General features: G+C 48.5%; 2 protein-coding genes across 4 annotated transcripts; both read left to right on the top strand.

The window, feature by feature from the left end:
• The first annotated feature begins 32,381 nt into the window (after window positions 1–32,381).
• On the top strand, window positions 32,382–59,047 carry TUFT1 (tuftelin 1). Its single transcript, XM_065420270.1, is given in 14 exon segments — window positions 32,382–32,646; window positions 32,649–32,743; window positions 44,548–44,622; window positions 45,165–45,269; window positions 46,047–46,133; window positions 49,023–49,112; window positions 49,497–49,568; window positions 50,380–50,493; window positions 53,364–53,492; window positions 54,122–54,216; window positions 54,951–55,056; window positions 55,869–55,952; window positions 57,244–57,344; window positions 57,887–59,047. Coding segments are annotated over 14 exon segments (1,482 nt in total). The 3' UTR covers window positions 57,951–59,047.
• Window positions 59,048–69,735: 10,688 nt separating this feature from the next.
• Window positions 69,736–120,148, top strand: SNX27 (sorting nexin 27). Of its 3 annotated transcripts, none has more exons than XM_065420074.1 (13): window positions 69,736–70,010; window positions 95,313–95,544; window positions 101,461–101,653; window positions 102,733–102,797; window positions 104,543–104,647; window positions 105,922–106,000; window positions 108,376–108,539; window positions 109,153–109,242; window positions 112,859–113,008; window positions 113,446–113,574; window positions 113,903–113,962; window positions 115,946–116,008; window positions 120,004–120,148. In XM_065420074.1, exons 1-13 carry the CDS (start codon window positions 69,736–69,738, stop codon window positions 120,049–120,051), a joined length of 1,653 nt encoding a protein of 550 aa, XP_065276146.1. In that variant the 3' UTR covers window positions 120,052–120,148. The 3 variants fall into 3 exon arrangements, with proteins under 3 accessions (XP_065276146.1, XP_065276147.1, XP_065276148.1); XM_065420076.1 differs by lacking the exon at window positions 69,736–70,010 and adding an exon at window positions 89,729–89,816; XM_065420075.1 differs by lacking the exon at window positions 115,946–116,008.
• The last annotated feature ends 22,926 nt before the right edge of the window (window positions 120,149–143,074 follow it).

Genomic DNA, 143,074 nt, shown 5'->3' with positions numbered 1-143,074 from the left:
TGCTTATCTGCATCTCAGATTGAGAAATCGCAGCGCGCTTCCAACCTGAGAGGTGAAATTTGTTATTTGCCCAGTGCTATTTGTCCAGCACCAGTTGGGAGGCTGGCTGCTTGTGTACCACTGAGCTGTCCTGTGCCGGGACGAGGTACTTATTAGCACACATTATCATTGAGGGTTGCCAAGTGCTAATTAATGGAGTTGATCTGAATGGCAGGTGTTCACTGTGATGTAGTGGTGAGCTCAAGTCCAAGCTGTACAGGCCAGTTTATCCCTGGTATAACTGTGCTCACTTTAAGGGACTTGCAGCAGGGACGTGTCCCTTAAAGAGCTGAATTGGGCCCATAACTGGGGAAACAAACGTATCTGAACTGCAAAGAGGGAATGAACAAATTCCCTGCAGTTACATTCCATCAGTAACCAAACATCCACCCTGAAAATAACAGTTCTCTGCTCCTCTCCTTTCACTGGAGGAGGGTCTCTGTTTGCATTGGGATAGCACCTAGGAACCCTGGCATGGACCAGCACCCAGTTGCGCTAGGTACTGTACTACTACAGGAAAAGACCCTCCCAGTCCAGTCTCACTGCGTTCTGCACAATCTTAACGATTCGCATTTCACAGCCGGGAATGCTGATGCAAGGCTGGTCTTCAGTGCAATGGTTGGTTCCGGCCGCTCCACTCCAGCGAGAGCAACCATCTTGCGAAACAACTCTGCTAAGTCGTTGGGATCCGGTTTCAGCGGGAATTACCACTGCATTCCTAGTTTGAGCACCTGCGCTTCAACCCCCTACCCCCCACGAGCCAGCTAGCTTAAGTTGAAAGTACCGCTTGAGATTTTGGGGAGGGGGGGGGCTCGGAGTTGGACTAGGGGCCGTATTCAAGCTGTATATTGAGCAAATGCAGAAGGTGAAGCAAAGCGTGTCTCTTTAGTTTATTACAGTAGCATGTAGGAACCCCAATCAGGGCCCTGTGACGATGCACAGACCAAGACTTTCAATACGCCAAACGTGGGGTTAGTGCTGCCAAATTCAGGAACGTCCTTTCTGGATTATGCAAGTCTTGAACTCTGTGTTTTACAGAACTTCAGTTTTACCAGATCACTCAGATCTTGGACATATTAAAACTTAAATCAAACTTCTGTGGGGAGAGTCTGAGATCAAACAGCACATTACAGCTGTGAAGGACCTCTCTTAATACCCAACTACAGTGATGAGGGTCTGATAAGAACTCCCATAGGGCAGAATCTCTAACTCCCAGTCTTGTGCTTTCACCCTATGTCTGTCCTTCCTCTGGCTAGCAAAGGAAGCTGCCTTCAGCTAGAAAATGGACTTTGTATGAAGACTATTGGATCAGGGAAGAAAATGCCATGTGTTTAATTCTTACACCCTACCTCCATTAAGGAGAGAGTTAACCCTACAGCCCAATTAAAAAAGATGTGGAAAATGGGTAAGGAAGGCTGTGTTTGATCAGCCAGCATTATGGAGATATACCTATCTCATAGAACTGGAAGGGACCCTGAAAGGTCATCAAGTCCAGCCCCCTACCTCCACTAGCAGGACCAAGTACTGATTTTTGCCCCAAATCCCTAAGTGGCCCCCTCAAGGACTGAACTCACAACCCTGGGTTTAGCAAGCCAATGCTCAAACCACTGAGCTATCCCTCTCCCCCATTCCAAAGGGTGATGTGCTTTACCTGAGATAATTGCCCATGTTTCTCGGGAGCAAATACTCCCGTCCGTTTCACTGTGCAGAAATGTCCATTTCCCCCCCCCTTTGGAAAAATCCCCCACTCATGAGAAAAGAATTGTTGAATCCCATAGGCAGTGGGACAGCAATGGGGGGCAACACAAAGGTTGATGTCCTGAGGGAAATTGCAGCTGTTTCTCCATTGCCTCATTGCAGAACAAACCCCATTTACTTTTCCACAGGCGCGAGTGCTTTGTTTTTGTTTTTCCAGTGCCAGGGGCCTTTTCTCGCAGGCAGCAGTTAAGGTATAGCACAGCCCATTCTCTGAATGTTGGAACTCTGTTGTGTTGGGTGGAGATGATGCAGAGAATAAAGTGAATTGTCAATTTGTAAGTCCCCGGTGTGATGATTGGGCTCACGGATTTACCTTAATTGTAAGAACAATTGGAAAAAGTAAATGAAAGTTCATAAGATGTTACAATAACCTCTAACAACAGAGGTTGATGGTAAACAGGTAAAGTTGTATTGCACCTATTTATAACATTTATTATGAAAGTGAATTAGTGCAGGCAAAACAATAGTAATTCAAGGAGTAGGTTGAAATCGTGCTTGGTAAAAACTGAAGACGTGGGACTGGAAACGAATGAACCAAAGTTGGTGCATCGGCTAGTAGGCCTAACGGATGGACAAAATCATGAGAGGACGGGCAGTTCCACACACTGGGTGCTTAAAGGAAAGACAAAAGAAAGATGAAAGAACAAACGGAGGCTACTGCAGGGAGCTTTGCCATCAGGGCTGCCAACGCCCGGGCCCACAGGCTTTCAGCTGATTGGGAGGGGTGACGGGAAATGTTGTTAAAATGGAAGCCTTCCTTTGTTCCAAATGTGTTTTTTAACTTGTTTCCTTTTCTGTGTCTTTAATCACATTTTAAAAGAATTTGAAGGGTGTGTTCGCCATGGGATGAAGCAGCCCGAGGTTTCTGTTAACGAAGGTGAGGGTTTGGTAGACACAGGTCCGTGTTGGACAGGGTTATGTCAATGTCTTTAGCCCGTATGGTCTGTCCAAATGCCTACAGCACTGCGCAGTTTCTTCTAAAAGTGCCTGGTGTGGAATAGCAATGTAAATATTGGTTTAAAATGTTAACTGGCTAAACTCTTAAAATTATATCGTTTAACCAGTTAACCGAGGTCGGGACACCGCAGCCCGGCTAGGGCTGGGGTCCCACTAGCCAGCCCGGCGTGGCCGGCTGCTGGGGTTAACCATCAATGTCTAGTTAATGGTAAGCCTAATGCTTACCCGTTAACCGGTTAACCTTTTACATCCCTCATGTGGGACGCAGGATCAGGGTGGTCAGCAAACTCTGCAATGTTGAAGCGGTGGATGGAGATGGCTGAAAATGAGCAAAGTGCCAGTGCTTTGGGTTCAATGGGAAACCCTTTATTCATGTTGATGCCTATTTCCTCAACGGGGCCTTCTGAAAGCTACCACCCGTCCTGGCTCTCCTGGTTGGTTTAATGGAGCTTCGTGACAACTCGTGGGGGCAATGGAGGAGGGCTCAGGAACCCTGGATTCTATGTTCCTAGCTCTGCCACTGATATGCCTTGTGACCCTGGGCATATCCCTTCTCCTCCCACCGTGTGTCTGGCTTGTCTATTCAGATTGTAAGCTCTGCAGGGCCTGTCGCTCACTAGGTATATGTGCAGCAGCTAGCAGAGTGTGGGGCTTCCAGCTCCTACGGTAATTCACAATATGCATCAAGTCCATCTGAGCTGCATCCCACTCTCCTTCCCTTCCTCAGATCCCTGTTCGCAGTATTACTGGCCACGGGAGCAGTAGCAGGGCGTTAGCTGGGTGTTTACACATCGATTCCTAGTAAAGGGTCAGTATTGACTGGAACTAGGACAGAGGTAGAGGATTGTGCAACTGCTGATAGCAGCAGACCTACGTGGGGTGCTTTGGAAAGGCTCCCGCCTCACAGCAGATTTGCATAAGGCAGGTGCTTCCCCCTCCCTAGGCTGTTCATCTCTTGTCATGGGCTTTAATCAAACACACTCCACCTACAGCAGATCAGGTCCTGGCTGATAGCCATTCACCCCCTCACCTGCTCTGCATTCCCAGCCTGGGGGTGGATGAATCAGCTTCACAGGACACACGCTGCTCTGCATGAACAAGAGGGGTGTGGGGGGGACCTTGGATTTAAAGTGCTGACCTGCAGCTCCAGGCACCAGGGCTTAGTGCCTGTCTCTGCCACAAGCTCCCCATGTGTCCCTGACCAAATCACTTAACCTCTCTCCAGGCTGCTGCTCCCCAACTAGAAAATGAGGATGCAGCTCTTTCCTGTCTAATTGCATTGCAAGCTCTTCAGGGTAGGGACCAGCCCTCACTCTGTACGTGTGCTGCACCCAGTATGAGTGAGCCTTAAGGTGCTAATGTGCTGCACTAATGGACTAGGACAGAGGAAAGAAAACGAAGGTGGGAAGAGCAAAACTCAATAAGAATGGGGGATTTCAACTATCCCCATATTGATGGGGTACATGTCACCTCAGGACAGGATGCAGGAATAAAGTTTCTTGACACCTTTAAATGACTGCTTCTTGGAGCAGCTAGTCCTGGAACCCACAAGAGGAGAGGCGATCCTTGATTTAGGCCTAAGTGGAGCACAGGATCTGGTCCAAGAGGTGAATATAGCTGGACCGCTTGGTAATAGTGACTATAATATAATTTAATTTAACATCCCTGTGATAGATCTCTGAAAACATCCACTCAATGTGCAGTGGCAGTCAAAAAAAGCAAACAATGTTGGGCATCATTAAGAAAGGGATAGATAATAAGACAGAAAATATCATATTGCCTCTCTATAAATCCATGGTACGCCCACATCTTGAATACTGCGTGCAGATGTGGTCGCCCCATCTGAAAAAGATATATTGGAATTGAAGAGGTTCAGAAAAGGGCAACAAAAATGATTAGGGGTATGGAACGGCTTCCATATGAGGAGCGATTAATAAGACTGGGACTTTTCAGCTTGGAAAAGTAACAGCTAAGGGAGGATATGCTAGAGGGCTATACAATCATGACTGGTGTGGAGAAAGTAAATAAGGAAGTGTTATTTCCTCAGAATACAAGAACTAGGGGTCACCCAATGAAATGAATAGGCAGCAGGTTTAAAACAAACAAAAGGAAGTATTTTCTTCACACAATGCACAGTCAACCTGTGGAACTCTTTGCTAGAGGATGTTGTGAAGGCCAAGACTATAACAGGGTTCAAAAAAGAACTAGATAAGTTCATGGAGGATAGGTCCATCAATGGCTATTAGCCAGGATGGGCAGGGATGGTGTCCCCAGCCTCTTGTTTGCCAGAAGCTGGGAATGGGCAACTGGGGATGGATCACTTGATGATTACCTGTTCTGTTCATTCCCTCTGGGGGACCTGGCATTGGCCACTGTTGGAAGACAGGATACTGGGCTAGATGGACCTTTGGTCTGACCCAGTAGGGCCAGTCTTATGTTCTTCTGCGTTAACCACTGGAACAACTTAATGAGCGGGGGGTAGTGGATTCTCCATCACTTCAAGTCTTTAAATCAAGAATGACTCAACCCAAAGATTGCTGGGTGAGGTTCTCTGGCCTGAGTTATACAGGAGTTTAGACCTGATGGTCATCATGGGTCCCCTTGGCCTTCAAATCCACGAAATTTCAGGCACTTGAGTTTGAAAATAGAACAGGAGTACTTGTGGCACCTTAGAGACTAACATTTATTAGAGCATAAGCTTTCGTGGGCTACAACCCACTTCTTCGGATGCATATGAGTTTGAAAATGTGGTCCCTGACTCCCAGCCTTAGACAAAACTCTCTCTCTCATCTCTATCATTAGTATGTATTTGTATTACCATACCACATAGGGGCCCTAGTCATGGGCCAAGACCCCATTGAGTACATATAAACTTGTGGAACTGCTTCTGGTTTACAAATGCTTTCAAGTCACTGCTCTGCCTTGAGGATTGTTTCAGAGTGACTATTCCTTCACTCATGCATAACAATTAAGAGTCGGGAGTTGGCTGCAGCCAATCTTATCTGGGGTAAGATACCATCTGAGATTCAAATTGGAACAGAGTTGTCACTAGTTCCCCTGACACAACTGCATTGGTAATGCAAGGCACCATCATTCTTACCACACCTGAGTTGTTATCCATTGATCCTAGGATGCAATGGAGGAAGTAAATGTAATTAGTGGGTTAATTTCAGCTGCATTAGAATGATGGGGCCAGGGGAACGATCTGCTCAATCCAAAAAAAAAAAAAAAAAAAAAAGCCATTAGGCAAAATGGTTTTCCAGGAAGGCGTTAGTTACTGTAAAGATCTAAATGCTGCCATCATCTTTACATTTCAAAGTGTAATTATCTACACAATGCAAAAGCTCCTGGTTGAAATACTGTATAAAATGCAATAAGCTCACGCTGCTTTCTATTAGTCTTTTACAAGCAGGGGCAGAATTACAATTTCCAGTTGTTGATTTACTCCAGCGGCTTTACAAGGCTATTTGCTATGCTGAAAAGCCTGGCCGCAACAGGGAAGGTGTCTTTTTGCAACCTTGCTCAGATGCTTTGCAGCGACAGTGCGTGTGTGTGAGATTATTTATGACCTGGCCAATCCAGTAAAACTCTTTAATCGTAACCTCAGCAGCAACTGGGTGGTGGGAAACGTGCGTGTCTTCAAAGGAGACTGATTGGAGAAGCTGTCCCTCTTTCTTTATGTGCAAGGATTAACTGTACTAGGTACTAGAGGGTCCTGTGGCACCTCTGTTAGTCTTAAAGGTGCCACAGGACCCTCTGTTGCTTTTCACAGATTCAGACTAACACGGCTACCCCTCTGAGACTTGTACTAGGTACTGTGGTCTATGGAGCTGGCTGTATGTAAACCCTGGTGAAGCATCTAATAATAATCCCTAGTTTGTCTATAACATTTTCCCCCAGTAGAGCTTGAAGTACTTCAACAGGAGGTTGGTTTCATTATCCCCATTTTACAGATGGGGGAAACCAAGGCACAGGCAGATGGATTATCTAGAGTAATCATTTACACTGCAAACTCTTTGGGGGCAGGGGATTGTCTCTTACTAGGCATTTGTACAGCTCCTAGCACATTAGGGGTTGAATAATAACAGAATCATAGATATCCTTAGTATGATTACATATCTATCCTGAGACTGATCAGGGGGACTTCAAAGGGATTAGATATTCAGAGGTTGGGGGTGGGAAGGGAGTTTCTCAGCAGTTCCTGAAAATCAGGCTCTTTTAAGGGTCTCAGGCTGGGCCCCCAAAATCATGAGTCGTTCCTGAAACAACCTGGCCCTTGTTTTTAAACTGAACTTTGTCTTTAGGAATAAAATGTACTTTCGGGGTTTTACCTGAGGCACATATCTAGTCAAGATACTTACCTGGATCTTCCTGCCCCAATATCTGAGCACCTCCCAATCTTGAATGTGTTTATCCTCAGCCCCGCTGTGAGGCAGGGCAGGGCTATTGTCCCCATTGTATGGATGGGGAAACTGAGGCACAAAGGGTGTGAACTTGGGCAAGTCACAGGAAGCCTGGCAGAGCTGGGAATTGAATACAAGTTAAAGGTAAGTGCCCTCCCCCTTGGCCCAGCTTTTCTCTGGTCTTGAGAGGGTAGGGGTGGGCTCCCCATCAGCTGAGATTTCTAAAACTAGAATGGACACATCCTAGGAGCTGTCCCAGTTGAGTAACAACCCCTGCTCTGTTTTGTGAAGGCTGCAATACGTGCTGGGGGGCTTTGGTCCCTGAGGAGTGGACAAGGCCCTACCACGAGTGTCTCAGTTGGGCTCGCTGGGCAGAGCTCATGGTGTGAGGCAGGCGTGCTAGAGGCCAGAAGCTCAGTCTCCGAGGTAGGGAGGCTGCATGGCTTACCCGTAAAGAGGAGTGGGCCCCCTTGGGGGTCTGGCTTAGGGACGGCGTTTCTCCAAGCGACTGTTCAAAAGCTGGGGCCTAGCCCAGATCGGTGGAGCCATGACAACCACTATAACCCCGTGGGCTGGACATTGATTCCAGACCGAGAGTGGCTTTTTATCTTATCTCCCTTCCCAAAGGCCAGGAGCTAACCCAAGAAAAGGCCTTGTGATCAGGGCCGGCTCTAGGCACCAGCAAAGCAAGCAGTTGCTTGGGGCAGCAAATTTGCAGGGGCGGCAGGGATCCAGCCTGGGAGCTGAGAACTAACAGGGGGCCCTTGGTTAGCTCCCTGCCTATAGAGCCAGCCCTGGAGCAGGGAAAGAACTACATTTCCCAGCAATCCCTTGGCCGCAATTAACAGGAAAGGGAGGGGGAAGGAGTGTGGAACTGAAACCTCGTGCTGCAGCTTCCTGTGAATGGTAGGGACAGAGCCAGCTCTAGGTTTTTTGCCGCCCCTCCAGCCCTGGACTCTCCTCTGCCCACACCCCCGTGTTGCCCCAGCCCTGGACTCTCCCCCGCCCACACCCCCTGCTGCCCCAGCGCTGGCCCCCATCTGCACCGCCCTGCTGCCCCTGCCCTGGACTCTCCCCCCACCCACATCTCCTGCCGCCCCAGCCCTGGGCTCTTCTTTCCCCCCCCTCCACCTGCACCCCCTGCCGCCCCAGCCCTGGGCTCGCCCCCACCTGCACCTCCTGCCGCCCCAGCCCTGGGCTCTCCCCCCCCCCCCCCCGCACCTCCTGCCTCCCCAGCCCTGGGCTCTCCCCCAAAGAAAGAATTGGGTGGACTAAAGGGACAGTGCACCTCTCTATCTGAAGCCTAGCAAGGGAGATCCCACTAGAATGTAAAATGAAAAGTAAGGGAGGGGAGGCTCTACTAGGACCTGGGCAGCTTTAGATACAGTACCAGGCACGTAGGAGGATTTACACTTCTGAGCCATGGAAGCAGAAATTGACTTTTCCTTTCCAGATATAGCTAATATTCAGAAAGGGAATCTAGCACCTGCCTTCCAGATTTGAACACCCTCAAAATTCAGGAGTGCTCAAGCTCAGTTTGGGCGGCTGTTACTTCATTTCTCCCAAATCAAATATACTGATCCACTGTAACTTGCTGTAGAAAAAGTAGAATAAATTGAGCAAGAAATGCTTCCCAGTGGTTATTAGGACTGGAATTGCTATTTTCAACAGCCATTGTTTTTTGTTTGTTTGTTTTTAGTTTTAGTTGTTTAAAAGGAAGACAGTGATATTGCATTGGCAAATTCCCCACAGAAACAAAGAATGGAAGAAAAGAATAATAAAGGCACCTCAACTTTTCCTCATTTATGTAGGACAGTCTTATAATATGCATCCAGATAGCCTTCAATCACACAAGCTGAAAATTGTTCCACTTTACTGCAGTTCTGTAACCATATGGGAACCAATCCTGTCTGTGTTCTGTGCACACCTAAAATTCCTGCTGAATGATCTGCCGTGGGAGCGAGTTACCAGTGACCCAGGGCTGGGGCGGAAGGAGGGTGCAGTTGGGGGGTGGGAGAGAGAGCCCAGGGCTGGGAGGGGGCGGGGGGGGCAGCCAAAATTTTTTTTGCTTGGGGCAGCAAAAAACCTAGAGCCGGCCCTGCTTGTGATGCTGGAATAAGTGTCTCCACAGAGGCTGATACTGGTATGACTAATATAACTAACTGCTGAACTTGAATTAATATGCAAATTAGATACAATTAACTTAGGTTTGAACAGAGACTGGGAATGGTTGGGTCATTACACTAATTGAATCTATTTCCCCATGTTAAGTTATCCTCACACCTTCTATGGGTCATCTCGATTATCACGTCAAAAGTATTTTTTCTCCTTCTGATGATAGCTCATCTCAATTGATTGGCCTCTTACAGTTGGTATGGCTACTTCCACCTTTTCATGTTCTCTGTATGTATAAATATCTTCTTTCTGTGTGTTCCAGTCTATGCATCCAAAGAAGTGGGCTGTAGCCCACGAAAGCTTATGCTCAAATAAATTTGTTAGTCTCTAAGGTGCCACAAGTACTCCTGTTCTTTTTTACGGTATAACTAGGTTGGTTTAAATTCATGCTTTGGCTTATCCCAAAAAAACTTCCCCATAGGGGAATGCACTCTCCCCCTGCCAGCCCCTTTATCCCCGTTGAGCTGGGGGCTGTACCGCGCTAGGTAACGGTAGCGTTAAAGCAGGACTTAAGCCCTACGTCAGCTTAAATTCAGACCGTTCATTAAACTGGTGCAGCTCTCCCTGCAGACCGGCCATTACAGACTCAAGCTGAACCTGTAGATGCTGGGTTTAAACTAATCTAAGCGTGTCCACACCCAAGCTCCACCCTGACGTGTTTTTGGAAGGAGGGTGGTTGGGGAAGGGACGGGCTGTTGGCAGGTGGGTGCTATACCCAACTTTGGGCACCGAATTTAACCAAATAGGATCAAAATCACCCCTCTTGTGCAGTCGTTACAAGGTTGGGTGTCATCCAGCCTTGGGCTGCCAGGGTGTCCCGACCTCCCCTGCCCCACCCCTGCTATTGCTGGAGCAGCCTGGGGGGGAATGGGTCAGAGTGACTCATGCCCTGCTTGCAGGGAACACGCTGTTAGTTCAGCCCCCTGTCTTCTGGCAGCAAAATAAGGGAGGCCCCGGGTGATGTCAGTGGGAGCTTGACGCAATGTGGAGCTAAAATGTAGTCATCCCGCTGTGGTCATACCCATGCCAGGCTGCCCCCTTCCCCGGCGAGGCTGGAGAGGGCCACGAATCACGAGCTAAAGCAGAAGCACTGTGCCTGATTCTGGCCTCTCACAGTGGTGTGACTCCGGAGTGGCTCCACTGAAGTGAACAGGTTTACACAGCTGGGAGTGAGAAGAGGATCAGGCCTGGTGTTTTCGCACCATCTCCCGGCAGCAGGGACGAGGCGTCCACCCTCTCCGGGTTTACTCCGGCTTTGCCTCCTGGGAACCACTCCTGTGACTTGAACAGAGTTGATGGGATTTACCCCCTGCCATAACCAAGGTCAGAATCGGACCTTCCCTGATTTCACACAGCTGTCCCTGTGCCCAGTGCTAGGAGCTGTACATTCCTGGCAGGGCATGCACCATACTCTCTCTGCTGCACCCCCTGCCTGTGTGCATGTGTCACAGGGTGACCGGGCCTATGCTCTGGAACTGCTCTGTATGAAGCCAGTCAGGACTCTGGGGGAGCCTCCTCTCTCTGACACTGTCGCCAGGGCAGGACATTTACCCAGCCTCGGCCTTCCTGGGTCTGACCTCGGAGCATTCAGCATCCCTGTTCACACCGTGCGCTTCCCGCAGTGAGTCCGCGGGGCTCCTGGGGAAACCAGAGGGCCCTGCACCCCACCTCCGCAATCACCCATGACTCTCAGCCAGTGTGTAAAACGGAAGGTTTATTAGTCGACAGGAACACAGCGTAGAACAGAACTTGTTAGCACAGAAATCAGTAACTTTAACCAAGTCCATCTTGGGGGAACCCTGGGCCAGACACCCTGGACTCCCCCCTCCTCGAGTCCTGCACAGCAGATTGAACTGGACCCTGCTGCCTGGCCTCTGACACGCCCGTTGCTCCTCCGGTCTTAGTGCTGCTTCCTGGGGAAAGTGTCACCTGGTCGCACCCCCCTCCGGGTTCTCAGGTTACGATGGGCATTGGCCATCGCTTATATGCAGGCAGCCCCCGAGGGTCTCAGCAAGTCACACACCCATATTTCCACCACCTAGGCACTGGTGCAATACACAGGGAAACTGAGGCACACACAGTATTCATGCAAACTAGTAACTCGCAGAGGCTCACGTACAACATAATGAGGAGGAAAACCCCACTTTATCACAGCATGTCTCCCTTGTCCATGATACAGTGCCTGGGGGTGGAAGAGGAAGCGGGTAGCAGGGCAGAGCTGCGCTGCTGGGGATGGCACAGAGAAATTTGTCTTTCCTTCCAACCCATCATTTCTTCCTGCCACTGAAAGGCTTGTGTGCAAGAGGCCACGAACCACCTATGAGCCAGGAATGGATGGGGGGCAGGGGAATGATGGAGCTTTTTTGCCTTCTGGGGGCCTGATGCAGCAGGAGCTGCGGTGCTGAGCCCTGCTCAGGACCAGCCCGTTAGCCCTTGTGGTGCGAGAGGCGAGTGGGAGCAGCTGGCCGCTCTGTCTTTTATGGAAAGTTCCCTGCTCTGTTTGGATGCGGTTTCCCTGGCTACCCTATTGCTCTGGTTAATCAGCAAGGGAGGTTAATTACAGGGCACAGGGGCATTTTCACTCATCAGTCTCCCGCTCCCTATATGTGTAACGGGTATTTGGGGTGCAGGGAGAAGCTCCGGGGGGGCGCCAGAGGCCTGGCTCCCCCAGGCCGCAGCCTTTCCTCTCCTCCCTTCCCCAGCGGCCTCCCTGCTGGCAGAGAAGGCCTCAAGCCTCCAGCGCGGTGTGTGTCAGAGGGGTGTGAATTGGAGAGGTGTGAACATGCGCATGGCATGACACAGGAGCGTGCAAGACAGAGCCGCTTCTTGCACCAGTGCCCCAAATACAGAGGAGCGCGGGAGAGATTCCCTCAAACCACTGGGAGCCAGGAAGGAAAAACTTTGCTTGATCCTGTGAATAGAGAAAGTGGCATCATGCTGCCCCCCCACCTCCCCAGTCAGAAATAGCCCCTGGGATCACACCCACCTCTGACAGACAACCCAGGGCAGTAGGTGTCTGGCTTCTCCAGCTGCTAAAGCCTCACTGAATTGGTAGAGAGACCCCGGAGAACCCCCACCAGCCCAGGCTGGGGTGGGGGCTGTGGCTGGGCTTTGGATCCCAACACCCCTGCTCGTTATAGCATTTTAGAGCTGGGGAAACCGAGGCACAGAGTGGAACTGTGACACTCCCCAGGGTCATGCAGCAAGTCCAATGAGAAATCAGCCTGCTGTGAAGTCAGTTAATAAGGACATTGTTCTCCAATTGTTCCTTCTCCATCCCATCTGCCTCCTGTTTACAAAGGGGTCCTGGTGCTGGGTCTTTGCAGTCCCACTGGAGCTAAGCCTGGGGGTTGTTACTTGCCTAGTAATGGAGAGCCTGGAAGGGAGGCTGGGGAAAGGATTCTGCTTATCCACGGAGATGCCTTGATTGCAGCTGGGGTGGGAGCATTAATAACGCCCATCCTGGGAGACATCTTTGCCCCAGTGGAGTTGCCAGAATTACACCTCCCCTTCTGCAGGGCCCGTAGGCAGGGCAGGGCTGGTGGCTGACGGGAATGCTGCTCGCCAGGGAGATTGTTCCATTGGCGCTGGAATACGGGCAGTAGATGTGCTGGGCAGCGCTGACTAGCAGGCAAAGGGGGAACTACTGCTAGCAGCACTCTTCATCCATCCATTTCACAGCGCTTGAGGGGGGGGGCGGGCTGAATCTCCATGCTCCAGCCAGGGCCTGCTCCAGGCACCAGCGCAGGGAGGGAGCAGGTGCTTGGGGAGGCCAATGGAGAGGGGAGTGAAGGACCGGCCACCGAATTGCCGCCGAAGAATGAAGCGGCACAGTAGAGCTACCGCCCATATAACACATAGAAAGCTCCATACACGGCCCACAATGGTAAATAGGTTGAGAGCCACTGGGCTAAACCCCAACACAGACTCGCCCTCCTACCCCTAAACACAACCAACCTGCCAAAACAACCAAGAAACTCAATCAAATCTGAAGAATCCAAAACAAAATCTCTCCCTGCAAGCAGAGCCGGTTCCAGCAGAATGTTTTTCCATTGGAAAATGCTCATTTGACAAAATTGAAACATTTTGGACAAAATGTTTGATTTCAGCAACATTTTCCATCGATTTAATTGAAATTTTCTATGGGAAATGACTGAAATGTTTTCTTTCAATGAGGCAGAAATGTTTCGTTTCAACTTTACAGAGACATTTGGTTTCAACTTTATCATTTCTTCTCTAATATCTTTTATTTGTTATATTATAAAAATAGGAACATTTCAACTTTTGTATTAATAGGATGTCAAAATGGAAAAGGTCAGAAAGGGCCTGTTCTGTCCTCAAAATGAAACGTTTCAATAAGGTCAAAACAAAATTGGAATATTTAATTTTGCAAAGAAGTCAGAGATTTCTAATTTTCCTTGTGTCCCAGGTTGATGGGCTTTGGATAAGGGCCCAACCTCGCCTGTGATGGATCAGTTACCCCCAGCCAGCTGATCTGGCATGGCTGGCAATCAGGGGGCTTGGTTCAGCTATCAGACCCAGCTGGGGAAGAGTTGGGTGTTGGGAGAGCTCAGCTGATGAAGAAGGCAGGTTGTCTCTTGTGACTGGTCCAGAAGGAAAAGGGCAATGGGGGAGAATCAGGCTCCCATGGGAGGCCTGGGGAAAAGTCAACATCTTGGCCGATGTCCTGGATGTAGACTGGGAATATGGACCTGGGGAAGATCTCCAGGGAACAAGACCTGACGGTCAGTGGCTCAGGGAGGAGCAAGGCCTCCATGGAGAATGTCTGGAGGGTCACCACTCTGCGAGGGAGTGGGCTGCAGCCTGCAATTCCCTTTTGTTTGATGCTCTTTGGAGTTGAGGCTGGTCTACAAGGCAAGTTACTGCCCAACAAGCCGCACGCTGGGCCTGTCACTGCTCTGTAGCAGCGTCCACATGGGACAAGCGGCTGCGCTGTGGATTCCCACCCTGGTTTGCCCCGCGGTAATTTGCTGTGTAGACGTGCCCCAAGAGGACAACAGAGATGGAGCCATGCTGGTCTCTGCCACAAGGGGTGCAGGGAACAGGTGCTGACACATCCCTGATTCAGGATGAAACAAAACGTCAAACTGGTGGAATTCTCTCCCCCCCCCCCCGCCCCCCCGGGACAGGAATTCTGTGTTTTGATCAGCTTGACTCCCAAGCAGAGTTTTCACCCGGAAAAGGGAGAAGAGCCTGAGGCGCCAAGAAATCCTCCAAGGACTTTAGTTTTGAGTTTATGTGGAAGGTGCCTAGATGCTACAATGATGGGCAGCAGAATAAAACCCTGAGGTCGTATCAAGATTCCCTTGTTACAGCTGGGCACATGGGTTTGCCCAAGGTCATACAGCAGGTAAGTGCCAGAGCCAGGGGACTGGGTCTCAATCTTATGCTTAGAGCTCTGGGCAGCGTTGACTCAGGCTGATAGGAGAAATTTAAAATAGTTATAATAAAATAAAACAGGTTTGAGAGGAGGGGCTGGGTTCTAGTCTCAGTTCTGGGAGTGCAGTGAGGTCTAGTGGTTAGAACTGGGGATTGGGAGTCAGGACTCTTGGGTTCTCGTCCTAGCTGTGGAAGAGGTTAGAACAAGGGACTTGGGCTCAGGACTCTTGGGTTCTGTTCTTAGTGCTGGGAGAAAAGTGAGATTTAGAGGTAAAACCAGGGGGCTAGGTGTCTGGATTCCTGGGTTCTCTTCCTGACCCTGGGAAGTTGTTGGTTGGAGCAGGGAATGGGCGCCAGGACTCCTGGGTTCGAACCCCAGCTGTGATATTATGTGCTTGCGGGAGCAAGTCACTTTCCCTGTTCCGTGCCTCAGTTTACCAATTTGCAAAATGGGGACACTTCCCAAGGAGGCTTGTGGGGATTTAATGTTGGCCGGGCCGTTGGGGATCCCGTGACGGAGAAGGGCGTGGGTTCACTTATTGGACTCAGCCCGTGAGGAATCCTGAATCGCTCAAAACACAAATGTTCCCCACCCTGAGATGAGCCACATTTTGCCAGAGGAGCCTTATTCAAATACTTGCCCGGGCTAGGCCAGGGCCCTGCAGGGGGGAACCAGTTCCAGCCCCTGCGGGGCTTCCCCAGTCGAATCTCCGTGGCCTGCCACCCTGGGTTTCCTGCAACACTTTGGCACCAGAGTCTCTGCTGTGTGAAGCACAAGGCCCCTCCCATCGGGTCCCGATGGAGTAACGAGGGCAGAACCGGTTCCCTGGCTTGCAGGGAGTGGGGAAGCTGAGCTAGGCCTTTGTTTGGCACCTGAGCTAAGTGTTGTAATTGTTCCTCTGTCATCACCAAGTAAAACCAAGGGAGGTGCCATGTCTACAAGGTGCATCTGGGCCGCCTGCACCCCAAATGCACCGGCCGAGAATCCTTTCCCACGCAGCCACCCCATGCCTGGTGCTGGCAGCCCGGCTGTGGTCCATGTGCGAGCCGTGGGGCAGTGCCTGCCTGGCTCAGATGGTAGCTGGGGCCTGCCCGCTCCCTGGTGTCTGGCGATGGTCATGTCAGGATAATGAAATGCAGTTGCAGGGACAGGCAGGTGCGGATGAAGGATGCCTCAGGGTGTAAGCTGACAGCCTCATGCCTCCTGCTACAAATCTGGCCCCAGGGGCCCCACTGCCCTTAGGCACTACGGTACTAAACGTGTTTAATGATGATGATGATGTGTATTACAATAGCCCTTAGAGACGCCAGTGGAGATCAGGGACCCATTGTGCCAGGCGCTGCACAGACACAGTCCCTCCTCCAAGGAGCTTGCAACTGACATAAACAAAGGAAGGACCATGGCCCCCGTTTTACTGTTGGGGAAGAGAGGCCCAAAGAAACAAAGTGTCTCCCACAGGGAGTTTGTGGCAGAGCCAGGAATTGAAACCAGGTCTCCTGAGTGCCAGCCCAGTGCATTCTCTGTGCCTGCGCTCTGCCTGTAAAGGGAGCTAGGAATGGGGACATATCTCTGTTAAGAGTTAGGCTGAGACCTATCAAATTCATTGCACGTGGAAAACCACAGCCAGGAAGGATTGCTAGTAGCTGCCAATCTAGCCCAGTTGGTGGGTGCAGGGATCCTGGAGGTAGTTTACATGGCAGCTCAGTGCCTTGACTCCACAAGCTAAGGGGATGGTATGACCTCCCAGCGGAGAAGTCCTAGAGCAGCATTAACTGACTCTAATCATCCCTAGACCCCTAAGCACTTTACAAAGGAGGGCAGTATCATTCTGCTCATTTTACAGATAGGGGAAGCTGAGGTACAAAGTAAAGACTTGCCTAAGGTCACCAGCAGAGCCAGGACTAGAACCCACATCTCCCAAATCCCAATCTAGTGCTCTCACCACTCACCCACAGTGCTGGTTACAGCTGCCCCTTGGCTTTGGTGAGGTTTCTTCTGATTTACACTAGCGTAAGTGACAACAGAATAGGGGCCACTTGGTGCTGGGGCGTCCCATCCTCGTCTTGCCCTGGGATTTCTGTTGGGTCTTTTGCTCTTTACACAGCATGCGTAATATGAAGGCCTGACAGGGTGGAGTCCAAACACCCGTGTGTGTAACACACAAGGCCCAGCCACACTGCTGCTCTGGCAGGTTCTGGTGGCTTTGGAAGCATAGAACCCAGTGAGCGCCATTAAAGGGCTCACAAACAGTTTAAAGGGATACTACCCAATTCGGAGACACTACACTTTCCCTTTCCCTTCCACCTGTCCTGCCCTCATCAACAAACCCGCTAAGGAAGCCACCCACTCATGCCAATGGGGCTGGAGCCTCTGGTGTGACAGCCAGATGATGCTTCCTTTTTAGGACATGTCTCAGGTTCCTCTCACCTGGGAGGAGCGACGGTGCCCAGAAAGGTTCGGGAAATGAACCCGCCCTCTAACACCGCTGTCTCCTGGAGGCTGTCGTCACCACATTCCAGGCTGCTAGGAAACACTACAAACCCGGCCCTGCATCCTGCCAGCCTGCACCTGAGTTATTAACAGCAGCTGGGGCTGGAAGCCAGTGACTGGCCAGCAGAACTGGTTTGAGCCCAAATGTGTGTGCCGGGCTTAGCACAATGTCTTGTCCACCACTGAGCAAAAGCCAGGGCCAGTCAGCTGAGTTTTTCCCCTGGGTTAGCATTCAGTTCCCTCAGAGTCCTGCTAACTATTGGCCTGATGGCTTTATTACTAATAATACACAGAGCTTTACGGAGGTGAAGGTATCAGCATCTACACTGGATGGGTAGGGAAACTGAGGCACAGGGAGGGGCTCTGACAGTGGAGTGTAGGCTAGTAGGTTAGAGCAAGGGGCTAAAGACTTAGGACTCCTGGGTTCTAAAAATGGGAACAAAGATGCAGGTAATTATAGACCAGGCAGTTTAACTTCGATAGCTGGAAAGCTATTGGACCAAATGATTAAATTATCCATTTGTAAGCACCCACAGGGTAACAGGGTTCTAGCCAGCATGGATTTGTCAAGAACAAATTGTGCCCAGCCAACAGGGTTACTGGCCTAGTGGATGTGGGGAAGCAGTAGACGTGCTATATCTTGATTTTAGTCAGGCTTTTGACACAGTCCCACAGGATATTCTCATAAGCAAACGAGAGACATACTCTAGATGAAATTACGACAAGATGGGTGCACGACTGGTCAACAGACCGTGCTCAGAGAGTAGTTAGCAACGGCTCACTGTCAAATTGGGAGGGTGGAGCTAGTGAGGTCCCGCAAGGGTCAGTCCTGGGGCCGGTACTCTCAATATTGCCATTAATGACATGGATAATGGAGAGAAGACGATGCTCACAAATTTTGTGAATGACACCAGGCTTGGCGGGGTTGCAGGCACTGTAGAGGCCAGGCTTAGAATTCAAAACGACCTTGGCAAATTAGAGACCTGGTCTGAAATCCTTAGACCTTAGTCCATCCCGTGATTTGCTGCACATTGGGCTACCCACATTTGCCATCGTTGCCTGTCAACTGCCCTTCTCTCCAAATCTTCCCATTTCACGTTGAGGTGCTTGACGTCGTTCAGAACTGTTCGTTTCCATGTTGTTCGCAGTCTACCGCTCTTTCTTCTTGCGTTTTCTGGCTTCCATTCAAGGGCGGTATTTGACCAGCGTTCTTTTTCCAGTCTCAGCACATGTCCTAGCCACGGATATCTTCTTTTGTAGATTATTTGTGAGAGGACACCTTGTCCGGTAATTTTTCTGACTTCTTCATTCGTAGTTCGTACATTCCAGATAGCTATGGATGTACTCTTTTGGGCCGTCAGAATTTGGACCATCGAGGGGGTGACTTCCTGATAGATTTGATCATCCACTGTCATATGCACATCTGAATGCTTTCCATCCTACTCAGGCCTTGATTTTTGGTTTAGGTGAGTAGTTTCTGTAGCTAGAACTATTTTTTTTTTTTTTACGTGATCCTGGCAATTACCGGTTGGTAAGACTAAGTTCAGTACCAGGCAAATTGGTTGAAACTGTAATAGAGAACAGAATTATCAGACATATTGATAAGATATGTTGGGGAAGAGTTAACGTGGCTTTTGTAAAGGGAAATCATGCCTCACCAATCTATTAGAATTCTTTGAGGATGTCAATAAGCATGTGGACAAGGGGGATCCAGTGGATACAGTGTACTTGGCCTTGGACTTTCAGAAAACCTTTGACAAAGTACCTCACCAAAGGCTCCTAAGCAAAGTAAGCAATCAAACTCTGTCCTCTCATGGATCAGTAACTGGTTAAAAGGTAGGAGTAAATGGTCAGTTTTCACAGTAGAGAGAGGTAAATAGTGGGACCTGTGCTGTTCAACATACTCATAAATGATCTGGAAAAGGGAATGAAAAACGAGTTGGCAAAATGTGCAGTTGATACAAAATTACTCAAGATAGTTAAGCCCAAAGCTGATTGAGAAGAGCTACAAACGGAATCTCACAAAACTGGGGGGACTGGGCAACAAAATTACAGATGAAATTCAGGGTTGATCAGTGAGAAGTAATGCACATTGGAAAACATAATTCCAACTCTACATACAAAATGATGGGGTCTGAATTAGCTGATACCACAGAAGAAAGAGATCTTGGAGTCATGGGGATAGCTCTCTGAAAACATCCGCTCAATGTGCAGCGGCAGTCAAAAAAGCGAACAGAATGTTGGGAATCATTGAGAAAGGGATAGATAATAAGACAGAAAATATCATATTGCCTCTCTATAAATCCATGGTACGTCCACATCTTGAATACTGCGTGCAGTTCTGGTTGCCCCATCTCAAAAAAAGATATATTTGAATTGGAAAAGGTACAGAGAAGGGCAACAACAATCATTAAGGGTATGGAACGGCTTCTGTATGAGGAGAGATTTAAAAAGCCCAGGGTAGCTCAGGCTGGAAAAGAGATGACTAAGGGGAGATATGATAGAGGTCTATAAAATCATGAGTGGTGAGAGAAAGTGAATAGCGAAGTGTTATTTACCCCTTCACATAACACAAGAAAACAGGGGTCACCCAATGAAATTAATAGGCAGCAGGTTTAAAACTAACATAAGGGAGTACTTCTTCACACAATGCACAGTCAACCTGTGGAACTCATTGCCAGGGGATGTTGTGAAGCCCAAAAGTATAACTGGGTTCAAAAAAATGAGATAAGTTCCTGGAGGATAGATCCATCAGTGGTTATTGATCAAGATGGTCAGGAATGCAACCCCATGCTCTGGGTGTCCCTAAACCTCTGACTATACTCTGATTTAGATTAAATCTCTGGAAAAGCTTCCTTACTGTAAGCACAGTAGGACAATGGAACAGACGCCTCGGGAGGTGTGGCAGCTCCTTTGCTGGAGGTTTTCAAGAGGCTGGAGCCATCTGTCTTGGATGGTTTATTCCCAACAAATCCTGCATCTTGGCAGAGGGTTAGACTAGATGACCTTTGCGGTCCCGTCTAACCCTATGATTCTATGGCTGCCAGAAACTGGGAGTGGACAAGAGGGGATGGGTCATTTTGATAATTGGCTTGTTTTGTTCATTCCCTCTGAAGCATCTGGCACTGGCCACTGTTGAAAGACAACTAGGCTAGATGGCCTATTGGTCTGACCCAACATAGTCATTCTTATGTTATGTTCTTATGTTCCTAGATAATTCTGGATGTCACTTCAGATCAGTGCTCTGAGGATTAGTCAATGAATGTTTCTGAAGTGTTTTGAGATCCTCACACAGAAGGTGCATACAGAAAATTATTTATTCCATTGTAGCATCTAGAAGCCCCAGCCGGGATCAGGTCCCCATCGTGTCAGGTGCTGCACAGACACACAGTGAGAGACAGTCGCTGCCCCGAAGAGCTTACAGTCTGAACAGACCAGAAAGATTATTATCCCCTTTTTACAGGTGGGGGATGTGATGGGTTGGATCACTGAAAATTCCTTGGGAACGGCCAACTGATGTGCTGAGACTACCTCTGAGCCCACCTTCCCGGGCAGCTTGGGACTTCAGTGCCCTGCCTGGTTCGAGCCAGACACACTAGCCTGCTACAAACATAGTCCCAGGTCTGAACAACGTCCCCCAGAAGCTACAGGCTTAACTGAAAACAGCTTAAGACGTGTTCCTGCTCAGATGCCCAGCTCCCAATGGGGTCCAACCCCCAAATAAATCCATTTCCCCCTGTATAAAGCTTTATACGGGGTAATCTCATAAATCGTTCGCCCTCTATAACATTGATAGAGAGATATGCACAGCTGTTTGCCCCCCCCCAGGTATTAATACATACTCTGGGTTAATTAATAAGTAAAAAGTGCTTTTATTAATTACAAAAAGTAGGATTTAAGTGGTTCCAAGTAATAACAGACAGAACAAAGTGAATTACCAAGCAAAATAAAATAAAACACACGAGTCTAAACCTAATACTGTAAGAAAGTGATTACAGATGATATCTCACCCTCAGAGATGTTCCAGTAAGCCTCTTTTACAGACTAGCCTCCTTCTAGTCTGGGTCCAGCAATCACTCACACCCCTGTGGTTACTGTTCTTTGTTCCAGTTTCTTTCAGGTATCCTTGGGGGTGGAGAGGCTATCTCTTGACCCAGCTGAAGCTAAAATGGAGGGGTCTCCCAGGGGCTTAAATAAACTTTCTATTGTGGGTGGAGACCCCCTCCTCTCTCCTATGCAGAATCCAGCTCCAAGATGGAGTTTTGGAGTCAGAGGGGCAACTCACATGTCCATTCATGACTCAGTTCCTTACAAGTGGCAGCCATTGCTCACATGCTACCTTGAACGTCCCCAGGTAGACTTCTTATGTGGCTTGGGGTCTTCCAAGGTTCCCTTGTCTGTTAAGTGTTTCTTGATTGGGCACTTAACTTGCAAATTCCTTTCTTAGGAAGCTGACCAAACGTCTTACTGAGGCTACTTAAAATCAAACAAGTACACAGCCAATATTCATAACTTCGAATACAAAAATGTTACATGCATACAAATAGGAGGAATAGATTCAATAGATCATAACCTTTGCAGAGATATGTTACATGGCATATGTAGCATAAAACATATTCCAGTTATGTCATATTTACATTCATAAGCATATTTCCATAAAGCATTATGGGGTGCAACATCACAGGGGAATTGAGGCCCAGGGAGATTAAACAACTTGATTAAGGTCATATGGGGAGTCCGGAATTGAATCCATCTCTCCTGAGTTCCAGTCCAGTGCCTTAAACAGGACCTGTCACCTTTGCTGCCTTGTTTTGGTGTTACTATATGGCTCGCAGCCCAGGTTGCTTAATTCTGGCTTATAACAATGAGACAATCCTTTTGTCTTCCAATAAATAACCCCATAACAATTCTCTACAGCTGGAACCACATGAGGCCAGACCCCAGATGGTGTGAATTGGCCAGAGCTCCATCGGAATCAATGGGGCCAGATCCCCAGCTGGTGTGAATGAGCCCTGCTCCACTGGAGCAAATGAACCAGATCCTCTGCTGGTGTAAATCAGCATCGCTTCATTGACTTCAGTTGAGCGTTGTGGATTTACACCCGCTGAGGAACTGGCCGTGAACATGTGTTCTAATAAACACATGCTCTGTTGAGCCCACATGGCTGCTGTGAGGCATCTGCCCTCAATTATGAAAGGCCTAAGACAGCTACAATAGCAACCTGATATACTTACTGTAAACCACAACTGGGGTGATTCATAGCTTTGAAAATACAAATAAATACTTGAGTAGGGGCTATGTTGCCCAGTATAATTGCAGACCTTGCCTTCAGAGATGTGTATTCATCTCACAGAGAGGTGACCTCACACAGGACTAGCTAGGGCAAATTTCACCATTCAGAGATAAACAGAGAAATGCCTTCTCCATTATACCCCAAGTGCAGGGTGTTGGATGTAACCTACTTTAGTTAGGCCCAAGTTATGGGGAAGAACAACTCCTTTGGTGACACCCACTAGAGAAAGATTTGCCTAGCCGGGAACAATGAGATGAAAATAGCTCGCAAAGAGAAGAGGAAATTAATGTTATTCAAGTCCAGGGGTTAAAATTGCCAAGTGTAACTAGGGAGGTGAGTTCAGAAGATGGTGGGAGTCCGGACTCCTGGGTTCCATGCCCTACTCCATAAACGTAGCCAACTCTGGAGGACAGATTCTGCGCTCGCTTATGTTGGAGCAACTCAGCTGAAATGAAATGGAGTGACCAGGGCCAAGTCAGTGGGAGAGGAGAATCTGGACCTGTGATTTCAGTGGAGTTGATCTAGATGTCTAGGGACAGATTTTTAATGGGATTTAGGCACTTGGAAATGCAGACAGGCACCTAGTGGGATGTTGTGAAAGCCAAAAGTATAACTGGGTTCAAAAAAGAATTAGATGATAAGTTTATGGAGGGGATGGGATAGCCTAATTTTGGCAATTAATTGATCTTTGATTATTAGCAGGTAAATATGCCCAATGGTCTGTGGTGGGATGTTAGATGGGGTGGGATCTGAGTTACTACAGAGAATTCTTTCCTGGGTGCTGGCTGGTGAGTCTTGCCCACATGCTCAGGGTTTAGCCGATCGCCATATTTGGGGTCGGGAAGGAATTTTCCTCCAGGGCAGATTGGCAGAGGCCCTGGAGGTTTTTCGCTTTCCTCTGCAGTGTGGGGCACAGGTCACTTGCTGGAGGATTCTCTGCACCTTGAGGTTTTTAAACCACGATTTGAGGATTTCAATAACTCAGGCATAGGTTAGGGGTTTGTTACAGGAGTGGGTGGGTGAGATTCTGTGGTCTGCGTTGTGCAGGAGGTCAGACTAGATGATCACAATGGTCCCTTCTGACCTTAAAGTCTATGAGTCTATGAGATGAGTTCCTGGAGGATAGGTCCATCAATGGCTATTAGCCAAGGTGGTCAGGGATGCAACCCCACACTATGTGTGTCCCTAAACCTCTGATGCCTAGTGAGTGCCACGGGCTGAGCGTTGTGTGAAGTACTTCCTTAGGTTTGTTTTAAACCTGCTGCCTATGAATTTCATCAGGTGACCCCTGGCTCGTGTGTTATGTGAAGGGGGTAAATAACACTTCCCTGTTCACTTTCTCCACACCGCTCATGATTCTGTAGACCTCTATAAAGTTATAAATCAAAGATCCTTTGGATAAGGCTGCTCCATTCGAGTGCTACAGGGATCCCGGAGTGTCTCAGAAACACACTCATTTGGAACCCTTGAACGCTGGGCAGGCAGTCCCAAGGTCACTTCATCGCATGAGGTTCCTTCTCTGATGATAACACTGCTTCTGCAAACAGCTGCCACTTTCTAGCACTAAGCAACGTCCTGATGATGGAAGCCAAAGGATTTTAAAGCGACCTTGCAAACTCCGGGCTTCCAGCAGCTCTGACAGTGTTAGTTCATTGCTCTTTCCTGTCATCAAAGGATCTCAACGCACTTTACGATCATTCTTCAAACCAATCCCCACCCACCATCATAAGCCCCACGTTACAAATGGAAGCACAGAGCTGGGGGAAGTGACTTGCCCAAGTTCAGAGAGTGAGTCTGTTGCAGCACTGGGAATAGAACCCAAGCGTCCTGAGCCATTAGCTAGCTGCAGGAGACCCGGCTTCAAGGCCTGCTCTGCCACAGGTTTCCTCTGTGACCTTGGGCCAGTCACTTAACATGTCTGTGCCTCACATCCCCGCTGTAAAATGCAGCTAATGTCCCTGCCCTTACACACAGGGGGGTTGTGGGGACAAAATGCCATAATGATTATGAGGCTCTCAGGTACTATGGTGACCATATAAGTACCAAGATAGATATACTGTGTTCACCTGCCCCGGAGCTGGGAGTTATGACTCCCAGCCCCTGCTCTGACCAGCAGGCCTTCACTATCACCATGGAGATTTCAGATTGGTTCTCTAGGACTTTTGAAGGATTCATCCATCTTTATACAGCACAGGTGTTTATTGGGTAACAAGGGCTGTGGACTGAGCTGTCTATGGCTGGGTCATGGACATCAGGACTGAATCAGCTAAGCCAGACTGCCACAGATGTAGCAATTAGTTTAATGGGGCAGATCCTGTGTGATGCAAACCCATCGCCAGGGCCCGATTCGCTGCAGAGCAGGATGAGGATCAGCGAGCCTGGTTTTAACCACGGGGTGGGAGGTGGACTGAGAAAGGAGTTGGGTGCAGATTATTATTTTTGCAGGGGGAGGGGGCGTTTGGGTAGTCTCTGGGACACACCCACCTGGAGAGGCCCTGACATTTACGACTGTAGCCTGGTATGTTTGTTTTGTGTTAATATGAAATCAGAGGAACTTGGAAAGACCCCTGTGAGCTGGGGATTCCCTTTAAGAGTTGCTGGTTGGAACTTGTCTGTGTTAGCAAAGTCTGTGTCCCTGGAGCAAGGGAAGGATCAAAGCTTAATGTGGGGCCTGGGCTGAAGACCCAAGAACAATACCAAAAAAGAGAGACCACGGATGTGAGCCTGGGACAGGCCAGTTGCTAGCAAAACGGGCATCAGAGGGGATCATAGCTGCAGCTGAATGAGCAGCCCACGCCTCGTACCCTTTCAAGGTCAGGAGTTGTTTGCACTGGCTTGGCATTTCGACTGGTCTCAATCCAGAGGAGGGCGGAAGGAAAAAGTGGTTAGGGCGCTGACTTGTGACATGGGGGTGCCCTCTTCTGCCATAGACTACTTGGGTGACCTCAGCACAGGACACGGAGACGGGGAGGGGGTCACCTGGGCCATGGCCTGGCCTCTTCTTGGCTGGGCCAAACCTGAATGGCGCTGTGACCCCGTGTGCTAGCTCACAGCATCATTCACTCAAATTAGGAGGTGGTGGGTGTAGGGGGCTCCTGGGCCAGGGGGAGGGTCAGGCTGCTGGTGGTGTGGGTGCTGAGAGGGGAAGGGGAGGGAAAGCTATTTTCCCGCCCCCCCACACACACACACTTTAAATCATGCTCTACAGCCCCTGGACTTTGGGCAAGTCACTTAATCGCTGTGGGCCTCAGTCCCCCATGCGTACAATGGGTGTGACATGCCCCTGTCTCAGGCAGGTGTTGAAGGTTTTTGAGGGGCTCTGGGAACGGGGCCCCCAGAGAGATTGCATCAGTGGAATTCCTCTGGCTTTACGCCAATGCAGCTGAGATCAGAATCTGGCCCTGGGACCCTGACAGGAGGCACTGGCGAGTAGGAAAAGTGTTTAACGGGGGATGCCGGCAGGAGTGGGGGAGTTGTGCCTTAGGTTATGGCTCACCTCCCCCGTTGATTGCTTTTCCTGCCACAGCCCCCTTCTGTCTGGCGCACTCACCCACCGCCCAGTGGGTGCATGTGACACTGCTCTACCAGTCAGACCCTTTGTGTCAGGAGCTGTACGAGTTTACACTGGCTTGGAACATCCACCGGCAGTTGCACCCGGATGGGTGGGTGGCTCCCCGGATGCTATCTTGGGCCTGTGACGTAGGGCAGGAGGGGAGCGGCCCACTGGGCCTCTGTAGCCATTGTTTACCCAGCTAACGTGGGGCAAAGTTCACGTTTACAGCCTGGCCCAGCTCCCCGCTCTCACCCTCCTACCCTGCTCGGTCCCTGCGGAATGTCTCCACCTCGCTCCCTAGCAACGCTTGTGTTCACAGGGAGCTATGGATACGCTGAGTGGTGCCTGTCATCAGAGGAGCACTGAGCCAGCACCGTGTAGAGCCGGCCCTGAACTTCTGTTGGAAAAGGTGAGTCCGCTTCTGTGTGACCTCATGCAGTGGGGGGGGGGGAGGGGGGAGGGAGTCTCAAACATGCTGGGCCCCCACCTGTGAATTATTATCCCCATTTTACTTATAGGGAAACTGAGGCATGGGGGAGGGATTTACTCCTGGTCACGTAGAGCTATTTTCCCCAAAGATGTCCGCTGCCACACTGGGAGTTGGAGTTTCAAAAGACCACTGCACCTTTTGAAAATCCAGCTCCAGTTATGGGTGGTGAGCCTTTGAAAAACTGGCCCTTAATGAGGAAATGGAAGACCTGGGAGTAGAACCCTGTGAGTCCTGACTCCCACTCTCCTGCTGTAACCCCTACACCGCACCCCACTTCTGGGGATAGGCCCCAGGAGCCCTGAGTCTAGGGGATCGGATGTCCCGATTTTATAGGGACAGTCCCGATGTTGGGGTCTTTTTCTTATATAGGCTCCTATTACCCCCCCCCCCCCAACCCTTGTCCCGATTTTTCATATTTGCTGTCTGGTCACCCTACCTGATTCTCAGTCCCCTTGCTCTAATCAGTATGCCTCACAACCTCTATTTTAGCAAATGCCCTGCCCATAGTTTTGTCCCCAGTGCTTCTTTCTGCAATATGAAAACATGACAGGAGAATTCTCGGCTGGTTTTTGCGACCCTCCCTGGCTTGTTAGAATCAGAATTCCTCAGCTGCAGCTCCTAACGAACAATTCCCCACAAACACAGACACACCGAAATGTGTAGCTGCCAGTCGGAACATCTTGGGTCTGTCCAGCTAGGCTAGACACCTTCTGAGAACCAGGTCTCTCTTGGGGGGGGCCCGGGTGGTTCTGCCCAGATGCAGCAGATACCAAGTGAACATGAGAAATAAGGAGTCCCGTCCCGTGTTTCTGTGGAGTCAGTGCAAACCAGGGGGGGGGGGGGGGGGGGAAATGAAGAATCAGGTCAGTTCTTCTATTGTTCTATAGGGGTTCTTACACTGCGCTTATCACCCAAGTACGTGAGGCCCAGATTCTCAAAGGCATCGAACTCCCTAATTTCCACCACGCCTGTTCGTTATGCATGAAGCACCGTGACGCCACATCGGATGATGTGTCATTTGGTCTCTCATCCTCTCCCCAAGGGGAGACGCGTGGACAGTGGCCTGTCTTGTTTGGGTAGGGTTGTAGGGGGGTGGTTTTATTTTAAGACACACATGTTGCTCTGTACTTATGTTAGAGAAGACAGCTCAAAGAAGCGCTCCTTGGCCTTGGAGCGGAAGGTGGGGAGGTTTGGGATGGGCCTGAGTTTCTGAAGAAGTTCATTCCACAGCCTCGAGAGAGATCTGTCTCTCAGGTTTGCTGCCTCCATGGTTCAAGCAAGGCTCCCCTCTTGGGTCTACCCTGCCTCTAAGGAGCAACTTGCTTGGCGTGAACACAGGGCAAGACAGAAATTTGCTCCGGTTCAGCGCCTCTCTTCACCCAGGTGCAGGATCAGGTCCCCCTGAGCTCATCCTCCTGGAATGCAGCAATCAGCGCAGCGGAGGAGGGGGAAAAGAAGGGGAAACGGCACGCCCTTTTGGCAGAGGAGGAGGACGGACTGGCTCCCTGCGAGTTGGGATGCGAGGAGGTGGCTTTGCTGCAGATGCTTCTTGTAGAAGGGAAGAAATGGCCTTCTGGAGGCTGCAGTCCCAGTTGGCACTGACCCCTGAAGCTGAGGGGGGCCAAGAAGCACCCTGCCCAGACGCCGGGGGTGAAGAGGAAGAGGGGATTTTTTGCCAGGTAGGCTCTATCCTGTGATGGTGTCTCTAAGCGGGGGAGGGAGGGAATCCTATTAAACTTCTCCCAGCCACAGGCTGCGTGGAGAGGGGCACCGAGCTCATGCTGAGGCCTAAGGGTCGATGGTTCCTTGCAGGAAGAGATGGTGAGGGACCCATTGCTTGGTCTTGTGGGTAGCTGGCTGGCTCAGAGGACTGGGAGTCAGCCTCTGGACGGGTGGCTGGGAATCCTTCTCCTCTGATCCCCACCGGGAGGCTGGTGTGAATTGGGTTTGGTCACTGGGTCTCGCTCCAGATCCCACAGCTCAATAGCCAGGTTCAGCAGAGAGGCCGTAGGCAATAGATGCCCCCAGAGGAGGGCCCTGCCAGGGGTTAACGCTAAGCTCCATTGGCAGGACAGCAATGGGGAAGCTTGGCTTGCCCAGGCTGCTTCCCTCTGTGGAGATGGAGGGTATTAGTCTCTGGGGCTGGCAGGCCAACACCACCACAAGGCTCTTACGGTGAAGGGAGCAGCAGGCTGAGAGGAAGGATGGTGCAGTGGTTAAGGTGCTTGCCAGGGATGGGGCAGACCTATGTTCAAGTCCCTGCTGTGCTATAGGTCCCTTATGGGGCTGTGGACAAGTCACCAAGGGCCAGATTTTGAAAGGTGACTAAGATGCAGCTAGGTGCCTAGTAGGAATCCCAAAGGTACGTCACTTTTGTAAACTGCACTGAGTGCCTACGCATCTTTCAAAATCTGCCCCGCAGTGCCTACATCCCTTTTGTAAATGGGACTGTTAACTGGGGACGTCTGCACTACAAAAAAACCCAAAACCTGTAGCAGAGTCTCAGAGCCCGCGGCAACCGACTCAGGCACCCGGGGCTTGTGCTACGGGACTAAAGAGCTGGAGGCCGGGCTCTGAAACCTGGCGAGGGAGGAGGCTCCAACATGAGTCCATACATCTATGCTGCTGTTTTTAGCCCCGCGAGCCCGAGTCAGCTGACCCTGGCTCCACGACTCGCTGCCGCAGGGGGACAGGTTTGCAGTGTAGACGGACTCTAAGGCCCTTCGGAGTTCACGATAATGTCCCCTGAAGTCTTTCTGTGGCCTCAGATCCCCATCCGTACAAGGAGGAAAACAGCATGGCCCCCACAAGGGATTTGTGAGGATCAGTGCATGGAAGACTTTGACCTGCTTGGGTATGATGGTGACACGGGCCAGCTATCCTAGACAGATGGAAGAATTCACCTGCCCATGCTCAGAAAGACGCAGCATGGAGGGGTTAGCGTCTCTGCCCGCTGCACGTTGGGGCCACAGGCTTTGTTATCAAAAAGCAAACAGGGCCGTGGAGCATTCGCCCTGCTCCTCACGTTGCTTCCTGAGGCTTTCTCACGTGGACATGCTGTGGCCCTCTCTCCCCAGGTTCTGTTCTCACATGCAGCAGTGAGCTGGCACGAACATAAAACCCCAATCAGCTTCCTTCTTCTGCTCAGCTCTGAGAAAGAGACAGTCTGCTTCTCACAGCGGCTCCTGGAAACTTCCTTGCCGCACCCCAAACAATCCCTCAGCGCGCTAGATCTCTTTCCAAGTCCTTGCCTGCTGAATCACAAACAGAGGAGAGAGAGTTGGCTGGTTACTCACCCAGCACCTGCAAAGAAAAGCACCACAACAAACCAGGGTGAACGGGACAGATTCAGTGCAACAATTAACTCATTCTTCTTTGCAGCAAACCTGGCTTTAGGGAGAACTCTAGGCCCTTGGGAGCAACTGGAGAAATCAGGAGAGGGAATGTGGTTGAGTGGTTAGAATAACAGTGTATGTGTCAAGTATCAGGGGGTAGCCGTGTTAGTCTGTATCTACAAAAACAACAAGGAGTCTGGTGGCACCTTAAAGACTAACAGATTTATTTGGGCATAAGCTTTCGTGGATAAAAACCTCACTTCTTCAGATGCATAGAGTGAAAGTTACAGATGCAGGCATTATATACTGACACATGGAGAGAGTATATAATGCCTGCATCTGTAACTTTCACTCTATGCATCTGAAGAAGTGAGGTTTTTACCCGTGAAAGTGTATGTGTCAGCACTCCCTGGGTTCTATTACTGCATCTTAGGCCAGGTCTACACTACCGCGGTAGTTCGACGGCTGGCAATCGAAGTTCCGGGTTCGATTTATCGCGTCTGGTCTGGACGCGATAAATCGATCCCGGAAGCACTCGCCATCGACTGCGGTACTCCAGCTCGGCGAGAGGAGTACCGCGGAGTCGACGGGGAGCCTGCCTGCCGCGTGTGGACCGCATCTGAACCGCGGTAAGTTCGAACTAAGGTATGTCGACTTCAGCTACGTTATTCACGTAGCTGAAGTTGCGTACCTTAGTTCGAATTTGGGGGTTAGTGTAGACCAGGCCTCAGTGTAAGTCTGGCCTAGTGGCTAGAACAAAAGAGTGGGTCTCAGGACTCCTGGGTTCTACTACTCTTGGTTCTGGGTGGGAACATGGTATGGGTGTGAGAGCAAGGGCTTAGAAGGCTGGACACCTAGGTTCTTTTGCTGACGCTGGATGGGGAATGTGACCCTAAAAATTAAAACAGAGGTGTTATCGGTTCTGTTCTTGACCCTGCCATAACCTTGCTGGGTGACATGGGGTATTTAATTAGTCATGACCTGCATGCCTCAGTTTCCCTTCTGTAAAATGGCTATGACACCACCACAAGGGAGTGCTGTGAGGCTTAATTAACCAATATCTGTGGTTGAAAAGGTGCTAGAGAAGCATGATGTGAATACATGGCAGGAGATCAAAAATGACGATTAGCCTTCTCTGAAGACACTTAAGCAAAACTCCAGAATAATCTCTGTGGATAGACCAATTAGGCAGCAGCTCCAATGGAATGTACCACCCAGAAGTAAATATAGCTGACTTCTATATCTTCTTTAACCAGCTATGCCATTAAACTTCTCTTTGACATACTTCTTCTGCAGGACACAATCTTCACCCCCTTCCTTGTTCTGGGCTGCAGCTGCTAAAGTTACTTAAATATCCCTCCAAAGCAAATGACTAGAAAACAATTCAGTCATGTTATGTATGTTTTGCTCCAATGCAAACAAATGCAAGATTCTTCAAGTTCATGGACCACATACATGTAATGTTCTGGATACAAATGACTGCAAAATTAATTTAGAAACAATGCATGCAGCCTCGATTATACAAATAATAGCAATGAAATTAAGTTATGCATTGTATGTAAGTCCATATATTTAATTCAAAAATAATAAAAATCTGTGCATTAATTTGCATGTAATATACCTTCCACTACAAATGGCTGGAAACTACAATTAAAAATCCTGCATTGATTTTCATATAATTTCTTGACACAAATTGAAAACATCTGAAATTTTGAATATTTTTTTTTTGCATTTCAATTAAAGTCAGTGGAAAGCAATTGTAAACTATAAATGCAGCATCCCCCTTGTATCAAATAACTAATGTAAATATTAAAAACCATATCATGTGTACATGTAAATTAGTTATCCATAGGATGAATATCTTAGAAAACATAAATAACAGTCATGCATTTTTCCATGTAATATCCTCCAATGCAAATAATTACATAAGAATTTAGAAGAGTTCGGTAATTAGACAATTAAATGACATGGATTAATTTCCATCTATTATCTCGCATGCAATTTTGGGAAAGGGGGAAATGATGATTAAAAGCCCATACTTTAATTTGCCAATGCAAATAGATGGGCACAAACAATTGATAACCAGAACCATACATTGGTACAGAGTGCAAACATACTGCGGGCCCGCCCATACCTTGAGGTGGCTACAATGTACTTGATGTACGTGACTCCATAGTACTTGATTTGAACAAAAGAGCCTGCCCCGCTCCACAGTAATTTACAGACCCTACCCCCGGTGTATTAATGTATATGCAAGACCCCTCACCACGGGGCGGTTCTTTGCATATGCAAGATTCCCACCTCGCTGTATATTAGTTTACCTGGAAGACCCTGACCCGCCGTGCGTTTATTTACATGCAAGACCCCACCTTGCTTTGCATTAATGTACATGCAAGACTCCGCATTGCTTTGTATTAACATGCACGACTCCGCCCTGCGGTATATTAATTTATAGGCGAGACTCCGCCCTACTTCGCATTAATTGACATGCAAGACCCCGCCCTACTATCCTTAACATCCAAGGTCCCGCCCTACTTTGCATTAATTGTCATGCAAGACTCCCGATCGCGGCGCACTAATTTACATGCAAGACCCCGCCCTGCCTGCTTTCATCCTCCCTGCTCCCCGGGGCGCCGCGCGCACCCCCAGCGCGAGCCCCGGGCTCAGAGGAGGCGGCGCGTGGGGAGGCGAGGCGGGGAGCGCGGCCTGCAGGCGCTGAGGGGCGTGGCCGGGATATCTCGCGCGGGCGGGCCCACCCGCCGCACACTGGTCGGAGCCGGGCCGGTGCTATGAGCGCGGTGCGGAGCGCGTGCACACTGGCGGAGGTGCGGCCGGACGGCGAGAATCCGGTGAGCCCCCCCCCCCCCCCCGCGGGTCTGTGGGGCTGGAGCCCCTTGGGGGCCGGGGGGGTCCCCCAACGGGCCAGACGCCCCCCGCATGGGGGTGACCACGGGGCTCAGTGGCCCCCCGGGGGCTCCTCCACCTGGTCGCACCTCCTCATTGGTCCAGGGGGGACCCCCATAATCCCTGGGGGCTCCCTGCGCTGGTCTCACCCCCTGAGGCTCTGGGGGACCCCCTCAATTCCTGGGGGGCTCTGAGAGCTGGTCTCACCCCTTCCCGGCTCTAGGGGGTACCCCTCAGTTCCCCAGTTCGGGACTGGTCTCCTGTACCCCTAGTGGGGGGCACCCTCTCTCCTGTGTGTCTAAGTGGGGTGGGGGCTCAAGTTGGGTCTAGCTCCTTGCGACTCTAGGTGGTTGCCCCTTGATTCCTGACATGGCTGCGGGTTCCCCTGTGACTTCCGGGCTCCTGTCCCCAGGGCTGTCCACCTTCCTGCGATGGAAGTGGCTGTGGGCTTGGATGTAGGGTTTGTGGCTTCTGGCACGCAGGGGGTGAGGGATCTGTGGCGCACCTGGTTGCAGCTCTGAAGGGGAACCCTGGTTTGAGATGAAGACCCCTGCCCTGCTCCTTTGGGGGGAGTGGGGGGCAGCCCTTTGCAAGGGAGAAGCAGGAAGGCTCTGATCTGGGGTTAATGGAGGGTTATGGAGACTCCAGTAACCAGAAAGCCTTTCTGTAACTTTCCTTGGTTGTTGAAAGCTGCCATAGACAGCAGGTGGCTCCTGGACTGCAAACAGGGAAAGTTATCAGACCCTAATGCAGAATAGACAGGGCTTTGTTTCAATCTCTTACAAATGTAGTTCCATGATAAGGGTTTTTTTCCCCTTCCCCTTCTACTAATTTATTTTGGCTTGTAAAAATATTAGAAGCCTTGTTGAATGCTTATCAAAATGTTATCCTTAAAGTGTTTATGTCCTATAATCTTGTATTAACATACTGTAGGCTTATTTTCTTTCATAGTAGCACTTTTTTTCTCTGTGGCACAAGCGTGTGCTTCAAGTGTTAAATGCGGTCAGCAGAGTTTGTAGATCAGAATATTCTCCAGGCTAATCAGAAATTTTTAGGCATCCTCACTAGTGTTGTACTCTGTTTTATATTTTTTGTTTTAAGAAATTTTAGGCACTCTAGGTCTATGATGATGGGGCCAGATAAGGACCTAGAGAGAAATGTAAACACGAACACCACAAGAATCATTGCCTGCTACACCTTTATTTATCTATTTAAAATATTTACAAATACACAATTTATATAGCACAGCTTGATGTCATGCCCACAGATATGGCTCATGTAATGTTTACTACATTTGTGGGAAAAGTCATGCAGGCAGCAAATGGTTTTGATATAATACAGATGTCAAATAACTATATCCAGATTGTGCTAATGGAATTGTGTGCTTTGTGGTGCTTTGTGTCTGTAGTCAGGGTGATAATTACGTTGGGGATTTTAATAACAAGATTTGAGTAATCTAGGCATCGGCCATTGCCGGTAGTAAATGTGTTTTGGTTGTTAGAAAGACAAGGTGAGTGAGGTAATATCTTTTATTGGACCAGCTGCAGTTGGTGAGAGAGACATGCTTTCAAGGTTACACAAAGCTGAAGAGGGACTGGTTTTAGTTGTTAGTCACTTTACAATTAGACTCTGTTTTGTGTGGTTTGTTTTGTTTTGTTCAAAGTCCTTCTAAATTGCTTTCAGCAGATCTCATTGATAGGAATGCGAGATCTTGGTGTGGCTTACAGTTCTTGACAATATGTTTGTTCTTTGGGTTAGTGATGAAGCAGAAATATATTGAATCTGATAAATTGGGTTTTCCAGAACCCCAAGTTTTCTAGACACAGCTCCAGGCACACCAAATTGTCCATTTGGGTCCTGCAGTCAGTCCTGTGTCAGTCAATTGATCCAATTTTCTTTCTACTGTATAAATATTAGACTAGAAAAAGAAGCTAGAATCTTAATGTCTTGGGGAGAAATCCAGCCTGGAAAAACATGGCTCCCATAAATGTACTCTGGATTTCTCCTGTGCAGTTGTTCAACAGAACTTTAATTGTTTCATGTTCAGTTTCTCATTATCCTTGCCAGTATCAGTCCCCGGGCCTTTGTTCCTATTGAAGGTGACTCATCTTTGAGTCTTCTAATGAGAGAATCCTAACTCCCTGCAGCCCTTCCCTACCATATATGGAACAGTTGTGGTGTTATGCAGGTATTTCATACATGTTATGTGTGGTACTGTAGTAATAAGCAACCCATCACACCTTGCATCTTCAACAGTTGGCAAACATTACCTAATTACTCTTCATAATACCATTCTGGTCAGTCCAGTTTGTGACGGGTTGGATCACAGAAACCCCCTTGGGAGCTGCCACCTAATGTGCATAGACTACCCCTGCTTCTGTTTTCCCTGCCAGCTCAGGATTCCAGCACCCTGTCTTGCTGAGCCAGACACTCCAGTCTGCTCTAACAAAGACTCAGGGTCTGGATCGCTTGTCCCAAAGCTGCAAGTTTACCTGAAAACCAGCTCACAGGAGTGTGCTTGTCTTTAGCACTCAGATGCCCAACTTCCAATGGGGTCTAAACCCAGATAAATCCGTTTTACCCTGCATAAAGTTTATGCAGGGCAAACTCATAAATTGTTCGCCCTCTATAACACTGATAGAGAGATATGCACAGTTGTTTGCTCCCCCAGGTATTAATACATACTCTGAGTAAATTACTAAATAAAAAGTGATTTTATTAAATACAGACAGTAGGATTTAAGTGGTTCAAAGTAGTAACAGACAGAACAACGTAAGTCACAAGCAAAATAAAATAAAATGCGCAAATCTATGCCTAATCAAACTAAATACAGATAATCTCACCCTCAGAGATGCTTCAGTAAGTTTTTCTCAGACTGGACACCTTCCAGGCCTGGGCACAATTCTTTCCCCTGGTACAGCTTTTGTTCCAGCTTAGGTGTTATCTAGGGGATTCTCCATGATGGCTCCTCTCCCTCTGTTCTCTTCCACCCCTTTATATATCTTTTGCATAAGGCGGGAACCCTTTGTCTCTCTGGGTTTCCAACCCCTCCCCTCACTGGAAAAGCACCAGGTTAAAGATGGATTCCAGTTCAGGTGACATGATCACATGTCACTGCAAGACTTCATTACTCACTTGCCAGCACACACATATACAGGGAGACTCACAGGTAAACAGCCATCTGCAGACAATGGGAGTCATCAAGATTCCAAACCATCATTAATGGCCCACACTTTACATAATTACAATAGGCCCTCAGAGTTACATTTTATATTTCTAGTTTTAGATACAAGAGTGGTACATTTCTACAAATAGGATGATCACACTCAGTAGATTATGAGCTTTGTAATGATACCTTACAAGAGACCTTTTGCATGAAGCATATCCCAGTTACATTATACTCACTTATATTTTTATAAAACCATATAGACTGCACAACGTCACACCCTCCTCCTGAACTTACTGCCAGAGACTTGGACACTGACCATGGCGGAGGCAGTATACCTAAAATTCGTTTTTGGGCTCCCCTATGGGGCAGACACTCCTGTGTCCCCCAAAAGGGAAAGAGACCCTGATCCAGCTGTAGGCTCACAGCTACCAGCTATGAGAGACCTTTCGCTGGCCAGCAAAATCCCCCCCCTTTCACTCAGGTTGGGTTTGCTTCCAGCTAGAGTCCTTGGGGTTTGTTCCCACCGCGGCAGTCACCAGGACCCCAACTTCCAGCTCCAGGATACATGTCTCTGTGCACCTCTTCCGCTCCATTACAGCCAGGTCATGCTTCTGGGTCTTAATTGCTTTGTCTCTTAAGTCCAGGCTGGTGGGCAGCCTTTTCTTTTTCCAGGGCAGCCTTTTCCCAGGCAAATTGTACATCAATTTCCATTTGTCTTCCCTTGAGACCATTACTTGATGAGCTGGGATTCCACAGAGAACACCCTCCTGCCAGAACAGGCACCCCTCCCCTCCTGTCTTGCTAGGTTAGACACTCCAGTCAGCTTCAGCACAGACAGAGGTTGGGCCACACCCATCTGCAGTTCACTGAAACTGAGATGCTCTCAGCTCAGGGGCTTCTTAGTTAACAGAGACATTCCCAGCGCCCATTGTTCAGTCTTTCTGGGCAATTTGCAACTTGTGTAGTTTTAGCTTCTTTTGATCTTCATTCTTACTTATTTTGCTTCCTTTTCTGTCCCTACTTCTCTTTCCCGAAATAAGCAAACAGAAAATAACAAACCAGTAACTACTTTGTCTGTTCTCCAGCCACCACACTTAAAACTCACTTAAAATCACTACCAGTATCTCAAAGCAATCAGCTGTGCACAGATCCTGCTCGACTACGCCACTGTGACGGGTTGGATCACAGAAACCCCCTTGGGAGCTGCCACCCAATGTGCCAAGACTACCCCTGCTTCTGTTTTCCCTGCCAGCTCAGGATTCTAGCACCCTGTCTCGCTGAGCCAGACACTCCAGTCTGCTCTAACAAAGACTCAGGGTCTGGATCGCTTGTCCCAAAGCTGCAAGTTTACCTGAAAACCAGCTCACAGGAGTGTGCTTGTCTTTAGCACTCAGATGCCCAACTTCCAATGGGGTCTAAACCCAGATAAATCCGTTTTACCCTGCATAAAGTTTATGCAGGGCAAACTCATAAATTGTTCGCCCTCTATAACACTGATAGAGAGATATGCACAGTTGTTTGCTCCCCCAGGTATTAATACATACTCTGAGTAAATTACTAAATAAAAAGTGATTTTATTAAATACAGACAGTAGGATTTAAGTGGTTCAAAGTAGTAACAGACAGAACAACGTAAGTCACAAGCAAAATAAAATAAAATGCGCAAATCTATGCCTAATCAAACTAAATACAGATAATCTCACCCTCAGAGATGCTTCAGTAAGTTTTTCTCAGACTGGACACCTTCCAGGCCTGGGCACAATTCTTTCCCCTGGTACAGCTTTTGTTCCAGCTTAGGTGTTATCTAGGGGATTCTCCATGATGGCTCCTCTCCCTCTGTTCTCTTCCACCCCTTTATATATCTTTTGCATAAGGCGGGAACCCTTTGTCTCTCTGGGTTTCCAACCCCTCCCCTCACTGGAAAAGCACCAGGTTAAAGATGGATTCCAGTTCAGGTGACATGATCACATGTCACTGCAAGACTTCATTACTCACTTGCCAGCACACACATATACAGGGAGACTCACAGGTAAACAGCCATCTGCAGACAATGGGAGTCATCAAGATTCCAAACCATCATTAATGGCCCACACTTTACATAATTACAATAGGCCCTCAGAGTTACATTTTATATTTCTAGTTTTAGATACAAGAGTGGTACATTTCTACAAATAGGATGATCACACTCAGTAGATTATGAGCTTTGTAATGATACCTTACAAGAGACCTTTTGCATGAAGCATATCCCAGTTACATTATACTCACTTATATTTTTATAAAACCATATAGACTGCACAACGTCACACAGTTCCCATTTGCCAAACCGACACAGTTGAAGTGACTTGTCAAAGGTGACCAAGTGATTCAATGCTGGTGTCGGGTTCCTGGCTTTCAGTCTCAGGCATTCTTCCCTGGTCTCAAAAAAGATAATCCTCCTCTTATGTAGCTCTCCATTCGCTTCTTTAGTCAGGTCAACATAATCTTCTGTTTTTAACCGAGGTCTTTAGTACTCCACTAACCTTCTCTTTTCCCTAGATTAATTTTCTTGCTTCTGGATGCTTTTGAGGCTAGATAGCTGAAACATACTTTGCTGAGCAGTGCTCTTCCTTTAATTATTTAACTAATCTGCATCCATTGTGTTTCTGCTTATTTTTGTTCTTGATGGGTTTCACAGCAATGAATATGCCACGATCACAAATGAGGTCTAAAATTGGACTTTTCAAAATATGTGAATCCTAATTCAGCTACTGACCCTATTTCACTTCCCCTTCGACATCAGTTACCTTATATTGTGGCGGAAATGTGTACATTTAGATTATTTTAAATCTTATGCATTGAAGAATCTGAGAATGTCACACTGTTAAATCAGATACCACTCCATCACTGCTGCCTGCTCAGAATAAACTCTTGACATCAGAGAAGCCATTTTTTATTAAAAAAAACAAAACAAAACACATAAATCTCCTCTAACTGTAGATAGTTCTTCACAGAAACACAAGTAGAAAACGGTACAAAAATTGTCAGGTTTCCTTTTGGCTCTTCCTTAATTCATGACCCCTGTAGTAAATGCTTTAAACGTGTGCAATTCAGGGTGTGTTGGAAGCAAAGAAAATTGAGCAAGTTGCATAATCTTTATGCAGCAAATAGCTCAAGGTTAATATGATATTTACTAAGGTGTTGCCATGTGAGGTTTGTTCCAAACACGAGGTTTTTTTTTTTTTAATAGGTAGTACGTAGCACTTACTCATTAACTCACAGACGCACCTGTCATGTTACAAAGAACACCTTCTGCCTCTTGTAGAAAATAACTGGGGGCAGTAATATGTATTTCCTTAGCTTCTAAATTGTTAGTGGTTTTTTCTAAAGGGGGGGGGAACCAGCATAGTCATGGTTTTAAATATAGCTGGAAGGTAGACAAGTGGGATTCATCCCTGCTTTAACTTGATTGCAGTCAGTGGAGTTACATGGGCCAAATGCATCTCCGGAGGAGTCGAATTTGACTGTCTGTAGGGAAGAGCGATTAGTGCAGACTTCTGTGCGTGGTGGTCTCCTTTTCACTTAGGATTCTTACAAGGTAAATGAGTGCCTGAATTTACATGTACTACAGCAGCGAGGTTTGGCCATGCTATGAGAGTTCATTTTAGCATTCTCTTCCAACTCCTTTTTTTCACTGATTTAATTCTCCCAGAAAATTAACTTAATCAGGTAGGGTTTCTTTATGCTCATAACACCTTGATTTTAAGCACAAGGAAATCTACCAGAAACTTAATGCAAAATGAATGTTACCGATAAGAGTGAATTTGTGCAGTTTTGTAGATTAATCTTTATTTAGTACAAATAGCAATGAAAATTTAAAACATTGTGCTGTGTGGACTTGGAGAGGTCTCTGCTTTTCTATAAGATCAGAGAAAGAATACGTGACCAGATCACACCTCTATTCCAAAAGTTTTCAAGACATTTGTTTGAATTATGTTTAGGAAGCTCTTCTTAAAAATGTGACGCACTTTTATTTAGAGCTCTGAAGGATCCATGCTTGCCCAAGGTTTGGCTATGCTTGGAGCTGGTCTATCTAGCTTCTCTGTTAAACTTGCATAATATCAGTGATGTGTCTGCTCCAAACTTCTCAAATGATTGACTTGGGAAAGATTAGTTTGACAAGATTGAAAGCGTTCATGGAATCTTATAGCTGGGATGATTGACTAAAGTGCTAGATCCACAGCAGGAATGTTATTTATGAGACAAAAAGAACAGGAGTACTTGTGGCACCTTAGAGACTAACACATTTATTTCAGCATAAGCTTTCGTGGGCTACAGCCCACTTCTTCAGATGCATAGAGTGAAACACACAGACAGAAGATATTTATACATACAGAGAACATGAAAAGGTGGAAGTACACATACCAATTGTAAGAGGCCAATCAATTGAGATGAGCTATCAGTAGCAGCAGAAGAAAAAACTTTGAAGTGATAATCGAGATGACCCATAGAAGGTGTGAGGAGAACTTAACATGGGGGACCTTCTCTTAGTCTCTCTTCAGGCATCTCCATCTTAATTTTGTATCTTCCCTATGGCAACTAGAGGCACCTGTTTATGTTGGAAAAAGTAATAGGATGTTATTAAAGGGATGATGGAAATAACTAGGCTCCAGTGCAAGGAGTGGGTCTGGTTGATTAGATTGCTCTCATTCTGTATCCGTGCTGTTCATTTCTTGGATGTTCAGCTTCACGTTTATTAGCACCGACTCAGTCCCCTTTGTTGCTTATGACCTCAGTTGCTCTAGTAGCACCTGGTCGCTCTGCAGTTTGGTTCAATCTATCTCTAGTCCTAGTCCCTCTGATTTTTGTTTTTGTCTGCAGATTTAATCATTGTTGAATTTATGTGAGAGGTAGCCAACAAAGGCAGATGTGGAGCAGTTGCTTAGGGTGCTGTGAGGTGCTTGTGAGTTTAGCTGATTAGAAAATTTCTGGAAACCCAAAAATTCTGGACTGAGTTTCAGGTAGCCATGAGAATTACTAAGACTGGTGAATGCAGCTCTGTAGATAACTAATAGCCCATGGACTGCAAGTCGTAGGAATAGTCATTCCTGCTCCTTTTTTGCAGCAAATTTATATAGCATTGAAGCAGTTTTCGTGGTGTGCAGACAATAGCAGGCATACATTGTAGCACATATGCATAGTTTGTAGCATTAGCAAGTCCATTTTTTTAACACTTGCCCGCTGCAGAGCTAGGCTGTTAAAAGATTGTTTAAGGAATCCCAACTTCTAGGCATGCAGTATAGATGACATTTTACACTTAGTATGAGACACCTTAAAACCCATCCGGTGCCTTTCACTCTGTTGTTTCTATGGACAAGAATCTTGCACTTGTAAACAAGGCTCCAAATGAGACAGAGAAAGGAGTATGTTGTTTCAAGAAACTTTTTCTTACAGAACAGGAGTACTTGTGGCACCTTAGAGACTAACAAATTTATTCGAGCATAAGCTTTCGTGGGCTACAGCCCACTTCTTCGTGGGCTGTAGCCCACGAAAGCTTATGCTCGAATAAATTTGTTAGTCTCTAAGGTGCCACAAGTACTCCTGTTCTTTTTGCAGATACAGACTAACACGGCTGCTACTCTGAAACCATTTTTCTTACAGGGATCTGAATGGGATAACCTGTTTCTGCCATGCTGAACTGTATGAACCTATTAAATGAGACATACTGTTGCATATGAATTAAAGATGAACCTATTTTATTGATAAGTGTAATGGTTTATAAACTTTATATCAAAGAACTCCTTGCTCTGTCGGATATGTCAAGTGATTGCATATGAATTAAAAATACAGATCAACTGTAATAAGTAGAAATTGATGTATTAAGGGGGAGACTTTCAAAGTCATCTGAAGATTGAGGAGCACAAGTCCCAATGAAAGTCATAACCCCTGAATACTTAGACATATGTCTTATTGCAAGTGGGTTTAGCTGCACTTTTTGAAGCCTGCCTATTCTGTAGGTAGCTAATTGCAGAGTATTGTAGATTCAAATGCTAGTTCATGTGATATACTAAATCATTAAATTAGTCCGCATGAAGGCTATAGATTGTCCAGTATTCCGATATATTTCTCTGTTATAAGAAAATGATTCTGGATGAGGTTGTCTTATTGTGACCTGGACTGGATCGCTGTTAGTCCAATTGCTTTGCAGTGCAACTACCTAATTTGCTTCACACATACATTATGCATGAGGAAGCATCTGGAGAAATATTCCATAAAACTGATGATCTATTTCTACAAAATTGCTTTCACCATTGTAAAACTCTGACCGCCATTGACCTTAAATCATATTAAAACTGGAACTGTTTTGAAAGCACACCTCTGTATTATAGTTAACTGCCAGCATTTTTATGTCCTGTAGTTGAATTGGCTTCTCAAATAATTACTTAATCATGTTTATGTAAACATCTGCTGGAATATAAATTCCAAACAAATACATGTGTTGACATTACTAAATATTTGATGCAGCGGTAAAGAACCCATAGCTTAAGGTTTTATCAGAGAATTGGGTTTAACAGGAGAAAAGAATGGAAATATGTCAACACCAGGAAAAAACAAAACTTACAAAACAGCATAGTTAAAATTTGTGCGAGGAACACACTCAGATATTTTGGAAATAGAGATGGCTTTTGAAATTGGACCCTACTGAATGGCTTATTTCAGAACCCTTTGTAAAGAATATACATGGAAACTCTATACTGCACTTCAGGTGTAAATTACAGTATATCTGTAGTTACAGAGCTTTGTATAACTTCCGGTTTTGGAATTTGAGTAAAGATTTTATTTCACAACTGACTTGTACTGTGCCAATCTGAGAGCATCTCATTAACCATATCCTAGCTTTTGATATCCAACAACTTATGTGTCTATGTGGCAGCGGGTTTGTCAAATTCCAACAGCCCTATTTACATACATATCAGTATTGGGTTTCTGACCTGGAGCCATGAAATTATAGCAGGTTGGAAGGGACCTCGAGAGGTCATCTAGTCCAGTCCCCTGCGCAGGACCAAGAATACCAAGACCATCTGACATGTGTTTTCAGGAGAGGTGTTAAAAGTTCTGTTTTTAAGAAAAGAAAACCATACCCTAAAAGAGTGAATTCTACTTTTAACTTATTTCCCTGTGTGTATGTCTTTAAGGCGGCATGATAGCCTATGAAGGCTTGGGTGTTTGTGGAAGGAGAATAGTAAGTGGTAAGAGTTGCTAAGTTTTATACTGGGATAGGCAGAGAAACAGAAGTGTTGCTGTTGACTTGACTTGTTTGTTTCCTAGTGCATGAGGAAAAAATTGAAGGAGAGCTGAGCAACCTTAACTGTGCAAATTGATTTATTAAGTGCCCATCTGTTGTTCTGGATTTTTGAAACGATTGATCTCCCTGTCTAACCCCAATTGTCAGATCTAATAGATAACAACCCTCTCCCCATCAGCAATCAACAAGGGGCTGTTTGTGTACTGATCTCCCAGCCACCTCTCCCTAAACTCCAGAGAAAAAGGAGGCTTTGCAGCATACCCAGTTTGTTATGAGTAGACTCAACTGCTGGATCCCACATGCTTCTAAGCCCCCTGGGTCTGGGTAGTGTCATCTGGTCACTGTTCTGAGCTCTGGGTCTCTTGGGCGCACTCCCATGAGCAAATCATGCACCTAAACCCCTCTCCTGGGTTGTGGGGATCCTCACAAAGCAAGATGATGTTCTCAGTTTGGCACAGACATTCTCCCAGCCTCTCAGAGGCCTTCAGAGAGTGCCTCAGCTGCAACCAGCACCTTTTTAAACTGAGTGCTCTGACTAGACTGATCACAGCTATGGGATAGAAGAGAGGTCTCTCCAGTGGCCAGGTCCCAAACCTGCTTCATAGATTAAAGCCAATCCCTTTATGTACCACTTGGAAATAATAGCTCGCGGAGCCCTGGGGGTGTACGCTGTTGGCATGAAGTATAGCTTCAATGGACAAATGCATTCTGCACCATCTTCAGTTTCTGCGTGTTCTCAACTTCCATGCAGAGTGCAGTGAAGTTAGCTAGCCTCAAAGAATAAAGGAAGGGATAAATGTGTCACTATGTCTTTCCCGTTGGAGGGAAGGTGCTAATGCAGAACAGTTACTTTCATACTTTCAGTAGCAGCCTTGAATCTATGGCAACCCCTAAATGATCAGCCAGTATCACATATGGTCAGGGGCAGTCTTTCCAGCCTGGGGGCTAATATAATCATTACCAGGTCCTCTGACTGCTTTCTCACCCCACCAATGCTTCCTCAGGTCTATTTGGGGCTTGGGTGAGGTGCTTTCCAATCTCCTTTTCACTTCGTCCTCTCCTTTTTAATCCTAAATATTTTACTATATCAACTGTAGTCAAAATCAGAGAGCAAAATAGACAGGGCTTGCCCTTGTGTTTATGCAGACAATCATTTGATTTTTGGAAAAAATGTAAATGGGCATTTGAGATTTGTATTTAACTGTGTCAAATGTTTGATGTGGATGCAAAAAACATTTTAAAACCTAACCATGGAGCAACATAACCATTTTTAATTAAAATCTGGCATCTTTCTTACAGGACAGTGTGAAAGTGCTACGGCTGACGTTGCAGAATGACCTTCCAGGCAAGCGACGTGATCAGGTGAAACAAAAGGTGTGTGTTCCAGGCATGAACATACTGCTGTATGTAGGAATCACTGCTACTTTCGTGTGCCATGTTTTGAATTTTACCAGAGAACTCCACGCTAAGGGCTGCTAAAAAAACAGTGATTTTAAAATAAGTAAAAATTTCTTCTGTTCTGGCTTGTATGTAAAAGCTATTGTTCACAATAACTTTTTGGAGGGGAAAGAACTTTGTAAGGGATCATAGTCAAACTATGCTATGCTTGATATGCTAGAGAGAACTCCATTTCCTGAACTGCATAAGCATTTGCTCATTGCAAATCGCTTAAAGGAGCATCCTTTAATTACTGTAGCTCCTAAGGGCTTCTGTCATGTAGAAGGGCCCCATTGTGCAGGGGCTGTATAAACCCAGGACTAAAACTGTGCCTGTCCCACAGGGTCCAGACTGCATTTTACAGAGCATTTCTCTAATAAAGTGCTTGATGCTGATCTGACTAGAAAGCTGGCTGTGCTAGGTCCAGACAAGCTATACAAACAAATTATCTAAATGTCTTACTACATTGTCTCTTGCAGCCTGTTGGAAGGGCCTTTGCTATGGTGGCCAACAGATCAAGTAATGGCCATTCACTGGCTTCAGAATGCATCAAATCCAGTGACGGTCACGAGGAGATCATCAAGGTTAGTGTTAACCATGGTTCCCAGCTGATCTGAATAATTAATTTGCCTAGTTAATTTAGAGGTACCCAATATGCATTGAGACTAAATTAATCTTGTTTAATTTTAGACGTAAACTAAAAATTTAGATTTTGGCTGTGCAAACAAGAAATCTCAGCAAGCATGGTTCGTGGTATCCTGACTTGGGTAGGAGAGCCTGTGGCAATGCTTGCAGAGTGGGTTTTCTTTCAGGAGAAACCATTTTGAAATGTGGAAACCTTGCATTGTTTCAGTAAATTAACTTCAGCAGAGTTGCTGAGTAACTTTCCCAGGCTTAATGGAATGAACTTGATTAAACTGGAACTCTTAAAACTCAAAACAAAAATGGCATCTGAGGAATGTTTAGTCTCCACACCCTGGGAATCCTAAGGGAGAGCTTAGAGAAATAAACAAATGCGTTAAAATCATCCAAATGTAAAAACTGGGAAGTGAATAAAAGTTAGAGAGAGGAGGAAAAACTGATGACCATAACCATCCTTAACAACTTCTACTGAAAAGGTCACGCCAGAGGCCGAAGTTTTCAAAGCCAATTAAATGTAATGAGAATTGGGTGTCCAAATCCCAGCTACAATGTCCCGGTGAAGGAAGGAATAGAGGTAGAAAAAGATCCTGGAAGATCTTAAAGGGCTTTGCGAGCTCATTTACTCATTGTACCTGACTCTGTGACTGTGACTAACTATTCTGGTTTGTATCTTCTGTAATTGAACAGCTGTTTCATTGGGGTGTTTCTTTCTGACTCAGGTTTACTTAAAAGCAAGGGCTGAGGACAAGGTGAAGCATGAACAGAATGTCTGTCAGCTGAAAAGCGAAGTTCGTTACATTCAAGAGGTAGCTTTTGGTTTCAGAATTAACGTACAATATGTTGCTGACTTAACCCAACCAAAGTCTGAATTCTCACAGCTGCCTGTTGGAGGCTTATCTCAAAGCTTTGATGCCCTCAACTTCCAGTGGCAATGTTTGAAGAATCTGTCATGGCAGAGGTGTTCTCTTCGCATACAGGAATCTGCCCATCTTTCTCCCCGCCGCGCCCCCCCCCCATGCCCGAGTAGAAACCCATGTAGCTGTTTTTCCAAAGACTAAGGCCATGTCTACACTAGCACTTACGTCGGCAAAACTTTTGTCACCCAGGGGTGTGGAAAAAAACCACACTCCTGAGCGACATAAGTTTTGCCAGCATAAGAGCTTGTGTGCACAGGGCTCTGTTGGTGGGAGACGCTCTCCTGCCAACATAGCTACCGCCGCTCGTTGAGTTGGTTTTATTTTGTTGACAGAGAGAGCTCTCTCCTGTCAGCATAACGTGCCTACACAGGCGCTCTTACAAACTTACAGCGCGCAGCTGTACTGATACAGCTGTGCCACTGTAAGTGTAGACGTGGCCTGACACTGCCACAGTGCAGAGGCATTTTGCAGTGCTGCATTGGGTAAAGTGCAAGTCAGCTGTGTGAGAACTGCATGACTTTTGGCTAGGCTCTCCCCAGCCACACCCGGGCATGGCACCAGAGCTGCCTCTTAGAAGGCAGTTTTGTAGGCAAGGCTCCACCTGCCTAAGGAAATCTGACGTCTGACACTTCAAGGGTTAACGTTTCCCTGTCCAGTTGGCAGCAGTGATGGGACTGGGCCTTTGTGGGGTTGGGGGTGGGAGATAGCTGGTTGCGATTTAAACCATTTCCATATTTTGCAATAGTAGGGTCTAGGCTGGTCTGTCTCAGGCTTGGCTTTTAAATAAACTTAAATGTCTCCATAATTTTCTATTGTGGGGGCTTCTTGCACCTTCCTCTGTGGGAGATGGGATACTGGGTTAGATAGCCCAACATCTGAGTGAATAGGACAGTTCCTATGCCTCCATTCTATATTAGCCTTCTGAATCTTGGCCTCCAGCTTCCGAGACAAAATGCATTTCCCCTAAAGAAAATAAAAATAGTTCATTCTGTCTCTTCACTGCGGTAATTGCACCACAGACTTGGTCGGACTACTTGAAAACGAATTGAAAAGCACAAAGGCTTTAACAGTCTCTTCTGTTAGAGCAGTGGGCCCAAATTGTGGGGTGCGCCGCGCTAGGAGGGAATGAAGGGATGTCCATGAGGCATGGCAGAGCCCAGGCCAACCCCCATGGAGGTGCAGGGAGGAAGTGCCACCCCTAGGCCCGCTCCTCCCCCAGCTCCACCCTGGCCGCAGCTCCGGCTCCATCTGCGGCCATGCTCCCGCTCTCAGCTATGGCTCCCCTCTTGGCTCGTGTGTGGACATATTCCATTACTAGTAAGGTAATTTACTGTTAGAGCCATTGAAATTTATCTCTAAGCCACCAAGATGCTTTAATCTTTGTATGCATGTACTAAGTCTCTGGGATTTCAATTTCATTAACCACTCATCACTTATTACAATGAGTTCTCATTGGGTGTGTATTGGTCAGGGTGTCCCTCACTTCCAGTTGGATGTATGCTTGGTATAAGTGACAGATTTCAAGTAATAGTCATGTTAATGGTGTGACTTCAGCCTTATTCAACACGCATGTTGTAGTGCTTTAACTCTTATCTGTATGGGAAGGGGAATCAGCTATCCCAATAGAATGAGGAAGGAAGTCAGGGTACTTGCCTAAGATGTGGGAGCACCTGCATTTAATTCCCTGCTCTTTCATAGACTTCCTGTGTGACCTTAAAGTCATTTTGCCAATCTGTGCCTCAGTTCCCCCATCTGTTAAATGGGGCTGATAATGCTGCCCTACCCCATAGGGGAGTTGAAGATAAATACATTAAAAGACTAAAGCGCTTTGAGATCTGCTGAAGAAAACTGCTATAGGAGAAATAAGCATAGAACTGTGCTGCCCAAGGGGTTGTACTGGTATAACTATATCAATAAATAAATGCACCTTAACAGACATCATTATTATACCCATACAAAAACTGTGTAGAAGAGGCCTTTTACCAAATTACCTCAAAACAGTTGAAGCAGCTGTTGTGCTTTATAAGCACCTTGGATCAGTGACTGGTGTCATTGAGATAGAACATGCCACGTAGCATAGTCATACCTGCTATATGAGCTTGGCTTTTCTGTGTCTCCGATTTCTCCTCTAAAGTGAGTCAATACATACCTCACGGGGGGGGGGTTGAGAGCTTTAAAGCTAGAAAAGTGCTTGATGATCCTTGTATGAAAGGTGCTTATAGATGCAGAAAGTACATGCTGAAATATCAGCATTTCAGCCTTGGTGTCACTATTGCTGGAGGAGTGACCCTGTAAAAATTACCAGATTCATTTTCTCTAGTGACTAATTCTGTATCACAGGTGCAAGTCAAGACTGTACTTGTCAGTAAACTTCCATTTGGCTGAAGCCACATGGGATCAGATGCGTGGAATAACACGGATCTGTTAGTCACTTCTGTTTGTTGTAGTTTTCAATGTGCTCTTGCAGAGAAAATTAAACAATAATGAAAAATCAGCATACATATTGGGACATAGTCTGTCCTTTATGCTTTAGCAAGGATGGTAAGACACTTGTTGTCCGTGCTGCTTGCTGGTGAATATCTAGTAAAATTAGGGACTTTTGTGGCACGTTGGTACAAGACAAAGACCTCTGCTTACTTGTCTGGCCTCAAACACTGGCATGTAATGTCTTTACACCCTGTTTTTGGGACCTACTACATGTGCATTTGATGTATATTGAAAAGAATAATTGACACTGTTGTTCATACAGACGAAGCTAAATTGACTTGCATTTACCAGGCTAGAAGTTCTTTGAAGAAGCTGCGGGACGATATAAGTAGTAAACTTGAGAGCAGACAAGGAGCTAAGACTAATCTGCAATGTGCAAAGGTAACAGGAACATTTCTTCAGTCAACTTGCAGTGGCACTTCCTTTCCTGAGGAAAGAGATGCCATGTTTGGATAAAAATAACAGCAAAATGTGGCCTAGAAATAAAATCCCCTTGGGTGATTAAAAGCCTGTTCGGAGACCTTCTTTGGAGGAAGAACTGAGAAATATGCAGAAGCAAACGAGAAAGATTCAGCAAGCTAAATGCATTGGCTGTTCTAGTGCACTTTTTCTTTGTAAACCTATTAAAAAATATATATTCCTCCTTTTTTTTAAAGCTGTTACAGCAATACAAAGATATAAAGCTGATGGAAGTGTTCTGTCTGTAACATCTAAGCCTAGTTTTATGAGGGAGGATCACAGTTCTTGATTTTTTTTTTTAAATAGGTAATGTTCGAAAAACAGAATGGAATCTGCAAGCCATCAGGGTATTGCCATAGGGACTCCTTGGAAGATCAGGTATGGAACCAAAAAAGGGGAACTATATTTTGAGCAGTTAGATTTGGTTTCTTTTAAAATCTTCAACTTCAAACCTATAACTGCTCTAAGATCTACCTTGCATTCCAAAGCTCACAGGTACTGTTCTGGCTGTATCTGGGTTTGGTTAGACGTCAGGTCTGATTTTTCACATGCATTTAAACCAGCTGCTCTAGTAATGAGCTCACCTTCTTTTTAAATCTCTGCAAGCACAAGGCTCCTTTTCACAGGAACCTTTTGGATGCGGGGATAATTAAGGAGTCCATCTTATCTGAAGTTAGTGCAGTTTGCAGAAAATTGAGCAATATACAGCTATCTCATCCTGTCTCTACAGTAATGGCATTCCCCATACTGCAGAGTGGCACAATACAATGCTGCAGCCCTTTTGCCAATAGTTTAAAAGCCATAACTGAGGGGGGCAGGATTCAGTAATCAGTCAGTGTTTAAGCTGTCATGACTTGGTTCACTTGATGGTTTTGGGATACCTAAGGGTGACTCATGACAGCATCCTAGAGACACCATGGGAGGGGCTGAAAGGAGACCTAAGAAAGTCGCATGATTTTTTTTTTTTTTTTTAATTTTATGGGCCCCAAGACACCCGACTCAGTGTGGAATTTGAGAACTTGTTCTCTTACTTGCCTAAATCAAACTTTACCACAACTTCTGCAGCCTTTTTTTGTAGTGAATATTGTAACCTATTGGTCAAAAGTATTGGCTCTCCTACATGCAGAAAAAAAAGTGTCCTGATAGTGTTCAACTTGAGACAAATAAAGCTTTCATGCTGTGTTTGCAGGAGGATGATTATTCAGGAGAAGACATAGAAAAAATTCGTGAGACCGCAAAGAGATTTTTCACGAAACTGCAGGAGGCTGAGAAGCGGCATCAGTCAGACAAGACAGCTTTTGAGGTGAATACACAGCAATGTTTAACTGCTGAAAGAGCTTGACCTTTGTCTGAATGAGGGGCTAGCTTCAAGTGCATGCTACTAAGTAGCTCTCTGAAACTGACCAGCCCCCTCCTTCTGGAGCTGATACAAGCTGTGTTTTGAAAACAGGATGTGAGGGTGTGATATGTGATTAAAGGTTATAAATCATGAATCCTTCAACCAACCATCAATTCCCATTTTTTCCCCAGACAATCCGAGCTACACTGCCCTTTTCCTGTTAGCAACACCCAAACTTGTTTTGGGTTTGTACAGCACCTAGCACAATGAGGCCATGATCCATGACTGGAGCTCCTGGCTGAAAGCACAATACAAAGAATACATAATAGTTGAAACCAGTTTGGGGTTGTGCTGGCCTGCGTGGTTGGGACACACTTCTGAAGACCTGCTGTTCAGGCAGTTTTGAAACCCAGAGAGTAAATAGACTTGACTGGCTTTTAATGACTGAGTAAAACACAATTCTGGCTACTTCACCAGCCTCTTCCCCAGGCGAGGTCGAAAGCTCAAGTTGAGCACAGGGTTGCCATTAAAGTCTTAACTAAATATGCACAATCTGTAAACTGTAAATAAATACATTGCATTGCAATTTTCACAAACTGGTCTTGAGTTATACAATGACTGTTTCCAGGTAATGTTAATTAAACCTAAGGTAAAATCGTAATGACTTTAGTGGATGATGGCAAAGTGCTTGCTAAGATAAGTGGCATTTTGGCCATTTTCCTTAGTCTCCTCCAATTTCTATTTATCCTGTTAATTATGTATAGGACATCCTAGAGCTCATGACCAGCATATGAGCGTCTTGCATACGGCAGTGAATTACCTGGATAGCTCAGGTGGTGAAGCATCAGATTCTTAATGTGAGGGGCCAGGTTTCAAGTCCTTGTTCAAGTGGTAGGATGCTTGTGTTATTTGAGAGGTCAGACTAGATGATCACACTAATCCCTTCTGGCCTTAGACTGTGAATGAGGGAAGTATTATCTCCATTTTATAGATGGGAAAAGTGAAGTACAGAGATGAAGTGCCTTGAACAGAGTCACATAGGGAGTCTGAAGCAGAGCCAAGCATTGAACCCAGCCAGATCTGCTGAATTGTCCAGTGCCTTCTCCACAACACAATCCTTCCTCTTACAGAGAGATGTTTAGCTTGTTGCATCAAGATCACAAGATGTCTTGATGGTGAAGGGATGTGGCACAAACTGGGCAGCTGGGACCCAGCCATGTTTTCACATCAAGTAACTTATTATGTGGAAACATGTGGGCGGGTTTCTGAGGTGGCAGCTGAATTAATTCTCACTCAGCTGTGACTGTATTTACACGCTGCTTTAGGGATATAAGCAGGTTTTGCAGTGAAAGTAACTTAAAATGACGGCTCCTGTGTGCTAGGGGGTGCGGACGCAGTACGATCTCTTGGTTTGCTCCTTTGCCCAGCACTGGGGATTAATGGTCCCCTTTTGTTTAGGGGAAAAACTGTGGCTTTGCCATGTTGGCATATGCGTATATGGAGACTTCATTAAATGTAATGAGCTCTTGGGGCTGAGGGAAGTCCCTGTTTGGGGATGCTTCAGGTTTTAGTTTCATTGTGCCAATGGTTCCAGGCTCCATTTCTTTTCATGGAGCTTGAGTGAATTGTTGTCTAAGAGAAATCCCTTTTAGCCCTAAAATGGCTGGGAAAGGAAATCCTATTGCCCCGCATTTGTGCTCCTAGAGGGAGGCCCCGCAGAGGTCTGCTTGTTCCCTTCCTCTCCAAACCAGGGATGTGTGTTTGGGTGATTAAGAGCTAAAGGAACTAACTGGCGGGGAAGCACAGGTAGAGTACCTAGGTCGATCTAAATTTTAAGTGCAGACTAGGGCTCTGCTGCTGCCTGGAGAGAGTTTGGGGTGGTGGGAGCTGCAGAAATGTATTGGGTTTGTGGCACTCCTGACACATACCCCAGGGACTGGAAATCTGTGCATGATTCCTGAGATCTGCTATACTAGTTATCTGACAAATAATTTTCCTGTTTAAATGGACATTATGTATGTAGATGCTAATCAGTTGGTTTGGCAGCTGAGTCCACTTCAGCTATACCTTCTGGACAAGCCTGGGAGTTGGTGGGTGTGGAGAAGGGCGAGTCCTTCTCTACAGAACAACAGAAACATCTGATGATCAGCCCACAAGTCTGGGAGCCAGGAGCTCCTGACTTCTAGTGCCAGTTCTGTGGCTGACTCCTGGGCTAGGGGATGGCATGCAAGCTGAGGTCTGGTCTACACTGGGATCTTACATTGGCATAACTACGACTTTGAGGGTGTGGAAAATTGACACCCCTGAGTGATGTAGTTAAGCCAACCAATGTAGACAGCGCCAGGGTTGACAGAAGAACTCTACCGTTGCCCTAGCTGCCACCTCTCCGGGAGGTGGATTGTCTGTGCTGACCAAAGAACCGCTCTGGTCGGTGTAGGTGGTGTCTACACAGAAGCCCTACTGCAGCACAGCTGTGATGTTGTAATGGTTCAGGTGTAGACATACTCTGAGTGTTCATCTGAAACGAGATGGAAAACTTCCATAACTCGCATGCCTGAATGATGAGGAGTTTTCTGGCATTTGTGATGCATTTTTGTCTCCATTGCCATAGGATTTATGCATCAGTTAGTCTGAAGTGCTTTGAAGACAAAGCTTTGTAGAGGTTCCTTCTCTCCAGCACTTTGGGACGTTTGGCTTCCTTCAGCAAAATACACCTGCCAAGACTAAAAATTCCATCCTGTCTTTAAAATGCAGTCACTGAGAAGGGCCTTCTCATTGTCTTTATTGACTGTGTGAGGATCTGAAACATCTTTCTTTTGTGTCCTGTGTTGCAGATGACAACCTCCCAGTACCAGAAAGAAATAGAGCAAACCAGTGCAGCTCTGAAGAAGGCTGAGGAGGGCATGACAGAGAAGGAAGTGAAGCTGGAGGAAGTGCAGAGGCTCATGTCAGGGATGGAGAAGGTACTGCTTAGAGAACAACATGGGGCCTGCTTGATGGTCTAGTGGCTGGGCCGCTCTGTCAGGTGCTCGCTGAGAAGGGTGACGGGTTTAGTGACCTTGCAACATGTAAGGTGCTGGACGCTGATCAGCTCCAGAGCAACACTGCTGTGGCACAAGTGCCTCCTCTACAGCAGGAAGCGGGCCCGCTGTCTGCCAGGTACCCGTTTGTTGATGGCTTCTGGGTAACAAGTTCCAGGGGATGGGTGTCCATGTAATAATAACCACCTGCACAGCTGGCACCTGTATTGGCATCCTCAGCAGAGGGGCTAAGGTGTGAACAAGCCATGGAGATTGAGCTCCCCTGTTGGGGCTCTGTCTAGGGCAGGGGTGAAGCACAGTGGTAGAGCGCAGCGTGGGGGAGATTTGCACTGCTGCTGCCCCGTCCTATAGGGAAATGGAGAATTTTCTTCTCCTTTCACAAGCATTAAATTTCCATGAAATACCGGTTGCAGGATCAGCATCTCTGCTGACAACCAAGGCTAACTCCTAGGACTGCCCAGCGCTACAGATCCACATAGCCCGATGCTTTGCCTTTTCCCTGCAATAGAGGCCAGAACAGCTGTTGTAACTTGTCCTCTGATCTGTTGCAGGAACATCAGAGTTTGCTGCTGAAGATGAAAGAAGGTGAAGCAGAGCTGGAGAAACTGAGAAGCCTGCAAAATGACAAGCTCGCCGAACAGGATAGGTGAGGCTCAGCCTTTGGCAGGGATGCCAAGACTCCTTCTAGGCAGTCGCCAATTCGGGAGTGAGCCTAGGAGGCTGTCAGCTCGCTGGGGCATGACTTCGCATTCTTGTGAAGGGCGGGTGTAGCTGCTTGCCGAATATCAGGGTTTTCTCAAGATGACTAATCCACCTGTTCCTACTGCAACCTGCAGTGCCCCAAAAACCTTCCCTAGAATTTGAGTGCCGTCCTCATGTGGCCTTGTTAGAAAAAGCAAATCTCCCACATCCAAAACCTGACCACGTCACTCCATTCTCACATATCTCCACTAGCTTCCTGTTTGCTCCAGGATCCAAGTGGAAATGGCCTCTGTTTATTAGAACACCTTGCTCCGGGTAAACTGAGACCTTGTCTTTCTCTGCTCAGTTAGTGTTGCTGGCCTCTGTCTCTCCACTCAGTCTTTGCTACCGTTGGCGCATCTGCTGTCTGCAGCAGCTGTCTAGATCCATGAGTTGTCATCTGAGAAAACCCCATCTCCCTTACTGTCACTGCCTATTACTGCTCCTTTTCTGCCATGTGGCTGGGGTGCATGCATGCATACGGAAAACGCTACCCACAACTGACCGTCTGTGGCAGAATAAATACAGCTCTGGGGAGGTGGCAAGATGTCTATGGTGAAACGCTCAGTCTCGTATTCCTCTGCTAATCGGGGGAGGCTAAATGGCTCTTTCCGACTCACTCGTATGTCTCCTTCCTAGGTCGGCCAAACTGGAGAAGGAAGTGGCCACCTTGCGGGAGAAGATACACCATCTCGATGACATGCTGAAGAGTCAGCAGCGCAAAGTCCGGCAGATGATTGAGCAGGTGGGTGTGCCTTGCTGGGGCTAGGAAACCTATTGGTGCTGGCAGGCAGTGTCTTTTCCCCCCCCTGTGTTTGTACAGTGGTGAGCACAGTGGGGGTCTGGTCCATGATTAGGGGTCCTGGGGCTATAGGAATGCAAATAATACAAAAGATGCTGAGTTTGCAGAATCCGAGCTGAGCGGCATACATCTATTTTTAGACCCTCTTTAAGGGAAGGCCATGCTTCCTTTTGGTGTGAGGAGGAAACGGGACCAAGGCAGCACAAGGTTTGCTCAGTCTCTCCTGGCTGAGTTAGCATGAGCTGAACGCCACACGGAGCCTGATAGCTTGGCTCTGAACGTCTGCTGGAGGGAGTTGTTTGAAACTATCACAATGCACTTTCCACCCTGCTGCCCTCCAAAGTGATGACAGTCCCCGAGGGACCCAGGTGTGAAAGGTCTGATCTTCTGAAGGAATGGTCGCAGTGACAGCAATCGGACCACGGTGCCCAGCAAGACTAGTTACTTGGAAATAAAATGAGTTGCTGTCATTTATACCAGCAGGGAATTTGGCCCATTGTCTGCAGTGGGGCCCATCAATGAATCTCTGGCAGTGAAATAGTTAATTCTAGACTGTCCACAAGTTCGGCGACTCTCTTGCCCAGAACTTTGAGTTCCTTTTCCCACATCCAAAGTTACAGAAAACCTGTAGTGAATGTTCTTTTTTGGTGTTAGCCTCAAAAGGCTCCTCGTTTATTATGCTTTCCAGATACCTTGTCTAGTGTGGGCAGGTCTGAGATTTCTTTAGTCATCTTGATTAACTTTTTCCTTTACAGCTTCAGAATTCCAAAACAGTGATTCATGCGAAGGATGTGATTATTCAGGAGCTCAAAGAGAGAGTTGCCTACTTGGAAGCTGAGGTATGTTTGTTCTTTTCCTTAGATTGGCTGAGCTGCCTTTCTAGGAGTTGTTTTCTCAAAGTGCATGTTGGTGGGGGTGATAAAGCCTGCTTTAACTGATCAGAGCTTTCCTGTTTAACTGATAGGAGCTATCCCCTCAAACTTTAAATGCCAGCGAAATGTCACGTGTGATTATTTTGCAAGTCACTTTAAAGTTTGGAACAACTAACTGGAATGTATGGAATGAACTTTGCTTTTTCTTGAAAGCACTGAAGGCCACCCAGTTCGGGGGGATAGAGACGCTAGCAAAGCCCTAGCATGCAGTGCGCCCACTGCACAAGCAAGGACAGATCATGCTTGAGTTGAAGTCTGTAGGTTTGGATGGTTTCCGCTGAGCCACTTTCTTACGCTATATTGTCTCTCTTTTAGTGAATCTGGGTTACTGCAGCAGACACAACTCAAATCTAGTCCACAGTCCCCAAAGCGTGCTTCCGAAGCAATGGAGCTTCTCTTGTGGTGGCACGTATGTGCCAGATAGTAACATTACAAAATGCAAAGCTGCGCTTCCCTGATATTGGAATGCAAATGCATCTCCTTTTTTGGTTAAAATTGAGCATGTGCTGGCAGCTTTTAACCATTCTCTTCCCTTCATGGTGCCTTGGCATTTTGCTAATCAGCGGAGGGGGGTGGGGCAGTGAGTGCATGGCTCCCTTTTCCTGAACCCCAAGGCAGAAAACTGAAATGGTGCAACTGCAGCCAGCGGAGTCTTTAATCTAAAATCCAAGTTAAATTCGGATTGAATCCCATATGTTCTTGTAGAACTGCCAAGCTAACGAAACCGTGATGGGGGGGAGGGGCACAGGGGCATGAGCTCCATTTTGATCATAAAAGTATCAAAGCGCACTGTGGGCTGCAGTTTGCATGTAGGAGGGTGAAATAGATGAAAGCCCCAAGAAATTCATCTGCCCCCAACGCCTCCTTCAGCCCCTAATTAACATGCAGTTTGTTCAAAGATGGGTTGACTCAGGTCCTTAGTGCAGGGAGTAAAACTTGTCTATTGTTTATCTAGCATTGTGCCACGTAGCACAGGGGTTCCCAAATTGAGGTGCACATATCTCCAGTGGTACGTGAATTTGATGTTCCACCAGCGCTATTCACAACTATTCTTTTAGGAAGGTGGTAAACCGATAACACATGGGAATTGCTGACCTAGCACTCTGTTCGCTGGGTGGTGGCGTAATCAACTCCGTGCCACCGCTTTGGCCTTTCTCTCCAGACTGAACTGAAACTCTTGGTCTGGTCTGTGTTTCAGAATCTGGAGATGCACGATCGTATTGAGCACCTGATCGAGAAGCAAACCAACCCTGGCAGCTATAGCACCAGAGCTCGCTCAAAATCGGAGTCCGTGAGCAGGTAAGCAGGGAGCTGCAGTGACCTGTGGAGGAAGACCAAGGCCAGGTTTTACGGTGTCCAACTTCAAGCTGCTTCTTCTGTGTGAGCTAAGCACTGGCCTGGGAGGCAGGAGGTTTGGGTTCTAATCCTGTCACTGCCTCAGTGTTTGCCTTGAACCAAGTCATTTTTTTCACTCTGTGCCTCAAAAAATGTTTGTAAAATGGGGAGATAACTTTTTGTGGGAGTGCTTGTGAAGCTTGATTCACTATTAAGCACCAAGACGGCTGATGGAAGGCATTGGCAAGGAGCAAAGCAATTGTATCCCTCTGCCTTGGTTTCCCAGTCTGTAAAGGGGGTACAAGACTTGTCAACCTCAATGCATGGATATTTGGGAGATGCTCAGAGATTGATGTGGGAGGGGGGCGGCATGTAATAACCCAGATAGATCCAGGGGAGGGTGGGTTAAAGAACCCAGATTGATAGACATGCATCATAATTTGAGTCATAGCTCTAATGCATCTGGTTGATCCGTGCTTCAGTGTTTTCCTTTCTTTGCTTTGTAGTAAGAGGTTGGCGAAGCCCCTTGGACCCAAGCCCCTCCCTCTCATCAGAGTGCTGGAAACATGAGCTCTCCTGGGCACGGCTTCTGAACTGAAGAAACTCACCATTTGCTACTGTTGACTGAACTTTACTGCCACCCCCTGTGCTTGCTGGACAAATGGTGGGCAATGCCTCCAGAGAACTGTAGTGCTTTAAGGGCCAATCTGTCCCCTGGGGTGACTGGCAGAGCAGCAAGGCCTACTGAACTGACATTTCCGCACTGCTGTCCCCAGGGGCTTCCAGAGTCCAGCAGAAGCAAATTTGTTGAGCATGGTATCGGATGTGTCTGGGGAACATCCAACCCATGTGTGTATATAACAGACAGACCCACTTGCACTCAGCCCCAGAGTTAGGCTGACTTTCCCTGGTACAGTTTTTTACTATTTCTTCCTTTGCTTAAGCCTGAAATTGCTCTATGAGCAACTTACGATACTATACGCCTTCTTTATTCCACAGTGGAATCCTGCTTTTTTTAATTGCAACTAACCAAGGTGGACTTAAATTTTAATCTTTAAAAAAAAAAAAAAAAAAATCAGCACCCAAAATCATCTTCTTGAAATCACACAGATTTCCATGTTTCTCCCCCAATCCGCACCAAACCAGCGGACTACAACTGATGTCCTCTTAAGGTCTGGCTCCTCCCTCCTGTGGTCTCTGCGAGTGGCTGTTCTTTGGGATGCATCCAACACAAGGCTTTTCAATAGTCTGTTCCTCAGTAGCAGAGAGATGAATCTTAAGCAGATCTGTGTAGGTATAAAAAGAGGTTGTCCAGTTCCTATTTGTATTTATTTCAGTAAATTATTAGTGTCTTCAGATTAGCTTGGAGACGAGCACAAGTGCTAATGCCATAGTTTTTATGTAGCATATTTAGTGCGTGCGTGTTTTTTCTGATTTCAGTGGAAGATACCAACCGGTTTTTCTTCTGGGCTTGAAAGTTATTATATAACTTGTATGTGATTTGAAAAGAAGCAGTCTTCTCTTTTTTTCTACATCTCTGGCAGAGGAAAGATGTCACATGTATCTCTATAAACTAGCAAAGAGAGAGGCAGAACCAGTCCTGTAAAAGGTACCTATTGAATAACCTCTTTAGTGCAGAAAACCATATGCCTTACATAGCTGTCCAAATAATCTGTAGTGGATTGAATAAATTATGTAAATAGTGCATACGTGCTGGGATGTATGTGGAATTTGTTGTGTTTTTATACATTAATTATGGGAATTTGGAGTTAGGCTGGATGTAAACATTTGATGTGGGTCACTGATCAGCATCCAGTGGGAACAGTTTTCAGACACTACTAATACCAGCATCCTGGAAGTGAACGGCTCCCTGCCCCTGAGCTATTCCGTCCTGTGCTGCAGCCTGTGCTGGTGCATGTTTAAAGGTTTTAGACCAATAGCCATGGACTGCATGGTTAGCCTACACCCAATTCTTCCCCCCAACCAACTCTTCAGATTTCCAAGGGTTCTCCTCCCTGGGAGCACCGATACAGTGCAATGAAGGAAAGTACGTATAGGTATCGAAGGGCCCAGCACAGTATGGCACATCCCAGGCGGATATAGTGCTGAGCTGTAAAGGAAGAAGGGAAGCCTGTCAGGTTCTTACACCCTTATTGGCTTGAATGTTGACAGCTGGTGGGGATGGAGGCAGACAGGCTTGCTGTATTGGCCTAGAACAGCGAGTAGGAAAATGGAATCTCGGTCTTGCACAATTAGTACAAGTCACAGGCTGAAGCAGATGTTGATTCCAAATAATAATCCTGCTGTAGTAGGAAGAGAGCCTGAGATATAAGCCCTTGTATTAGAGGCCTGATATGAGGCAGGACCTGCTCACATAACTTGGCAAGAACAGGGCTAATATTGCAGAAATACACATTCCTAAGGAGTGCTAGTCACAGCACTCATGCAAACCCATCCCAGTATCAAGTAGCACCAGAACATCCCGCTATTAAGGATGGTACAAAAACATTTCTCAAGGATAACAGGAACACACTGACCCCTCCTAAAAGATAAGGTCAGGATGACAGTATGTGATAGAGATGTTTTAATTGAACCAATATGTACAAGGATGAGTTACTGCCCCCTAATGGGACTAGTTATCAATGTCCGAGGGGCAGTACTAACTTGTTTGTATTAGGGTATAAAGATGTATCTCAGAGGGAGTATCTTTGTCTGGCTTAGGGAGGAACAGAAAGTCCCACTGTTTGCTGAGCTGGTCCGTTGTTACGGGCATAACGTATTAGTGGTCCGATAGAGTCTGCGGGATACTAGTACCGTGCTTCGTCGACAATAAACCTGGCTGGGTGCCTTCATCCCTTAACAGATCTTGTGGTCATTGGGCGGTTCGCTCGAGGTCTGCCGTGCCAGCTGTCTGCACAGGGCTGGGGCAGCACACAGAGGGAAAACACGCACGCAGCCAAACATCTATCAACATCTAACCACACCTGTATCTGGATGGGGTGACGCTGGCTTTCTGCACAGATTCTGATGATCAGATTTCCTGATCAAATCTTCTGAAATAAAAGTGAGTTTTCTTCTTCAAAAGACAGATAACGAATACTGAATATCAGGAATGTCACTGAATATCAGGCTTGTTTTAGGGAGAGCCCTTATGAGCCAACCTATACTGGTCTCTAACAATGATACAATTCTTTGATTTCTAGATATTGGCTTAAAAATCCTCTAGAAAGGATCTGATTCTCTAGGGTAACTTTTAGAGCATCCTGTTGATTTCATCCCTGTTGGTCTATATGGTTTCTATGTAAGGGTTTGCTCCGTTGTAATAGTCCAAGTTCTTACTCATTTCAGCAGATCAGGGACACCTGCACCTTTCATTTTATTTTTGCTTGGGCAGTATGTACTGTTAACTGAAACTACCTTGAAGATGCACTCACCGGTGCAGCTATTAATACCCTTCTGCTGTTGCTTGTGGAATAAAACTGCTGCAGTGAGCCTAAGTACAAAACCACGGAAAGTTTGATACACCACCTACGGTACATAGAATGTGTCTAATCTTCTAGCTGCTGAGGGCAGTGGAGCATTTCATTTTGAGGGGTTGGGGAAACACAACTTCATGGACTCTTACTGTGATAAACTCCTGCGTGGTTTATCAGGATGATGGTGTTTTGAATTCTTAATCTCTGTATTAAGTGAGATCATGATTGTCTGACAGAGAATCCGGTAGCCTGTCGCTTTCCTTGGAACTGCTGTGATTTCTAGAGCTGTCTGGACATGCCTCAGGCTAGGGAGACTAAATGCCATAGGGGAGGGTTGTTCACTGAGGCTCAGCAGACCTATGGATTTAACTTGTAGCTCTTGACAGCTTCCCCATGGGAGCTTGGGCCAAGTCACGGGGCCTCTTGACACCTCTGTTTCCCAGCTGTAAAATTGTACTTCCTACCCCACGGGTATGGTGAGGAGAGAGGCATCCCTGTTTGTGAGGTGCTCAGAGGCAATGGCAGTGGGGTGCTACATATACTGTGCTTTGCCAAACTCAGGGGTTCTCAACCTTGTAACCCCCTGCTGTTTTTAGCACGCCAGCTTGAGCAGAGCTAACGCCTGTCTGTCTACCTATGCTGGGAGTCACGCACCCAACTGCTGTGTTAGATGTAGTCTCTAGGAGGAGCTAACCCTACTGCTGTGCTTCTGAAGTGTTTTCCGGGGCTCCTGTTCCCACCTCCCCACTCCCTGAGAGGCCAGGCAGCTCAGCAGATTCTCCTAAAGGGAGCTGTGGTTCTTTCTCTGATTATTTAACCTGAGGCAGCAGGAGTCACTAACATGCAACTGGCGATAGTGGCGGGGGGTGGTTCACATTGATGTGGCTCTCGCAAACGCTGACATCTTCACGGTGAAGGAGATTTTGGTGGCCATCTTCTAAGCCTTCTCTCTGTATCTCACCTGCCTGCTTGAAGGCTACCAGACCACACTAAAGATGCTGCATAAACGACATCTAGGGATCCGTTCATCCCACCACCCACATGCTGCTAGTACTGGGGTGGAGTGTGGCACCTTGACTTAGGGAAGGAGGTGAGGGGTGATACCATCTGCATCAGAAGGTGCTGGGAGAATTAAACCACAAAGACTGGGCTGTGGTTGAGATTTTGGGCCTAATTCCCCAGCGCCTTTGCACTGTCCAGAGCTCTCGAACCCTCAGTTTTAGGTCTTTAACCCCTCATTCACCTCCCTTTCGGGGGCTCTGAGAAGCTGCTACTAGGGCATAACTAACCTTAAACCATAGAGGGGTGAATACTGCACACACGTGCCTGAGCCTGCTATGGCCTCCTTGAGCCGCTAGGAGGGATGCTACTTGCTTTAGGTGTGCCCAGAGCTGGTCTCTGGGGAGGCTGAGAGGTTGTGCTCTTGGAGTAGGTTGCTGCTAGAGCTGGGCCTTGCGATGTGGGGGTCTATCACACAGCCTCCCTGTCTGTCCTGCCTCAACGTCACCATTTCCAGCTTTATCCAAGTGTCTCCATGCTGCTCCAGTCAGACCGCCTTCCTTTACCTTCTGCTCGGGTTTGCCATGTGCCTAAGGCCCTGGGCAGGACTGCTGGGTTTCAATCGCTGGTGCTGCCACAGCTTCAGATTGTGATCTTGGTGCAAATTGTGTTTCTCTGCCCCAGCTTTCCTCGTCTACAAGAGGGAGGAGGTGGACTCGCGATGGGGCCTTTTTGCTGCCAGCTCAATTCACTCGGGCCCCAGGTGCAAAGGCCCAGGGCTGAGGAGCGGGATGGCGCTTGCGGGAATTGGGGCCTCCTTTCCAAGAGTTTTGCTCTCAGCGAGGCTGATGGACTGTGCTATGCTGCCCACTCTGGCTCACCATCCTGTTGGCCCTGGTTTCGCAGATGGCCGGAGGCTGATCCCTGTCAGCCCACTGGGGCGACATGGAGTTATGGGGAGATAATTCCCAGGGACGTTAGCTCCATAGCAGCTGCTGTGACACAATGAGGCAGCTGGAGTGAGTGAGTCCGAGGCCAGAGGGTAAGTGAAGGATCTGCAGGAGATCTGCGTAGCAGGCTGTTTCCCCACCATCTCTCACCACCTGGAGCTCTCCATTCCCTTTCCATCGCCCTGCTTGCCTCCTGATGCCACGCTTTCCTTCCAGGAGCCTGTCTACACTAGGGTGAAAATGCAGGATGGCTCCTGGCAGCGCTGTGTGTGTGTGGGGGGGGGGGGGGGGACGGGCAGGCTTGGCAGATGGTTTTTGAGGGGCAGGGAGGGAGAGGGTTAAATCATGTCTCAGGACGGGATTGTAAATTGTGTTGTCCGCCTTTCCGAGTTTCTCTCTTGCTTCCTACTCCTGGCTCGCCAGACTCATGGGACCTAGCCACCCTCATCTCTGGCAACCTCCCCTTGCTCCCCTTTGAGTCCAGACTGTTCCTTGTCCTCCCCTACATTTACTTCCACCTCCTCCTTACCCTGCCGCTGGCTGCCTTATCGTTCCTTGACATCTCCATGCTGTCGGTGCAAGAGCCTTCTCCTAGGAGTTTGCAGCTAATGAGCAGACAGCTCCCTGTAGGATTACAGAGCCCTGAGCATTCTGGAGCTGGGCCCCAGCCTCCTACCATCTCATTGTGAATAATAATCCTCTGCATCTGTCATGTTGCACTTACCCAAAAGCCTTGTGGCTACTGTATTGACTGCAGCGCTACCTACTACTCCTCAAGCAAATTGCCCTGGGGAGCTCTGAGTAGACCTGGGCTCCCAGGCTTGTAGAGTAAGGGTATGTCTACAGCTGGAACATGATTCCCAGATGGAGGAGACATATTGGTGTTACCTCACTACCCTGCATGTGTGCCCACGATAATGAGGTAGGCCTGGGGTGGCTAGTGTATCCCTGCCACCAGGGCTATGTTGTATTTTTAAGTGTAGATGTAGCCTAAATCATTGGATTCTGTCCTCACAGCCAGCATGACAGGAATAGTCGAAGGACCAACCAGCAATCAAATAAAGCTGGCGGTTCTTGGTTTGTTCCTGAGTGAATGGAGGGACCAACCTGAAGAGTTCAGAAGTCGAGCCCAGCCCCCAACTAATGAGCTCTCAAATGAACACCATGAAAGGTGGAGCTCTTTAGTCACCTTCTGGTTACGGCACCTCGAGGGGCCACATCTTCTAGTTTTTCTCCATCGTCACCTGAGCTAGAATATATATATTTTTTAAGAACACTGAGAGACTCATGTAGTCACCTGGCTGCGGGAGCTGAGACTTTTAAGAAAACCCACCAAATATCACAGGTCTTGCAATCAAACTGCAGTGCTGATGCTGTTGCTTTGATGATTGATCAGGCATGACAGCTGGTGGCGTTCTCCCAGTTGCAGCGGAGACCAGAGATTGACTGGAACCCAGCTTCTCTCTGAAATCGCTGGAAATAAGAAGACTGGGGAGGGGACGGGGCATGCAACCTGGAGGTGTTGACAGAGGGATTCTCTGTCTTAGCTCTGTGCAGATGCCTAGGTCAAATCCTGACTAAAGTGGGGGCAGGACCGGGAGGAATTCTGCTGACAGACAAATGAGGGAAACTGAGGCAAGCAGTTTCAGACTCTTTAGAGCATTTGGCAAGTCCTATTCCACAGACAGAGGCTGAGGTCAGCCGGCAATTCCTCAGGATCTCTTCTTTCCCTTCACCCCCCCAGCTCATTCTCTGCAAGGACCCTGAAATCAGGGGCAGACCGACTGGACTGCTCCACAGGTCAGGGAGAGCAGGGAAAAAATGGGACCAAGTCATCTGGGTCTGGGAGTAGGTAATGCAATGAAATGACTCAGTGGGAGGAAGGGATTGTAGCAGGGATTCTCCAGCAACAGCCCCTGCATCGTCCCAGATGGGGAATAGGAAAAATTTGATGGGTCGGGCTGGAGATTGGCAAGGGAAACAGATACTGCGGAAGGGGTCACTTTCTGTGCTCCTCTCCCTGCCCTGTTCCCCCGCTTCTCCCCAATGTTACAAAAGGGTTCATAGAATGACCCAGAATTAAGAATAAATTGTCTGAATTTCTAGCCCCAATGCCATGGAGCCAGAGATTTGATTCCTGGTTCAGGGCTGACTCGGCTCTTTATTCTTCTGAGGTAAATGCATCGAGTTCTACACTGCTTGCTCTTTCAGCATGATACAGACACGACCTTAGAGACCCAAGGCCTTGTCTGCTCTGCAGGATGTGGGGGTGTGATAGGTTGGATCACAGAACCCCCCTTGGGAGCTGCCACCCAATGTGCCAAGACTACCTCTGCCCCTGCTTTCCCTGCCAGCTCAGGACTCCAGCACCCTGTCTTGCTGAGCCAGACACTCCTGTCTGTTCCACCACAGACCCAGGGTCTGAATTACTTGCCCAAAGCTGCAGGTTTGCCTGAAAGCAGCTAACAGAAGTGTTCCTGTCTTTAACACTCAGGTGCCCAACTCCCAATGGGGTCTAAACCCAAATAAATCCGTTTTAACCTCTATAAAGCTTATACAGGGTAAACTCATAAATTCTTTGCCCTCTATAACACTGATAGAGATATGCACAGTTGTTTGCTCTCCCAGGTATTAATACATACTCTGAGTTAATAAGTAAAACATGATTTTATTAAATACAGAAAGTAGGATTTAAGTGGTTCCAAGTAGTAACAGACAGAACAAAGTAAGTAACCAAGCAAAATAAAATAAAATGTGCAAATCTATGTCTAATCAAACCGAATACAGATAATCTCACCCTCAGTGATGCTTCAGTAAGTTTTTTTTTTTTCTCAGACTGGACACCTTCCAGGCCTGGGCACAATTCTTTCCCCTGGTACAGCTCTTGTTCCAGCTCAGGTGGTAGCTAGGGGATTCTTCATGATGGCTCCTCTCCCCCCTTTGTTCTGTTCCACCCCTTTATATATCTTTTGTATAAGACGGGAATCCTTTGTCCCTCTCTGGGTTCCCACCCCCTGCTTCTCAATGGAAAGACACCAGGTTAAAGATGGATTCCAGTTCAGGTGCCATGATCACATGTCACTGCAAGACTTCATTGCCAACTTGCCAGCACACACGTATACAGGAAGACTTACAGGTAAACACACCCATCTGCAGACAATTGTCCTGGTTAATGGGAATCATCAAGATTCCAACCCACCATTAATGGCCCACACTTTGCATAATTACAATAGGCCCTCAGAGTTATATTTCATATTTCTAGTTTCAGATACAAGAGTGGTACATTTATACATATAGGATGATCACAGTAGATTATAAGCTCTGTAAGGATACCTTACAAGAGACCTTTTGCATGAAGCATATCCTAGTTACATTATATTCACTCATTAGCATATCTTTATAAAACCCTATAGACTGCAACATCCCAGGGGGCTTTTTGTAAAAACGGGGGCTTGCTTTAGTATCCTGGCCAAAATAGTTAGCCCCATTTATAAAGCTGGGGAGTGTTAGAGACAGAAAGAATGAGCAGGAGCACCCAGAGGTGGATTGAGTAAATGGGCTTCTTTATGGCAGTACTTGTTCCCCTCGACCCAATTGTCGAGTAAGCCCCAAATGAGTCACATCACACTCTTTTTATCTAAGTTAATATGTAAATTTACTATAATACCCCCCAAAACCCTTATCTGATAATATGAGTGCCCATATAATGAATATTAAGAGCTATATACTGAATATAATTATGCTTAATGCTGTGAACAGGGGTGGGTATATTATACAGACATTTTTACCTTGAAGATACATTTCTTTGCAGTAACTGTTGCCACAAGTTCCCTTAATCAGCAGTTCACGGGGGGGAGGAAGGGGCCATGACCTCGAGTTTATTTATGTAGCTGGGAAAGGAAAGGAGGCGGGAGATAGCACTTCTTCACACAAGGGTATCTTTCAGACAACCATATTTCTCATGCAGCTGCAACGCTTATCTATCCTTAACAAGCAGAAGGGAAGGGAAAGGGGTGGCAATTTTATCTATCAAGCGAAGAGACAGTACCTGCCTGTGCCTTTACTCCCTATTACCATGATAACGGATCCCAGGTCTTTACTTAACCCTTACATACCCCAACAGGGAGACTGAGGCACGGGGAGATGAGGAGACGCACCCAAGATTGGACAGTTAGTGGCAGTGCCAGGAATACAATGAAGGAGTCTCAGCTCCAAGGCCCCTTACGTTTAACCGCTAGACCATTTCCCCTCCCTGGACTGTTAGCAGAACCCAGGAGTCCTGGCTCCCAGTTCCCTGCTGTAACTACTAGACCCCGCTCCCTTCCTGGAGTTGGGATGAGAATATGACAAACCAGGGAATTCTCTGTTAGCTCAAATGCAGTGGGGCTGGTCTTTTGGAGCAGGAAGATTTTGAGTTCCGTCTAATGCTGTGTAGCCCACGACCCCTACTAGATGCACCACACGGTGCAGCCTTGGAAGTTCTCCCCCGGCTGGTGCAGCTGGCATCATTTGCAAACATTACTGGGATTCAGCCCTATTAGTGCATATGTGTTGACAGTAAATACAGCAGTTGCCAACACCCACTTTTCTGTATCCTTGGGTTTCTCTCTCTGTCTTGTTATTGAACAATGAGAACTTGCTGCTTCTCCTGCTGGAACAGACTTTCTGAGCTAAACGCTTTGGGCTCAGCTGCAACCGGCTTTTGTTGGGGTGGGATCTATGGTGGGGTAAGAGTAGGGTTCCCTGCCCCGCTTGGTAGCAGGAGACTATATCAGAGTGAAAGGAATTGACTAACATTGCAACGTCACATACTCTCCCCAACCAATGATGTAACAGCACGGCACCTCCACCTTCTGGATGATGGGCGTGCCGGAATGGGGTACGCTCCAGTAAATGGAGCCCAAGCAGCAGCAGATATTTTGGAAGCTTTCTCAGACACCTCATGTGGAGGGGGCCTTTCCAAAGGGCTAGCCTAGGAGGATTATGGTGCCACACCAGCTAGGAGGATCTCTTGCCTCATACGTAGTTTGTAAGCTCTTTGGGGCAGGGATCATCTTTGTGTTCTGTGTTTGTACAGCGCCTAGCGCCATGGGGTCCTGGTCCATGACTGGGTCTCCTAGGTGCTACTGCAATACACATAATACATAATATTAATGGGCTGTGATGGAACTTGTGGGAGCTGGAACACGGTGTAACAGCCTTCTGACACAACACGGTGTAGAGCAGGGGTAGGCAACCTATGGCAGGCATGCCGAAGGCGGCATGCGAGCTGATTTTCAGTGGCACTCTCACTGCCTGGGTCCTGGCCACTGGTCCAGGGGACTCTGCATTTTAATTTAATTTTAAATGAAGCTTCTTAAACATTTTAAAAACCTTATTTACTTTACATACAACAATAGTTTAGTTATATATTATAGAGTTATAGAAAGAGACCTTCTAAAAAGGTTAAAATGTATTACTGGCACGCAAAATCTTAAATTAGAGTGAATAAATGAAGACTCGGCACACCACTTCTGAAAGGTTACCGACCCCTGGCATAGAGTGAAGGCTGGATGTGCACCCACCGGGATGGTCTGGCCGTGGGGGTGTGATGACATTTCAAAAAGCAACGGCAACCCAGTGTGATGGGGGAAATGTCACACCGCGATGTGTTGTCAGCCTCGCCATGTGATACCATGGCACTTTGTCACAGCAGCCATGACATCATAATGTATTGCCAGAAGCCGGGGTTCATGTGATGTGATGGTGTTTTTTTGACGTGATGGGATGTTATGACACGTGATGGGATTCCAACGCAATGGGCTGTGATGAGAGTAAACGTGATGACATCATGGTGCAATGACATCTCAGTGTGGCTTGGTGAGATGTCTCACCTCTCACAGTTGCTATGGCAATGAGTGACAGCTGCCATCTGTGGTGAGAGGTTGCGGTCAGAGATGACTCCCGCTCCGCCCCAGGGAGGGCTCAGGTCAGGGCTCACAGGCCCCAGGCAGTCACCAAAACTACAACCCCCAGCACCCACCTCTTCCCACACACACACTGCGGCTGGTGCTCTCCTAATGAACTACATCTCCCATGAAGCAGTGCCAGGGCTTCTGGAACTACAATTTCCATGAGCCTCTGCATCTGGGAGATGGCTGAACTACCTTTCCCATGGAGCTGTGGGGGTGACCGGGCCTATATCACCCATGAGGCTTGGGGGCATTGAGACGACCCCAGACAACATTTCCCAGGGTGCCATGCTCCCCAGGCATCCCCAGACTCCATTTCCCATAGTGCCATGTGCCCCCAGGCTCGCTAGACTACATTTTCCATGGGGCCATGTGCCCCTCAGTTCCTCAGAATAAATGTCCCATAAGGCTATGCACCCCTCAGGATCCCCGGCCTACATTTCCCACAAGGCCCACCAGGCTCCATTGACTACATTTCTCCTGGTGCTGTGAATCCCCTCGATATTCCTGGACTACATTTCCCATAGTGCCATGCATCACCAGGATTCTCCCCTGAGTATCTTTCCCATGGCGTCGTGTGCCCCTCAGACTCCCCAGACTACATTTCCCGTGGTGCTGTGCACCCCTCAGCGACCTTGAACTACATTTCCCATGGTGCTGTGCGCCCTTCAGACTCCCTAAACTACATTTCCCATGGTGCCATGCATCACCAGGATCCCCCTGAGTATATCTCCCATGGCGTCATGTGCCCCTCAGACTCCCCAGAATACATTTCCCGTGGTGCCATGCGCCCCCCAGGCTCCTTGAACTACATTTCCGATAGTGCTGTGTGCCCCTCAGAGACCCTAAACTACATTTCCCATGGTGCTGTGCGCCCCCACAGACAGTGAACTACATCTCCCTTAGCAATTCGGCGGCCTGGCTACGGTGGCCGGTGAGGGGATCGCGTGACGGCGACGGCCGCGAACTACTCGCCAAGATGGCGGACGAGGAGGGTGAAGGGCTGCAGCGCTCGGCGCCGGCTCCGCACCGCAACGGGGGGGGCGGGCCCGGGGCGGGGGGCCCCCGCGTCGTCCGCATCGTCAAGTCGGAGTCCGGCTACGGCTTCAACGTGCGGGGCCAAGTGAGCGAGGGCGGCCAGCTGCGGAGCATCAACGGGGAGCTGTACGCGCCGCTGCAGCATGTCAGCGCCGTGCTGGGCGGGGGGGCGGCCGACCGCGCCGGGGTGCGCAAGGGGGACCGCATCCTGGAGGTGTGAGTACGGGGGGGCCGGGCGGAGAGAGAGAGTGGGCGAGCGAGCCGGGGGGGGACCCGTCCCCCCGGGGGGGCGGGGCAGCGGGAGATGGGGGAGGGGCACCCCTCCGCACAGAGTGATGGGGGGAGGGATGGAGGGGGACCCCTCCCCACCGCAGAGGGACCGCGTATTGGGGATGCGAGTCCTTGGGGGCGGGACTGGGCCAGGGGTGCTGGGACAATTTGTATCGTGGCGGTGCCGAGAACCATTGAACTTGTGTCTGATGGAAGCTGCACCCTCCAGCCCGGGGGTGCAGCAGCGCCCCCAGCACCTATGGACTGGGTCCTTGAAGGGAGAAGGGGGAGGGGACCTCTCACCTGAAGGAGAACCAGCCTCAATGGAGCTGAGCTCAGAGCGATGTGTTGGGGCAGGGGGTGGGGAGATTACATACTGGAGCTGGGACTGTGGGTGACCTGGTGAAGGACGACCTCCCCCATCAAAATCCCTTACTCCTTGAGGGAATGGGGCCCTGGCAAGGGAGGGGTGCCATCTTGGGGGGGCATTTAAATGGGGATCCTTTTTGGGGGGGAGAGTTGTGGCCCTGAGATCTCTAGGCATATAGGCTGGAGTGCACAAGTCGGGAGCATGGGGGGACTGCCTGATGGCAGATGGGGAGAGGTGACCTTTCTGAGAAACTGCTCTATGGGAGACCAGCAGGGGAGGGGACCACCCGGGGGTGTACATGGAGTACCCTGGAGGTGTGTGCAGGGGTGGGGAGACTACAGGATACAGATATGGAGTAGGGCTCTGGGGAGGGGTGGCTGGGGGACAGCAGAAGGGCTCAGAGAGATTTCTGTGGAGTGCAAAGGGGTCTGCATCCTGGGGGGGGGGGGGGGGGCTTGAGCATATTGCTGTAGGGGAGAGGGTTAATGCCTTCCCTTGGGAATGGGAATATGCCTCAGTCAGGACAGAGACCCCTCTCTGGGAGAATCTCCCCTCTCCCCACAGAGAGACTGGTGACCCCTGCCGACATAGGGGGATCCTACCCCTCTGGGACTGGAGAGAACATAGGTCAAGGTGCATAAGGGGAATTGCACCCTTGGCAGAGAGAAGGACACCCCCTCCCCCCCGCCCTGGGACTGGAGAGATCATAGGTCAAGGTGCATAAGGGGAATTACACCCTTGGCAGAGAGAAGGATATCTGCCCCCCCCCCCCCCCCCAGCACATACTCCCTGTAGAGAAAGGAAAGTCCTCTCTGGAGAGAACCTAGGATATTCTCCCCACCTGTATGTTTCCAGAATAGGGTTTCAATCCCCCCCAGCCCCTACATGAAGGAGCGAGTGCAGAGGGAGCCACTTTCTGGAGGTGGGACTGATTTTACTTCTCATTTCACATCACTTGGATAATGGTACTGGACTGTTACTGGTTTCTGGTCACTTGCACTGGTCCTATGCAGTGAGGTATTTAAATCCTGCAGAGGAAATTTTAAATACAACCCCCAACAAAATCTCTGAATAGAAACATTTTTATCTTTATTATATTGAGTCTGATTTTTTGGGGGGGGGGGCACAACTTAAAATTTGGCCCTAAACTACTAGGCCGTGTCTCCAGTGTTAATTGAGCCTCCTTTATAGCTTGTCCTTGACCCATTGAGATTTTTGAACTGAATTTCCCCCAGCACATTGTAATTCTTCAGGTGGGTTCTGCGGTGCCTCTGGCTGCTTGTGATTTTTTCCCCTAATTGTGTTCAGCTGTAAGATAAATTAAAAATATGTAAAGATCAATATGTCTGCAGAGTCAGTTATCTTGAAATACTTATTAAATATGAGTATTTCATAGCAGTAAAAATGCCTTGGTTTCCAGTCTTTTGTGGATTTAAGTGTGTGAAGGAGGAGTTGTTTGTTTTGTCCCAGTGGATGGGAAATGTTCTTACAGGCCCTTGGTTATGTAGGTGTTCGTAACCTGTGCTGGGGGAGCCTTGTATCCACAATGGGCTTTCTGCTGTGTGACCCGAATATTTGTGCTTTGACTTTCCTTCGCAGAGAACATGTACACTCGGTGAATTCTGCAGCTAGAGGATGTATTTAGAAAACCAGTATTTATCGACTGAAGGAATATTTGTATGCGTTACAGGATGCTGAGTCTAAAATCCTCCACCTCCTCGTGCTCCCTGTGGAAAACACTAAAGAGAATTGAATGTTTAAAATTATTGAAATAGGTTTCGAGGCTATGGGCTGGCTTTGGGGTTTGATCCCTGGGAGCCAAGGATTTGCTCTTTGACCAGGTTACTTGTGGGCAGATCCTCACTTGGTATAAATTATCCAGTGGATCCAGGACAGTTTACACCAGTTCAGGATCTGACCCCTAGTTTCTTTCACGTGGCAACATGTGGTTTAGTGGTTAGAGCAGAGGCTTGTGAAGCAGTACTTCTAGTGAGCTCTGCTCCAGCTCTTGAAAGGCCATGTAGTCTAATGGCTAGAGCAGAGGACTGAGTCAGGACTCCTGGGTTCTATTCCCATCTATTGGAGGGACTATAGAATAGTAGGCAGAGCAGAGAACTGGGACTTGGGACTCCCGTGTCTGGCTCTGCCACTGACAGTGTGTGTGATCTTGGGACAAATCACTTTCATCTCTCCTAGTGTCTCTGTTGCAGCACTGGTGAAATAGGAGGGTCTCCAGTGCGAGAAAGCAAATATCAGATCTTACTTTTGTTAACTTAGGTGCATAAATCGGCACCCTAAAAGGTGACTTGTTCCTGATTGCAGTTTGTCAGCATGGAGCAGAGGATCCTATGTCTCTTCACACTCAGCTATGTTATCGCTGGATCCAACCCCTGGAAGTAATTCTAGTATTGCAGCAAGTTGGAGGGGAAAACAATAAAACTGACTCCAGAAATAGCATTGATTTCCCTTCCTCTCCACAGAAGCACAATGGTGGGGGTGGGGTTCCCTGGGACTCGGGAGGCACACATTTGTACTAAGTGTGCTGTTGTTTGCTGATTTGGGGGCACACCGAATCCAATGCTTTCTAGTATGTTGACTCCGAATAAGTCATTCATTCCATTATAGTGTAACCTGCTCTTAAAGTTAATTTCTGCAGAGGCTCATCTGACGCTGCAGAGATGACACTGGTAGAGATGGACTGTTTTCAGACTTGGGTGTCGACTCTAATTCATACTTAAGCACAGGGGCTCTGGAATGCCACTTAAAGTGCATGTGTGAGGAGCTATAGATTTGCACCCCCCATGCACCTGACTTCCCTGCCCATGGACCCCTATATCCACCCCTTCCAAATTTGAAGAAGTGGTGGTGTGAGCTGGTGTGCAGGGTTGCAGTGCCACACAGTTTGGCCCAGCCAAAAAGTGGTTAAGCCATGATCCGGGTGGCCCCCCTGCCCTCCTTCCCAGCCTCCATGGCCTGTGATTAGGCAAATAAATAAGGATCCTGAGATGGAATAGGAATTGTTGAGTGCTGACCATCCCTAAAAATCAGGTTTCAGAGTAGCAGCCGTGTTAGTCTGTATCCTCAAAAATAACAGGAGTACTTGTGGCACCTTAGAGACTAACAAATTTATTAGAGCATAAGCTTTCGTGGGCTACAACCGAAGAAGTGGGTTGTAGCCCACGAAAGCTTATGCTCTAATAAATTTGTTAGTCTCTAAGGTGCCACAAGTACTCCTGTTATTCCTAAAAATCAGGCCATTTGTTTAGGTGTCTAAATGCATCTGTGTTTGCAAATACTTATGTAGTGTTTTGCATCTTCAAAAGCACTGAAACTGTGTGCTTCCGAAATGGGCTTTGTTGGAACTCTCATAAGCTGAGGCAAATTCCCTGTGATGGACCTATAACAAAGCAAAGTAACGTTCTTTTAGAACATGAAGCTGGGAGGAGGTCTCTTCGGTCCTGTTCCTAGGGTGATCAGACAGCAAGTGTGAAAAATCGGGACAGAGGGTGGGGGGTAATAGGAGCCTATATAAGAAAAAGCCCCAAATATCAGGACTGTCCCTATAAAATCGGGACATCTGGTCACCCTACCTGTTCCCAGCTCTACCACTTTCTTGCTGTGTGGTCTCGATCAAGAGAGACAAGGTGGGTGAGGTAATATCTTTTATTGGACCCAACTTCTGTCCAGTAAAACAGAAGTTGGTCCAATAAAAAAATATTGCTTCACCCACCCCGGAGGTGTCTAATATCCTGGGACTGACATGGCTACAACAACACAGCATACATGGTCCTGATCACATCATTTCACTTTTTTGTGCCTTAGCTTATCTATCTGTAAAAGGGATATAAAACGTAAATACAATGGGTACCATTTAAAACAGGAGATCTAGCGCATGGGGTCGTTAATTTTCTGCAGTATTCCTCATTCAAAGAATAGGGAATTCTGTAGTAAAGAGAAATACTGGGGTGCAGTGTTCAGCCATTCTTAGGTGTAAGCTTTTTGGAGTAGGGACCATCGTTTTGTTCTGTCTTTGTAGAGCACCTAGTGCAATTGGCTCCATCACAATTAAAATATTTTGTATGGCATCTCTGTGGGATTGTGAGGCTTAACATTTGTAAACTACTTTGCAATCTCTGGGTAAGCATTATGCATGTCTGACGTTTCTCAACAGCGTCTAATTGTGTTTTCTATGCTTGTTATAAAGCTCTTAACTGCATGATACTCTGGTATGAATCTCCCCCTTGTAACTTCTAGCTCAAAATGCTTGGTTTTGAAAGCTGACATTGCAGCATAATGACTATGAAGTGCCTCTCTAATCTTCTTAGCATGTTGTCTGTTTGTGGGAGTTGAGGGCACTGAAGGCAGACAAAGAAAGCAAATTTAGTTCCTTGATTATCACCTTGAATGACAGTCATAACGAATCTTTTTTAAAAAATGTCTCTCACAGGTGTGCAAATCACTGGTTACAGCAAAGCTTGCTTGAGATGATCTAATAGATTCAGAAGGAGTCAAGTTTTAAGTATCAGTGAGCCACGTGTAGAAGAATTGCCTGGTGGTTAAGTCATTGGCCAAAGCTAAATTCAGTTCATAGCTCTGCCACAGACAGGAACGCTAGCAATTGGCTTACCAGATCCAACTGGTGGTCCATCTGTGCTGGTGCCTGTCTCCCAACAGTACTTGCTACTTCAAAGGAATATGCAAAATAGGTTGAAGTGGGCATTTATTGAATAATCCGCCTATAAGAAAAATTTCCCTTGGAGTTTGGTTTATGCCGTGACACACACATGTGAAGAATAATTTAATCTCCTTCTCAGTTCCCTGTCTCTAATATGGGGATAATACTTTCCTGCCTAATAGGGTATTGTATGGATGAATCTGTTAATGTTGGAGGTGTTCAGATACTATGGTAATTTGGGACTAGAGGAGCACTTAGAGAAAATATTTTGGGTGTTCTACTAATTGACTTTTCCAGTTATGCCTCTGGGATGTTAACAGCCAAATAAATTACTCATAATAGGTGAGAAATTATACATGTCTGCAGGTTATTTAAAGACCTGAGTAATAGATCGGGGACTGTACCAACACCTCTGGGCTTGGCTGGACCTATATATGTGGGTGCACACACGCTTCTGTTTTCTCAGTGCTGTCACATAAAAAGACTAGCTCCTTCTTGTTCGAATGAGATTAAACTCATCTCTTTGCTCTGAAGTCTAATTTTGTGCGTGGACTTGAGGCACAGAAAGCTGATTCTGCTTTGGAAAAGTACAGACGCTGTCTCTAGAAAAACAAGGAGGCAGCTGTGTGTGCTGCTTTTTCAGTTTTACTGCTTGCCGAGAGGGCAAATTGCCAGAAAATCACCTTACGAAATGGTCAGCAGGCTGAGCGAGGCAGAACTCTCTTTTCTGAGCCCTGCAGGTCTCAGCTTTAGTGCTCAATACTGTGGTCATGTTATATTATAGCTCACCAAGTACTTGAATTAACATTCCCTGATTATACCTCACTTTCTCCTTGAAATTTTGCAGCTCAGAGTCTTGGCAACTTTTTAAAAGTCTTCCTGTAATTTTAGCTGATCAGACGCTGGAGAACATACTAGTGCTTTACACTGTTACAGTTCTAGTGCTCAATTCCAGGCCTGTGAATGTATAAAATGAATAAGAGGGATGCGTGGTTTTCCGTTTTACCAGGAGATTGATTCAGCATTTTCCTCTGAGTGGTTGCTGTTAGTCCTGTATCGCTTGAAAGACTCCTCCACTTGTAAGTCTGTATGCATAACTACTTGCACAGTGCATTAAGTCTGATTGTTTTACCTTCTTTGTTTCCTGTAAGGATACAAAACCAAAATCCTTCTCAACACCAGCTGATTGACTTTCTTCCTCAACATAATTCACTGTTTGTATATTGCTGTGACAGTTTGTTTTTGTCTTTCTAGTAGTGTTTATAAATCCACTCTAATGAAGGGTTCTTGTGTTATGGGCTTTTCATCAAGGGTACAATTGAAAAGCTCATGCATGTATCCATCTAAGCTGACATAAAATTTCCATAGTATATTTAAACAAAATCCATATGTGTGACTAATAGCACCTGAGATTACTGAAGCTGAAATAATTTATAGCTACTTTTCACCACTTGTTCAGAATTTTGCGTTTCCTGCAGGTTGAAAAAATGAAAGTATAGGTCGGTCAGTTTCCCTTGTGTTTAGTCAGTTTCACGCTCTGGTTCTGGGATAGTAGGACAGTGGAGGAAATGTGTTTTTTTTTTTTTTTTTTGAAAACATAAAAGCTCTTAGAAAAACATATTTCATCCTAGGATTGAAATGTTTATTTACAAAGCCTGAACCATAGGCTGAAAGCTAATTGTGTCCTTTTTAAACTAGCAATATTCCAGTACTTTGCTACTTTACTGTAATGCCATACGTGGCGGGATGTGTGTCTCTACTTATTTGTATGGTGTCATAGGGTCTGGGCTATGCCCCAGCCTGTAAGTAGTCTCCTGGGAGTGACCCTTTACTGTGCTGGGCCCCAAGGACCCACACAGATCCACAGAGGCAGGCCCATGGACTCCAAGACTGGTTCTTTAGCCCCAGCGTTCCCTCTCTCTCTCTCTCTCTGTGGCTCCCTCGAGTGAATCCAGTCAAGCCAAACTCCTACGGGAGGCTTGTACTGGGCCTGCACCGTGCTCTCAGGGAGTATTTACAGCGACACAGGCAGCCTTTTTCGGAACAAGGGAACCATTGATAAGTCACCTGGCTACAGAATCTGAACGTCCTTGGGGTAGCACAGAGAAGCAGAAGTTATGCCATAGTCCACTCTGGTTAAACCAGTGCCCTGATGAGCCAGCCAAGCTGTGATGGACTCCACCTCTGGCTCTCGTCCCGTGTACCCTCTTTATCTCCCCAGCTCCAGGCTCCTGAGTCCCTCCAAAAGGGTCTCCCTTCCTCCAGTCACCTGACACCTTGTTCTCCAGCTCAGTCCCCGGTCCAGCCTGCGGGGGTTTCCTGCTGTTAGGTGTTCAGTCCTTGGGGCAGTGGCATGGAGGAATGTTCCGGGGGTGTGGCAGGGCCCCGGCCAGGCCCCATAGGGGAGCGGGGAGAGAGCTGTACCCAGACCTGCTCTGTCCCTAGCCCCGCCCCCGGCTCCCATGGCTACAGCCCTGGGATCCAGCTGTGGCTCTGGTCTCAGCTTCAGCCCTCGACCACGGCTCTGGCCCCATCTGCAGTCCTGGCTCCCAACCACAGCTCAGGGCGGGGCGTGGACGGGGTAAAGAGGGGGCGCACGGTAAAACGTTAGGGACCACTGTGTTAGGGCATCTCTTTGTCTTGCTGGCCCCTCTGTTGATTTGGATTGGTTTGATCCAGTTCTTTACTGACTCTATTCGTTCCCCCCAGACAGCGAGGTGACGCACACCCCTCCGGCCCTTTTCCGGGAGCAGGATTAACCCTTTTGCACCCACTGGGTAGCAATGCAATGTACGGAGGGAAACTTAAGCGTGCCTGGGATTCATAAAAATATTACAGAAAATACCCACTTTGTCACATGTGGCGAGAGCTATGTAAGTGTTACAAGATTTGTTAGGAGAGTTGTGATGGAACTGAAAGTAGCGATGAGATACAGCGCTATCAGAAAGATCAGCAGCAATCAGCAAGATGATTGAAGTCCTGTTCTCCAGTTTGTACTCTCTCTTTGGAGTTCTTCTCAGAACCCAGTTTGCACTTTCTGACCAAGTGAGGAGAATACTATATGAAAGGCATTGAGCCTTAGGCTATGTCTACATGACACTTTGTCAGCATAACTTATGTCTTGCTCACAACACACCTCTTAATGCATCCCAGTATCATGTTTGCCTTTTTTGTAACAGCATCACACTGTTGACTCATATTTAGCTTGTGGTCCACTATAACCCCTAGATCCCTTTCTGCCGTACTCCTTCCTAGACAGTCTCTTCCCATTCTGTATGTGTGAAACTGATTGTTCCTTCCTAAGTGGAGTACTTTGCATTTGTCTTTATTAAATTTCATCCTATTTACCTCAGACCATTTCTCCAAATTGTCCAGATCATTTTGAATTATGAACCTATCCTCCAAAGCAGTTGCAATCCCTCCCAGTTTGGTATCGTCTGCAAACTTAATAAGTGTACTTCCTATGCCAATATCTAAGTCGTTGATGAAGATATTGAACAGAGCCGGTCCCAAAACAGACCCTTGCGGAACCCCAATTGTTATACCTTTCCAGCAGGATTGGGAGCCATTAATAACTACTCTCTGAGTACGGTTATCCAGCCAGTTATGCACCCACCTTATAGTAGCCCCATCTAAATTGTATTTGCTTAGTTTATTGATAAGAATATCATGCAAGACCGTATCAAATGCCTTACTAAAGTCTAGGTATACCACATCCACTGCCTTATCCACAAGACTCATTATCCTATCAAAGAAAGCTATCAGATTGGTTTGACATGATTTGTTCTTTACAAATCCATGCTGGCTATTCCCTATCACCTTACCACCTTCCAAGTATTTGCAGATGATTTCCTTAATTACTTGCTCATTATCTTCTCTGGCACAGAAGTTAAACTAACTGGTCTGTAGTTTCCTGGGTTGTTTTTATTTCCCTTTTTATAGATGGGCACTATATTTGCCCAGTCTTCTGGAATCTCTCCTGTCTCCCAGGATTTTCCAAAGATAATAGCTAGAGGCTCAGATACCTCCTCTGTTAGCTCCTTGAGTATTCTAGGATGCATTTCATCAGGCCCTGGTGGCTTGCAGGCATCTAACTTTTCTAAGTGATGTTTAACTTGTTCTTTTTTTATTTTATCTTCTAAACCTACCCCCTTCCCATTAGCATTCACTGTTAGGCATTCCTTCAGACTTCTCGGTGAAGACCGAAACAAAGACACGAGAAGTCATAATAATACCACTTCCCCAAATGACATTGTTTATGCTGACCGAGGCAGATTTCTGTTGGCATAACTGTGTCTACACTGTGGATTTTGCTAGCATAGCTGTGCTGGATGGGGGTGTGGTTATTTCACAGCCTGACTGATAGAGCTATACTGACAAATTCTGTAGTGTAGACCTGGACTAAATGATATTCTTCCCTTATTGGTGCGATTCTTTGTTTGCTTATATAAGCTGAAAGAAAGTAATTGCTGTTCAGTTTCCAGAATTGATATCAAGCTTTATTTCTGAAGTGTCCAAAAATACTTGCCCCCTTTAGTAAGACAAAGTCTTCATTTGCCTAGTTAATTCTTACTCATTTTATAGCAATATTTGTTTTTAAAGCCTTTTGAAATGGTAGCACGAGTTTGTGTTCTTCAAAACCTTTCTCACTAGCATTAATTTAAAGTCTTTTTATTGCTTCCAAAACCGCAACAGAAGAATGGGAACTGTATCATAGGCTAGTGCCGAGCCTGTTAATACACACGGAGCTGTTAGAACGTCCTTAAAGTGGCATGAGAAGCTTGTGTGAAAACAATTACAAAATGATCCAGGCTCTTTTCTCAGTGTGAGGAAGATAGCAGTGGTAAAGTCAGTGGACTTTAATTTGCTTATGCTGTCTCTACTTAATGAGTATTTATCTTACTCGAAGAATGTTAAAACTAGGACTTGATTTTCAGCTGGAAAAGAGAAAGGTCAGCGTACAAATGCTTCCCTTCATTAGGAGCATACTAGAGATGGGAAAAAGTGATTAGGTTCTAACTGAGCGGCCAGGGCAGGGTTATGTTCTGTTGTTTGTTCTCCAGTGCTCTATCCAGCCTAGTTCTAACGATCTCAAGTTATGAGGCTTCCACTTAGGCCAGGTCTACACTAAAAAGTTAGGTTGACTGAGTTGCGTTGCTCAGGGGTGTAAAAAAATCTACGCCCCTGAGTGGTGTTGTTAAACCAACCTAGCCCTGGGTGTAGACAATGCTGGGGTGATGGAAGAATTCTTCTGTTGACCTAGCTACTACCTCTCGGGGAGGTGGATTAACTACAGTGGTTCGAGAATCCTTCCCATTGCTGTACTGAGTGTCTACACCAGTGGTTCTCAACCTATTTACCATGTTGGGCTGCATATGCAGCTCTGTCTGGGTTATGTGGGCCGCATCCACACAATATATATAATACCTGTATGGCCCTGAGGCTGTCACATGGGCCGCAGCTGTGTGCTGATTGGGCCGCAAGCGGCCCACAGGTTGAGAAACACTGCTCTACACTGACGCGCTACAGCGGAGCAGCTACAGCTGTTGTACTGTGGTGTTCCTAGTGAAGACATAGCCTAAGGCCATGTCTACATGTACAGCGCTACTACGGCTCTCCCATCGGCATAAAAAACCCCACCTCCGCGAATGGCAGAAGCTACGTTGGCATGAGAAGCTCTCCTGCAGATGTAGCTCCGTGCACACCAATGTTTATGTCAGTTTAACTCAAAGGGGTGGTTTATTCACACCTGAGCTACATAAATTATGCCAACATAGGCTGTTGTGTAGACTGCTCTACAGCCAAAATGCTTCTGAAATAAATATAGTCAAACTTTACTAATTCTGGGTCACTGAGAACGAAAATGATGCTTAAAATTGTTGATTGGCTCTAGTTTTCAAGATATGCTATTGGGTCAGGATATATACGACCCTTGACTTGGGAATGGCGGAGGATAAGTGAGTTATAAAGGGAAGGGATCTCAATTTAAACCAGAAATGACTAAAATACATCTTTGACTGGATCTATGAATAAATCTATGACTGGGTTTGGACAGGACTTGCTTTTTAGGCAAAACAATGAATGATGCAATCTGAAGCTGGTATTGCGTCATACATGATATGAATTGCATCATGTTATTCCTAGAAGTCATGGATGATGCAATCATAATGAAGCTTACATCACTCTGCCGAACAAATTGCCCTATATCAGCTCTAGAAATCATACAGTGTCGTGCTCTCTTATTTGTCAGTGTTTGATTTTGCAAAGGGGCACATTTCTGTTTAGCCAAAGTGAGCAGAGATGCCTCGTACTTGTGTGAACAGTGCAGATAACTTCTGCTATGTTTGTGGTGAAGTGACTTTTGCATCACAAAAGCGCAGTATAACCACTATGGTTAAGAAAGCCTATCACCTTTATTTTGGCTGCAAAATTGGAGATCAGGACAAGAGGTGGGCCCCACACATATGCTGCAACACTTGTGCAACAAATCTTCGCCAGTGGTTGAACAGGAAAAGGAAATCTATGCCTTTTGCAGTGCCAATAATTTGGAGAGAGCCAACAGATCATACCAGCAATTGTTACTTCTGCATGGTGCCTCCAGTTGGGGAAGGTGTGTCAAAGAAGAAAAAGTGGACTGTGCATTATCCAAACATTCCATCAGCTATAAGCCCAGTACCCCACGGAGAAGGACTGCTGGTTCCTGATGCACCAGAATCATTCTCACTTGAGTCAGACGAGGAAGAGGATGAAACTTCTGGTCCTGAACCATCAATGTCACAGGACCCACGTTTTCTCCCATCCTCCTCCTCTGAACCACACCTCATAACACAAGGTGAACTGAATGACCTTGTCAGGGATTTGGAACTACCCAAGAGTAAGGCAGAGCTGTTGGGCTCCAGACTATAGCAGTGGAATCTCCTGGCAGGTGATGTTAGGGTTTCCATGTTCCGTGACCGTCAAAAGGATCTTGTCCCATTCTTCTTCATGGAAGGTGATCTTGTAGCCTGCAACAACATCGATGGTGTGATGGCAGCCCTCAACATCGTTCACGATCCAGATGAGTGGAGACTGTTCATTGATTCATCGAAGACGAGTCTTAAAGCTGTTTTACTGCATAATGGCAATGTTTTGCCATCAATCCTAGTTGGTCATGCAGTCCATATGAAGGAAACCTATGACAACATGAAACAACTTTTGAGGTGCATAAACTATGACCAACATCAGTGGCAGCTTTGTGGCGATTTGAAGGTTGTTGCTCTCTTGCTTGGTCTGCAGACTGGATACACAAAGTACTGCTGTTTTCTCTGCGAATGGGATAGTCGTGCAAGAGATTCCCACTACATCAAGAAAGATTGGCCACTCCGACAGTCATTGGAGCCTGGGAGGAAAAGTGTTCAGCATCCACCACTTGTTGAATCAAGGAAGATTTTGTTACTACCCTTACACATCAAGCTGGGTCTGATGAAGAACTTTGTCAAGGCCATTGACAAAACACAAGCAGCTTTCAAGTACCTCCGTGGAAAATTTCCAAGGTTAAGTGAAGCTAAGATAAAGGAAGGTGTCTTTGTTGGTCCTCAGATTCGTGAACTTCTTCGAGATGATGCATTTGACCATGCACTGCATGGCAAGGAAAAGACGGCATGGAAAGCCTTCCAGTTAGTGGCAATAAATTTTCTCGGAAACAACAAGGCAGACAACTACAGGTTGTTGGTGGAAAACCTCCTCAAGGCATACAAAAGCCTTGGTTGCAACATGTCACTAAAGATACATTTTTTGCACTCTCATCTAGATTTTTTCCCACCGAACTGCGGAGCAGTGAGCGGCGAGCGATTTCACCAGGACATAGCGTTTCTCCATTGTTGCAATCAGGGCAAATGGAGCCCATCAATGCTTGCAGACTATTGCTGGACAGTGACAAGAGATGCTCCATTTAATGAATACAAGAGACAAGCCAAGAAGCGCCGAGTAGACACTGAATAGGACTAAACTATGTACATAATAGTTTTTTGCCTTTTGTTTCATAATAAATTTTATTTATATAACCCTTTTGCTGATTTTTAAAGTGTTACATAAACAGGACAGGTGAAATATTATCATGTAAAGCAACCATAAACACATGAAAAGACCTAGGTTTACAATTTATGATTAAAACTCTACTATCTACACAGTATACATAGACATAAAATGTAAAAACTTAAATATCTTAGAAACAGTAGCCAATCAGTTGTTTTAATTGTCATATTTGAATTCAGCACATCAAAATACATAATAAATAGCACATTTTATCTCTGAAGCAGACAACTCCTCAAAAATTGTAGACCAGTGCTATCTGAAACATTACTGTTTAGATTGTAAGCTCTTTGGGGTAGAGCCATGTATCTGTTACTGGGGTGGGGCTTTACACGGAGAAAAATAGTCAAGCCGATAAGAGAGACCAGCTCTCCATTTCCCCAGGAATTTCGGTGTTTAATTCCTGTAGTGAGGAAGGACCTGGTAACGTAACAATATCCAGGGATAAAAGTTAGGGCTGTCGATTAATCAGTTAATTCACACGATTAACTCAAAAAAAATTAATCGCAACTTTAATCGCACTGTTAAACAATAGAATACCAACTGAAATTTATTAAATATTTTGGATGTTTTTCTACATTTTCATATTTATTGTATTCTGTGTTGTAATTGAAACCAGTGTATTTTTTTATTACAAATATTTGAACTGTAAAAATAAACAAAAGAAACAGTATTTTTCAATTCACCTCATACAAGTGCAATCTCTTTGTCATGAAAGTGTAACTTACAAATGTAGATTTTTTTGGTTACATAACTGCACTCAAAGACAAAAAAAAAAGTAAAACTTCACAGCATACAAGTCCACTCAGTCCTACTTCTTGTTCAGCCAATCGCTAAGACAAACAAGTTTGTTTATATTGTCAGGAGATAATGCTGCCCTCTTCTTCTTATTTAGAATGTCACCAGAAAGTGAGAAGAGACATTTGCTTTGCATGGCACTTTTGAGGCTGGCATTGCAAGGTATTTACGTGCCAGATATGCTAAACATTTGTATGCCCCTTCATGTTTTGGCCATCATTCCAGAGGACACGTTCATGCTGATGACGCTCATTTAAAAAAAAATGCATTAATTAAATTTGTGACTGAACTCCTTGGGGGAGAATTGTATGTCCCCAGCTCTGTTTTACCCGGATTCTGTCATATATTTCATGTTATAGCAGTTTCTGATGATGACCCAGCACATGTTGTTCATTTTAAGAACACTTTTTCACTGCAGATTTCACAAAATGCAAAGAAAGTACCAGTGTGAGATTTCAACCCAAGGTTTAAGAATCTGAAGTGCCTTCCAAAATCTGATCGGGACAAGGTGTAGAGCATGCTTTCAGAAGTCTTAAAAGAGCAACACTCCGATGCGGAAACTACAGAACCCGAACCACCAAAAAAGAAAATCAACCTTGTGCTAGTGGCATCTGACTCAAATAATGAAAATGAACATGTGTCGGTCCGCATTGCTTTGGATTGTTATTGAGTAGAGCCCGTCATCAGCATGGACGCATGTCCCTTGGAATGGTGGTTGAAGCATGAAGGTACATTTGAATCTTTAGTGCATCTGGCACATAAATATCTTGCGATTCCGGCTATAACAGTGCCATGTGAACACCTGTTCTCACTTTCAGGTGACATTGTAAATAAGAAACGGGCAGCATTATCTCCTGCAAATGTAAACAAACTTGTTTGTCTGAGCGATTGGCTTAACAAGAAGTAGGACTGAGTGGACTTGCGGGCTCTAAAATTTTACATTGTTTTATTTTTGAATGCAGTTTTTTGTACATAATTCTACATTTGTAAGTTCAACTTTCATGGTAAAGAGATTGCACTACAGTACTTGTATTAGGTGAATTGAAAAGTACTATTTCTGTTTTTTTTACAGTGCAAATACTTGTAAACAAAAATAATATAAAGTGAGCACTGTACACTTTGTAATTGAAATCAATGTGTTTGAAAATATAGAAAACATCCAAAAATATTTAAATAAATGGTATTCTGTTATTGTTTAACAGTGCGATTAATGTCGCGATTAATTTTTTTTAATCGCTTGACAGCCCTAATAAAAATTCATCTGAGATGGCAATCTGCTTACGAGAGCCAGGTTGGCTCACCCTGCACAACCCTTTGTGAAGTGCCTAGTTCCTGATGGACCACTTGCCAGTATGTCATCACAGATCAAAATAACGTTTTTGAAAAGGATCTGTGCTTTTACTTCTCAGCGGTGCTTCTTTAGAGCTGTTTATTGTTTGAAATTCTTTGAAGGGCAGAGACCAGTTATGAAGTTGAATCTGTAGGATTCAATAGAGGTGAAGACTTGAATTTTCACTACATCCCCTTCCCCAGCCTACTTTTTTGAAAGTGACTTCCTTTCTCTCATCTGTTTGGGTTGTGTCAGCTCTTAGAGCAGGAGCAGGCAAACATTTTGGCCTGAGGGCTACATCGTGTTTCTGAAATTGTATGGAGGGCCAGTTAGAGGAGGCTGTGCCTCCCCCAAACAGCCAGGGGTGGCCCGGCCCCCATCCCCTATCCGAGCCCCCCCTGCTTCTTGCCCCCTGATGGCCCCCCCGAGACTGCTGCCCCATCCACCCCTCCTTGTCTCCTGACAGCCCCCATCCAATCGCCCCTCCTTCCTAACTGCCCCCCTGGGACTCCTGCCTCCATTCATCTCCCCTGTTTCCCGCCCTCTGACTGCCCTGACCCGTATCCACACCCCCACCCCCTGACCACCCAAGTCCCCTGCCCTCTATCCAACCCCCCCTGCTCCCTGCCCCCTTACCGCGCTGCCTGGAGCACCAGTTGTTGGTGGCGCTACAGCCGCGCTGCCCAGAGCACCAGGACAGGCAGCCGCGCCGCCCAGCTGGAGCCAGCCACGCCCCTGCGCACCACAGAGCACCGGGTCAGGCTGCCTCTCTGCAGCTGCGCTGCCCAGCAAGAGCTCGCAGCCCCGCCGCCCAGAGCATTGCGCCGGCGGCGCAGTGAGCTGAGACTGGGGGGGAGGGGGAACAGCAGGGGAGGGGCCGGCAGCGAGCCTCTTGGGCCAGGAGCTCAGGGGCCAGGCAGGAGGGCCCCGGGGGCCAGATGTGGCCACCCCTGTCTTAGAGGCAGGGCTGTCTGTGCTTATACAGTGCCCTGCACACCTGGGGCCCCAGTACTGGTGCCTCTAGGCACTACTACTAAAATCTGCTGCTGTAAGTCTGTATTGCGCTGTCTAGTAGGTGAATTGTGCCATACAATTGAAGTCCTTAACTCAAAGTGCTAGATCAGGGGTGTCCAACCTGAGCCTGAGAAGGAGCCAGAATTTACCAATGTACATTGCCAAAGAACCCAATAATACGTCAGCAGCCCCCATCAGCTCACCCCAATAAATTGGATCCCAGGTGGGGAATGTTTTTAATTTTCCGAAGGACTGTAAGGTTTGTTTAAGGAGCCCTTTGAAGGAGAAAACGGGCAGAGCACTGCAGAGGCACCCCTGACCACACGAAGGCCCCCAGTAAGCGGTCATAGATTCATAGACTTAAGGTCAGAAGGCACCATTATGATCGCTCACGGTACTACACTCTGCTTCTTCCTTCTCACTGCCAACGTGGTTGCTGATGTTTTCCTGCATATGTGCCCAGGTTCAGGCATAGTTCAATGCTTTTTGGAGTGCAGTATTCTTTGAGTGACCCTCCACACAGTCTCGTTGCTGGAAGATGCACCCAGAAGATTCAGCAAACTGGTGGGGACTCCTGGGTGCACTGTTGGAAATAGGGCTGAGAAACCTCTCTCCCCCCCCCCTTCCCCCAGCTAAGAATCCCGTTGGATTGCTTCCCCTCCCCTTGCAACTCCCAGCATTCCAGAGGTGAAGCTGTAAAAGGGGGCAGGGGACTTCAGCCATCTGTTCTTTCCAGCCATGGTAGCCTGTGGACCAGGAACCTCTGGTCAGTCTCTTTGGGTTGGTGCTTTGGAAGTTTTGTTCCTAGAGCCCCTAGGTCATTGTCTTATGTTAATGTAATTCCACCAGTCTGTATCACCAGCACGTCTCACGGTGCCAACATGTACAAGTAGAGGCTTATGTTGAAAGAGGGGTAAGCACTCTTCATTCCTAAGTACCTCGCTCTGCTGTTGTCTAGCACTCTTGGCCACCATGGATCACGTTGAGCTTGACTGACCCTGTCCGTTGGAGCGACAGGGGGAAATGTTTTCAGCACTGCTGGTGGGGAGCTGTTTTTGTTCCTCGCTGTCACTGATCATTTTCCTGATGAGACCTAAGAAAAGAGAGAAGGGTGGGAGGGGAAGATCCTGGGGCATTTGTCATGGCATTGAGAGTCCCCCTGGGTGTGGGGGTTTTAAAAAGGCTCTTCCTAGTTGGATTAAATTATCTTCTGCTTTAGCTGTTGGAACTCTTGAAGGTGGCACCAAGTCTGTAGTCATTAAACTATTCTTGGTCCTCCCATAATTGCTTCTGTCTAAAGATTTCAACAAACAACTTGGCGAACATTCATTGAGCCTCCCAGCCCCTCTGTGAAGTAGGTCTGTATGATCCAGGCCTTACAGATGAGGAAATTGGGCACAGAAGGGAAGTGCCTTACCCGTAATCACACAGACACAGTCGCAGAGCTGGGAATAGACCCCCGACTTCCGGACTCCCAGTCTCTTGCTCTTACCACTGTACACTCAATGATTTATCAGCTGAAAAAGCGTGGCCAGTTTTTGTCAGTTGCACTCTGGGTCTGACTGAAATCTGGCGAAGGGCTGTGGACTGCAGGTGTCTGGCTGAAGCCACCCAGCAGGTTGTGCTTTTGTCACTGAGTAAGTTCTTTGTCATGGCAGATCGTTTTGGTTCTCCAGCCCAGTAGTAGTGAATGCTGTGGGTCTTCCTGTTTAAGGGTTCCCACCTTGGGGCTCAGTACAACTTTGTATCTTGCAGCGAGACATCTCGGATTGGATAGGCGCTGAATTGGAGGATGAATAGTTCTCCTCTGGGACAGGGCGAGTCTGCTGGAAGGACAAGGGGAACTTAATATCATTTTTACAACATCCAGACAAGGGCGGAAGTAAAAACAAAACACACTCATGTCCAAAAAATCCTCTAGTGTCCAATTGTCTTAGGAACCAGTGTGTTTAAACTCCGTAAAACCAAACAGTTCTATCACTGAGTAAATATTACGTAGTTTGGCTAAGCTGATCTCCCCCTTCTGGAGGCTTCTCATTTGTCCATGCCATATGATCAGGGATCCTAGAAATCCGTTTGCCACAGAAAAATGCGGAATTTGCGTTTTTACAGAGAATCTTTAGTTTTTATATTTTGTGGGGAAAAAAAAAAAAAGAAAACACATAGAGTAGAACCCTGTTTATCCGCGCTCCATTATCCGCTTCGGTGTATTAACAGAACCACCAGCCCTGGGTAGCTGGGGCATTGGTTGTCAGTCCTAGCCCCACCGCTGTCAGCCCTGGCCAGCTGGTGGTTCGGTTAATACAGACAGCTGGATAATGGAGGCTCGGATAAACGGGGTTCTACTGTACCTCACTAAAACGTTGTGTTCAACTGATACCTGTATATATTGTGGCTAGGGAAACTAAAGTTCAGCGTTTCATTGTTCATTCGTTCACTGATTTGATTTGATTTTTTTATCGGAGAATTTTGGTTTTTATATCACAGAAAACTAGGATCCCTGCTTATGATGTACTGCTCCCGTTCTTTGGCTTGGAGGTGATTACTCCTGGCTGAGTTGCTATGGTGACTTTATTGCGCAGGTGCTAGTCCTCTGGCCTCTGTGGTATTGCACTGCTCCCTTCAGCGCCTTCCGTAGTGCAGAGCTGGGGGCTAGTGCAGGACTGCCATTGAAATCGTGTCTGGGCTTATAAAGAAGCCTGTTGGGTTGATATATTAAGTGACTGGGTGGCGGGGGGGCCTTCACAGACAATTACTTTTGTGCAAATGAAATGATACATTGCAGTAGTTCGAGCCTGGACTTGGAGGCGAGACCCCTGGGTTCTATTCCCAGCTCTGGGAGGAAGTGTGGTTCTGGAAGGGGACTGGGGCTGTATGTATCCGATTGCACAAGGAAGCAGCCATTTTCAGATCAGCCTGGAAGCAGGCATGGTTAAGCAAGCTCTAGAAATTGTGAGTGAGGAGAGGAGGGCAGTTGATTGTTTCTCACTGGCACGACCTCTGTCAGGAGAGAGACGGGGATGGCTCTGGTGACGGGGAATGAGTATTGAGCTTTTTCTTTTGGGGTCCTAGGTCGTAACCAGTCAGGGTGGGAGTGACTGAAAACTGTTTCCATCTTGTAGCCCTTGTGAAATGAATCTGTCCAGTTCCTATTGCACAGTCGTCCATATTACCAAAACCACCATCACAACTGGCAATCCTTGGCAGTCTCTCCGGGAAGCCCAGGATTGAATGGGCCACGGTAACTGAATTCTCTCCTCTGCCCAACTCCCCACTCCCCCTTTCAGGTCTGGATTGACGCACGCAGGCGGCAGACAGTGTGAGGAAAACATGACCTGCGGCCCCTTGTGCTGAACCTCGTCTATGGACAAACAGATGGCGTCAGTCTCTAGGGCTGTCCATTGCAGCACTGTTTAACAGCACTAACTTCGCACTGACGGAAACGATTCTGGGATAGCATTGCTGCCTCATGAATAGGGCCCTACCAAATTCATGGTAGATTTTGGTCAATTTCACGGTCATAGGATTTTAAAAGTAGTAAATTACAATATCTGAAACCATGAAACTGTGGGAGTCCCAACCCAAAAGGGGATCATGGGGGTTATTGTGTGTTTGTGTGTGTGTGTGGGGGGGGATCGCGATGTTGCCACCTTCTGTGCTGTTGCTGGCAGCGATGCTGCCTTCAGAGCTGGGCGGCTCGCCAGCATCTGCTGCTCTCCAGCCACCCAGCTCTGAAGGCAGCACAGAAGTAAAGATGGCAATACTGTGACACCCCCCCCCCCAATCCCCTTTTGGGTTGGGACCCCCAGTTTGAGAAATGCTGGTCTCCCCTGTGAAATTTGTATAGTATAAGGTAAAACAGTAGTATAAGGTATAGTATAAGGTACACAAAAGACCAGATTTCACAGGGGAGACCAGATTTCATGGTCTGTGATGTGTTTTTTCACGGCCGTGAATTTGGTAGGGCCCTACTCATGAAATAAGTGTCCTGGGGTTTTACAGACCCAGTGTAATTCTGTACAAATGGAGGTGGTTTCCCATGCAGGGTAAACTTGAAGCACATGAACTTCAGTTGAATGGAACAAATGAGAGAGTCTCATTTTTAATGTGGCACTAAATTTCAGTGACGGACAGCTTGGTTCAGCTGACAGTTATGGCTGCATTATGATATCCAGAATGCGAATTTAAAGGTAGCCATACACATGGTAATCCTGTGGCAGGAGGTGATCAGTGATGAGGGACTGTAGGACAGATCTTAGGTAGCTATCTATCTTGGGTACATACCCGGCCCTCGTTGCTAGGAGCACAGTGCCTCCCATTCTTTAATGCAGCGGTTCTCACACTATTTACTATTGTGAGCCACATATGCAGCTCTGAATGTGTTATGTGGGCTGTAGCCACACAATATATATACTACAGTAACTCCTCGCTGTCCCAGCTAACGTTATTTGCTGATCAATTAGAGAACATGCATGTTTAAAGTTGTGCAATGCTCCCTTATAACGTTGTTTGGCAGCCGCCTGCTTTGTCCACTGCTTGCAGGAAGAGCAGCCGGTTGGAGCTAGCTGGTGGCGGCTTGGAACCAGGGTGAACTGGCAGCCCCCCTATCAGCTCCCCTAAATTCCCTGTGCAGCTGCCGCCCAGCAGGCTATCAATTGCCGGGCAGTTCAGGTTTCCCTCCCTGCACTGCCATGTGCTGCTCCTGCTCTCTGCCTTGGAGCTGCTCCCCCGAACCTCCTGCTTGCTGTGCAGGGGGGAGGGGGAAGGGGGTGCTGTTGTCAGGGTGTCCCCCTCCCCCCGCTCCTGACCCCCACTCCTGTACCCCATCTCCACAGAGCGGGGGGAGGGGGGCATGACAGGGCTCAGGACAGAGGGAGCTTGCTGGCAGCAGCTGCTGTCTCAACTTGCTGATCTACTTAAAAAGGCAGTGTACTTAGAGTGGGGCCAGCGTACTTAAAGGGGCAATGTGCGTCTCTCTCTCTCACACACAAACATGCACACAGTGTGTGTCTGTCTCGCACACACATGCAGTCTCCCCTCCCCCCTGGCACTTTGGAAAGTGGAGGGAGTGGTGCGCTCCAGTGGGATAGCCTGGGTTCATCATCATGTTAGTGTCCGCAGGGAATGTTTGCAGCCACTGCCATACGTCTATTGTGTCTCCTCCCTTCATTTGTGCTGCCTTGTAGAGTTTGAGGCTACATTAACAACAATATGTTTACCCAGGGGTTGGCAACCTTTCGGAAGTGGTGTGCCGAGTCTTCATTTATTCACTCTGATTTAAAGTTTCACGTGCCAGTAATACATTTTAACGTTTTTAGAAGGTCTCTTTCTCTGAGTCTATAATATATAACTAAACTATTGTTGTATGTAAAGTAAATGAGGTTTTTTAAATGTTTAAGAAGCTTCATTTAAAATTAAATTAAAATGCAGAGTCCCCCGGACCAGTGTCCAGGACCCAGGCAGTGTGAGTGCCACTGAAAATCAGCTCGCGTGCCGCCTTCAGCACACGTGCCATAGGTTGCCTACCCCTGTGTTAACCCTGGAGGGCTCAGCCGAGTGCTAGTTCATCATTTAGCAGCAAGGTATCCCCTGGGAAATATCCCTCCATCTTTCACCCTCTGACTCCACCACCTCAACCAAGCTTCACAATCATCAATGCTGTGTACGGTATTCAATTGTTTGTTTAAATACTGTGTGTGTGTGTGTGTGTGTATGTATATATGCATAGGTATATATTTTTTTCCCCCTGGAACTTAACCCCCCACTATTTACATTAATTCTTATGGGGAAATTGGATTCGCGTAACATCGTTTTGCTTAAAGTAACATTTTTCAGGAACATAACTACAATGTTAAGCAAGGAGTTACTGTACCTGTATGGCCCTGAGGATGTCACATGGACAGCAGCTGTGTGCTGATTGGGTCACAGATTGAAAACCATTGCTTTCATGTTTTTATCCACACAGCCACTCCATGAGGTAGAACCGTGCTCTTATCCCCATTTTACAGTTGGGGAACTGAGGCACAGTGAGACTAAGGGCTAGTCTACACTAGAAGCACTACAGCGGTGCAGCTGCACCATTGTAATGTGTGTGGTGAAGACGCGCTATGCCGATGGGAGAGAGCTCTCCTGGCGGCATAATAAAACCACCAGGAGGCAGTAGCTATGTTGGCGGGGGGGAGAGAGCACTGTCCACGCCGGCGCTTAGGTCAGTGAAACTTATTGCTTATTCACACTCCTGAGTGACATCAGTGGTAGTGTGTACAAACCCCAAGTACCAGCACCATTGTACACAAAGTACTTCCACCTTCCTCAGGTGCTCAAAGCGTTAGAGCTTTCACTGTTCTGCAAAGTCCTCTAAGCCCAGAAGAACCTGAAGGCAGTGTGTGGGGAAGGTTCACTTTCGTCTTTTAAAACGATATGGCTGCATAGAGCTTTGAACAGTATTTTAACGACTGTGCTTAACACCCTGCTTTAGAGGGTGACTTGAACCGGGCTGTGACAGTTTGATCCTATCTATTTCTATGAGTTCCCTCTTAAGCAGTTTTTTAGGCTTGGTTCAGAACCTTGGATTGGATTTGTAAGTTTAGACAATCTTTTCGGGGATCTTTCTGTAAGTAAAAGTTCGATAAAAGGTACTGGATATTAAGCGGCAAGCGCTGCCTTTTTTTGATTTCAGTGTTAGGGAGAATTTGGAAGGACAGAAAGCTAAAAACGGTGGCTGCATTTCAAGCAGGCTTGGATAATTCTGTGAGTGGTGTTTGTGGCTTTCTGCACTTAGATGATGAAAATCCATTCTCACGCTCAAGGAGGGAGATACAGAATTGCCTGAGGGGGAGGGTTTAAGAAAAAATTCTCTTCCTCTGCTTGCATGGGCAGCGTTTCATAACCAAGTGTGCACAGCTTTTCTTTTGCATTCCTCTGAAGCATCAGGTGTTCATGGCTAGAGGCACAGTATATGGGACATGATGGACAATTAACCTGATAGGACAGAGCAGGTCCTATGTGGCAAGAAAACAAATCGGGGGGCCTAGTTTTGGTCACTCTGACTTTAGTTGGATTGGAACCAGTGACCCCAAGATTAAAGGAGTTTCTCATCGCCCTATCCCTGAGCTAATTCTGTGTTCATGCCCTTCCAAGTGTGTGTGTTTGAGCAGCCTGTGTAGTTAATGAAGAGAAGGGGGCCTGGTCCTTTCAGATGAGACATGCGCTCTCTGTCTGGAGCCTTAGCCCAGTTCCAGTGCATATGGGCTGATTAGCAAGGATGCAGCTTGGACTGTTCCTGTTTATACAACTGGATGTTTCAGATACCAAGCCCTGACAGAGACTATTCCGTTGACACCATCTATGGAGGCTTGCTGCTAAATTGAATTCTTATCTGGGAGAAAAACAGGCTTTTTTCTCCCTCCCCAGAACTGGAAGAGAGAACAAAACCGCTATGTTTGGGTGGATTTTATTTGACTACAAAACAAATGCCTTTAAAAACTGGTAACCAGGTGTGGTCTGTTGTCTCTTGGGCTATCCTTGGAACAGAATTTAGCAGGGGTTGACTGTCCAGTGGCTGTTTATTGAGAGAGCAGTAACATTTGCAGTTCTCAGAGACCACTTAGTGTCAAGAGTTTCAAGCCTTCAGTTTTTTTACATTGGGCTTATTTCCTAACTTAAATATTTGCTCTAACTCAACTGTTAGTTATGGGATTAGGTACAGAAATCGTTGGATGAAATTCTCTGGCCAGTGTTGTGCAGAAGGTCAACAGGGTGATCACAGTGGTCCCCTCAGGCCTTAAAATCTGTTGACCCTCAAAACAGAAAGCAGGTTTAACCTTCCTTTGCCTGATTGGAACAATGCACATTATTCATTATAAAGCTTTGCTTCCTTAATCTTGGACCTCCTTAGATTTGTGCTTGAAGTTGAAAGCAAAGAGTTCATCTTCCAGGGACCTATCTAGCAATGAGCATTTTGGGAAGGTGAAGAATTGTAGTTCTCAAATGTAAAGCCTATTTTGAAAATTACGGGGAGCATACTTGTATTAAAAAAGCCTCAACTGCATTATTTAAGATACTGTAGTATCAAAAACTGATCATGGATTAAAATCAAATGGGCTTTTTACCATCAATGAATCTTTTACTTTTTGGACTTCACAGGTTGGCGAGTGAAACTAAACTGGTCAGTAGAGCTGAGCGACTAATTTGATTTTTCTATCCGGGGGCCAAACTGAAAAGCGTGTGTGTGTTTGGGGGGGATTTGGTTTGGTTCAACCCATAACTGATTTTTTTTGTGGTGGTTTTTGCCCAAAAATGAAAAAAATTAAAAACCAAAAACATTTTGTTTTGGGTATTTTTGCTTTTTGGGTCATTTGGGAGGATTGAGGTTCCCCCTTTTCTTTTGTTTTTTAGAAAAAAAATAGAAAAATTTCTAAGTGAAATACAACTTTTGATTTTGGAAAGATACTTCTTAAAAAAAAAAAAAAAAAAAAGAATTTCCAGCTGAATCTGTTAGCTGAATTTGCAAATAGTTTTGGGTGCCCTGAAAAATGGACTTTTGGGCAAATTTACTATTTGCTGAGAAATTTTCATCCATCTCTACTGATCCGATCTATTCAGTTCTCTTGGATTGACATATGCCACAGGTAGTGTTTGGCTTCCCAGCACTGCAAGTGAAGTGTTAAATCGCAAATCCTATTTCCGCTGCCATAAAATTGAAATCAGTGCCATTCATCAAGTGGGTTCTTATTTATTTTATTTTTTGCAAAACCTACATTTGGGAGCTAAATAGATATTGGCTCAAATTCACGACTGGTGGAAGTCACTGAAGGGACATTGGATGTCAAACTGCATGATATTGGCAGCTTCAGCTAATAGTGTTGTAAAGGGAGTAAATACGAAGCGCCACGTTGTTTTCACACTTTTTGGGGCTGATCCTGGCTTGGTTTTGAGACTCCTTAGGCACATCTGCCTTGTTTATGGCCTTATTGTTTTTTCCCTTCCCAGGAATGGTGTGAATGTAGAAGGGGCAACGCACAAGCAGGTGGTGGACCTGATTCGAGCAGGAGAGAAGGAGTTAATACTGACAGTGTTATCCGTTCCGCCCCATGAGGCTGATAACCTCGACCCCGGCGACGACTCTTTGGGGCAGTCGTTCTATGACTACACCGAAAAGCAAGCTGTGCCCATCTCCATCCCCACATACAAACACGTGGAGCAGAACGGCGAGAAGTTTGTGGTTAGTACTGGCTTGAGCATGCCTTGCGGAGTCCAGAATTGGTTTGTTTTCCTGCTGATCAGGTCCTAAACTGTCAGAGTTTTCCGAGAGGCCTGGTTTTTAATCTGATCCCTGGATTCTGGTTGCCAGACCCTCTCCCTCAACCCCAAAGAGGCTGTAATACTGACCATATCTTGGAACTGCAACTCCCATTATTTCCTTTAATTTTAGTGCATGTAAAGGGTGATTAACAGTCCCATGTAGGAAGGCCTCTGATTCATAGGGCAGGAGTAGTGTAAGCTTTCCTCTGTACATGGGTCCCTCCCAGCCTCCCAAAATCATCATAACAGAGGAACCTCTTCTAGGGCTGAGATGACCTTGGCCTCCATGGTTCATTCAGTCCCTTGGCTTCTCTGAGGAGTCTGCCAGCAAGGAAGCCAATCAGTGCCCGTTATGATGGTGGTTTTTTGATGCCAACACGTTCCTGTTGGGATACTTACTCTTTTTCTGAACTGAGTTATCTGTCAGTTTCCAACCAGTTCATACAAGTGGGGTAGCTCTGAGCAGTGGGTCCCAGAGGGTGACCTTGACAAATGGCCTTTGGTTGACACTTTCTATTCAGTACCATCAGTTAGCTCATATATGCTTCTATATCCTGTTTTATATTAAGTGCCTAGAATACCTGTGATAGATACCTAAGGAGTATGATCATTTAAGAAAAACTCTCCTCTCATGCTTGTGTCCCTGCAGCTTCCCACGCAGCAGAGTTAAATTGGAGTGATTGTGTCGGTTTCACTCTGCTGCCTTTCCTGAGAATGTGCTGTGTGTATGAGTGATCCTTCACTAATCTTCAGGGATGTGGCCAAAGATTTCACATACAGGTGTTACAGTGGCCTGATTTTCACAGTTGCTGAGCATCTGCCACTCCCACTTAATTCAGTGGGAGCTGTTTGCATGTTCAGCACTCCTGATAAGCAGGCTAAGTGTGTAACCTCTGTGCTATAACAAACGTTAAGATTGTGTGTGTGTGTGTGTATTTCTTTCCCTTTCTGTTCTCATTAGTTAGAGATCAGCTGTAGAAAGTACCACCTTCCTCCCGGGTGGAAGACCCTGCCCAGCTGCCTTCACTGTGGGAGCTGGCGCTCATTCTTTCAAATAACATAGTCTGTCTTGAAACTGCTGCCTAAGCGGATGCATCCGCTAAGGCTTGCTATTGACTCTGGCTTATCACGGATGCCTGGCTGCAGCTTGGAATGGAATGCACTAGCTATTTTGCATGTTTCCAATCTGGCTCCCTTCTCCCAGAGATGTAGAGAGGGGAAAACCTAATTTGAGTTGTGGATGATTAAAGTATGCACTTCCCCTCCATTGTTAAGTTTTGAAAGAAAATCTAATTGCTGCAGATCACAGAATAAACTTTTATTTTTCTCTTGGTGGCTGTTAAAGTTTACTTACTGATGATTGTTGTTGGTTTGAATCCATTGGGAAAAATCTGTTAGTCACGTTTCTGCCCAAAGACTGGTGCTGGCTGTTGCTGGCAGCTAGGCTGCATGTATTTCCATCTAGCTTGTGTTGCTGGCATTTGCTGTGTTTCGAACTGAGAACATACCACTGGCTCCGAAAGGAGATTTGAGGCTTATTCACAACAAATCCACAGAGCAGCAAGAGCTTCGGAAGGGGGTGGAATCGGTTAAAGATTGCTTGTAGTCAGAACAGTGACGGTGTAAAAATGGCACCATCTTACTAGACTCAGCTCCTTGCGGGTCTGAGTCGCGTCTATAGACGTGACTAACACACATTTTCATTTCTGTTAGCACTTCAGAGCCCACAGAGCTTTGCCAATGCACATCTGTCCTCATCTGCAGCATCTTCTGCTGTTCCCACTCCGGGGCCCATGCATCCTTGCCTCTACACCCCTGCAATTCTAGTAACACACCCAGCAGCTTTGCTGGTTCACCCCTACAACTGTCACCTCAATCTTGGTCTGCGGCATCCCTGTTTTTGCAGCTCTGCGATCCCTACAAGCTCTGCTGATGGACTTCAATCCTGGTCCTCAGTCCCACCTGCCATTCCAGTCCCAGGCTGCTTTCGAGTACTCTTCCAATTGCTCCTGAATTGTGTGAGTGACTCTGATGCTTTCATGATGTGAGATCAAACTCGGTTCTCACTTTTGAGCCACCCTGTCAGATCACGCGTGAGAGCTTGCACACGCCGCGTTGCAGAGACCCGTGGTCATAGTAATTTTCCCATGAGCAAATGGAGGCGTGAATGTTCCCGGGCACCGCTCCTGTAGCGTTCACCTGGGGCATGGCTGAGAGGGCTCATCTATTACAAGCAGAATAATGGCTGGGAAGCAACACAGGGCAAGACCTAAAACTGTGCACTGGATTAGGGCAAATTTACACTGAGAATCTCATTTTAATGGCTTACAGGTCCCAAAGTGGAATTTTGGGCATGTTCCAGTGATATTAATTGGCCAAGCCTCATCTAGGCCATTTTACTTGGCTCCTTTGATTGTGTTTTATGTTCCCTGAATGCCTCTGTAGTAAACCTGTTGAGCTGTGTCTTGTACGCCATCCGTTGGGGCCAGAGCCCTCCAGCACCATTAGCCTTAGTGGTGGTTTGCGTAGCTAAACGGTGCTTTGAGAACATACCTGTTAGGTTTGAACCACGAGAAAAATCAGCGAAGAATCTTAAAGCAAAAAAGAAGAAATTCCATCTGGCCTTTGGTTTTCAATAAGTGACTGTCCGAGACAGAAGCCAGCCACAAGTGTGGTATTCTTCCCCTCTCAAATAGTCACTTATTGTCAAGAGGACAGTTACCAGTCTCCAGCTCCTGGGATTAGCCCATAGATTAGTGTTAAAGTGAAAATTCTCCCAGCATTGGTTCCCAGTACTTAAACACTCAGACATCTAGGTCCTTTAAAAGCTGGTTAATAGTACATTGCCTGGGGTGGGGGAGAAATGGTGTAAAAACTGCATTGGCCAATTCACTCCCCAGACTGGTTTTCTTTCTCCGTTTTGCCCATATCTTATCACCTTACCCAGAACCTTCCCTTCACCTCCTAGTGGCTAGAGAGCTGCTGTTTCAATCACAGAGAACTGGATATACAGTTGCCGAGGGTCTTGAGATGAGATGTCAGGGTCAGATGTGGTACTGCTTTTTGGGTGGGGTGGGGGGGGCATGCAAGGCAATCGTGCACAGGTGAAGGAATTTTTAAAGTGAACTCAGCTGGGGTTTGAATTGCTCTGCCCAGATTGAAAGTTTAGCTGAACCAGAGCAGTCCCGTCTGTGTGCATTGCAGTTACAGTTCGGAGTGTAAGGAGCTGACAGATGACGAATTGGTTCCCGGTGTGTTCCTTTTTCCCTTACAGCATAGAAAATGGAGGCATTTTCCCATGGAGAACATGACACAGAAGCGTGTGTGTTTGTGGGGAGGCGAGGATTAGAGCTTGGTTCATCACCAGGAAGCAGAATCTAGTGTGAGGCTTGTACCGTGTGCGTTTAAATGGAGCAAATTTGATCCTCATGGAAACAAAGGATTCAGGGCAGTGGCCAGACATAGTGTGAACAGGGAGTGTGCAAGTTTCCCATATCAGTTCTATCCTGTAGCACCCCTGTGCTATTCCGGTTCTGGGCTCCGCACCCACGCCAGGCAGATTGCTAAATTCAGTACCCAGTTATAGGACAAGAGGGAAAGGGTGATAGAAACATGAGTCTTAGTGTAAAGAGAAGAAATCTTGCAGGGAAGCTGCAGCAGGTGTATCCGTGCTGTAGGAAGCCTGCAATGTGGCTGGAATGAAATGCAAACTTAAAATGACTAGACAAATGTAATGTATGTTCTCAGCTGGACAGAGGACAGCTAATACTGGCCTCGCCTCCTTGTTTCCTCCCTCCTCTGGGGTTCTCCAGCGTCACGTCATGCAATGCCAGAAGAATGAATATAGGCTTTTGAGCAACGCAAGAGTTGTGCTTTGAAAAAATATCTTTTTTTTTGGAAGGTCACAGGTCAGCTATTCCTATGGCTAATTCTGAAAACAAATTGATTCAGGTTCCCAGACCACGCCCTGTACAGATCTTGGAAGGGAAGTGGGACTCGGAATTCTTTGGTTTTCCAAGAGCTGTGGAAGGTTCTCTTTTGTGTCTAGGGTGGTGCCTTTTGAAATACTCTACTTCTCTGACCTGCCAGGGCTTTCAGTGTTGCAGATGCAAAGGGGAGTTGATGTGTGACTTTGGCAAGATGGTTGCTGTTGCGCAAATTTCTCTTGCACCCACAAAAAGGTGTAAGCGTGGTTATATCTTTAGCACATTCCTTTCCTCCTATGAAGCTAATTAAGGCAGTATCCCATCGGTTGGTGCATCTTTATCACTGTGGGCATATTAGCAATGCCAAGACATCTGCAAAATTGATAAGAACCTGGTGTGTGGCTTCAGTTCTTTATGCCAGGGGTTCTCAACCTTTTTCTTTCTGAGCCCGCCCCCACCCCCCTCCCCGCTATAAAAAGTCCATGGCCCACCTTTGCCACAACAACTGTTTTTCTGCATATAAAAGTCAGGGCCGGTGTTAGGAAGCAGGGCAATTCCCTGGGGCTCCACCCTGGGCTTCAGCCCCGCACAGCAGGGCTTCGGCTTTCTTCCCTGGGCCCCAGCAAGACTAACACTGGCTCTGCTTGGCGGGCCCCCCTCCCCCGAAACCTGCTCGCGGCCCCCCAGTGGGGCCTGGACCCCTGGTTGAGCACCACTGTGTTATGCTGTCTGGGTGGTAACGCTGATTCTGAATCCCTCGCTTATCTCTGGACCCCTTAACAGTATTCTTTGTAAAAGACCTTGCCACAGGTAGTGTGTAGGACTAATTGACCTTAAAGTTGGAGGCTGGTTGAATGGTGAAGGCATGATCTGTAGATGTGTTAGATCTTTGAAAGATGCCCTGATGTGTTGGCTAAACCTCCCTTTGCTCTAGATAGTTTTCCTTTCCTTTCTGATGTCAAATTCACATCAGGGTACAGAGGCCACATCCCATTTCCTGAATGACCTTGGGATGAAATCAGAGCTGTGTGCGCAGCGCAGAAGCTCATTGGACGACAAGGTGTTTCCAAAAGATTTGAACCCCTCTCCCCTGCCCCGTTGTGTCTGGCACAGTTGGGAGTGCTGGACAGCAGCAAGAGGCTCTACTCAGTCATGGAGTCTAAGCCTGATCCTTGATTGGAGGCTGTCTTTGGGCTCTGGAGGAATGTCTTTGTTTTAAGTAAGGCCTTGTGTATTCTGAACATTGCAACAAAGGCCCTGGATTTCTGGGGCCCTCTGATGCTGAATTCTGCAGCAGACTGGAAATTCAGCTGTAGCTTTAAGTGTGTGTGTGTGTGTGTGTGTGTACACACATACGCATGGTGGGGTGTGTGTGGGGAGTTATTGGCTATGGAAACAATTGATCTAATCAGTGCAGTATTTCTTGTTTGACGTTCAGTTTGTGATCCCTTCACATTTTCTTCATTGTAGAAGTTGTCAGGGTGGAAGCTGGACACTGGCATCTGGGTAGTGCACAGTTGGGGCGTTTGGAAAGAGGGTCAGCTTTTTTGTAGGTGAAAGGCAGCTTGAACTCCAGCAACCCTTTTTCTTATGCCAGTTGTTTCACTGCCCCCACCCCAGTCTATTGCTGTGTCAAATAGTGGTGCCTGGAATCGTTAGTTGGTGTGTTTCTCCGACCAAATGATCAGCTGTGATGTAGTGAAAGGTTAGAAAATTGCTAGCAATTTAAATCAATCATTAAGCTTCAAAGTCAACACCCCATTGAGATGACTGAGGCAGTTCACAACTCTCGGCTAATTTCAGGCTGTCTGCAGACTCAGGAAGGCAGCACTGCATCTGTTTACATTTGGGAAGCTTTTTATTGCACTAGACAACTTTCCTGTCCTTCTCTTCCCTCTGCATCCTGCTAGGTTTACAATGTTTACATGGCAGGGAGGCAGCTGTGTTCGAAGCGGTACCGGGAGTTTGCCATCCTCCACCAGAACCTGAAGCGGGAGTTTGCCAATTTCACCTTTCCACGCTTGCCGGGGAAATGGCCTTTCTCTTTATCGGAGCAGCAGTTGGATGCCAGGCGCCGAGGGCTTGAGGAGTATCTAGAGAAAGGTAAAGGGCCAGCCGAGCCAGAAGCACAGGCCCAGTGCTCCATTGAAGCTGTCGGCTTCCAAGCAGGTGAAAGGTCTTACGGTGATGGCGGTAAAGCCGACCAGCAAGGGAAAGAGGCTCGAGTTTCCAAGCGAAACACTGCAAGAAAAACCAAACTTGACTTGACATAATGGCGTGTGTGTTATTGACTTACTGAGCACTTCCAACAACAAAACATAGTTAGTTTTTAATGCATGGTGGGCCGTTATTTACAGTGTTGTAGCACTTGCCAGTAAACACCCCCATTCTGGATAGAGTGGGGATGAGTGGGGAGATAAGGACAACTTGATATTGTGGAGAGACTCGCTCTTAAGATCTTTTTCTTAGGGAATCCCAGCCAGACTGCCGTAACTTGGCCTTGCCACTGCTGTATGTTTTAAAGGGTGGTATGCGTCTCTGTTTAAGCTTTTGTGGCTTAGAGCCTGGAGTCTTTTATGGCTTCAGTTGCTTATGCTGGGTAGCAATGCCGCATCCCAATCCCCTCCTTTATCTGTGGACCTCGTAAGTGTTCTTAGTAAGAGACCGTGCCCCACACGTGCCGAACAAGGCGTTGTAAATGGGGATCAGAAAGGAATATTCACCCCATGGTATAGCCCTGTACTTGGCTTGCCTTGACGCAGCAGGGATTGGTTATTGCTGGGTGAGATGGACCGTGTGTGTGCGCGCAAGTGCTTCGGCCAGGTGCCAGTTTGACAGCCTGAGGATTCTCTGCATAGAATGGGTACAGCATGGGTATTAGCACTGCAAGCTTCTCCCGCACGTTGCTCATATATCTCAGCCCTGCCTTCCATGGCCCATTGAGTCCTTGGCCTCCCTGTTAAGTCTTTCAAGAAAGGAATAAATCAGCAGTGTCTGTTAGCGTTGTGGACCCTGTTCTCAGTGGCTTAGTTACCACTTCATTTCACACCGGCCACCTACCACTGACTGAAAGTTATCTTCCCTTCCCCCAGCCTCCGTTCAAACCAGCCCCCTGGGGTGGAAGGCTCTTGTGCCCACTTCCAGGTGTGATCCACTAACGCAGCATTCTCTTTGTCCTGCAGTATGTTCCATACGAGTCATTGGGGAGAGCGACATCATGCAGGAGTTCTTATCGGAATCGGACGAGGTAAGTGGGCATGCTGGAGACTACGCCGGAGTGCCAATCCAATGCTGTGTTTTCTCTTTCATAACTGTTACCTTCAGACTGTTGATTGTAACAAACTAAACCCCTAAGTAAAGTATGGCCAAAGAGAGCAGGTCGGCTGGTTGCTTAGCTATCTGTTGTTGCCCAGTTACACAAAGAAAATCATGGCAAAAAAGTAGTAGCCTGATGTATCTGTAACCCCAGAAAGCTGCGTGATTGGCCACTAGGTACCATCGTAATGGGGGCAAAAGACTTGTCGGAGGTTGCCATGTGCCTCTGTTATATCCGTCTGCTATTGATACAACTATTCCAGGGGATTGCTGCAGTGAAGAACAGATCTGATGCCGTTCTTGTCAGTTCCTGGAGTTCAGATTTCTACAAACAAGCAACCAAACTCTCTCAATAGTGGGCCCTTGCCTTTCGTACCATGTCCCCTTGGCAGGCCCAATATAAGATCCATTGATTGGGTTTGTTGCTGGCTGCTTGTGTTAGTTGCACCTTGCAGCACTGCTGGCTTCTGTGTAGCCTCTGGTAGCTTGAGGAGCTTTGCATTTGCATGTTACTTGTATTTTATGCTGCAGCCTTTGGCAGCCAAGGCAATAGATGTTATAAACATTAATGTTTTATCTCGGAATAATTTAGTTATGATTGCAAAGCAGGAATTGTGAGTTGTTGTTTTCCCACTAGCTGTGGCTTTTCCCCCCAAACTTCTTGTGGTATGTAGAGATGCTGTATCCAAGAGCTTTTCTTCCTTCATTGGCAAACTTAGAAGGCACTGATTCAGGCAAGTGGAAAATCCTATCCAATCGTGACCTGAAATGGTTCACTCAAGTTCCTGTCTTGTGACGCTGCTGCATTCACCTCTTCCTTTTTTTTCAAAAGTTGCCTCTGTTGCAATCAGAAATCAGTTTCTGAGGCTTGAAGATTCATTTTGAAGTGCAGTTATATTCTGAAAAGTGACTGTGTAAAAATGACCTCTTCCTGTTGAGCAAATCTGTATTTATTCATAGTGACGCTGGACACCTTTGACTCGAGTGAATGGGAGCTGGAGTGTGTTCTGGCTCACACAGCCTCAACCAGAATGGTTAACCAAGTTCTTTTTGTAGGACCAAATTTTCTTGTCAGTTACATCTGTGAACACAGGCCAGAATTGGTCTACAGAACCCTTAGAGAGGGATGATGATGATCCCATGGTTAGAGCACTAGGCTGGGGTTTAAGAGACCCTGGTTCAATTCCCTGCTCCACAACAGACTTCCTGTGTAAGATCTTGGGCAAATCACTTAATGTCTCGGTGCCTCAGTTTCCCTCTATAAGGGAGATAATAGTTCTGCCCCGCCTCACACGGATGTTGTGAGGATAACGCATTACTATTTGCGTAGGGCTCAGATACTATCATAATGGGGGCCAGATAAACTAGATACCAATAGCGACTGGTGAACCAGAAAGAGCCTGTTTTAATTCTCAGACCCCAGCGTGAGTTTGCAGGGCTGGCCGTTAGAAAAATAAATCTTCTTGTAAACTTAGCCAACTTAATTTGAACTCACGGAGTGAGTTCTGGATCATGCCACTTCTGGATCACTTCTCTGGAGTAAAATACAACAGTCCTAAAGAGGAGTTATCTCCTGCAGTACCTAGATTACTAATCTAGTGATTCCTGGTTGGATGCTCTGTGGCATGATGGGAAGAAAGGACTCTGATGGATTACGTGTTCTTTTCTCTTTTCCAGAATTACAATGGTGTGTCAGATGTGGAACTAAGAGTAGCACTACCGGACACAACAACAGTGACAGTCAGGGTCAAAAAGAACAGCACTACAGACCAGGTGTATCAGGTAAGGTGCATATTTGCATGAAACTTTCTAATGATCTGAAATAGATTAATGTGGCTCAAACTTGAAGCAAGACCTTGCATACACAGAGAGACCTTTCCCATTGCTGTTCTCTGTGGTGGGTGGGTTCCAGTGGAACTATTCCTGCAAGAACATAACAGAGGAGAGAGTGCTGGAGAAATCCAACCTTACATCTTGGTGAAATGGTGTTTCCTTTGGCAGTTTCTCCTGCAAGGGCAGAGTCGTCGCTCTGTTAATTTTTACTGATAATATTTTAAAAGCTGCAGCAGGATTTCTCTAATCACTAGACAAATTCTATTTTGTGGCTGCAGAGAGTTAGCTGTCGGCAGGCAATGAGAGCTAGCAAACCCAACATATGATTCTTGTGCGGCTGTTTAGTAGGGCAGTGACTTGAGTCTTAATAGGAGCAGTCTGCGTTGGGGAAATCGTGAGCGTGGGGTTAGTATTTAGCGGCCTTGTATAGTTGGACTAGTAGGTTTAAGGCCTGACCCCGGGGAGGTCCTGACCCCTCTCAACTCCCATCGAAGTCACTGCAACATCCCACACCATAGTGATCGTAACTGGATTACAGCTTCGTGAGTATGCCTAGAGTGTGGTGCTGCCGCCAAGGGATCCATTTAAAGTAGGTTAACAAAATGCAGCCAATACTGCTGTAACTGAGGATGGTAGCTCATAGAGAATTAATGGGGGAAACCTGAACAAATTAAAGTGTTGCTATAAGTAAGAGAGCCAAAGGACATGCATGCCAGCAAAATCTCACGGGTTCTAGATTTATGCAGTGAAAAATTGTGCTTGTCTAATCAGACTCTGTGTATATTAATGCATTTAGGACACAGTCTATTGAATTGCATGCTTGTATCGAGGTCCTACTTAAGCATGGCTCTGTTATCAGCATGCAGGACTGAAGTATTGCTGGAAAAACTCCTAAGGGAAGGGGGGGAGGGCATCTGTGCCTGGTGTACTAGGAACTGAAACTTGAGGCACCAGAAGAAAAGATGACCTAATTGTCAGCTGTGGCAGTGCTTGAAATCTGGAGCAGTTTACAGAAGGAAAGAGCGAGAGACTCTGAGCCCTAGTTAAATAAAACGTGTGACTGAACCGGAATAGTGTTAAAGCTTTCCTTGGTGACTAATACCCGGGATCGGTGACTTGTAAATAACATATGTGAAGCTAGGCTGGCCCTGTCCCCGAAGAAGGTCGGATGAGTGCTTAGCACTATTTTGCTGACACCATTTTTCCTTTTGGTTGCACTTTAGGCTGTGGCTGCTAAAGTAGGAATGGACAGCACTACAGCAAACTACTTTGCCTTGTTTGAAGTGATCAATCACTCCTTTGGTAAGTCTCGTAATCCTCCCAACCCAACCACGCAAAAGTTCTGCAGCAGCAGAGCCTGCTGGCGTTCTCATTTAGCTCTTATCTGCTCTCAAAATCCAGTGCCCCCAGGGGAAATCTGCCAGGCCTTGGAGACTCTGATAATGAGGAGCCCTCGAAGTTTGATAGTTTTTGCTTCTGCTAATGCTTGACTTTCCCTTTTTTAAACAGTTCAAGGAGACTAAACTGTGAGAAACAAAAACATGTTTTAGTTTTAAGGATTCCATTGTGCTTAAGATGCTCTTTATAGTGCCTGGGAGGATGAAGGGCTGAGAACTCTGATGGTATTTGAGCCTGGTTGTGAGAGTCTCTGGGGGTTTAGATGATGACACCTCCCTGCCAGCTAGAGATAAGTAAAGCATACTGATTTTATCTGTGTTTTTTTCCAATCAGCAGCAGCAGCATTTCTGTTTTTCACCCAGTTTCAAACTGGATATGCTGAAGCAGAAGGAAGTCCAGTAACTTAGATGTGACTGTATTAGATTTTATGTGCTAGGCTTTGAGCCAAGGGGTCCTGATTCCTAGCCCTGTTCCCACAATCTGTATGTTAACAACTTTCTTATATAGCTGAAGGCGTGCCCTAAATCCTTGTGTTATGTTGCTAATTGTGCAATATAGGCTGAGATGGTACAAACTGTTCCCGCTGGCTTTTGCTTTGGAAGACATGTCTGGCTTGGATTGCAGAGGCATTTTTAGATTTTTTTAAAGAAAGCACTTCTAAAATATCTCTGACACAGCAGACTAGATTGGCATGCAGATCTTGATCCTGGATCATCAAAGTGTAGTGGGTCATCCCTGTCTCCTGTGAAGCGGCCTCAATCACAAAATTACCACTTGATGCCACCGAGTTGACAGTTGCTTTATCAGAGATACCTGGCGCTGAGATGACAGGGCAGGATCCCAGGGCATTGGCAGATCTGTGTGTGGGGAGCCCGGGACTGGACTAGAAGAGCGTGCTGCAGGACGGGATTGAAATGTATTGGCAGAGCTGTGTAGGGAACCCAGATAGGAATGTCAGGCATATTGGAGTTCAGAATTGGGGTGTATTGGCAGAGCTTCACACAGGAAGTTTTCACGCTGCGTGATTCTAACCGGTGCTATATAAGAGCTGGGTATTAATAATAGTTATTCCTTATTTTTACGAGCGCCATGCTTCTCAAACGATTGAAAAGTGTATGCTCTAGTTAACCTTCATGGCGGGTGTGTTGGTAAAACTCATTCGGAATATTCACAGTTCTGTATATACTGTACACACTCCATTTAGTTTCCCTGCAAACAACTGAGCTCCATCTGTGATCGTGCAAGGACAGTGTTCCTACCTGAACGTGGGGCTGAAAAGTCACTCAGGTGGGTCATACTGGCTCACACTGTGTTTTTCTCCCTCGTTTAGCAAAGTGTTTTTTTCAGTACAGTAAACTCAAAACAAAGGCACGCTGCCTATGGTACCAACCATCCCGAGCTGATATTGAATAGCCTGAAGGCAGCTCCTTCGTCACTGACCGCTGTATGAGTCTTTGTTCTGGTTCTGATGGCAGACTGCCCAGATAGTGTGTGAGTTCCTCCTGTCGCTTGGGAGAATCTTAAAGCCGCTTCAGCGTGTGTGAGAAAATGTATTGTACTGTTCTGAAGCGCTCGACAATAGATCATAAGAATCGTAGCCCCACTAGATTCCGTGTTATCCACTCCCGTAGGCCAAAGCAAGACTTCCCTGCATTGTTTTCTCCGGTGGTTTGAATGCCCCAATGCCCAGGCCAGAGACCCAAAATCTAAGGCTTGTGCAGGATACATCCCTGTACTCGTCACGAAGAGTGAAAACAAACTGTGACGGTCTGACAAATATAGTCTTTCTTCGCCAAGCGTGGCTGCTTTCAGCTGAAGTCCTGCGTTACACAGCTGCTTTCCACACAGACTTGAGGTACAACCCCTGGGGAGCAGCGTTCCTCAGACGGCAGGTCAAGCGAGTAGATTCTGGTTTCATACAAATTCCTGATAGCTGGGGTGCCTGTGTGTGTTGACCTGAGCCTGCAAATAATTAGCCTAGTAAAGCTCCGACATTGTGAAGGCAAAATTCAGATGGGGGAAGGATCTTGGAAAAAGCAGAGCTGGGGTCTTGATCCCATCTTCTCCATGGGGACCTGCTCACTCACTTGGCTTTGCATTGTGTTAGCTGAAGCAGTGTAACTTCCCTGGTGTACAGTTATTCATTTGTGTTGCGGTAACGCCTAGGAGCCCCAGTCATAGGCCAGCAACCCATCGTGCTAGGTGCTGTACAGATATGGATCAAAAGGATGGTTCTTGCCCCCAAAGAGCTCATCTTGCTCTTCCCATGCGTCTTGCAGTGCGTAAACTAGCGCCCAATGAATTCCCACACAAGCTGTACGTACAGAACTACACGTCGGCGGTGCCGGGGACTTGTCTGACGATCAGGAAATGGCTCTTCACTACAGAAGAGGAAGCCCTCCTGAATGACAATGACCTCGCAGTTACCTACTTCTTCCACCAGGTAGGTGCATGTGAATGCCTTGCCTCGGAATGCTGAACTCCCTTTATCACAAGCCATTTAAAGCAGCTCCCGCCCGTGATGCTGTAGCTAGTCCGAATTCCAAGACGTTGAATGCCTCAGCGCCATGAAGAGCTTGGGGCGGGGCAGGCCCCGTCCTATGTACATCGCTGTTGTGTAAGAAATGGAAATTGGGGGTTGAGTGATTTGCCCACTGTCACCCAGTGACTCCGTGGCAGGGTCAGAAACAATACAGGATCCTGCTGTTACTTATCACTGGCTCAGGCCCTCAAAAAGCAAACAGAACTCAGGAGTCCAGACTCCCTGTCTCCTGCTCTAGCCACTAGATCTGCTAGGACTCCTGGGTTCTTGTCTGTGCTCTCACTGACCCATTGTCTTCTTTGGTAAGTCACTTCACCTGTTTTCCTTCATTTACTCCTCTGTAAAACCAGTATGCCCACCTATTGCTGTGCGCTGAATTCATATTTGTAAAGCACACAATAATCCCGTAGAAGTGCCAGGTGAAAGTCCTGCTTTTCAGACCAGTGAAGAAATCCCTTAACCGTCTGTTGAAGACTCAACTTTGCTCGGTTTCCTTACCCCTTTTTTCATTTAGGCTGTAGATGATGTGAAGAAAGGTTGCATCAAAGCCGAGGAAAAGTCCTACCAGTTACAGAAGCTGTCTGAGCAGAAAAAGATGGTCATGGTATGTTTGTTATTCTCTCATTACTTGGAAATGGCTGTTTTTCCTCTGGCAAATGAAATCAGGTGCATTGGCCCTGAATTGTGCCTTTCCGGTCTGCAGTGTAGCTATAAAAGCTTTCCAAGGAAAGCTGTGTTTGGAAGAGCACTGTGGGTGTATTTTGACTTGCGTTGGTTGAATACACAAGGGAATGCCAGGTTGCTGTGCCAGTCCCCCCATGCAAGGTTATCATGGTGCTAACTGGTAAGAGAGACTCCCAAAACACTCGGTGAGTTAGTTTGTATGGAGCTAATGTCCATATGCCAGATCATGCGTTGCGTTGAGTCAAACTCCCTTACTTGTGTGGTGTGTACCACTGGGGCAGGACTCAATTCTTGTTTAAAAAACATTGAGCAGGTAAATCTACAGCCCTTAAAGACTTCTTATAAATCACTCGGTTGGGGTCCTTTTATGGTAGCTCTTCTGCCTGTTTAGTATTTGATGAGCAAAGGGCTGTTTCCATCCTGATCTGTTCTAAGAACAGGAATTGTCTGACCAGTAGTGCATCTCATCCCGTATCCTCTCTCTCTGTGGCCAGTACCAGACGTTTCAGGGGAAGGTTATAAAACCCATCGCCAAGCAGTCTGCATAGCTAGTGCTTGTGGCGCTAGTGTAACTTTATTTACACACCTCCGGCTTCTGCGTCTGTGCCAACACGGCTGCGCACGAGCAAGCTGGGGGGTTCTCCTGCCTTGCACGTCACCACATCGTGAGCTGAGCTCCACTCCTAGCCTCCCTGTTGCTGCTGGGGCTGTCAGAGGCAGAAAATGTAGCTTCAAGGTCAGAAGACTCATTGGGCTTGTACATGGAATAACTTACTGAATTGCTCTGGGATCACTGAGACTGAATAAACATGGGGCCTCCCACTGTCCTTTCTGACTCTGAGCTCCATCCTGTCCGGTTTTATTTCCCTGACCGCCTTTGGTGGATGCTCACAGCCTCTAGCAGTGTTCCCGCCTGTAGGTTGCTGGTCTCTGGTGCCAATGACCTCCCAATTTGAAATCCTCTCCCCAGTTAGTCTTTGCCAGCTCTTACCGTACCTCAGACTCATGGGTGGCGGGTATAATAGGCCAGGGAGGCGTTGCCTTCCCCAGCGCTGCCGGACCTCCAGTTGCAGGGTTTGGTGGTGAAGTTTTTGCTTTATTATGCCCCATGCAGGTTCCGGGGCGCCTGAAGAGGCACATACCTCCTCCTCAGCTGCCCCGGAACCTGCATGGAGCATATCAAACGCATCTTCTACAGATGGTGGGCGGGTTGGGTCCGGGCAGGGGGAGGCTCGGCTTGGGGCTTCGGCCACCCCAGGCGGGGCTCCTACGCTCGGGGAGGGGGGGCCTTCCAGGCTGCGGCTGGCTCGGGGCTCCTCCGGGCAGGTGGAGGGGGGAGGGAGAGCCTCGGGGCTTCGGCCAGTCCTGCGGGGCTCCTACGCTTGGGGCTTCAGCCAGCCCAGCAAGGGCTCCTCTGGGTGGCTGTGGGGGAGCGCTCTGGGCTGCGGCTGGCCCAGGGCTCCTCCAGGCGGTTGGAGAGGGATAGGGAGGCTCAGGGCTTCGGCCAGCCTGGAGCTCCTCTGGGCAGGGGCGAGGCTCGGGGCTCCTGCAGCCGGGAGGGGGCAGGGGGTCTCGGGGCTCAGGCCGTGGGGAGGGCATGGGCGACGGGGCAGACTGGGGGCTAGCCTCCCCAGAGGGGGACTCCACCCGCCGCCCATGCTCGTACTAGTGGGAGCCCTGTTGACCCTTTTTGATGGTAACAGCTGTCACAGATCATTGCTCGAGGAGCTTGAAAGTCTCTGTGTGGAGCTCCAGGTCACCTGAGAGGCTGTGGTGCCTTAAGCCAAGAGTTGCATTCTAATCACTCCCTAATCTGTGTATTTGCTTACCACGGTGAATACTAAACATCCCCCTCCCCCTGCCTGCTTCACCGCTGAGCTGGTGGGACACTCCAGTAAGCCTGGAGCCCCTTCATTCCTTTACGGGCTGGTTCATCACTGGCTTTTCAACTACTGCAAACATCATAAATAGCGTTAAAGGGCCACGGTCAAGGTAATATAATTGGAACTCTTCACCTGTGCTAATAACTATTCCTATTGCAATAGAGTCTACAGGTCCCAGTTGTGGTTGGAGCAATCTTGTGCAAGGAGCTGTTCAAACTCACTGGAAGACATGGCTCTTGTCCCCAAAACCTTACATAAAACACTTTAAATCATAAAGCTAGGGGGAGAAATTAAGGTTCATATTTGGAATACAGGACTACTGGGTTCTTTTCCCAGCTTCGTCACTGACTCCCTCTGTGCCCTTGGTGAAGTCACTTGAAACTTTTTGTTTTCCCCATCTGTAAAATGGGGATGTGACAACTTACACTATAACCTAGTCTACACTAGAAAAAGTGTGCTGGCATAGCTATACTGGCAGCCCTCCAGTGGATGCAGCTTATGCAGGTTTATACCAGTTTCCTGAACAAAATAACTGAGACCAGTAAAAGCACTTTTCCCTCCTGCTATAGCTACATATACACTAGGGCTTTGGCCAGGATAAAAATAATTGGTCCTCTAACCAGTATTTTTATACTGCAAAAGTTTTAAGTGTAAACCTGGCCCCAGTGAGGTGCTGTGTTTAGAAAGTGCTTTTGAAGTTCAGAAGTGCTATTTAACATGTAATTGAGGCTCTGAAATCTAATTGATTACTGCTTGCATCTCACTGAGCTTTCATTGACATTCGCTAGGTCAGTTTCCCATTCTGTCTCAAGGCTGCTTTGTTTGGGTTCCCAGCACTGCAGGCGAATTATTACACTTTTTAAAAAGCGTTAATTTAAATAAGAGAAGTCCCTTGTAAATATTTCCGTAATAGTTTTTGTTAAAATCCTTTAATGCAAACCTTGGATGGTGAGCCTGAATCTACTTGTCAGTGTCTTTAACTATGTGATTTTGAACCCATAACTAGGAGATTCAGCATTAGGTCTGAAAGTCCAGGCTGATGCTCTGGCCTCAATTCACCCTGTTGTAACTTTTCCCTCCCTCCCATTCTAGGCCCCAAGTCCCTGGTTTCTGTTTTGAGTTTGTTCCAGGCCTTCAGCAATACTTGCACACAGTATGTTGGTTTTAAGCTCTGTATGACTCTAGTCATCCCTGACTGATGACAGAGTCAGGTAAAACTCAGCAAGCGATTTTTGGGACCTTGACAGCGTAAGCAGCAATTTGCGCTAAATGAAGATGGTTTTAATGAGATCCACACTCAGGATGATCTCAGAGTGAGGGCTTGACCATTTGTGGCTATGTTTAAAAAAAAAAGTCCTGAGGATTTCCAGGACTCTCAGAGCCATGGTATCTAGTGATTCCAGCCGAGCCAGCTTTTTATAAAGCATTTATGGAATTAGTCGGTGCTCGAGGCTGCAGGAACTCAGCCCACGCAAATCTCAGCCAAATTTCTGGCAGTGGACTGAATGTGGTGGTATGCATATGGTTAAGAGCAGGGATGTGTCTCCCAGCTGGGATTGCAGTGAGGGGCTGCTGGACACTGAGGGGATTGCAGAGGGTTGGGGTGATGGGGGATTGTTGCTGCCAACACATCACTTTCTTGCTTTTCTCCAGTATTTAAACATGCTGCGGACATGTGAGGGTTACAATGAGATCATCTTCCCCCACTGCTCCTGTGACTCCCGGCGAAAGGGTCATGTGATCACAGCCATCAGCATCAAGCACTTTAAACTCCACGCCTGCACAGAGGAGGGTCAGCTAGAGGTAAACTACTCAAGGGCATGGCAGGGCTTCCTGGGTCTGAGCAAGTTCAGCTTTGCTGCAGGAAGAGGGAGAATACTGGTTCCCCGTTCCTGGGGTGTTGCAGCTGCTGGAAGAGTAAAGTTGAGAGCAGGAGGAGGTGGCTGTTAAAACGGTGGTAAATGCACTGCTGTGTGATTACAGAGACTGCTGCTAGGTTGGATTCCCATAGCAAGCTCTGCAGCATTAGCAGAACCTCCCCACTTCCCCTGCGCACCATTCTGCAGCATTCCTGGGACTCCCTTGTTTTTTCCATCTCTTCCCCTGCACTCTGCCCTGCCCCGGTTCAGATCTGCCCTGTAGCATTTCAGGAGCTAACTTGCCTCCTCATTCAGCCTTGGCCAAGACCCTCCCAACTGGAGCATGGCCCGCTCTGGACCCCGATCTCTTCTTCTGTTTAGAACCAGGTAATAGCATTTGAGTGGGACGAGATGCAGCGGTGGGACACAGACGAAGAGGGAATGGCATTCTGTTTTGAATACGCACGAGGAGAGAAGAAACCTCGATGGGTTAAAATCTTCACCCCATATGTAAGTGACCTTGTTAACTGCAAATGCACTAAGGAGAGGGACTTGCCCAGTTTTTAGAAACTGGTGTAAAATTCTCTTTGCCCTGATCTCTTGGTGTGAGAGAAGATTTGACACTCAACTTTTCCTTGCGCTGCATAACCAGACAGCCACTAGGAGGAGCCAGAGATACAGTAAGTTCTTGCTGGGTAGAGCTGGTACCTCTGCCTTCCCCTGCTGTGTACACAAGCTGAGCGTACAGCTTCTGAGTCCCGCCCTGCTCTCTAATGGACGGCTGTCATTGGTGCTGTGCTTTACGTCAACCTGAGAGAAGGCTGCTTTATCTTTGCAGTTCAACTACATGCACGAGTGCTTCGAGCGGGTGTTCTGTGAGCTCAAGTGGAGGAAGGAGGTAAGATCCTGAAACTGCACAGAAATCGCTTAATACGTTTTGTGAGTTGACAGTAACCCTTTCCTGGCAAGCTTTCGTACTGGTTCGCAATATCAGCTTACTACCCAAACCAAGAGGGGAGGGTTGTGTAGTGCGGAGGGCTGATAGTGGGGACTCCTGGGTTCTATTCGCAGCTCTGGGAGCAGGAACCTGGGAGTCACTCCTGGGTTTTATCTGCAGCTGTTGGATGGGAGTGTTGGCGAGTGGCTAGAACAGGGAGCTGGGTGTCAGGACTCCTGGGGCTTGATGGTCTCGTCTTTTGCATAGCGTAACACCTTTTGAAGAGGTGGTGCTGTGCGTCTGTGGCATGCGGTAATCAAACCCCTGCCTCTGTAAGTCACTGGCTGTGACACCTTGGGCAAGTCACTCCCTTGCCTGAGTCTCCTGATCTGTTAAAAGGAGAGAGCAAAGCCTCCCTCTCCCAGGAGGGTTAAGAGGACTGCTTAATTGTTCATCAAGTGCTTTGAGATCCTGCAGGAGAAGGCTCTGTAGAAGTGCAAAGTATCTTTTTTTAATTATGCCCAGAATCCCAGTCCCGGTTGCCTGCTCAGAATCTGTCAGTCATGACGTCCTCTTGGTAAATTATTCAATGTTTAGGTGCGACTCTGGCTTGTGCTGCGGCTTCTTTCCAAGCCAAGGAGACCTTAGCAAATAAGCCCACCCCACCTCTTGCTTGTTCACTTGTTTGTATTCATTGTTTTCTGCTTCTACTGCATGCACCTCTCCATCCTCTCCTGGTCCTTAGAGGAGATGTTTGGCCACCCCTCATCCACCTGCCAGAGTCTCCCTATCCCCATGTGACTGCTCTGTGTCCCCTTGGTACGGCTTCCTGTTACAGCTAACTGCAGTGTAGCAGGGAGATGGCAGAAGAAAGTAGCTGGCAACCTGCCCCCCAGGGAGATGGCTCAGAGGAGATGATGCAGAGTTAGTCTGCTTAGGATATTGGGGTCTGATACTAGCAATGTGCTGGGCCATCATCACGTGTAGTGTCTTGAATCACCACAAGGTGTCTGTTGGAAAACTTGTGCTGCTCTGTTGTCTCAGTGATTCTCAATCATCCCAGTACATAAGCAACTGAATACAAGCAACTGCGGGAGGCAGGATACTGCACTAAATGGGCCATTAGTCTGTTCTGTGCTTCTAAGTTCCTCTGCTCAACCCATTACCGCTGAGGATCAACTCTGTCACTTCTATCGTCTCTTGATCCTGAAGCAGGCAGCCTCCAGAAGTGACTAGCTTTGCTTATTAGAACACAGTTGGGTGCCGTCTCTGAACACAAGTTGCCTGTAGCATCAGATGGGCCTGGAGCAGACGTGTATTTCTGTAAGGACTGATGCGCTGATATTTGTGTAGGCTCCTATACCCCCAAGATCTGAGGCTGGTATGTGAATATGCTCTGGCAGTCTGGATAGCTCTCATCTGTACATAACCATGCCGTTGCCATAGGCACTGCTGGATTTCCTAGGGGGCAGCATTCGCTATGGTGGCTGGCAGGATTTTTGGCTCTTTAACACATGCAACAGCTGGGCACTATGGTTACGCAGCAAGGGGGAGAAGAGGCACTTTGGTCAGTGTATACAGATTTCTAGCTCCATCCGTGTTCTTCAGGTTGGCACTGGGCCCCTCATGTTACTGTCTCCTGCTTGGGAGATATTGATCTGCTCCACGGGCTAAGTCCAAACGTTGGCATCTTTTTCTGCACTCGTGTCAGAGCAGGGCTGAGCGTGTGTCGTGAACATAGGTCTGATCCTGGCTTAGTCAGTTCCTAACAGAAAGAATAGTAGACAGTTGAAATTCATTGCCTGGTGCTCTGGGGTGTTTATTGGAGCCTCCAAAATCCCATCCCTAAATTCACCCTAAATACACTAGTGCCATAGAAATAGATATTTAGTCCCCCTCCATCAGTTTTTATTTATATCCTTTATATTTTTTTTTCTCGTAAAGGTGGAGGAGGAAGCGACAGACAAGGATAACAAGAACTTCAGTAAAGACAATATGTGCAGCAAGGTAACTGGGGTGAAAGCAAACAGCATCTGGGCTCTCTGAGCCGGTCTGATTGCTGTACTGCGGACCTACTATTTACTTCCTGCTTCTCCATGCCAATTCCTGCTAGTGTAGAATAGCGTTCAGAACAGTGGCAGCTCGTCCTTAAAGGAAACTTGCAAAGCAAAATATTTCCTGTGGCTGCATGCTGGGGAGAGACTGCCATGCCGCCTTAAGAAATGTTCTTTGTTTCCTTACACTGGAAATATTTAGTCCTGACAGGTCCTGGACATGGGCAATCTTTGGAGGACCTGGAATGAGACTTTACCTGTGAAGCTCTCTCCACTCCCAGACGAGAGGGAAAGGGGGTCAGAAAGGAGCAGTAAAGGGGACACACATTTTTTTACTTTTCAGTTTCTTTAAAGGACCAAAGACTAAACCCAGAAGCTGCATGCCAACTTTTCCCACGGTAGTACTGGAGGGGCGTCCTGGTACCACTTGATTGGCAGGTCCTGATCTCTTTTCCATCTCAGTAATCAAGGGGTTAATTGAATAGTGGGGAGGGAAACCATCTTGTGTAGCTGAATCATTTAAGCAAAGCTGCCCTGCTGTTTTCTGCTAAGCAGTTATATGAAGCATTTCTCACTGGTTCTACAGAGATTTAAACCTTTAGCCTCAAATTTTGCCCTCGAATGCCCCCAGGAAGTTTCTATTGCCTGACTGGGGTTTTCTATCTTAAGCCTAATCTATGCTTAGAATGTAGGCTGGCGTAGCTGGGTCAGTCTGGGGTGTGAAAAGCCACACCCCCATGCCACATAGCTATGCTGACCAAACCCTCAGTGTAGACACAACTACACCAACAGAGAAGTGCTCCCGCCAACATAGCTAATGTCATTTGCAGAGCTGATCCTATACCTTTGTCGGCATACGCTGTGTCTCTGCTAGGGGCTATGCTGGAGTAGGCTCTGTAGGGTAGACGTAATTTGAGGGTTTTATTCTGCTGCGGTCCGAGTGTACGTGACCCACACTACCCATGAGCCAAACCCGACACTCGTCCCATCGTGTTGCGAGAGCCGAGGCCTTTGGTTTCCTGAGGACCTCCCGTCCGTTTTCTGCCCCACTTTAACCGCTGGCTGTGCTGCAGTCTCCAGCCTTTCAGCTGTGCCAAAGGCTCCTGCAGGGCAATCTTTGACTCCTCATCTCCCCGTTGCTGCCCTAAATGCACACGAGGATTCATTAGTCCGTGTTATAAAGGAGGGTGGATGAGTTGAGGGCTCACCAGTGAGTGCCAGTTCCTATCTAGTTACCTTGTGCTCCTCCCTCCGAGTGAGAGCCCAGCCATTTATACTGCTGAAGTAAAAGCCACTTGCAGTATCTCTGTACGCACTCGACTCTGCCCCTCCCCTCCAGCTGTGTTTGGATACAGCGTCTGGTTCTGCATAGGCCCGTGCTGTTGACTTGCATCTCTGTGTGCCAGAAATCTTGTCAAGTGAAGTCTCTGCAGACTGCTGTGGTCTATTCCATATGTGCAGGGGTAGCGGGGACACAATGAGCAGCATGGAATTTCCGTAATCGATCTATTGGCCTGTACAAATTGTTTACTGTGTTTCTCTTTGCCTGCAATGCCCCGGCTCTGGAGAACTCGGCTCTAGATAATTCCCCTTGCTGAGATTCCAGATGTTCTTGCATTTGTGTACGATGCCTTCCACTTAATTGCTCGCAGGTCCTAAACTAAGGCACCAAGTCAATTGGCTTAGGCTATGGGGCTAAAAATAGCAGTGTAGACGTTCCACCTCTGGCTTGAGCCTGGGGTCTGAAACCTGGGAAGGGGGGAGGGTCTCCGAGCCCAGGCTCCAGCCCCAGCATCTATGCTGCTCTTTTTAGCTCCCTGTCAGCCTGAGTCAACTGACCTGGGCTCTGAGACTCGGCGCCAGGGTTTGTCTTTGCAGTGGAGACGTACCCTGAGTGTCATGTGGTGTTCAGGCTGTTACGTGCCCCCTTGTGACCGTATGGAAGAGTAGATCAGTGGTTTAATTCAGTCACAAGGGGGACCAGCGCTTAAACGCTGTGGTGAGAAGCACTAAACTAGAGAAAGTCTGGAGAGGGCGGAGCAGCCTTGACTGAGGGAAGCCGTGTGTTTCTGGTCCCTCTGCAGGCTCCCAAAGCAATCAGCAGAGAGAGCAATTCAGCCACCTCTGAGTGGGGACTGTGAGTGGGCACCAGGGCACAGTGGTCATGGGATTGGGAGGGGGAGGGGAGACAAAGGACACCTGGGCAAAACCCCCTTGTGAGATCTTTAATGACCATTCGGCACAACCAGGAACTTTGCTTTTTAAAAGCCTTGTTCAAAAGTCGGATGAATTTACTTCAAAGAGGTGCAAGGTGTGTGCAACCTGTCTGGATTCCTCTCCCTCCCTCTCTTGGGAGTTCACCTATTTCAGGCCAGATGCTGGTTCCCCTCCAGAGTACGGCTTCCCATGCCCACTCGCCAACCCAGTGCTATGGCAGTTCTACCTCTAGAGAGATGGGAGTATAAACCCCTCCCCTTTATAACCCACTTCCATGAGCCCGACTGCAGCTTCAGCAAAGGCTCCCTCCATGAATGGAAACCTCATCCTTGCTGGGGGGCAAGGGGGCTAATTTACAGCTGCAAGCCCAGGGGGAGTAGATCTTTGCTATTGCTGCCTGCTGCAAGGCTGGTCCTCCAACCCTTGCTTCCAGTGATGGTAATTACGAATGGTTATTGGTGTCATCCATCAACCCTGCTTCTGCTGCTGCTGCAGGGAGTGCAGTGGGAGCAGAGGATTACAGCCTGCCCATCCAAAAGTGCTGGAGATTAGCGCTCCGGGTACCAGAATCACTTCTGCACCCAGCACTGGCAAGGAATCCATGCATGTGTGTTCGGAGATCTGCCTGCTCTCAACCACTGCGCTGTTGTGTTCTTAGACAAACCTAGGAGGAGGATGGGCTTGGGGATCTGAGGGGGAGGCTGCCTCATGCGGTAGGTTAGAGCACCAGTCGTTCCTCTCAGCAGTCCTGTCTGGGTCACAAGTGAACGGTCGATTGCAGAGCCTTCATTCGGTCTAGCTTCACTGCCAGGCTGTGCCCAGGATTGGATTACACAGCTGGCGAACGGAGGTTGCAAGTGGGGCTTGAGGCGTTGGCAGAGCTGGAATGGTCCGGGGGGCAGTAGATGAAGAATGAGGTGAACGAGTGGTGGGGAGGGAGGGGCAGGGCTAGTGTAGCAGGTGGAGGAGTTGCAGGTCAGCTCTGAGGAGCATTAGTGGAGCCTCATGTGACTAGCCCCAGGAGGTTTCATAGTCATAGTCTGCAAGGCCAGAAGGGACCTCTGTGATCATCTAGTCTGACCCCCTGTACAACACAGACCAGAGAACACCTCATAGAAATTCCTAGAGCAGAGCTGTTAGAAAAATACCCAGTCTTGATTTAAACATGGTCACCGACTCTTGGTGAATTGTTCCAAAGGTTCATTCCTCTCCCTGTTAAAAACCTTTGCCGCCTTTCCAGTCCGCATGTCTCTCGCTTCAACTTCCAGCCGCTGGATGGTGTTCGACCTTTCTCTGCTAGACTGAGGAGCTCGTTAGGAAATATTTGTTCCCCACGTAGGTACTTATAGGTGGTGATCAAGTCACCCCTTAGCGTTCTTTTTTTATTAAGCTAAATAGATTGTGCTCCTTGAGTCTCTCGCTATAAGGCAGGTTTTCTGATCCTGGTAGCCCTTAGTGGTGAGACCCAGCAATGGGGAGGGGTCTAGTGCTTAGAGTGGGGGACTGGGAATTGGAATTAAGACTCAGTGGTCTGTTCTTTGCTTTCCCGTGGACTCTTCAAGTGACGTTGGGGCAAGTCACCCCCTCTGTGCCTCAGTTTCCCCCCCTGCAAAAGGGGCTGCCCTCTGTCTAACTTGCTCCGAGAGGGTTGCTGATTAGCAAGGCTGTAAGAGCAAACCCAGAGGCTTACTGTAAGTAACATCTTTTTAATTTCCCTTTCTTCTTTTTCAGAATATCTTTCAGATGGCCAGATCACAGCAGAGAGACGCCGCCACTTAGCCCCTCCTGTCGTGGAAGAACGTAAACCCCCCCAAAATTAACACTTAAAAAAAGATTTAAAAAATTCTGTTATTGTATTAAAAGCCCTTAAACTAAATATTATTAATAACAATACCATTTGTGAATTTCATGGTTATGGAATTAAGCAACTAGGAAAAAACCAGCAGGCTTATCAGAGTAACAAGAGGGGAAAACTTTTCAACAACAGACAAAATCCACCCAAGGGTATTCTGTGTTTCTTTTTTCGTTTCACTTGGGTCCTGCCTTGGAAGATGGACTGTGCTTATATTATATTTTTTACAACTGGAAATAGAAATGCCATCCATTTGCACTGTTCAGACATATATATGTATGTATGTAAAAAAAAAAAAAAAAAGGAAAAAAAGGAAAGTTATATATACAAAATATCACGTATATACATATATATATTTCTTTTAAAATTTCATATCAGCAGCAGTACCTTTTCTAAGCTTGCGTTTTTACACGCATCTCTTTCCTCCGAATCCATCGTGTTTTTTTAAAAACTAACTTTAATGGAAAAAAAAAAAAAGAAAAAAGTAACATTACAGGGAAATACCTCTCCTCTCAAAGGACCTTGACAAGTTTACAAGCTTTTAATTTTGGTTCTTTTTTTTTCTCTTTTCATTTTTTGCATTGAACCTTTTAAATAAGTGTATAAAGCAGCTGGCACCAGAACTAGTGGGACAAGGAGAGAGGGGATTTTGTTCACGGACAGTCTGATCCTGCATCCTTACCTTGGGTGTAAATGTTCACGCAGGGTGTGATGCTGTAATTGATGGGACTCTGAAAGCTATGGGTAGGATGGGTTTTGAGTTGGAGTCTTCCCATTGGCCTCAATGGACTTTGGGTCAAAGCCCTAAGGAGTGAAATTCACCTCTGTGCCAGATTAAGGCCTATTCTCAGTGTAAGGCCCACTGCAATCATAGTTTGAAGGGTTAAGTGGACCTGGGATGGTGCATAGTCCTTGTGCTGGCGCTCTGGTCCTCAGGCAGAGGTGCAAAAAGGAGAGCCGCAAAGCAGAATTAGCTCCATCCAGCTTGGAGGGGAAGTGAGGCCCCGTCTGCGGCTTTCCCCGCAACTTGATCAGATCTCTTTGGGGCGGGGCGAGACAGCCCAGAGCTGTCGCAGCCAAAGAGCTGGTATGTTCCTGACGGGCTGTGGCTGCTCCTTGCAGCTTTCCAGGACAGAAGCAGCATTGTTTGGGTGCGGTGCTGACGCCTGTATTTCACTAGCGGTCGGTCGGCCGGCCCAGGCAGGGTGGGGGAGACGAGGTCTGGCAGTGCAGGGTGGCTTCCCCGAGCTAGGGGCGGGTTTTAAACAGCCCCGTCTCTGTGAGAATTGGAACTGTTCTAGCCAGCCAAGCGACAGCCTGGGTCATTCCTCTCCTTTCCTGCATGTGCCCTCTGCTTGCCCTTGAGCAGAGCTTAGTGTGGGGCCGAGCTTCTCCGAGTGCTTTTCAGTGCAAAGGCTTTTCTGTAGGGGAGGGGGTTCTGGCCCTGTATAGACCAGGCTGTTATGAATTCCTACTGCTTCACCTCCCCCCGTCCCCGGGTGTGTGGTTCTAGGACTGGACGCAGGGAGCCAGCTGCAGGTTGAAGGACCTGAGGAGGCAGCCGTAGGCTAGAGGACACCTGAGGTTAGTTTGCTAGTGAGCAGTCGGGTCATCCTTATAGCCGCTCAGGTTGATTTATTGCCTCAACTGGTGTTTTGGCAACTTCTTCCCGTGTTGAGCTAGGCTGGGGTCCCTGTGGATCATAGTGGTAACTCTTCACTCGCCCATTCCAGCCAATGGCCACGGTGCCCTTGCCAGCGACCTGGTCTGCCGAGTGTGGGGCCCAGCTGGCGTGGTAGCAGTACAGTACTGCCCTGCTGTGGGACTCGGTGGCACTGGAGGCCCCTCTCCTTGTCTTGCCTTCTGGGCAGGCAGGGCCGGAGCCCAGCACTTTCAGCTCCATGGTGGGGCAAGGGGAGAGGTCCGACAGCCCCACCTTTGATTCAGGAAGGACATCAAAGGGACCCTGGGGACCTTGAAGGCGAGAGGCTAAGGAGAGTAGGAATGAACGAACGGTCAGTATAGACAGGAGGGGAAGAGGAGAGGGAAGCGGGAGCAACGGAATTGGCTTACCGTCTTCAGAAAGAAGTCTAGGACAATTGGCAGCTTTCCCCTGAGCTGGGTTGTCTGTTGCCCGTGCATTTGAGAAGCTGCAAAGAAAGACCCGTAACTGAGGCCTGGGCAGGGCTTCCTGCTTGCTCTAACTCGATACACCCTTACCTTGAAGAATCCGTCTCTTTAATAAAGCAGGACGGCCCTTGAGGCTCGTGGTACGCAGCTCGCCACATGTGGGATCTGACACTGCCTGTCATGGCATGAAGCCAGCGTGGTCTGCCAGGAGGCCGCTTTAAACTGCGGGCCAGGAAATGCTCTCTAAAGATAGACAGCATCCTTCGAGTCACAATTTCGAAGTGGGAGCAGCGTCAGCTTAGGAGAAACCTTGGCCTTGCACTTAGAATCCAGTGTTCTGCTGGCCTCTACATTTTTGCCTACAAACGTCTCATTTCTGGGTGTGAATTAGGTAGCTTAGGTACACCCGTCTGAGTGAGTGCAAAAAATTAAAGGCTGCAGTAGGAACTCTGTACTTTAGATCTTGAACCTATGACGTGTCCCTTCTGCAAAGAAACCAAATTGAGCTGCGGAAGCTGGGTGGCTCTGTATAAGGGGCTTTAATACGTTAACCCATTGGATGCCTTGGTGCACAGAAACCCGCCTCCTTTAATTTGGTATTGCTGGACGCAACCTAAGTATCTGGGCCAACAGGTTATGCAAACCAGCTTTTGTGCCCTGTAGACGGCGTGAGGAAAGCAGCTTCTAAGTTTTCTCGATCAGAACTGGATTTGAAATGCACATGGCTCACTCAAAGCTAGATGCTTATTAAAATAAGAAACTTGTTGGGGCTGGGGGTTAGTGCTTTTAGAAGCAGCTGAAGTCTAGATTCAGGGCAGCTGTGAAAACGTTATCATTTATCTATACAGACTTAAAGTTTTTGCAAATATCCCTCTTACTTTCCACCTCCTTTCCTGGTCTGTGGTTTCTAGATGCCCCAAGGCTTAATTTCCTCACACCCCTGAATTATGTAATTTAACATAATCCAAGAACCAGGCGTCACCCAATGAAATTAATAGGTGGCGGGTTTGAAACAAACAAACAAGAAGTATTTCTTCACATGATGTGCAGTCAGCCTGTAGAACTCGTTGCCAGGGGATGTTGTGGAGGCCAAAAGTATAACTGGGTTCAAAAAAGAATTAGATGAGTTCATGGAGGATAGGGCCATTGATGGCTATTAGCCAAGATGGTCAGGGATGCAACCCCGCACTCTTGAGTGTCCCTAAACCGTCAACTGCCAGAAGCTGCGACTGGATGACGGGATGGATCACTCCAAATTGTCCTGTTCATTCCCTCTGAAGCATCTGGCACTGGCCGCTGTCGGGAGGCAGGGTACTGGCTAGATGGACCCAGTGCGGCTGTTCTTATTTTCCAGCCCTATGTACAGGAACATATTGCATGTGATGTAGGACCTAAGTAGTGATGGAAGCACAAAATATTGGTTGGAACATGAAGTGAATTATTTTTTACACCAACTTGAGATCTAAGCTGGTCAGAAGCCGGGTGGGTTTGGGGAGCAATATTAGTTTTTCCTCTGCAATCCCAGGCTGCTAGTGGCTCTTTTGGGCCGCAAGATTCTTCTTTGTTCATTTAAAAGAAGCTTTTTGTGTCCTATAGCAACTGTTGCTCCCTGTACCAGAGAGTCACTTACAGTATAGAGCAGCCCAAACCACTGGCCGTGGGCAGATAAATCCAAAGTTTGGGTGTGTGTTTGAAACTTGTTCAGAGGGTGTGGCTGGGGCGGGACAGGTGCTGTTGGGTTAAAAATGCTTGTGCCTTTCCAAAGTCGCTCTCCCCTTAAGCATCTTCCTGTAGTGCAGTATTTGCGGTTTAGGCTGAGAGGGGTGTTGAGTTTGGGATCTATCTACCCAACTTCCTGCCCCTCATTGGCGTTAGGAGCAGAATTGGAAGGCCATAAGAAAAGCTACCCACAAAAGGACCATTCCCACCCTTCATCAAATTCCCTGGACCAGCCGTTCTTCGATAAGCTAGCTTGCTCATTTCCCTTGGTTAATCCTTCTGCTGCTATATCCCCCCCACCCTCCGAGCGAGACCAATCAGAACATGGCACAGCTGTTGTGGTTGGACCCTGTTGTTACCTTTCCAGGTGGCTCTATCAACCTCTGATGGCAGGAAGGCGTTTTCGTCCTGCGCAGGCGGGCAGGTTGTCAAGGCACTGGGGATCGTGTGCCCCTCTGCCAGTTCAGTAACGGGCGGATGGGCTGTCTCGCTGGAGTGTGTATCCTCCAGCACAGGAGCCCTTTAGAGCTTGGAGAGTCCCCTCCTGGTGTGTGAGGCAGGCAACTTGTTCAGGGGACTGGGAGTCAGGAGACCCGGGTTCTATTTCTGATTCTGCCACTGACGTTCTGGGTGACCTTGGGCTAGTCACTTACCCCTCTGTGCCTCAGTTTCCCCACCAGTAGAATGAGGTGTTCGTACCCGCCTGTGTAAAGCACTTTGAAACCCTTGACTGGGAGGCACAGTATTAGCCTCTCCCAATAAATTACCCAAAGGGCTGAATAAGCTACCGGCAATGTCTCTCGTGTATGGAGTGACGAGATTGTCTCAGAGCCCCCATCTCATCAGCAAAACATTTCCTTCTGTTTTAATCAGAACAGATGGAAAGATCTCAGCAGCAGTGTTAAGAGCCCCTCCCCGGTCTCTGTTCATTGGGCTCGGCTACTCACGTGACTCAAGTCAGAGGAGTTCAGCGGGTTTGTATGTCACAGGAATAAGTGCTGCTTTGGGAGCCTCTGGAGGATTTCACGTTCCAGCAGAGATCTGTGTTAGAGGGGGAGGCTTGGACCCAGAGAGCTCTGCATGCACGGCCGGCTTGGCTTTGCTGACAGTTCTCTGCACACAGCCAAGCACCTGGCTAAGGCTGAGGAGAGAGCCCTAAAAGGCTGTTTGAAGGATGCTAAGCTAGGTTCTTCCTCGGGACTAGCAGGAGTGGACGGTGGAGGTTAGACTTGCTCTGCAGTGTTATCTGAGGAATGCAGATTCTGTGCAACTTGTATTCCCCAGTATTAGCTCCCTTGGCATCCAGTGCGGTTGTAAGTGTGTCTAGCTATTCTCCTGCTGGGAAGGAAATAAGGGAGCCCCAGAGATCTGGAGCCACCTTTGGGCCTGGATGACCAATTATTGGATTATCAGGTGAAATGTGCTAGCTGTGTCATTGAACAGGAGCTGGTTTCCATGGGCAGGAGGGGTCAGTTTTCACTACATGAGTTCCCCAAAAGGGGAGCCACCCGCCCAAATGCTTAACTCTCATTCCCCGAACACCTCCCCTGTCTGTAATTTATTCAGGCTTCAAGTCTCCTCTCCCCCAGTTTTGGGGTGCACCTTGAGAAGGTTTAACTTGCCTCTACTTATTCCCTAAAATCCAGGGGTGGGATGTAGGGGAGGGGAGATTCTCCCATATTCCTTATGACCCGTTTCACACAGGCAGTAGCTCTGTAATCAGCCATTGTGTTGCCAGGTTTCTCTCAGTCCACTGGATTTAGGGAAGGACTTGTGCCAATACTCAAATTTTCCATAGCTAAAGAAGCTGGAAATCTGTTTGCAGCAGTAAGTTCTGCAGCGGGACCCATGTAAAAAAACAAAAATGGAGCGAGAGCCATAAACATGAAATTTCACTGCTGACTGAAGTAGGTCAACTTAAGAACTAGTAACCTCTTCCAGTTGACTTCTGTGCTGTGACATTTAACCATTGTTAGGTATGTTGCTCATTCTCTGTCTGTTGAGAGAGCTAGAAAGCAAGCACCTTTGCTCACATCAGAGTGCCGGATTTTGGGGCCTGAGGGGGAAGAACTGAAATTTCCATTTCCATAGGACTGGTCCTGAAATGCTGATTTTGTGTGTGTGTGTTTGTTTAAATTTGGAAAGAAACGGGTAATCTGTCTATTTCTCTTCCTTTTTTTAAAAAAAAAATCCTTGGCTGATTTAATTTGTCCTATTTCTGGTGCCATCAGAAATACGCAATGAGGCTGTCTCTCTATCTTAACGCAGGTCACTTTTTAAAAATGTAGCCCCAGTCCTTCCATTTCCAGGCTCTTGACTTTTCAGATTTTTTAAAAATCAATCGATAGGCTTTGGCTGCTCTGACGTCAGACCTATAAGCCTGTTAAAGTTAAATAGGTCAGGTTGCACTTGGTATAATAACTGCTTTCCTCAAACGCTCTCTGAATTAAATAGGTAGAAGATGCAGCTGATGAGAGCCTTAATTAGACGAGAAATAAACTTCTCAGCCCCCCTTCCTCCTCTGAGCCTGATGGTTTGCAGTAATGGCCAAAGCAAGGTAATTGCTTCTTTGCTGTCTTGCAGATTTTTTTTCTTTTTTTGCTCTGTTTTCCTCCACATTTATAGAGACCAGGTGGGGGAGGGAATATATTTTATTGGACCAGCTTCTGTTGGTGAGAGACAAGCTTTCGAGCTTGCACAGAGCTCTACTTCAGGGCTGGGAAGCTAACTCAAAGCCAGATTTATGGACTCTTAACCTGATTTGAGTGGCTTAGATGGCCAAGTGCTCTCTGGGAAAACGACATTTTTATCTGTGCAAAAGCTTTTCACCGCCTGCAAACCGAAGTTGGTGAGTGATGCGTTTGTAAAAACCAAGTGGTTTACAGATCCCCCTCCCCACCACACACACACACACACACACACACACACACCTACCTACACCTGCTTCGGAGGTGAAGCGTGTATTATTAAAGCTGACGGCAGCCTTGCTCATGGAGACTGCTCTATTTTTCTAAACGAATTTGTATAAAGCCTCCGTAGCCCTCACACTTACCGAGCGATCCTGTATTCCGGCTGCAAAGCTCCAACTGAGAGCGTGGAACTTGGTCATTTAGTGCTGGAAAGGACTCCAACCAAGAGGCTGTTACGAGTTACAGAGCACTGCCCGGTTACAGCTGAGTCCGCTGCCCTCTGGCACAGCCCTGGGCAGGGTGGCTGAGAACAGAATTTGTCCCTGTTTGAAATAACCGGTGGCGCTAAGGCTGGATATTTGGGGGAGTGGCAGGGGGTACATTTCTCACCCAAGCAGGGTATCCAAGATGTAGTTGTCCTTCAGCACGAAGCTCTTCTGCTTCCAGTTAACCCATCTAAACCAGTTCAGCAACCAGGTAGTTTGGACACAATACAGTAGCTTCCCGTTAGCAGGAAGGCCCCTTGCTTGCTCCTGCACATCCTTCTCCCTGCTGGTCTGCAGCACCAGGCCTCTCCTCTTGTTCATCCCTTGCGCGCACACCCTGACAGGTAGAGAGGTGGAAAGTCTCTGGAACCTTACTGCTCCCAGCCTTTGGAGAGTCCCCACCCCCCAGCCAAGTCTGCATGTGTGGCACACTATCCTAGCACCTTTCTAGAGGGAACTGTATTTAAATGCAGGTGTATAGAAAATGTTAACGCAGCTTCAGAATTCAGTTTAGCAAGCACCCAGCTGCCGTGTCTGCTTCATCCCTTGACCCTCTCCAGCCACCGTCCTCCTCTTCCCGGCTTAGATTCCAGCTGCTCCAATTTAGAAGTTCCCTGACCTGTTACCTTGCAGCTCTTAGCCAGTTGCAACAAAGCAACTGCCCTATAGCCAAGGATGCAGACTGTCGTGTATGTATAAGTAGGCTGTTACATTGAGCTTTCGGGGGGAGGGAATCCGCAACTCAGTGCCCCCAATTCATCCCTTCCTCTGCATTTTATACCTTACCCTGGCCATCCCTCTTCCACCCCAACCCTGGGTTGAAGCGTGTTATGCAAAGGTTCATCCGTGGGAGGAAAGCAACAGATATAACAGCAATAATACATCAGTCAGAGCTTTGATGTAAGGTGGGGGGGGAGTTCCCCCTCCTGGGGGGATGGGAGGGGGATTGAACTGATGCCTGCTACTAAATTTACAGAAATTTTGTATCACGCCCCCTCCCCCCCTTTTTTTGAGCCAGTAAAATAACCCAGGTTTCAATCCCAGGCACACTCGTTTTAATTTATTTGAGAGAACTCTAATTGTATTTTCACGGCAGTATCTTGTATTTTTTATTTTTGTGATTCAGAAATGTGAAGAAGAAAACAAAACAAAAACCCGATTGCTAACAGTGTTTCATTCCTTGTTCTATAGAGCTAACCACTCTAAAATTGTTTGGTAAAGTCACTTAGTGTAATTAATTGTAACATATTCTTTTAAATAAATTGATTTATTGATGAAACTACTAGTTCAACCTCTCTGGCCCCCTTTGTCTGTCTTGTGGGGGAGGGGTTTGGGGGGGTTCTTGTTAGGGGGGGGAGGGGCTGGGCAGGCCTGGGGAAGTGACTGGACTGGGGGATCCTTGCCCATCTGTGGAGCTCGCTCTGATCTGGTCCAAGGCGCCTGGGGGGCAGCGAGCAGAGAAACAGCCTCAGGGGCCTGTACAACTGCCCCATCTGCCCTGGGCCTAGATCCTGCTGGCTGGGGGAATGGAGGCCCCACTGGCCCCCCCATTCTTGTCTCCCCTCCAGTCCCACCCCATCTCCCTATGGTCTGTGCTGTTCTCACACCTGCCCCTGGCGAGGACAGGCCCCCCATTTTGCCCCCTGGCCCTGCCCCATTTCCCCAGTGAAGACAGGCCCCGCCCTCCAGTCTCGAGCTCCGCCCCTGCAGGCCGTTCTTGTGGTGCTGTTGTGGCGTGTCTGGCCCCTGTGCATGAAGACCCCGGGGGGGACGGTCAGCAGATCCCGCTCCCCCTCCCACCTCGCCCTACCTGGGCTTCCCTGCCCTGGAGGAACCACCAGAGCACGAGGTGCGACACCTGGAGGAGCCCGTGGGCGATGGAGGGGGATAGCGCCTCCCCCAACAGCACAGCAATCTAGGGTGCTGGGGATGCAACTTTGCTGCCACCTCTGCACCATGGCCCCCACTCCATGGCCAGGCCGCCTTCGGAGTGGGGGGCCAGGCCTGTCTGGCCTTCCTGGGAGTGGGGGTGTTGCCAGCAGCCAACCCTTATGGGCAGGGGCATGGCAGAGGATCTGGGACAGGAGTGGCCCTCAGCTTTGGACACGGACTTGTTAGACTGATGCCTGCAGGAGGCGGGTGCTGAACTGTGAGGACTGTGAATTTTCCCTCCCCCCACAAGGAGCGCCTGCTACCCTGGGAGGCTCAACCAGTTCCTGGCTATCCCAGCTCTGGCTCCCTCATGCACAGCTCTGCTGATGCCCCTCAGTGCCGGCCTGCAGCCCCCATATGCCTGTTGCGTAAGTGCTAAAGAAACAGCCTCTTCTCCTCTGCAGGCCGTGGGACGCAGCCAGGGCTCTGTAGAAGGTACCTTATAGAATCTCAGGGTTGGAAGGGACCTCAGGAGGTCATCTAGTCCAACCCCCTGCTTAAAGCAGGACCAATCCCCAACTAAATCCCCAAATGACCCCCTCAAGGATTGAACTCACAACCCTGGGTTTAGCAGGGCAATGCTCAAACCACTGAGCTATCCCTCTGTAGAGGGAAGTCCAAACTCTCACATCTCCACAGGGTGGTTATGCAGGGTTAGGGCTACCCAGGCATATGTATATGTGACAGGCCAGCCTCATGCAGAGAATGTGACCAGAAGATGGATGGAGCAGAGCAGGCCCGGTTCTGCTGAGGTCCAAGCCTTCTGCCGTGCATGTCCATTACTGGCTACTTCCTTTTTCACACCGCCCATTAACATCAGAGCGGGCAGGGGTTCCCGCCTCCTCCGTTGCCGTCACAGCAATCAAACCGGGCCCAGTGTCTGGAGCAGATGGCGTTCCTGCCAAGGTCTATAAGCAGGGTGGCTACCACACTGCAGGGCACCTCCGCGTTCTCTGGGAGCAAGAGTGAGGTTTTGCATGCGAACATTGTCAGCCTATAAACATGAGGGTGATCGGGCAAACCGCGGCCTTTCCCTCCTCTCTGTCGCTGGGAAAATCCTTGCACCGTCACGTGGACTAGCCTTAACACCGATCCTTCCTGAGTCTGTGTGAACTCTGGGCTGGATAAGGCATGATGCCAGCTGCAGGAAAAGTGGGGGAAGCAAAACCGTGATCTTTGTATGTTTGTTCGACTTAGAGGATGCTCTAGACTGAGTGAGTTGGGAGGGTCTCTGGAAGTGTTTGTTTATCGGATGCCTGGTGAAGTTTATTTCTATCATTTGGTCCTTCCATGGTGGGATGACGTTGGACGCCATCCCGGTCACCAGTGGCACCAAACATGGTTGCCATGCTGGCCCCCATGTGCTTTTGCATCCTTTTTTGGGCTATGCTTCAGGATACGTGTCATGAGATGATTGACAGACGAGTCTAGAGCCAGTTCTGCACTGCGGGGGAGTTTTTCAACCTGCAACGCTGCCGTGCTTGCCTGAAAGTGGCAGATTCACCCATCAAGGAGCTTTTCTTTGCTGACGGCTGAGCACTGTTTGCGCGCTCAGTTGACGTCCGGTTTATAGCTGAACGCTTTGCCCGTGCGGTCAATCGCTTTGGTTTTACAGTCAGCCTAAAGAAACCTGAAGTACCCAACCTGTGCTGGGGGCTACACACGTCTACCTGATTATTAAAATCAACAACGTCCTCCTAGACCTGCCTTGGCTGCATCTGGGGCGCTGTCGCACCAAAATAGACACTAAGCGCACAGTCGTGCTGACACAACGCGGCTCGTTGGCTGTGAGAGATGGACAGCGTCGGGTCACCACTTTAAGACACTGGATCGGTCCCACGTGTGCCACCTCTGGTCTGTTTGCATGGTCGAATGGTGGGACAAGATTCCTACTAGCACAATCCTCAGGCGTTGGTGGATGGACGGCCTTCAAAATACACTCGTAAAAGCTCAGCTGCCTCGGCCTCAGCATCTTGTTCATCTGGCCGATTCGAGGCCACATTTTGAGCGGCGAAAGCAGGGCACCTGTTCTCGTGGCCGCTGGTGCCTCAGCAACAGCCCACAAAGTGGCAGCAGATTTGTCAGGTCTCCGTTAACGTCACAGCAAGGCGCATTAACACCAAACGTGCCCAGCGCAAAGCAAAGATCCAGCAGCCTGCAATGGTTGGTGGCCGAGGCTGTGCCGCAGGAAACCATGTTTGCGCCAGTCATGTACATGTTCACCTGTGGCGTTTGCTGGCTCCTCATCAACAAGGGGCCTGAGACCCCACCACCAGCAGCAGCATCGACTCTTGCATGGAAGACTTGGCAGAGTGGCACAAAATTTGCCCTGCGCTGCCATCTAGTGGAGTCACTTGGTACCTTGCTTGGCTATCCTTGGCACCGAGGTGACGTTTGGAAGGTGCATCCTTGTGTATTGCAGGTGCAGAGTCAGGCTGCGCAACATCTGGGGGCTTAAATGAGAGGGCTTCGCACAGCACATAACGCCTGTGCATCACACGGGCACTCAGTCTTGGGCACAGCCAGGGCCCCCCCCCCGCAGCCTGCTCAAGAGGTGCCCAGGTTGTTGTAGGAAATGTCAGTGTGCTGCTAGGGGGCGCTGTGTTGCTGGGGATGTCCTGCCGCTGGGAGGCGCTGTACCACTGGGGGGGGGGGGTGCTGTGGTGCTCTGGGGCACCGTGCTGCAGGAGATGCCCTGCCGCTGGGGGGTGTTGTATCACTGGGGGGTGCTGTGGTGCAGGAGATGCCATGCCGCTGGGGGGTGTTGTCTTTCCGATGAGACATAACCCTGATCTAGATCTCAGGGCGCTTTGCACAGAAGCCAGGTGTGAGCCTAGGTTTCCTGGGCCAAATCTCAGCTCTGACAGTTAATTTTGGGCTCATCAGATGCTCCCTCCGAAGACGGCCGCCTTCGCTTCCTGGCCTCAACGGTTGCACGCCGGCCGTCAACACATGCTCTTCCCCCCCGCCATGGCCTGAGCAAGGGAAACATTTGAAAGTGCCTGTGGTTCCTTTGTGAGCAAACAACTGCCAGGGGAGTGGGCTCCTCGCGTGTTTTCAGAGCCATCACCCACCCCAGCTGCTGCTCTCTCTGCAGTTGCCGGTGGGGGATGGGAGGGGCCCTTCATCAATCCTGACTCAAAGGCAGCAGTAGCCTGGCACTGTCTGCATCATGCGCCTTCAACCCCCGCCCACCCCCGGGCAATCCCATGTGCCTGTCTCTAGGTGGGAGCGTTCTCCAGCCAGCTATTGCCACGCCAACAGCTGGTAGTGATGTCATGCACTCAACAGGGCTGGAGGTGAAGTGTTACAGCAAGGGGTCTCCAGGTGGCGCTGTTACACACAGTCTTGTTAGTTCTTAGTGAGCGAGCAAGTGTTTAGTCTCAGGAGAAATGCTGCATCACTGTTAGTTTGGTGATGGTATCACTTTTTGGGGAGCTGTTGCAAGCAGCAGGGGGTGGTGTCGCTTTCTCCCTGAGACTCTGTGCCTAGAGCCAGTTCTTGGGGCAGCATTGCTCCTTGGGGATGGGATATTGGTACTTCAGTTGAGGTTCCCAAAGCCCGTATGCCCTTTTATTGTTCTGGTGACTTTCTAGACGTGGGGAGTTGGGATATGAAGCTGGGCGCCTTGAGCTGATCGGTGCTGTGGGCAGGTGGTCTTATATTATTGGAAAGTGGGTTTGGTTTAACAGAGTGGGTGTTTCAATGAAGTGGGCATGGTCTAGTGGGCAGTGCAGATACAGCAAATGAAATGCGGCAGTAGCCTGGGGCTCAGGACTCCTGGTTCTTGGCTCTGCCACTGAGCTGACCTTGGACAAGTCACCTCCCCTTGCTGTGCCTCGGTTTCCTGTGCAGCCTTTGTCTATTTAGATTGTGAGCTCTTTGAGGCAGGGATTGTCTCTCACTCTGTGTCTGGGCAGCGCCCGGCACAACGGGGCCCCAATCTCAGTTACTCTGTGTCTGGGCAGTGCCCGGCATGATGGGGCCCTGATCTCGGTTACTGTGTGTCTGGGCAGCGCCTGGCATGACAGGGCCCCGATCTCAGTTACTGTGTGTCTGGGCAGCGCCTGGCATGACAGGGCCCCGATCTCAGTTACTCTGTGTCTGGGCAGCGCCTGGCATGATGGGGCCCTGATCTCGGTTACTCTGTGTCTGGGCAGCGCCCGGCACGATGGAGGGCTGAGCTCAACACAGCCACGGGGACCTTTCTTTGATTTTACTTCTTTTTATTTAGACAGAAAAAAAAATTAAATTATTTAAAGTAAATGGCAATAAATAACAAATAAGTTAAGCATTGATATCGTCTGAAACATAGACTTCAACTTCTCTCTTCTTTTTCCCCACTAAAAGTTGTATTTTTTCCCCTCTAAATAAAAGTACCAGGTAATAAACCCCCTCCCTCTCACCCACCCCCAAATAAAAAGAAAAAAAAAATAAAGAAAAACCATTAAAATTCTCTAAAATTGGAGAGGAGAAAATGGCAGCAACTTGAATCCTTTTGGATCACAGCTAATCTCAACGAAATTATTTACAATTACTGGATTAGCAGGAGACTGTAAACATAGTTTTTCTTCTTCTCTTTCCCGTGGTATAGGTTGATTTCAGAGCGCGGTAGAGATGAGAGGCTGTTTAGCATGTGGAGTATCATGCTATTTTACAATTGCCGGCTGACGAGGGCCTCAAAACAGAACGGCTGGAGAGGAGAACTAAGGCCCGGAGAAGCGTAATTTCTGACGGGGAGCGCTGAGCGGAGGGGAGCAGCGACCCTGCAGTCTCTCGCTGGAGTAACTTTACAGCTGGGTCCACTTTGAGAAGCAGCCTGACCCAGTGGCTTGGAGACTTGTCTGGGAGTCAAAACACCTGCGTTCTGGCCTTGGCTCTGCCCCTGACCATGAGCAAGTCATGTCCCCACTCTGTGCCTCGGTTTCCCCTCCCACTCTTTAATAGATTATAAAGTCTTCCAGGAAGGGGCCTTTGCTCCCTGTGTCTGGGCAGCGCCTGGCACCATGGAGCCCTGATCTCGGTTGGGGGCACCAGCGGCTATGACAGCAGCAGTACAGTATCACTTTTGAGTGTGCAGTTGCTCCCAAGCATAAACCATCACAGGCTCAGGGCTGCTTCCCCGGGCAGCGAGCTGGGTTTCAAGCGCAGGGCTGGCATTTTCAGAGGGCCGCTGTGCGGAAACAGGAAATGAGCGAAGGCCGGCTGGGGAGGAGATGCCGCGGCAGGTCAGGGGGCAGCCGACAACTGGTTGGACGCAGCCCCAAGAGCCCCCTTAGTCAGAACTGTTGCTCCCGATGGTGCGCGGAAAGTTTCTTTGCCTTCTGCCACCCAAAGGACGCTGCGGCTCTCAGTGGGGCGCGGCGGGAGGTGAAATCGGCTTCTCTGGCTCTTCCTGGCTGGGCCAGGATTTGAAAACAGCAAATTTTTAACCATAAAGGAGGAGAAAATCCACAGGGCGGGAAAACTGGGTGGAAACGAAGCAGCGGCCGAGGCCCAGAAATCCATGAAGGGGGTTCTGCCTGGGCCGTGGAGTCAGGGAGCGGATTGTGCATGGGGTGGGGGCTGAGAGTTGTCTGAAACTGCCTGCCTTCATTGGCAGGGGCAGGGAGTGCAGGTGGGGCATCAGCCCAATGGAGGCCGGGGGGGTCCCAGTGTTGCCATGTGGTAGCCCCCACTTGGCTGCTGGGTGTAGGAGCTGCTGCCCCCCCCCCCGCTATGCCCGCCGCAGCCACTGTGGTTTGCCCCTGGATGCTGTGTTGAGGGATAGAGGTGGGGAGGGCATGGGCCTCTCCTCCCCCCCACCTCCAGGCCCCAGCTAGGCGGTAACCAGCCGCAGAGGCAATCAGAGAGCCCAGGGGGGCTTTGGGGCAAGGCTCCAGGATGCAGGGGAAGGCCAGCTTTAATCTCTCTCCCCCCCCCCCCCCCAAGCATTCCCACCCCTGGCCGGGCTCCCGGGTTGACCAGAATGGTGGTGGAGGATCCCAGCTGGAGGAACTGGGTCCCCAGGAAAATGACATAGTGGTGCCCCCCCATGGCCAGCCCCCCGCCCCTGGAATCAGAGACACCCGGCTCTGGCCTGCAGTGCCCTCTGCTGGCTCTGCTCCCCCCCTCCCCCCCCCAGCCTGTGATTCTGCAGCTTCCCCAGTGTCTGGCTCCCCCTCCCAAAGGCCTTGGGTACTCGGAGCCGCTTTTGGTCCCGTTTGGTGAGAAGAAAGCTCAGAGGAGGTGGACCCCCACCCCCACCTTCCAGCTGGGCACAGCGACAGGGCCCTTCTCTCCCCCCCACCCCCACCTCCGGGGCAGGCTCAAGCCCTCCAGCTGATTCCCTAGGGCTGGGCCCAGTCTGTCTCTCCCCCCACCCTGGGCTACGGTGGCAGGAATTCATGGCTACCGCGGGGGCGGGGTGGATCAGTGCTGGGGGGGGGGGGCTCCTTTCCCCCTTCCCCCACTGTTGATGAGGCAGGGCCGAGATTACAGGTGAAACGCCTGCCCCCCCCCCCCCCCCAAACTGCAGGCTCCTGGTGGGGCTAGCTGCAGCCCGGGGCTGATGGGTGGAGGCAGGCGCCTTCGGTTCCGCCGATCGGGTTCGTCCTCCCAGCTGGCAGGTCAGGCGCCCGGGATCGGTGCCACGATGAGGGACAAGGCTTGGGATGAGCTGCAATGGGTGGGGGAAGGGGGGGGGGGATGGGCCAGGCAGGGGCAATCTGGGGGCTCCCTCCTCCATTGAGCTCCAGACCTGGGAGGGGGGGGAAGGAGGGAGGGGTGGAGAAGAGAGAGAGGGAGAGTTAAAGGCACCCCTGGCCGCACAGCTCCAGACCAGAGCGTGGGGGTCGGGTCGCAGGCTGGCACGTGCACAGAAGGGCACCAGCCGGTTCGAGTCCCCCCACGTCCCAGAGATGGCGCCATTTAGACACGGGGTGGGGTTGCCTGTCACCCCGCTGCAAAGGGTGGGCGGAATGAAGGGAGGAAAGGGTGATGGGTAGGAGGGGACACCAGTGGGGGAGGGAAGGGGACTATGGCTGGGTTACCAGGTGCTGCCGGTTGGCTGAGAGTGGCACCCCAAAGCTGTCAAGGGGAACCAAAAGTTGGAGTAGCAGGGGGCTGTGAGTTGGCACCGAGGGGCATCAACAGAGCTGTGGGGGGAGGCGAGCCGAGGCCTGGGAGAGCAGGGGGCTGCGGGTCGGGCGTGAGCGGCATCAGCAGAGCTGTGGGCAGGGGCCACGGTTGCAACTATTTGAATATTCCAGTTGAAATCCAGGGATTCTCCTCTCCCCCCGGCCCCCTGCCTGCATCACCCCTGGCCCCCAGGCTGCTGACAGGGGCTTGTCTCCCCGAGGGGCTGGCGGGGTGTGGGACCAGCCAGCTAGGGCCTGACACCAAGCAGCTCGCCGGCTGCAGCGAGAAGGGGTTCGGCTCTGCCTGGGCTCCGATGGGCCTTAGCAGCTGCTTGCTCCGTGGGACCAGGAGCCGAGGCCTGGGCAAAACCAGGGACTGCTGGGCCCTGCCCTGCTGCTAGGTGGCCAATCGTGCGGCACATCCTTGCCCCCCCCCCAGCCCAAATAACCCCCCCCCCTCCGTCCTCCTGGCACCGCCCTGAGCTGCAGGGCCGGCTGAGGGAGCCCCCAGAAAAGCCTGGACATGCTCCCACGCCTGCCCCAGCAGGAGCGACCGGCATCACCCCAAACGCTGGGCCCAGGGTGAATCCTGCTGGGGGTGGTGGATCCTCCCAACAGGGCTAAGACATCTAATACCCCCCTTCCACCCCCATAGAACCCAGTGCCCATCTAATACCCCCCCACCCGCCCGCATTCACCACCATGGCCTGCCACGGGCCACACAACGTCCACCCCAAATGTAGCCCCCTTGGCCGGTCGAATTCCCAGACACAGCTGCTCCCCCCCCACAGCACTGCACCAGCTCCCTGGGCACCTCTGGTTGCTAAGTAACAGCCAATCAGGACTCTCCTGTAGCAAAGCTGCCAAAGGGGGTGCGGGTTGGGGGGAACTGCTGGAGCCATGCCAGGGATGGAAGGGCAAAGGGGGGGGATATGTGTGTGTGTGTGGGGGTGATGTTGGGGTCAGCTATAGTAGAGAGGCTCTGGGAAGGGGGGCGTGGGGGGCCGGAGCTGCCACTGCCAAGCTGGGCACATGGGCGGGGGGCTATGCCTCCTGCCCCTTGTCCACTCAGCCGGCACTAGCAGCTGTCAGCTGGGGAGGGTGGGGGGGTGAAGTTGGCCTGAGTCTGCAGTGTATGACTTGCTCAGTCATAGCTGAGTTGGTTAAACCCAATTCTGCACTGATCTAACACGTGCCCCTGGGGCTTACAGCCCCTGCCAGTCCTAGGAGGTGCTGGTAAAAGGGGGGGTGCAGCCCACCCCGGGCAATGGGGCATCTCTCCCCAGGTCTGTTCAAGGGTACAGTCGTTCCCTCCCCCAAGCTATTCTCTCAGGGAGCTCCCAGCCTGCAGTGCTGCAGGGCATCTGCCGGACTCATGGCCACCCTGTTCTTGGGGGGCGGGGGATGTCTTGGGGGGGTTGGTTCCAGAAAGGCCAAGGTCTGGCCCAGCAAGACACCCATGGGTGTGACCCTCTGCCAGGCTCTGCACTGACGCTCCCCCGCCCTGCGCCCACACGGGGAGCGGGGATGCTGGAGCCCTGAGGGATGGTTCATTAGAAGGCTGGTGAGGAGCCACTATTCAGACCCCTCCCACAGCCGGGGATTGAACCCAGGCGTCCTGATGCCCTGCCCCTCCCCCAATCACTACACAGCCTCCTGTGTGCTGCTCACTGCATGACACGGATCATGTTTCCCGTTTGACTCTGATGTCACTTGGACCTGAGAATTTCCCTGCCCCCCACCTCCTCCTCTAAACATTGTGCAGTGGTGCTGTGCAGTTGTTATAACCAGCCCCTGTGTCCCACTCCAGAGGCAGCTGCATTTTACTAGTGTGTGTGTGGGTGGGGGGGGTGCACTCTATATAAACAGCTGCCATACCCTGCCCCAGCATGGCTGCATTGTAGCAATGATGGCCTGATCCCCTCCATAAACAGCAGCCATGCCCTGCCCAAGCGGTGGCTGCATGCTAACAGTGGGTGCATGAGCTCCGTGGAGCCAGCTGCAGTGCCCCACCGCAGAGGACATGCCCCACTCTCCTACGCCTAGTCCCTGCACGGCGACTAGAGGCCTGGGAGACAGGAAGGGGGTGGTGGGTTTCCTACTGTGGCCCAGGTAGCCCCTGTGCCGTGCTGCTGTGTTGGGAATCCAGGTGGCAAAGAGGGAGGCGGAAGGGACCCCCCCCCACTCCGGGCCTGCAAAGAGGCACTTTAACTCCCCCAACACACACACACACACGAGGCGCAGCAACAGGCCCGACCCCAGGTCAGCTAAGGCCAGGAAACGAACAGCAAACGTGACACAAGCAATGACCCAGCAACCAACAAAAAAATGTTCTAAGAGATGGGGTGGGGGGTCAGGGGGACAATCAGACCAGAAAAATAACAGAGGAGGTACTGAACTAGCGACTAGGACAAGAGGACTTGTACACTGGTTTGGGTTTCGCAGCTGGTGAGGGGAAGAGGGTTTTTTTTTTATTTGGACCGGGGATTTCACCGAACGAAAACTACTGTCCACTGAGACCACCAGCAAGAGAAAAGACCTCACAGCACAGCCAACCACCGCTACGGCACAGGGACGTCATGCACTCGCTAGCTCTGCTCACATGACGTGGATCCAAACACCACCAACCACAGGGGACAAGGAAGCGGAAGAGCCCCGCGAGCGAGATCAAGATACAACACTTCGGTCGGTCCAGCGGATGCAACTTACAAGGGGGCGGAGCTACGGCTCTTGTGACAGCGAAGGATGGCTAGCGACAGAGGCGTCTCAAGATATGATTGGTAACCCTGCCGGGGTGGGGGGTTAAAGCAGCAAAGAAAGAAAACGGGATTTGGGATTTTTTTTTTTTTTTTTTGGTTTTAAATAAGAAAAGGGAAAAGGTCAAGTCAGCTCTGTCTGTAAATCACCTTGTTTCTTACACAGTAAAAGAGACACAATATGGTTTGTTTCGGACCATTTCCGCCCCCCCCCCCCAAACCCTTGCCCTGGGGATGTCACGGCCGGGAACTGCTGTGTTTTGCTCTGTCGTGCGTCCGGGAAAGTGCAAAGCCCTGGCACTGATTGGGGGAGGCCAGGGTTGGGACCCCGTCAAAGGCCTGGCTCGCCAGAGGGCTCAGAGCTTTGATGGGGTCTCTCACTGGCTGCTTTGCCAGACGTCAGCCCTGGGGGGATCTATTCCTGGTTCCACTGACGCAAGACAAACCACTTCTCCGGGCCGTTTCCCCTTTGCCTAGACAGAACTCTTTGGGGTGGGGGCGGGGTGGGGGGCTGCCTTTCCCTCTGGCTGTGCAGTGCCTGGCACGCTCTGGTCTGCAGCCTCAGCCTAGGGCTGCAATACAGAAAATAGCGATATCATGGAGCTGGGTGTTTTGGGTCTGTCCCAGTGCCGGGGGGGGGGGAGGGGGGAATGTTGGAGCTCGGAGAGGGGCTGATGCCTGCTAACCCTAAGGGGGGGGGGTGTTGCCTGGCCCCACAGTCACTCGCTGGTCCATGCTCACTGGCCTTCCAATCGCCTCTCCCTGCTAACCCGCTTGCCTCCCTTTACCCCAACCCTCAGCTGGTACCAGGCCTGATGGGCAGCGCGTGAGTGATGGGGCCCGGGTCCTGTGGGTAGCAGAGGCTTGGGGGAGGGAACCTGTGAGCCTCAGCCCCATGCCCCCCCCCCCGATTCATGCCCGAGCCTCCTTTTTTCCCAGCAAAGGAGGAAAAAAAAGATGAAGAAAAAAAGAGAACAAGAAAATAAACGGATGGGAAGGAACGACACGGCTGATGGGAAACGGGCATCTTCATGCCACATGCAGCGGGCGTGCCTCATGCCAGCTGGTTGGCTGGTTACCGCACCGGTGTGTGTGTGGGTGCACGGCTCTGGGGGGGGTGCAGGGCTCCGGTGCTAGCCCGTCCAGGCCCCGGGCACTGCATCCTGTGACCAGGTTGCTCCAGCAGCTCCGGCGGGCGGAGGGAGAGACACAGAATATGGGAGTCAGGGACCCGCCTGAGAATGGCCCTGGGTGAGATGGATAGGATGCTGGGGGAATGGGACGTGGGCATCCCAGGATCTCGGGCTGGGGGGAGGGACTGGGGCCAGGGCGGGGGAGGCCTCCACGCTAGGCCTGCTGTCCGGTGGCAGGGTGCAGGGACCACGCTATCGGCCAGCAGCACGGAGCCCCAGAGCCGGGACCCATGTGCACTTTGCTGGCCTGATCTCACCCCACGGTAGCAGGATCAGGTCCCCGCTTCACTCCCCAGGGGCGGCTTTCTGCCCCATGCTGGCATATAGCTGGAGCAGCCAGGCTCCAACTCCGGCTCTCAGGCCTGGAGCAGGCTGGCAGGAGCAAGGGAATGAGGCCTTTGCAAGGGCTGAGCTGAATCTGGTGCTAACCGACGGGGGTGACTGAGAGATGGGGTCAGCAGGGGCTGGTTTGTACCCCCGCCCCTGCAGCTGTGCCAGTGCCCCTCACTCCCGACCCGCAGCCCCCTGCTAGCCCAGCCCTGGGCTCCCCCTCTGTGGCTGTCCTCTCCTCACCAAACTGTTTCGGACAAACGCCTGTAATCCAACCCGCCCCGTTCTCCCCAGCAAGCGGCTCTGTCCCAGTGCCCACGTTTCCCCCCGCACACCGAACACCCAGAGGCTGGCGTTTCCAAACACGAGGGCCCAGACCGAGGCATGGGGCGCGACTCCAGAGGGAGCTGCGGGTTCTCTGACCCCCAGGCCGTTCAGTTAGGGGGCCCAAGCCTGGCTCGTGTTTGTAAATTTCAGCATCAAGGGCACCCCTCCCCCCCCACTACCCCCAAGACTCATCACCCTGCAAAGCAAACCCCATCGGCTTGGGCAGACTCCCAGCCACTGGGGACCCACTGGTCCCGGTCTGTTCAGCCTAGATCTCCCCTGCCTCCGCTGACCGAGGCCCAGCAGAACACAAGCCCAGCCGGTGAAGAGAGAGCACAGGGAGGGACTGTGGCGTTCTCTAGGCACCGAGAAACAAAGGATGGGCTTGCAGAGAAGGGCCTGGGCTGGGACCCAGAAGACCTGGGCTCAAATCCTTCCTCTGCTACAGATTTCCTGTGTGACCTGGTCACATCACTTTGTTGCTCTGTGCCTCAGTTGCTCATCTGTACAATGGGGTCAATAACCCTGCCTCTCCCCCAACTCTTCGTTTATTTAGACCAACTTAAGCAACTTGGGGCAGGACCTGCCTCTCACTGTCTGTGCAGCACCTGACACAACAGGGCCCTGACCTCAGCTGGGGCCTGTGCAGCGCTTGGCATGATGGGGGCCCTGATCTCGGCCAGGGTCTGTGCAGCGCTCGGCATGATGGGGGCCCTGATCTCGGCCAGGGTCTGTGCAGCGCCCGGCACAACGGGGCCCTGCTCTCAGTCGGGGTCTGGGCAGCAACGGGGCCCCAATCTCGGCTGGGTTCTAAGAGTGAATGCAATGCGGATTACAGTAAATCCTTAAAGAAATGGAGCCTGCCACTGCGAAGCAGTTAAACCCGGCCCCGGTGCTGTCCCTCTGTCTCTTTTATGTGCAAAAAAGAAACTCAGGTCAATGACAAAGACGCCACGAAACAAATGAACAAGCAAAAAAACCAAACCAAATCAAACCGATGCAGAACGAGAAACAACCCCCGTGAGCCGCGCACGGAGAACAGGTATCAGAACAAAAGCAGGATACGGTCACGTGCCACAACACACACAGACACGCACAGACCCCGCCCCCTGCCCCACGCTACGCCGCGCTGGGGGTCTTCACCTGGCTGAGACAGGGCTCTGTGCAGCACAGCCGGAAAGAACTGCTAGCAGGAGGTTATGTTCTTCTTTCTTAAAATACAGGGTGAAAGTCTGTTATACGGATCTCTAAGATAGACGGGGGTGGGGTGGGGGTCGGGCTACATGCGCGACAGCTATGGAGATATCTTGCATTATTTGTGGGGGGGAGTGGGGGGGCGCATTATTATCACTGTTATTTTAATGCTTGATCTGGTGGGACTTTGTCATGTTGTAGCTTTTCCTTCCACCCTGCATAAAAGCCTTCAGGGTCATTTACTGCCCTGGCGATTTAGCCAATGGGTTCTTTGGAGCGGGACAGTGGCTCATTCTGTGTCTGTGCAGCACCCGGCGCACTGGGGCCTTGATCTCAGCGGCTAAATAGTAATCCCGTGTGTGCATGCAGGAGGGGTGCGTTTCTGCCCTCTGCTGGGGGGGGGGAGCTGGCGCGGCTCCGAGACACTTGGTTATTTGAACGGCTCGATGAACAGGTCAGGGAGCGGCTGGTTGCAGGTCTCCTGCTTTCTCGCTGGAACGGGAAACGGCGCGGCAACTTTGCAAGAAAAATGTAAGTTTTGGCCAAATGTCACATGTTGCCACGTCCCACGTGCCCTGATTCCAGCCAGAGCTGGTCAGACAACCTGTGTATGTGTGTGTGTGTGTGTGTGTGTCTGTCCGTGTGTGTGACATAGGGGCATGTGTGTGTGTGTGTATAAGCATGCGTGTGTACATGTGTGTGTACATATGTATGTGTGCCCAAGGGCATGTGTAGCTGTGTGTGTGCAGTGTATGTGTGTGTGTGTGTGTGTGTGTGTGTGTGTGTGCCCGTGTGTGAATGTGTGGGGGGTGGGGTGGGTGCCTGTACACTGCATGTGTGTATTTATATGTGCGTGTGTAATATGTGTGTGCCCTTGAACGTGTGCATGTGTCTCCATGTGTGTGTATATGCGGATGTATCTGTGTGCCCGCGTATGTGCGTATACGTGTGTGCGTACGTATGCCCATGAGCCTGTTCTGTTCATTCCCTCTGCGGCATCTGGCACTGGCCACTGTCGGCAGACAGGATACTGGGCTAGATGGACCTTTGGTCTGACCCAGTGCAGCTGTTCTTAT

The sequence above is a fragment of the Emys orbicularis genome, chromosome 20 (genome assembly GCF_028017835.1).
Source record: "Emys orbicularis isolate rEmyOrb1 chromosome 20, rEmyOrb1.hap1, whole genome shotgun sequence".
Lineage (NCBI taxonomy): Eukaryota > Metazoa > Chordata > Testudines > Emydidae > Emys > Emys orbicularis.
Note: the sequence above shows the minus strand (reverse complement) of the source record. Positions and strands in the feature narration are given on the sequence as shown.

Bases quoted from the DNA above. Each gene is read 5' to 3' on its own strand.
- SNX27 (XM_065420074.1), top strand. From the start codon at position 69,736: ATGGCGGACGAGGAGGGTGAAGGGCTGCAGCGCTCGGCGCCGGCTCCG. The intron at 70,011-95,312 runs GTGAGTACGGGG...TTCCCTTCCCAG, and splicing joins GGGGACCGCATCCTGGAGGT to GAATGGTGTGAATGTAGAAG. The intron at 116,009-120,003 runs GTAACTGGGGTG...CTTCTTTTTCAG, and splicing joins AAGACAATATGTGCAGCAAG to AATATCTTTCAGATGGCCAG.